At 36.1% G+C, this 144,179-nt stretch overlaps 1 protein-coding gene and 2 long non-coding RNA genes across 4 annotated transcripts; 1 reads left to right on the forward strand and 2 right to left on the reverse strand.

The window, feature by feature from the left end:
• Nucleotides 1-4,569: 4,569 nt before the first annotated feature.
• Nucleotides 4,570-110,227, reverse strand: LOC123877674 (thyrotropin-releasing hormone receptor-like). 2 transcript variants are annotated; one of them, XM_045924522.1, is made up of 6 exons: nt 110,046-110,227; nt 45,530-46,069; nt 31,456-31,636; nt 17,797-18,865; nt 13,160-13,161; nt 4,570-6,276 (listed from the first exon to the last, which is right to left on the reverse strand). In XM_045924522.1, the coding sequence occupies exons 2-6, from the start codon at nt 45,963-45,965 to the stop codon at nt 5,163-5,165; spliced, it is 2,802 nt and encodes a 933-aa protein (XP_045780478.1). In that variant the 5' UTR covers nt 45,966-46,069; nt 110,046-110,227; the 3' UTR covers nt 4,570-5,162. The 2 variants fall into 2 exon arrangements, with proteins under 2 accessions (XP_045780478.1, XP_045780477.1); XM_045924521.1 differs by lacking the exons at nt 13,160-13,161; nt 17,797-18,865.
• LOC123877689 lies at nt 14,581-15,111 on the reverse strand. The gene is made up of 2 exons (XR_006798646.1): nt 15,072-15,111; nt 14,581-14,996 (listed from the first exon to the last, which is right to left on the reverse strand). It is a non-coding gene; the product is annotated as an uncharacterized LOC123877689 (long non-coding RNA).
• On the forward strand, nt 64,571-76,408 carry LOC123877693. The gene is made up of 3 exons (XR_006798650.1): nt 64,571-64,662; nt 66,911-66,914; nt 76,398-76,408. It is a non-coding gene; the product is annotated as an uncharacterized LOC123877693 (long non-coding RNA).
• Nucleotides 110,228-144,179: the final 33,952 nt, after the last annotated feature.

Raw genomic sequence — 144,179 nt, forward strand, 5'->3', positions numbered from 1 at the left:
CGAAAGGATGTAGTTGTAACCTTTCATACAAAATATAGTAGAAATAAACAAACAAAGATAAATCTTTATTCGAGGTATTAGCTAAATGTAGATAGATAGAAGTCTTTATTGCACACAAAAACATGTAAAGGAACACAACACAGAAGGAAGAAAACAGAAAAAAACAATTGAGTGCAAAGGCGGCCTTATTGCTTACAAGTACTGATGTACTACAAGAATCGGTTCATTCATAGTGTGTATAAACCCCATATGGTTCCAAAATTGTCCCAATCGGAAATAGAACCTGGGACCTTCCATTAATTAGACCACAGCGCTCATCAGTGCGCCAAGGAGGATAGGTAATAAATTATTACTCTGTTATTCAATATAGTTGAGAAAATGTAGGCTTGTATACCTACCTAAAGCAAAAATCACCGTTTTAACCAAGAAAATGGTAATTTCGCTAACATTGTTTGTCTTGTCTGACGTTGACGGATTGTTCCCAAACTGCATTTAATAAAGGCTGTGGGAAGCGTAGAATAAACAGAATCTACTATCCATGTCATTTTATAAGGGTTTATCAACAAAAGAGGCAAAATGTTCGTGTTTTACGTGAAAAATTACATCCATACTTCCATACCCATATTCCGTACTTACATTAATATTATAAATGCGAAAGTGTGTCTGTCTGTCTGCTACGTTTTCACGGCTCAACCCCTAGGCAGAGAGGCAATAGGCAGAGAGGCAAATTTTCACAGACTTTGTATTTCTATTGCTGCTATAACAACGAATAATAAAAAATTCAAAATGGCCGCCATGCAAATTAAAAAATATATGTAAAGAACATACTACTATAATTATGTACTATTAATTAAAGTACTGTTAATTACTATATATACTATCTTTTACGATGGTACGGAACCTTCATTTGCGAGTCCGACTTGGACTTGACCGCTTTTTGCGAAATTGTGTCTCTCTGCCTGCCTGTTACCTATTTACGGGATTTACGGCTTAGCTGGCATCCTGGACGCCGGACCGCACGGTCGAAAGAGTACTAGTTTTTATACCGGGAAATGAAAAAGTATCCACGGGATTTCTAAAGGAGTTGAGTTGACTCTTAGTAGTTCAAAGTGTGAAAGCAGGCTAAAACAAAAATAATTCATGTGAAGAAATATAAAAAAAAAAAATTAGAAATAAACGAATAAAAGTAAACTTCCTGTTTTCCAAATACCAACACAAAATTCTTAATTAGCTTAATGTTAGTTTAGTAATGTAAGAGTTAGTGTACGTTTTGTTTAGTGTCACTGGTTTTTTTTTTTCTAATATTTTTAAGGGGCTTTTAAAGGTGTCGTATATGGCAGCCCCATCGGTACAATCTATAGTTTCACTGTTAATACTCTTATTGTGTTCTGAGGTGTTAGGTAATCGATAATGCTAGTGACTTCATCCACTTGAATTTTGGTTTTCAAATCCCGTTGGAACTTTTTTATTATTTTTTAGTACATTTTGTCTCATACATTTCTTTTGACAATTCTCATTCCCAAGATTAGTGTTGGAAGGGAGAATTGCAGGCAAAAGAGCTCGAGTTCGCCAAAGACGCTAATGGTTGGACGATATGAGGGTATGGACAGGGCTTAACAACCCGAAGTTAAATAGAGAAGCTTTTCGGATGATGATTGCCAGACTTCGTTTCGAAGAAGGCACGCGATGATGATGATGATGAGAGTTTTTCATAATGTACTCAAAGGTATGTAAAGTCTGCCTATTCGCACTAGACCAGCGTGGCGGACTATGGCCTAAGCTTTTTTATTAACCCCTGACCCAAAAAGAGGGATGTTATAAGTTTGACGTGTTTATCTGTGTATCTGTCTGTGGCATCGTAGCTTCTAAAGTAATGAATCGATTTTAATTTAGTTTTTGACGTGACAACGTCTTATAATTCGATAGAGCCGGCTGCACGCACGAAAAAACATGACTCATGCGGCGTTACCTCGCTCTGAGGCGTTCCACGTAAGGCTTGAAGTGCAAGCGAGAGCGCGGAACGAGCGACAAAGAAGCACAATCGGCCTTTGTTGTCACGTTCAACTATCGTCAGTAAACCGACTTTACAGACAACCAATTTTTTTTTGTTTGAAAGGTGGCTTGATCGAGAGTGTTCAAGAAAATCGGTTCAGCCGTTTGAAAGTTATCAGCTCTCTTCTAGTTACTGTAACCTTCACTTGTAGGGGGTGTTATAAATTTTTAATTTACACTTGTTCTGAGAGGAGACACGTGCTCAGCTGTAGTAGGTCAGTGATGGGTTGATCATGGCTTTCCACAAATCGTCGACCCTCTCTTTGTCTATATTCCAAGGCTGTTTTTATGTTAATCCATAACGCATTTGAGAAAAAATGCGAATTGCAACAATTATATTGTACTTTATACTTATCGTCAGCGTCGATCGCTTTATAAGCTTCTAAGTTCCTGCCAAGTACACATTAAGATTATATCGATATGCTCGTGGGTTTGACTTAATGAGGGCTATTTTCTAGCTTTTGCACGCTCTGATTTAATCGTAAGGCCCGGTTTCCACCTAAGCGGAGCGGAGAGGAGATGTGTTCAGTCGCCCAATCAGCGATAGCAATAAGTTAGCCCTTAAATGCAATCTCTCCTGGTGGTAAGTGATGATGCAGTCTAAGATGGAACCTGGAAGGGATATGACAGACAGTGGTAAGTAACTAGCCACGGCCAAAGCCTCCCACCAGACACTTTTGAAGATGACATGATAATTTTTTCACGTCATCGATCTATTTAAGAGCATGATTGTTCGACTGAACACGACTCCTCTCCGTTCCGATTAGGTGGAAACATGGCCTTAAGGCGTACAGGACATAGACAAAGCGTGATAAGGCGCGTTTGTAATATGGTTCCGGAAGATTTTTTAAATTTGCCTTTACGCAAATAAAAAGTGTTTAAAAACTAAAAATTCAACTCAAATCGCTGGGCCTAGAAACTTGATATTTTTGTATACAGATTATAAAAAGTACACGTATAAGCAATCAGGTCACACCTAAAAGTTGAAATTCAAATATTACAGCATGAAAGTAGCTGGCAAAAGATAAAACGTACTCAATATGTTAAAGCATGTCCGAAGTTTATATCCAATTCATAGTCATGTTGAATATAACTTTCATAATATGATAGTTATGTAGCCTAAGTGCCCACCTTATTTTAACGTTTGAACTATCTTGAGTGTTTTTCATTATAAGTATAGATTTTTACGGCTGTACTGTAACACGTGTTTAGTCGATGTAACCTCAACTGAGCTGATGAGCTGAGTCTATGAAAAAAAGTTGAAAAAACTATAACCCGACCCGTGACCCGACTACGGGAAAATGAAACAACTTGAACCCGACTTGGTAATAAGTAAAATAAACTAAGATAAGTGCTCGTCTTGAGTAAGATAAGTCTTATGATGTGTTAAAATATGCCTGTTTATTTAGATCTATTGAAGTCTTCTGGCAGTTTCACATTAATAACGTTATATAATTAAATTCAAATGCCGTGGTCGTGCGTATTTCTTATCCTTGATTGACGGCATTCCCAATGATTTTATTTTTCTACCGAATTAGAATTATTTTGAAGACGTACGGCTACCTAAGGCTTTGCCGTAGTCGGGTAAAAAGGACCCTGAGTGAGCTCGAAACTTCGAAAAGCTCGAAGCTTACATCGAATAAATACGGGAGTATATATAGCCGTTACAATCTATACCTATAATGCCCACCTTTCAATCACTGTGGTTATAAATTGTTCTCAGGATCTCTTTAAGTAATATTATTATCCTATATTATTGTAGCGTGTGATTGCAGTCTTTTATGCATCAAGTCAAATTTTTGCGCAGAGCGACTGCTATCTTACCTCTGCAATAAAACTCATTATCATCATCATTTTCCGCGTAGACTTCCACTGCTGGGTCCTATGCCTCTTGTAGAGGCATAGGACCATGCTCTGACTGTAGCAGCTCACTGGGACTCCTTGGAGGTCTTCGTACCAGCATCGTACCGTATACGCACACGGATATTTTGATTCAAATCTTGCGACTTTTTACTACTATTGAACCGATTTTTATGAAAATTCGTATACGAATATCGTTATCAGGATAATACAATTTTCTCTAAACTCTGAGCTCCAGATCTTCAATTCTGATAGGTACTGTAAGGTTACCTATGTCCATTGTTTTTATAAAATGTAAAATTCTACCTAAGTACTTTTCTAAAAGTTTTAAGGTGCCCACGCACTTGCACTGAACTGCAGCGGAACTACGCGTCGCGGCAGCGCCCCGCACGATATTCGTGCGGGCCGCTGCCGCGACGCGCAGTTCCGCTGCAGTTCAGTTCAAGTGCGTGGGCACCTTTATTGCTAATTAACTTGTTTTCTTCTCTGCTCTTTTTGATTATTTGGGTAAATAAAAACAAGGTTCTAATAAAATCTTTAACATGTATTTAACATAGCACATAAAGAAGGCAGTGTTGATTACATTGTCTTAATAACTTTGGACAAATTAATTTATTTTATTTTTATTATCTTTAATTACAAATAAGTATTAACCTATTAGTTTCTCTATTTTCTATTAATTTTCTACATTATTGATTGTTGGTATTTACCTAATTGTCATAATACTATAAGTATAGGTACATTGATGTATAAAAATTGGAATCTATAGGAACTTACAACGTATATTTCGATAATTTCCTTTATGACTAAATGCATTGATTTTATTGGCACATAATATGCCATAAACTCACCACTGAATTACAATAATTTTGGACACACACCTAAACCACACAACCCGACCTGATGAAAATAATCTGTTTGAAATCAATAATTGTACCTAGTATTTTCTACTCCAGCATGACTAACATCAAAGTTTGATAGCTACAATGTGACAATTGCAATCGCCTCTGATTGGCTGATACTGTTTGGATATTAGCTAACTGCTAAAGTATACCGTTGCAGAATGAATAACATGAATCAAACTATTGCGATTATTGCAATCAAGACTTCCGTACTAGTCCCTTAAATACTCTTCTTTTGTTTCTTCTTGGTGTCAGGTGCTAGTAGTGTGGTAATTAAACACACGTGGTATCGGGTCGGGTCCTGTGTTAAAAGTAAGTCTCCACCTTTATATAAAATACTAAGTACATCTAGACGAAACTTTCGTTACTTTTAAAGTCGTATACAAATATATTTTTACTCTCTTGCGCTGGCACACAGACAAACCTGTTTTTATCACACCTTTCGCTAACATCTAACGTTACGGAATATACATTATTGGTCTTAACATCTAAATTTAATATTTGTATCTGTTTATTGTTCTCCGTTAAACTGACCGTTTCATCGTCAGTGCAGTTATTATGTACATCGACTTCCACGTCGTTGCGTCCGTTAACAGTTGCAGCTTTAACACTATTACGCTTGACGCTATCCTTTTTGATTACATTATGCAAATCATCGTTAAGTTCATTCATTGCTGCTATTATTTTCATGCTATTACGCCTCGTGTTCTCCACATTAATGATTTCACCAACTTTAACCTGCTGCACTTTTGTATCGAATATCTCTCTTACTTCTTTTATTTTCTTGCTATCTCTATTGAAGAAATATTTTTGGGATGACGCTCTATTGCTGTATCTTCTCCAAAATGAGTCGGACGTATTCTGACTGCTTGAAAAACCAGTTGACGTTGTGGTATTGAACGTGTCCCGTCTCTGCATGTTTTCCCTTAAATTTCTACCGCATCTCATTAGTTTATTTATTCTTAACAACTTAACAAATCCTTCCCTAAACTTAGACGACATTAAATTGTACAATATTGGATTAATGGCTGAATTTAAGTACAACATTACTCTACAAAAATATAGAAGTATATAATAACCGTCTATGCCTAACGACAGTATTGTCTCAGGTGGAAACACAATTATCCATAAGGTCAAGGCTTTGAAAGGGAGGAGGCATATGAAGAAGGAAAGGACAACTGTACCGAGCATTAGGATTACCTGTTTTCTGTATCTTACAACATTGCCAGTGTTGTTTGTGTTTTTGGTGTTTTGGGCTATTATGACAGGGTTCTCCATTAGGTTCTTGGCGATGATGCTGTAGAGGACTAGGAGTACTCCTAGGGGGATGATGAAGAAGATGGCTATGATAAGGATAAAGAACAGCCCAGACCAGAAGGTGTCGGCTTGCATGAGGCAGACGGGGACTTCGGTGCCGTCCTGGTATCTCTCGTGGGTGTAAGTGGCGACACCCAGAATTGGGCTGAAAAAGAAAAGAGATATGTTATTTAATACGGAATTCTAAATATGGATATTGGAAACAATTAGGTAAAGCAAGAGGTCACTTTGTAGTTTTGTTGGACCCAAGCTATAAAGCTTCATATTTGGCTAAAGGATAAAATAATTAATTAATTAATTAAAGAATTAAAGGCAGATTTTTCCGTCGATAGATCACCATTAGCTGAGAAATAAATTTTTTATAACATAATTATGAATGAAATCGGTTAATGCCTCGATTACAGATCGAACGAGTGAAAAATCCATCTAAGGAACATCTGACTTCAATGACTGCTTATTATGATAATATTACTACTAACTGATGCCCGCGACTTCATCCGCGACTTAGGTTTTAAAAATCCTGTTGGAACTCTCTGATTTTCTTTCATAAAAATGTGCTATACAAATAAGGTGCTATACAAATGTTCATGGGCAGCGGAGATTATTAATTAACATTAGGTGACCCGCCATGCTTGTTTTGCTCGTTTTTTTTTTTAAATAATATCTAATGGTTGAAAAGTAGCTATGTACTCTTTACTAAACTATTCACTCTGCGAGTGATTTAATGCTGTTAGTTGCGAAGGTCTTCATAAAATCTTCATTATAATTAAGTGGAACTAAAGGTTAGTTCATATCGTACATTATTATGATAATAAATTCCTATTTCCCTCCATGCCATAACTTGAAAACGAGTGGACCAAATTGCATATTTATTTTTTTGTTGTTTGTAATTGTTAGGACAAGGTACAATATATAAGAAAGATTTTTTTGGAAAATCCACGGAATAAGACAACTCCCGCGGACGAAGTCGCACGCAACAACTAGTATTAAATAAAAAAACCAGTCAAGTGTGAATTAGACACACGTAAGGTTCCGTATCACCGCAAAAAATTACACTTTTTAATAAAAAAAAATTGTGATGGTACCAAAAAGTCACGGTTTTCGGATATTTTCCTTTTTTTTGTGCTATATGACCTACCTACCTGTCAAATTTCATGATTCTAGGTCATCGGGTAGTACTCTATAGGTTTCTTGACAGACACGACAGACAGACAGACAACAAAGTGATCCTGTAAGGGTTTCTTTTTTCTTTCTGAAGTACTAATATAAAACCTATAAAAAGTACTAATATAAAAACTATAAACCCTAAAAACGAGTATGTGGAGTAAGGAGTAGGTAACATCGCAAGTTAAGCTTTTTCAAGCTACAGCGTATTTTATTACGATTTCCTTTTACACCGATTGAATAACCGCGTATATGTAAAACAGGAGAAAAATCAGAATTACAAATGGCGCGAGTTCATTAGAGGTTAATGGAAATGATCTTTTAGCGAAGAGAAATCACTTACAGTGTCGAGTTACTGTCTGTAGATGTTACACAAAATAAATAAACCGTTGTTTTAGGAAACTGGACTGTTTGCTGAATGAAAGTCGAGGAAAATTTATTTTCGATTATTGAACTAAGTAGCTTTTGGCGATTGTTCTGTGGGCGAATTATATTATGTTAAATTTCCAGACTGTTACAAAGTTGAGTATAAAAATACACGTTTTGTTTTAGAATGAGTTCCATTTATAGAATCACTTTGTTGTCTGTCTGTCTGTCTGTCCGTCCGTCCGTCCATCCGTCATGTCTGTCAAGAAAACCTATAGAGAACTTCCCGTAGATCTAGAATCATGAAAGGCAGGTAGGTAGGTCTTATAGGACAAGTAAAGGAAGAAACCCGTGAATTTGTGGTTACATCATTAAAAAAATGTGTTTCAATTTTCAAAATAAGATAACTATAGGTACCAAGTGGGGTATCATTATATGAAAGGGCTTTACCTGTACATTCTAAAACGAATTTTTATTTATTTTTATGCATAAAAGTTTTTGATTTATCGTGCAAAATGTTGGAAAAAATACCCGAGTACGGAACCCTCAGTGCGCGAGTCTGACTCGCACTTGGCCGGTTTTTTTTTCGGTAATTATAAAGTTGCCAACACATAATTCTGAAAACTTAAATGTGCGTGATCGGGATCGAACTCTGGCGAACTCTTGGCCAGCGCGGCTACCTCGTCGATTTGTATTTATTTCTACGATACAGAGAGCCAGCGCATGCTAGAGCTTCGTTATTTTAAAGCTGAAAGTTTCCCTGTTAATTGTCCCCAGTACCTGTTATCTACCAAAGCCACCATGATCCAAACTTCATAGTCGCTGATTGTTCTTCCCTGTGCTGGGGACAATACGCTGAGAAACTTTCAGCTTTTATAAAATAACGAAGGTCTGGCACGCGCTGGGTCTAAGGGTCTTTTCTTAGACTTAAGAAACTGTAAAACGAGACGGCGACGGTATTTATACCGCTAGCATAAATCTGTCTCGTTTTAACTGACAATACGCAGAGAAACTTTCAGCTTTTATAAAATAAGATCTTGCACGCGCTGGGTCTAAGGCGCATCTATAGAGCGCACTTTGTTTGCCTTTGCTTAGACTTAAGACACTTAAAACGAGACAGCCTTATACAGCTAGCATAAATCTGTCTCGTTTTAACTGAAACTTAAATCTAAGCAAAGTCAAAGTGCGCTCTATAGATTTAAACCCGTAATCCATGAGCTACCTATAAATACAATAATCTGAAAAGAACAATACAATGAAGTAAGTAAACTGGATACAATGAACTGACCTATCTCGTTCTCAATGTACTCACAGTATTAGTGCTTGGCTCCGAGCTTTACGTGGGTTGCGCTAAAAATACATCGGGAAAATAATACGGAGAGCTACATACAGCTAAGGGCGTGGACACACATGGCATGCGACGGAACGGTATCCGCGGTCCAACGCGGTTTCTGGAAATTATTACATAAGAAAATCATGATTTGACAGCGGCTGTCAGTTGTCAATTCGTGATTTTCTGTATCTACTTAAGCCTAAAAGATTACAAAGATGCCTATTCAGATAAGATTTTCGCCATGAAATCGGGCATTAGCTGCCACTCACCGAGCTGCAAATCTACTGCTCTCATCATGCCTCGACTCTACTCGCCGTCAATTGGTGAGTTCGCTTGTGGTGGTTTGCGCTGGCCATGAGTACAACATAGCTATGCACTGAAGTGACACAATAGGCCTGCTGGTTTTGTTAAAGTAAGCGACGGTAAAGGCTGCCTGCATCCCGTTTGCAGTACATTTTAGCTGCGTTTGACGCGCTTCAGCTGGCGTGTAAAACTCTTCGTCTGCAAAGGCCCTAATGACGTGTGTGCTGTGTTGTTACAGGTGACGCTCAAAGTCTAGAACAGTGTCAAATGTAGGATTCCTTAATGCATTTTCTTAAAATTAATTTGTAACAAAATACTAAGAGAAAATAATAAAATAATGTTTCTTTTTTTATATCCATATCCACTTTATCATCCATTACATCCACTTTATATCCACTTATTAATATTATGAATATTAATATGATAAATGTGGTAGTGTGTCCGTCTGTATATCTATTTGCTAGCTTTTCACGGCTCACCCGTTTAACCATTTTTGACGAAATTTGATACACAGACAGTTTGCATCCTGGGGAAGGACAAAGACTACTTTTGATCACGGAAAGTTAATGAGTAATTAAAAATTAATAAGACCATTTATAATAAACTAGGTTATTCACGCGAACGAAGTCGCAGGAATAAGCAAGTGTATTAAAAATGGGCTTTCCTTCCCAAATGAGTTAGTGTGAAATTCGGCGTTTCGTCTCGGCCCAATGTAGGGTGAATCACACTTAAGGCTTTTATTTAACCCGTTATTATTTAATAACAATAATTTCCGAATAAAAGGCTCAATACCGCCGACATCGAACAATACTCTCATATCCCATTGTTGTTGACAATTACGCGCTTACGAGTTATATTACGCACTCGCCATTATTTATGCCACGTTTTGCGTCGGCTATATTGTTGTTTTGCTGTTTATTGCTATTTAAATAAAAGGTCCGGTGCAAACGGGCCACATGCCACAGTCACTTAGCTAGCCACCTGAAGCCAGAAGAAAAAGAAGAAGAAGTGTCGGGCTTCTAAACTACGACTAACACTGGTCTACCAGTTTTGGATCAGTCAGGTCACGGTAAAATTCAAAATTCAAAATATTTTTATTTACAAGTACTTTTGAATCGTCAAGTGCATCTGTAGCAGCCATGCAGCGTAAGATAGATAACTTGATAAATAAAAATACCGCGACGTATTAACTTGTATTACTTGGGCTGTATTTACAATATGTGCTTTGGTTACAATTAAAACTGTGGTAGAAAAACGAGGTGTTTCGGTCTTGATAATCAGAAGTGAATTGGTTGAATTCGCTGCCCAGGGTTCGTCCAGGCCAGCAAGATATTTGAATCGCTCCGAATTCAAATTGTGTTCTCTAACTGACAGCTGCAAAGTGTGTTGCTTTCTTCGCAGCTGCCGGTCTTAAAAGAGGCTGCATGCCTCTACACATCTACCATCACGCCTCACTTCATTCCACTACATATATCGCTAAACTGGGCCCATAAAAATCACCCATTGCGCAGGTAATTATTAAATTAATAAAAATCTCTGCTCTTGAGGTCAGTTTTCATTTTATTCGATGGCACGGACTCCATACAAAATATTGTATAGAAGCAGGCGTTACTTTGTAGAATTACACAATACACAAAGAATCAAAAGCTTAATTTACTATAACTAAAAAAAATAGCGGATTATAGCAAATTAAGCTTTGATTCTTTGTATCCATACAAAATGTATGAAAACTGCAATACGCAGCTTATGGCTGACGACTCTTGGCTGATGGCGAGTGGCCCGTCTGTGCAAGCCCTGTAGGGCCATCACAATTGTATAATGGTAAGCAATAAGTAACAGTCAAGTGGCATTAAGGTCTATCTAGGTCTTGCACGAAAACCATTTGCCATCGGAAATAATACATAAGTATTCATAAATCATATTATTCTATTCTGTCAAGATCAAATTAATCTTTTTCTGGAATATTTCAAGAAGGAATGGAAATAGGTAGAGTTAACAAGTGTAAATTAAAAATTTATAACACCCCCGACAAGTGAAGGTTACAGTAACTAGAAAAGAGCTGATAACTTTCAAACGGCTGAACCGATTTTCTTGGATTATAGCTAAGAACACTCTCGATCAAGCCACCTTTCAAACAAAAAAAACTAAATCAAAATCGGTTCAATAGTTTATTCGCTACGGTGCCACAGACAAATACACAGATACACAGATACACACGTCAAACTTATAACACCCCTCTTTTTGGGTCGGGGGTTAAAAAGCACTTCAATAAAAAAAATACAACGGGCCACTTTACTTCATGTGGCATTGCAACGCATGCCGGGTACAGCTAGTAAATTATAAAAATTATAACCCTTCGTTTTGTTTCAGTCGGGTAAAAAGAAAGTTGGAGGTATATTATGACCTAAACAAACAAAAGTGCGAAAAAATGTTAAAACAAAAACAAATTTTATATACTTATACATAATCGAATAATGCGAGCAAATTACAAGAATTAAAGTCAGTTTACCTTTACGAAGAAAATAAAATTTCATACTACGTACATATTATACCTACTGGTAACATCAAAGGCACCAATATTAGCATAATGTGATTTTAAGTGCTTGTTTTTATATCACGAGCGAGATGAAAGTTGCTAAGCTTCGCAAATCCAAAAGGCTAACTCACATTATAACAGTCGCCGGATCCAGTAAACTTGTTCCAGTTCTGGGCTGGAATGAATGGCGTCGTCTACAACTATATTTGTAGTATAGAAGCAGGCGTTATTTTGCGGAAGTCCATGATATACAAGGAACCAAATGCTTAATTTGCTATAATCCGCTAAACCAAACAAATCGTATACTGCATGTTCGCTTTAAAGGTGCTATGAGATACCTATCTGCCAAATTTCATGATTCTAGGACCTAGGTCATTTTTTTGACAGACAAATGGATAGATCCACAGACGGACAGACAGACAAATAGACAGATAGACTAACAACAAAGTGATCCTATAAGGGTTCCGTTTTTCCTTTTGAGGTACGGAACCCTAAATCTAGACTGCCATTCCTGAATTGCTATTACTAAACTAACTATTACTGAATCGCTCACTGAATTCACTTATCTTTCTAGGGGGGTTCGGGCGTCCCCGCAGTCTCCAGTCGAGCCTTCCAGCAGTGCATCTTCTTCGTAGGTCGCGGGGTTTAAAAACGTAGCGCCTTGTACAACTGCCATTTCCCTTCCTATTCACTCCCTTAACAAACCATGAAAAGAAAAAAGAAAAGCAAAACGTTTAAACGGCGGCTGCACCTCCTCTCTCTTAAAGTGCACCTCTCAAATATCCGAGGATTGCACTCAAATCTCTCTGCTGTCCACCACCACCTAGAGACAGAGAAGCCGCATTTGCTTTTTCTTACGGAGACGCAGATAAAAAAACCAGCAAATGTAGCGTACCTACAGTACCCCGGGTATTCACTAGAGCATAATTTCAAACCGCGCGCTGGGGTCTGTATGTATGCTCGCAGTGACATCTGCTGCCAGCGTCTCCGTAACCTTGAGGTACCCAATTTTTCAATTATGTGGTGCTTATTAGACACAGGCGTGGAGCAGACCGTATATGCTTGCATCTACCGGTCGCACAGCGGTGACCAGGAAACAACTCGGCTGTTCGACTATCTCAGCGAGACGACTGATACCGTTCAGCGTCGATATCCGAGTGCTCAAATAATATTTCTGGGGGACTTTAACGCTCACCACCAGGATTGGTTGTTCCCATACCAGAATACTGACCATGCTGGGAGAGAGGCGCTTAAATTTGCCCTGTCGCTAGATCTCTCTCAGCTGGTCCAAGAAGCAACTCGAGTTCCCGACGTTGACGGTCACACACCTAATTGTTTGGACCTTCTGCTGACTACTGACCCAGACCGGTTCTCAGTGTCAGTTGCGGCCCCTCTGGGCTCTTCTGACCACTGTGTGGTAAAGGCGATATCGAACTATCACCCTCTTGACTCTGGTCCCACCGGAACAAGACGGGTGTGGCGATACAAGTCGGCAGATTGGGATGAGATGCGGCACTTCTTCGCATCGTACCCCTGGCGGCAAATTTGCTTCTCTTTTAGTGATCCATCAAGCTGTGAACAAGCCATTTCGGAAGTGATACGTCAAGCGATGGAGTACTTCATACCATACGCTGACGTATCATTAGATAGCAAAGTTCCCCGGTGGTTCAACACTGAATGTGCCCGTGCAGCGGCACACAAAAACTCAGCTTTTGTAGCGTGGGCAGAAGCCTGCACTGCAAAAGCCCCGGATATCAGCACGAAGAAGAGAGCTTTCAACCTTGCCGCTAAATCCTACAAGAAGGTTTTGAAGAACGCTTGTTTTAACCGCACCAATCGCATTGGGGCCAAATTAGCATCCTATCCACGAGGTAGTAAAGCTTTTTGGTCCCTCTCGAAGTCGGTTGAAGCAAATTTTTGTCGTCCCTCGCTGCCACCTTTGCTGAAACCTGATGGTTCGCTGGTCTTTACCGCAACAGATAAAGCTAATCTTCTAGCGGCTCTGTTCGCTGAAAATTCACGACTTGTTGTCGGGAGTGCCTCTCCACCCTCTTTACCATCCTGCGGCTCCGCTATGGCAGAGATTCTCGTTCGCCAAAAAGAGGTGTTGAAAGTGCTCCGCAACTTGGATGTGAACAAGGCCAGTGGTCCAGACGGGATACCAGCTATAGTCTTGAAGATCTGTGCTCCCGAGTTGTCTCCTGTCCTAACACGCGTGTATCGCCTCTCTCTAACAACTGCTCAAGTCCCAAAAGCTTGGAAGCTTGCCAACGTACAGCCGGTCCCCAAAAAGGGAAGTCGTGCCGACCCGGCCAACTACAGGCCTATCGCAATCACCTCCATTCTTTGTAAAAGTTTGGAGCGTGTATTGAATAACAGGCTACTGGCATACCTCGAAGAAAATGACCTCCTGTCGGATCAACAGTACGGGTTCAGACGTAATCGGTCCACAGGAGATCTTTTAGTGTATGCCACGCACATCTGGGGTGAGGCCATCGAGAAATATGGTGAAGCACTAGCTGTCTCACTTGACGTCTCGAAGGCTTTTGACCGGGTTTGGCATGAAAGCCTTTTAAGCAAGCTTCCGGCTTACGGGATACCCACTAGTCTCTGCGACTGGATATCAGATTTCCTGAGCGGACGATCATTTCGAGTAGTCGTAGATGGCTCCTCGTCTGATCTAATGGCAATTAATGCCGGTGTCCCTCAGGGATCAGTTCTCTCTGCAACACTTTTTTTGCTGCACATAAACGACGTGCTAAAACCCGGTATCTTTGGGTACGCGGACGACAGCACCGTTACAGAGAGATATATATCCGGTCCCCGTGCAAGTGGAGCTGAGATCCTAGAGCATAGAAAGGCCTTGGTTGAACGCGTTGATTTGACCTTGAAGGAGGTGTCCGACTGGGGGGACGCCAATCTTGTCAAATTTAACGCCACCAAAACGCAAGCGTGTTTATTCACCGCGAAACGGAGTCCATTCCCACTTACTCCGACTTTCCGAAGTATACCCGTTTCGATTACCGATAGTGTTGAGCTTCTAGGAATCAACATTTCGTCCAATCTCAACTTTGGACAATGCATCGAATCCAAGGCAAAAACAGCTGGCAAGAAACTTGGCATCCTCAACAAAGTCAAGCGGTACTTCACGCCGGAACAGCTTCTCACCCTGTACCAAGCTCAAGTTCGATCGTGCATGGAGTACTGCAGCCATTTATGGGATGGCTCTGCCAAGTACCAGCTCGAAGCATTGGATTCGGTGGATCGCCGAGCTAGAAGACTCATTGGTGACGAAGCACTGATGAAAACTAAACTCCAAAGTTTAGAACATCGGCGTAAAGTTGCCAGTCTATCGGTATTCTACAGGATATATTTCGGAGAGTGTGCACAAGAACTCTTTGACCTGGTTCCACCTTCACCTTTCTACCATCGTACTGCCAGGCATCGTCAAGGTCTGCATCCGTACGTAGTCGAAATTCCTCGAACACGCACGAAACGATTTGCTTCCTCTTTCCTAATTCGAACCGCTAGGATATGGAACGCCCTTCCGGCGTCAGTTTTCCCTTCCACCTATAATATGGGTACCTTCAAGTCAAGAGTGAATAGGCAACTTCTAGGCAAGCGCGCTCCATCTTAGGCTGCATCATCACTTGCTAGCAGGTCTGATTGCAGCCAAGCGCTAGTCTATATAATTAAAAAAAAAAAAAAAAAAATCTGTACCATAGACACATTACCTTAAAGCAATATCGGCGCAGGATTACTTCGTTGAGCTGGAATCATTATTTTCGCACTCTAATGAGCAAGCGTCTCTTCAAAATGAGAAGGGCTTAGACAATGGTTTATCGCTGGCCAAGTGCAGTGTCAAACTACACTCACCTTTGAGAACATTATGAAGCACTCTCAGGCATATAGGTTTCCTCACAGCGAGAATACCACTTAAATAATGTAAATAGGCCTTAAGAAGACATATTGCCAATTCAGGCCTTAAGACCACATTTTTTCGTCATAGTACAAAACAAGTGAAATGTAATTCGCAGCAAATATTTATTTTATTAAAACAAATGCCAACATTAAAAAAATTAAACTTTTAAATTAGCTCTAAAGGAGTTACATGACATCAAATACATTGGCTTTAAAATTCCGTTTGAAAGTGTTTAATCATAATATTGTCTGTCTATAAATCAAAAGATTGCCATAAATTACTTGGAATGAAAGCAAACTTTGTCGAAAGCGTAAGGTCGCTGATCCTAGTGGAACTAAGGCCTCGTTCACACGATATCTGCACCGCACGTATTTCGCGGGAAAAAATTACCGAATACGATGTGGTGCATGCATTGAGTATAGAATTGTACACACGTTGTTTGTACTGCAAATAAACATACAATTTTAACCGAGTGAATGGTCCTATACTTTGTGCAAAGTTTTACGATATAATTTAGTGTGTGTGTGACTACGCATCCAGTAAGATTTATACCACATAAAAAGATGCCATGTAAAACCAGACTCAAACTTGTAATGTGTGATCAGCTTATATCATAATTTTATGTCAATGAATTGTGTTCTGCTATGCATTAAAATTATCTAAGCATAGTTCTATAATGCAAGGATTCTGTATAATAAAGTTCCAACTATGTTTCCGGTAAGATTCATCCTGCAAATCAACGTGCGGTATTAATATCGCGACGTCGTGTGAACGGGCTCTTATAGTAAGAGTAAGCTCTGTAGTAGTGTAGCTCTGAAGACCTCTTGAGCTTAGTGGTGTGCATTGCCATTATAAGTCGGCGCGTAGGTTCGATTCCTGACTGGGTCACTTAGTGATTTATAATTTCTGTACTGGCTTTGGCTAGGTCTGGGAGGAGGCCTTGGCCATGACTAATAACTCTACTGGCAAAACCGTGCCTCCAAGCGATTGAGTATTGTTCCTGTTGGAAACTGATTAGGGCCTAGGGTTCATGAGATACAGCCCATTGACAGACAGACAGACATCGGAGGCATAGTATTAGGGTCCCGTTGGCACACTTCGGGTACGGAACCCTAAAACTTCCTTGTCTGCGTAGTAGGTTAGTTCTGCTTTCATCTCACACTGCATTATTACTTACCATCACGTGAAATCGCAGTCAAGTTAGCTGTAGTTCGTGACAGGTCGACATGGCAATCTGTGTGGGGACGCCCCGCACAGCCGTACAGCCTTCGCGCTAACCCCGTTGGTACGCCGTTTTCCGTGATAAAAAGTATGTCCGTCCCCAGGATACAATCTATCTCTGTACCAAATTTCGTTAAAATCGTTTAAGGAATGGGCCGTGAAAAGATAACAGATAGATAGACAAACAGACAAAATCTGGATACACATACGCAGACACAAGTTCATAAAAATATCTAGAATAGTATAAAATAAAGAAAGTTAGCGTATCATTTTTTAATAACAATGACGTTCCATGTAAGATTGCATAAAAAATCAAACTAATTAACTACGAGTAAGTATTGTAAAAAAATAAAACAGTTTTTAAATAACTTTCTATAATATTATTATAATTTGTATATTTATATTCAATTTGGCTCAATGCATGTTAAGATACTCACAATAAATATTTACTCATAAAATACTTAATATATCGATAACTATACAAGTTTTTTTTAACTTAATAATATATTATTAAGAATATTTTCTTATTCAAAAACAATATTCAACCTCGCTACAATGACGGATTTAAAAAAAAATAGCTACTGCTCCTTTACAAATTAAACATTTTTTTTTGAATATGAAATCCTAGATGTAAATCTTTTCAAACTTCTACACAAATCGGTCTAGGAATGACAAATTGCTAACATATCTTTCAAAAACTCCCAAACACAACCACCAACTTGTGGACTTGCGACAGTTTTATGAGTCAACTTTCATACAATAAATTTTTCTATACAAACTATATCCATCACACGAAACTCTCTGGAAAATCATAATCTACACTCTTAGACTTCTGGAAGCCAACAACGCAATCTACTTTAATCTTTTGGTAAGAAACAAACTTTTTATGAGGGTCACCCTCCAAGCTCTTCGCTTTGGCGCTATTTATTAAAACACTCCGCCTCAGCGATCCGTGGGTGCGATTAGATTGTTCGAGTTCAATATCCGGTCTATCTTTTGCACTAATATTGGAATGTCCGATAAACTTTGCCGTGTCACCTCTAGACTCTTTATTTGTCCGATCACCCAAAACATCCGATACTTCGAGCATGCTTCCTTCGCTTTTCATTCTGTTTATCACTTTCGTTTTCGGGTTCGAACAAACTGGGGCTGATTGTTGTCTTATAAACCTTTTATTCGGGAATATTCTGTTCAGGAAGTGATTCGTCTTCGCCGTTCCATCATCTTTGCTCTCTTTGCTTTCATATTCTGTATCGCTCTTATCTAAACTGCTTCTATGTGTGAACAGCTTTTTTAAACTATTCGTTGTCCGTGATAGGCTGCTGCTAGTAGTCGAGCCGTTTGTTACGGTTCTCCGTACTCGTCTATTTTGCGTTCTCTCCGACGATCTCTTATAACAGATGCACACTTTACAGAAACCAATTCGAAATTTAGAAGACATCAAGTTGTATAAAATAGGGTTTATAGCCGAATTTATGTACAGCATAATTCTAGAAAAGTAAAGCAAGTTGTACCATTTTTCTGGACTGACGTTTTCGGATATTTCAGAAGGAGAAATTATGATCCAAAGAACGAGTACTCTATATGGCATGAGACAAAGAAAGAAGCAGAGGACTACAGTACCAAGCATCAAAATAACTTGCTTTCTCGCTCTAGCGTTATAAGGGTCTACTGTTTTATTTAGAACTACTTTAGATGCAGCTGTTATTAAATTCTTAGCGATAATAGTATAGAGGACGATAAGGATAACTAATGGTAGAAGGTAAAGGAAGATGATGGTCATCACGAAGAATGTGTTTTGCCAAATGGTGACAGCCTGCGTCAGACACTGGTAGAAGGTGCCATCTGATCTTGTCACGGTGTGGAGCTCAACTATTCCCAGAATCGGGCTGAAAAAGAAGAGAAAACAAATGATAATCATTTGTAGATTGTGTTCCAAAATTTAATATTAGTTACAAATATACATTTCGATATTGAGGTCTAATCTATAAACAATCTATGCGGTGTATAGGTTTTGGCAAATAATAATATTTGAATCTTAAGTATTAATACTAGCAACAACCAGAGGCTATATTGCTACGGCAATTTTGAAAATTCATTTCCTTCGCTGCATTATATTGGAAACTGCAAAATTACAGTTTTTAATTCCATGGGTTTGGGCTTTGCGTTCATCAGTCAGTAAGTTAAGACTTTTTTATATCTAGATAAGTAGATATTTAATTAACTTTCTGGTAACATTCGGCCCATATTTGATTCCCTTTTGTCAATGATATTTTCTAAACAGTCTGAGTGTTCTTGTTAACCTGGCAAAGATATAATTAGCTCTCCAATGCCACAGCTGTAGTTATACGATACCAAAATTCAGATAAACCACACTATAATTATTATAAGCCAAACCCTTTCTTGTGCTTTTCTTAAGAAGGCTTCAATTTTTTGTGTCATAGCGTAGGTGTATAATATACATGCAAACTCAGTAGACTCAATAAAATTAGTTAAAATATTCTAAAAAGAGAGAGAGATAAAATTAAAGATTTATTTAAACAAAAAGGGAAAAATTTCGTTGAAATATTTATGGTTTGGGAAGAGTAACCAATAATCGTTGTAGATTAAACCACTTTTCTATTGCAATTACAGGCCTTATTATTATATAGCTTTCGATCTTATTATGCTATGAAATATACCTAAATACTAAGTATATTTTGCAATGAGAGAATATCAGGATCGCAAATAAATAAAACACCTACGAAACCTACAAGTAAAAGTGACATTATATAAATGTGCTTAATATAGAGTAAAAGTGTATTTAATATAAAAGTGAAAAAAATATGAAAGTGAAAGAATTGTGCGAAAAAGCTCACATAATGTGCTCAAAAACATTTAAAGCGCTTCGTACATAACAGCTATATATAATTTGAAATATGTACGAACCTTGTTTTACAAAGGGTTCTTTTCTTTTTTTTAACGTTCAAAGCCTTATAGAAACCAAATCCGAAACACTTTAACGTAAAAGTGTAAAATTAACACTTATTCAATATTGCACTTTTTAATGTAAAAATTAACATAAAAGTGTAAATGATTCATGAATTAGGTAATAGTTTTATCGCAAAACGGATAATTCCTAGAAGATAAATACCTAAAACTTTTTGAAGTCTTAACTTAGAACTTAACTAAGAAAGTTACGGCCCTTTATCTGGTTTCCCTTATTTGTTTATAAAAATATACGTAACGCATCTTTTTTGTCAAAAAATTTTGATCGAAATTTAGTTAACTTTTCGCCAAAATTTTACCCTTAACATAAAAGTCAATAAATACTACGAGTAACTTTTGCAAACTAGTCTGCATTTTTAGGTGTTTCAATTTAACTTAACCTTACTTTAACAGCTAACCTCTTAAAAGATTGATGGAAAAAAACAAGAATCAAATCTTTCATCATTCTAAATAATCATTTGATTAGTCGTTTTATCTCAACTGATTGAAAATCTAATATAGCTGACCACAATATGGCGCGAAACACGCTGAGAGGAAAATTGCCTCTAACTCGTCGCTATTACTTGAGAACGGAAACAATATATCAGACGTCAGTAACTAGGAACAAGTGACTTTTAGATACAGAGTAGATACATGAAATCCAATGTTTATTATTTTAACCACACACCACAATATCGACAATCCACTCTGTAAAAATATTACCTATACCCCATGGCCATTCAAGCAACGACTACCTTTCGGTTCTTCGAGCTATCTATCCTACTAATATTATAAATGTGAAAGTGTGGATGTTTGGATGATAGTTACTCAATCATGCAAAAACGGCTGAACTGATTTGGATGAAATTCGGAATGGAGGTAGATGGATTAACACATAGGCTACTTTTTATCCCGGAAAATCAAAAAGTTCCCGTGGGATTTTGAAAAATGTAAATCCACGCAGATAAAGTCGCGGGAATCAGCTAGTGTAAAATAAAAGCTGCTCAGCTGTAGGCACCTTATTATAAGAACGAACAAAACATAAGTTTTTTCTTTAGAAAAATCTAGGTGAGTAGGTACCTAGAAATTTAAATCCAGGAATCTGTTAATTGTTATAACTGTATAAGCTATCAATAAATTAATGATAGATAAATACTAGATATAATAAGCCTTTCAGAGTTATGTGTGTATTAAGCAATTAAAAATTACGTTATTTAACGTTGAAGGCAAACATCCTGAGGAAACCTGCATGCCTGAAAGTTTTCCATATGGTTCTCAAAGATGTGTGAAGTCTGCCAATCCGCACTTGGCTGGCGCAGGCGTGGTGGACTATAGCCTTAACCCGTCATTCACATTGAGCTTCGCACTCAGTATAGGCTGGCGATGCGTTGAAATGACGATTAAAGAGCATCACTACTTAATTTTTAACCCTTTTGTTTGAAAGGTGGCTTGATCGAGAGTGTTCTTAGCTACAATCCAAGAAAATCGGTTTAGCCGTTTGAAAGTTATCAGCTCTTTTCTAGTTACTGTAACCTTCACTTGTCGGGGGTGTTATAAATTTTTAATTTACACTTGTATTATGAATACAGGTGTAATAACAAGGTATTAACTGTTACCTACCTACTTTCTTTATTCACAAAATATATAAATAACAGCTATAACGTTTCTACTCTGTGTGAATAAAGAGTAGGTAAGTATTAGAGATTCTACGGAACAGTAGTTTATTTGTAAGGCCGACATTCAATGTTTCGTTTCGCGTTTATTGCAGCTTTCAAACTCCGATAAAGGTTTGCCCAATAGGGTTACCATGCTGATTAACTTTGAGACCAGTCCCAATAATAAATAAATCCTAATCCTAATATTATTATAAATGTGAAAGTGTGGATGTTTGGATGTTTGTTACTCAATCACGCAAATATGACTACACCGATTTGGCTGAAATTTGGAATGGAGATAGATTATACCATGAATTAACAAATATGCTCTTTTTTATCTCGGAAAATCAAAGAGTTCTCGCGAGATATTGAAAAACGTAAATCCACGCGGACGAAGTCGTGGGTATCAGCTAGTAATAAAATGAATAAATTGATTTTATTTCAGGCAATACAATTACGACCCATAAAGGAAAAAAATACAATACGTAGCAGATACGGGAGGAAAATTAAATTTTTGCAATAATATTAAAAGTTAAAAAATAAAGTAATGTTCAAAATGAATGGAAAATAAAAAATACATTTAAAAATGCAGCTTACAATTTTAAAAACTAATAGCTATGCTTTCACTATCACTTTAAATCTGTTGGAACATTCGAGAATCCGGAAAAATATAAGGAGTTCAACAATAAAATTGAAACACAAACATACAATATGCGTTTTATAAACGAGTTTTAATTTTTTTTAGGGTTCGTATTTCAAAAGGAAAAACGAAACCCTTATACGATCACTTTGTTGTCTGTCTGTATGTCAGTCTGTCTGTCTGTCCGTCCGTCTGTCGTGTCTGTCAAGAAAACCTATAGGGTACTCCGTTGACCTAGAATCATGAAATATGGCAAGTAGGTAGGACTCATAGCACAAGAAAAGGAATAAATCGGAAAACTGTGAATTTGTGGTTAAATCACAGAAAAAAAATTAAAATGTGTTTCATAGTACGAGTTCATTTTCAAAGTAAGATAACTATACCAAGTGGGGTATCATATGAAAGTTCTTTACTTGTACATTCTAAAACAAATTTATACTTATTTTTAAATATTATAGGTTTTAATTATATATCGTGCAAAATGTCGGAAAAAATACCCGAGTACGGAACCCTCGGTGCGCGAGTCTGACTCGCACTTGGCCGGTTTTTTTATCTGAGATGTAAAAAATGTTTTTTTTTCAATCACGGTCAATGGATGGACGTGATTTGCATATTATGCGGTATAGTCAAAGACCTGGAGAGTGACATAGGCCACTTTTTATCCCAAAAAAATATGGAGATTTTTAAATCTACATGGGCGAAATCGTGGTCATCGTTTAGTTTTATATAAACCTTCAGACAAGATTCAACAGCTTTCTTGAGTACATTTTATCCGCTGCTAGCTACTTTCATGCTGTAATATTTGAATTTTAACTTTAAGAGCTCGTTCACTCAGGCTGCGTAAGCGTAGACATAGCGCGTACCATTGCGTTGTAATGTATGGAACTGTATGAGACATGGCATACCGCTTGCGTGGCGTGAACGTTCACGTAGACGTAATGCGTGCAGTTACGTCTATGGGTTCACGCGCGTCACTACGCACGTGTCACGTGTAGGTGCTGCATACGCAATTAGTGTGAAACGGCCATTAGTTGCGACATGATTTCGTAGTTTTTAGCAACCGTGAGTACATATAGTAGGTTACATAATAATAATTATGAGGTTGTTTACCGCAACAGAGTAATATTATTGTATACTTAGAGTCTTAGACCTAAACCAATATCCTACGTTATAATCGACTAGTTTATTCGTTTACCTATGGTTTGGAATAAACACAGCTGTTTCAACCCCCCAACGGTTAACATTCGAAAGAGTATAGATATTGAAGTGATTATAAATTTTAAAGAAAGTAACAAGAACTTGCTGTCCGTAGTCCTGATTTTGGAATAAAACTTTTGGTTTCCCCTATGTTAACTTTAATAGATTTATAGTGACCCCAAAAAGGGTTCTCCAATAAGAATCCTGTATTAGACCCCAACAAAATATAGTAAGACATACGCGTGGGACAAAGGTGTTTTGTTTTGTTTTTCCTTATACAATTTTCTACCAAACATTTAAGTAGAGCTTTTTTAAACAACATGATAATGAATTCTAAAACATCAGTCTCACTAATATTATAAAGGCGAAAGTTTGTGTGTGTGTGTGTGTGTGTGTGTGTGTGTGTGTGTGTGTGTGTGTGTGTGTGTGTGTGTGTGTGTGTGTGTGTGTGTGTGTGTGTGTGTGTGTGTGTGTGTATGTTTGTTACTCCTTCACGGAAAAACTACTGGACGGATTGGGCTGAAATTTAGATGGAGATAGATTATACCCTGGATTAGCACATAGGCAACTTTTTATCCCGGAAAATCAAAGATTTTCACAGACAAGTAGAGAATTGACCAGGGAGTAACATAGGCTACTTTTTTAACCGACTTTCAAAAAGGGAGTTGTGTTTTTCTACCTATGTACACCGAAATCTCCGAGATTTCTGAACCGATTTGCGTCATTTCTTTTTTAATCGATAGAGGAACTTTGCGACATTGTTTCATAAAAAATTTGGAGTCCAACTCCTCAATCCTGATGCTGCAGGGGATCTGACCAAAACCACGCGGGCGAATCAGCTAGTCTATAAATATGAGTATTGATTACACTTCTACAGATTTCATTTGAATATTAAGCAACCAAAGTCCATTAAATCTTGCAGACATATTTTAGAAACTAATATCTATGTCTGTGGTTTTCCAGATTTCTGTTACAATATTCGGTTTCAAAGTTACGCGGTCTTAAAAATTTTCATACAAATCTTTGAGCCCCTGTAATTTTAAAACTACATATTTTTAGAAAAATCTAAAACACCACAGACACAGATATTAGTTTCTAGAATATGTCTGCAAAATTTCATGGACTTTGGTTGCTTAATATTCAAATGAAATTGGAACTACGATTGTATGAAACGAGTGACGGAGAGAGCCCTGTTAATTATGTTAACTTAAAATTAAAGCTACTACGATTTCAAACGCGCCCAAGTCTGAGAAGATATTAAATAAATAAATAGATAAACAAATCTTTATTAACTTTACAAAACATTTTGACTAACTTTGATCAAAATCGGTCAACTTAAACGCTATCTACTTTACGTTAGAAAAGATATCTACAGCCTGGCCGAATTCCACGCCAGCGAAGCCAAAGCTCATTAAAATTTCCTCTTTAGGTATAAAACAAAGTGTCATCAACTTTTAATTAATTTTTACTTAAAAAACGGGCAAGTACCTACAAGTTGTTTTTATACAGTGTTCCGTAAAATCTAATAAAAACTTCCCACTGTAAACCAAAGTTACATTAAGTTGTTGCGGGGTATGATGGAAGTAGGCCGTAGCCTACGCATTTCGGATGTTCAACGTACATCCTACGCGAAATGCGTAAAACAGCCACTTTTTTTTGTAAAAGGTTTAATATTTTCATGTAGAGTAATAAAATCTCATAATTGTATTCAATTACAGCAGACACGAGGACGTGGGACTTGACTCGATTTTTTTTCTCGATTTTTTTAAATTTTTTTTTTAAATTTCGTGTAGGTGCACACGCCTATAAAGCTATTTTAAGTTTTCGTAACTAGGCTTTGCTCTTGTATATCTGAATAATTCGTCTGTGATGGATAAAGTCAATAATCTCGGCTGACGATGGAGAGACCTATGCTTGGAGTTTTTATATGTGATCAAATCAGAAATGAGATCCGTTGAGAGCCAAAATAACCGACATAGATAGGGTTGTGAAGCAGAAGTGGCTACGGGTAGGACACATATTTCTAAAAACCGATGGATATTGGGGTCCCAAGGTGCGTAGAATGGCGGACTATGATGTGATTTAGTAAATTAGTTATTTGTTCGTTACTTTTTAATTTTTTTTTTTTTGTGATGCAACCATAAATTCACGGTTTTCGGATTTTTTCCTTTACCTGTGCTATAAGGCATTGCTACCTGCATAGCAACTTGGTGCTAGTACTAGGTCAACGGGAAGTAACCTATATAATGGGTTTTGAGTCCTTAACGGGTCTTGACAGACAGACAGACAACGAAGTGATCCTATACGGGTTCCTTTGAGCTACGGAACCCTAAAAACGGGTAAATACGATTTATTAATTTTAGTTCATCGTCGATGACATACTTCTGACAGTTGTGACTGATGTCAATCGAAAAATAACTTTTATTTACATTGGTAATTGCTATTGATACTGAATAAGCAGACGAGCGGTCGGCCGCACGAATTGGAAATATTTGAATAACAATTGAACGGTTGTTTTTGTTGACTTTGGTGTTTCAGTTTCATATTCCAAAAATTAAATGGTGTAATTTTGTCCAAAGTTTCTCGTAATATAATATCTAGAGACTAGACTCTTAGCTATTTCTAGACGCAATTGTAAAGTCAATGGACTAAGAGCCAGCGCGTGCTCGACCTACATTATTTTATAAAAGCCACCATGATCCAAACTTAATAGTGGCTGATTGTTCCTCCCTGTGTTGGAGAAACTTTCAGCTTTTATAAATAACCGAAGGTCTGATACGCACTGGCTCTCTCTCTCTACAACGAGTTACCGACTATCGCGCCAATTTTTATTTATTGCTTGAGTATGCAAGATTAAAATAAGTACTGGCAAGGTGTAAATATAAAAAAAAACTTGCTCTGGTCTTTTTATAATATGTAGATGTTTTAGTCCAAAGCCGAAAGCCGACACATGACGATTAGCTTAAGTAATCCTCAGGAATATACAAATAGCGCTTGACTTTAGCGCTTAGTTAAAGCCAAAACATCCAAAACTTCGGTTTCTGAATATCGAGGTTTCAAGTCAATCTAGAAGTGCCTTATTTCCTAAGTTCAAAACCAAAACTATACTATTAGCCAATTTACTATAATATTGTGGCAAAAGATATGAAAAATCGCGCTAAAGTTAGGTGTAAATCATTTTTATCTACGTCGTAGGTATACAGATACCCCGTCCACTTTATGAAATGTTTTGAGAATAAATTACATTTCACATAATACCTACGCCTTTATTGAAACAATCTCAGTGTTTAGTATCAAAATAAAGTCGTACATTATTAAAATAGCTGTATAATACTCTTTATTTCAGTTCTTTGCGCGTGTTTTTGTAGACAACAAAGGTATTTTTGGGGTAACAGCGTTATTGCATTGCTAAGAATATTATAGAATTGCTGTTCTATTGTAGTATTAGCATAAGATAGCATTGGAGCTAGGTTTGCAAACTAAACCAATTATGCGAGTTTAAGTTTTGATTGTAACAAATTTTTGATTGTTTGTGCTTATGAGAACCCTAGCTCGCTCCCCAGCGTTTTCTATAAAATAAACGTTTATATTCAAACCAGTGGTTGTAACTCTACCCCCAGTTTAGTAAGCAGATTCTACTGAAAAGAAACTAGCAAGAAACCCAGCAGTTACTCTTAATCAAACGAAAATTATAGTAACCAGTCAAGTGCGAATCGGACCTCGCCCTTTTAGGGTTCCCTAAATAATAATTATAACCATCATATTTTGGGGGTACCTACCTACCTATGAAATATTTATTTTCCGAGTTAGAAAATCGCAATGAACCGTGAAAGAAAACCCCACAAAATGTTCTTTTGTTTTGGAGCTTACAAAGTATTGTATGTATGTACAGTACATCGCATATCCCTAACTAGTGTAGTGGTTTAGCTTTTGAGATAGCCCCCGTCGCAAAAATTGTCCAGCCTCCATTTCATTATTTTTTCAGATAAAATAATCCATACTAATATTATAAATGCGAAAGTGTGTCTATCTGTCTGTATGCTGCGTTTTCACGGCCCAACCGCTAAACCGATTTTAATGAAATTTGATACAGACTTGGGATACCCGGGGAAGGACATACGCTAATTTTTATCCCGGAAAATCAAAGAGTTCCTACGGAATTAAAAAAAAAGAAGCGAAATCCACGCTTGCGAAGCCGTGGGTATCCTCTAGTCTATACATATAATAAAATTGTAGAAAAGTGGTGTCTGTACAATGGAAATATATAAAAAAAAAGTAGCAGGGGTTGTTATTATATCGATGCCGAACCCGAAATTGTAATAATTTTTTTTTTGTCTGTTTGTCTGTTTGTCTGTTTGTCTGTGTGTTTGTGCACGCTAATCTCAGAAACGGCTTATTCGATTTAGATACGGTTTTCACTAATATATTGTAGTAAGCTTCACTTAGGATTTAGTGTTTATTTCATGTCAATCGGTTCATAAATAAAAAAGTTAAGTCAATTTAAAGAATCACGGCGCCTCGCGCCTGAGCGTCCGTGGCTATATAAAGCCCGAAAAGTCACTATTCCACGCGAACGAAGTCGCGGGCACAGCTAGTAAAAAATATATTCGTAGGTATTTTGAGTTTAAATAACCTTACATCCTTAAGCAAGTAAATGCCAGGATAGCTCCACCGCAATTAAATGTTAAACATTTGTGGATGCAACCAACAGAACTTGCGCCCGTGTGTCGACGACGATATAAACTTGTGTGTCGCAATTCGGCCCCGAGTTGGCAACTCAGTTTAACTTTGCTCTTGATTTCTCGGAAAACTTCTTGGATTTTGTTGTTGTCGTGTCTTGATTAGATACATAGGGAATAAACTGCTCCTATCCAGGAGTTACTTTAGAATAGAATAGAATATATTTTTATTCAATTAAACTTTTACAAGTGCTTTTGAGTCGTCAAAATAATTTATACCACTGGTTCCGAATGCCGGTCCTACCGAGAAGAACCAGCAAGAAACTCGGCGGTTGCTCTTTTCAATTACGTACAGTAATATACCATACTATACAAGCAATTGCAGCCCCGCGCATTGCTGGAGCGAGTCAAATCCATGCTTTTTTATCATTTAGGTACATAATCTTCGATTGTATAATATGCTTTTGCCAGGAGCATACTTTCAATAGATTTTTTAAACTTTTGTAAAGGCAAGTCTAAAATTGACTGTGGATTTTATTTAAATGTACATACAACCCTTGTCTCCATAGGATAAAAGTAAGCGTCATTTATGGCCAGAGACATTTTAGCAAGAGACAGCTCAATCCTATACATAACTAGCTTTAGCCCGCGACTTTATCCGCATGGAATAAGGGCCTTAAAAATCCCCTGAACCGGGGTATGAGGCGGGGGACGCCCCGATTGCCATCTCGACTTGTCGCGTAGTGTAGGGCACTTCTTTTATAACCTACCTGCGTATGAAAGTCCCTTTAAATTCTTTTCCCTTAGAATTTCCAAAAATCGTAAAACATGTACTCCTTCATTTTCACTAAATACCAATTTTCGTGGATATAACTTCCAAACTGAAAGACTTTCATATTATAATCGCTATCTTATCTCCTATAACCCATAATGTTCTCAAAGGTGTGTGAAGTCTGCCAATCCGCACTAGGCCAACGTGGCAGACTGTGGCCCTTCTCATTCTGAGAGGAGACCCGTGCTCAGTAGTAGGCCGGTGATGCGTTGATCATAATGACGATGATGATTGTATATGTTTAAATTTTCGCACACGGTTTGCTTCCCATCTCATTTAGATCAGTGCTAAGTCCCGCAAACATTTGTGAAAATGGCTGAAGTCATTACTGCGTTTTACAACATTTCATTTTCCTTTCACCTAACTAAATAGCTCCCAAAACGGAATGGGTACATTAGCCGCGTAAAGTTCAGATTAAAAACGTGATTCATATTCTCTAACTGGTAGCTTGTAACACACAGTGGTACTGATCCTGAGCGCAATTAAATTTTAGAGTTTTCGTATCTTTTTCTCACCTATGTAATCAGAAAAGGACAGACAAACCTAATTTAATTTGGAACTGTCAAACTTCGTGACTTTAGATGCCAGTTGGGAGCCTATGATTTAAATTTGTAGAGTGCACTAAAATTCATTTTCCGTCCCTTTTTAGCAATATTAAAAAGTAAAAAGACACTCTAAATTTAGAGAAAAACATAAGAATCAACGCCAATGCACGCTTAAAATATGCCTAAAGTATGATATCTAATGCGCTTCCTGCAAGTTGTAGCAGCTGCAAGCTCTCTCCGTCACTCGTTTCCACTCGTTTCATACAATCGTAGTTCCAATTTCATTTGAATATTAAGCAACCAAAGTCCATGAAATTTTGCAGACATATTCTAGAAACTAATATCTGTGTCTGTGGTGTTTTAGATTTTTCTAAAAATATGTAGTTTTAAAATTACAGGGGCTCCAAGATTTGTATGAAAATTTTAAGACCGCGTAACTTTGAAACCGAATATTTTAACAGAAATCTGGAAAACCACAGACATAGATATTAGTTTCTAGAATATGTCTGCAAAATTTCATGGACTTAGGTTGCTTAATATTCAAATGAAATTGGAACTACGATTGTATGAAACGAGTGGAAACGAGTGACGGAGAGAGCCCTCTTAATGTGAAATTTTAGAAAATATCAAGCCTTTATATCCAGCAAGTCATATGTTGCTTATGAAACAAGTTCTCATACACGGATTGCAAGGAAGTGTATGAGCAAGTTTGAGGTTACCGGTTTCCACGACGCCACACAGAAAGCTAGTCCCTACGCCTACACATAACTAGGTATGATGTCTTTTTGAAGACGTACAATGAAACACAAAATGTTAGTTTTCTCACCTATTGGTCAAATTGTTGACCAATTTATTGAAGACGTCTTATTTAGTCATGGTCTACTTCTGAAATTCAGAAGTTACTAACCTTGAAAGCCAAGCAGTAAAGGACGCGTAGCACCTGTTTAGTAATTTGGCGTAGTAGGTACTGCTACGGTGCTACGATGCTGGATAGGTATTTATTTATCCGTAGCTCTTAAAATCTATTTAAAAATTAACTCGTTCATTTAGAACTGGAGTTAAAAACATACTAAGTACTACTAGACTTACCTTGAAATCAAGCAGTCGTGTATATCGTAAGGCCGTATTTAAATGCAGCATGTTTCTTGGTGCAAACATAGCCGTGGTAGTTCATAGATGAAGTATAGCCTCCGAAACTATAGATATTAGTCTACATTACTCACCTTTACATTTGTCGTACACTTACCTAGTAAAGAACCATAAATGCTCGAATCTTGTTACAAACATACACGGTGAAACTTTAGTGGTTTTAGCACCGTGGCTTAGTGAATCGCCTTAAGCAGTACTATCGACTACACTTGTTGGTTTTAGACAAACTCGAATCTGTGAGAAAAATTAGCAGTGGTCGAGCATCACGTCACTACCACGCTATTCTAGAAGACAAGCAACGCGGCGGGGTATTACTACTGGTTCGCGAATTTTTCACATAAATAATTTCGCGATTCATTTTTTTTAATTTTTAACCTCCGACCCAAAAAGAGGGGTTTTATAAGTTTGACGTGTGTGTTTGTGTGTTTGATCTGTGTATCTGTCTGTGGCATCGTAGCTCCTAAACTAATGAACTAATTTTAATGTAGTTTTTTTTTTGTTTGAAAGGTGGCTTGATCGAGAGTGTACTTAGCTATAATCCAAGACAATCGGTTCAGCGTTTGAAAGGTATCAGCTCTTTTCTAGTTACTGTAACCTTCACTTGTCGGAGGTGTTATTAATTTTTAATATACACTTGTAAGACTAGAAATTGTCCAAATGGATAATAGTGCTTAAGGAGATTCACATGGCCACGGCTTTAAAACCACAAAAATTTCACCGCGTATGGTCTGCCCGCTGTCTTTCACAGATGATGAATTAGCGACCTAAGCTTTGCGACATTGGTCTACCATACCTTTAGGCTTGTAGCACACTAACCTAGTAAACAAGGCAGCGAAGAACCACGCAAGGGCGCATATTAGCGTAGCTCTAGTCTTGGTACAGACATAGCCAGCTCGTAAAGGCTCACAGATGGCGTAGTAGCGCTCGAAGCTTATCGCTAAGATGGTCAACACAGACGCGTGCGCAACTGTCAGCTCCACGAACGGGACCGCCAAACCTGAAACAAATAAGAATGATATCATGATTTCGTATTAAGGATAATAGTTTTTGACGACCTGTTTGTTCGATTCCCGGTAGGGTTAGGAATTTTATAATTTCTAAATCACTAGTCTGGTCTGGTGGGAGGCTTCGGCCGTGTCTAGTTACCACCCGACCGGCAAAGCCGTGTTGCCAATAGATTAAGCGTTCCGGTATGATGCCGTGTAGAAACCAAAAGAGTATGGGTTTAATGAAAACTGCCAAACTCCTTCTAGGTTAGCCCGCTTCCATCTTAGTCTGCATCATCAGTTACCACCAGGTGAGATTGCAGCCAAGAGCCAACTTGTATCTGAATAAAGAAAAGACAAGGCCACTAGGCTGTCACTATCCTAAGATGGAGCGCGCTTGCCCCAAGAAGGTCCCAATATTGTAGTTGGCGGGAAAAACGAAAACCTGAAGGGCTTTCCATATTCTACTCTATTGTATTAGAAACAAGGAAGCTTACATTCCTTTTTTCTAACAGAAACAGAGCTATTAATTGACGTCATGTCATTATTGTAAGCAGTACGACCCATTTGCATAATTATCTAAGTCCTCGATTTTGAATAAATCATAGAATCACTAAATTTTTTTGCAAACAAAAATAAAATTAACCATCCAAATTACTAGATATAACTATACACGTGTAGAAAGTTTCTAGTTTCAATTTAGTTGTGAAATGTGTTAATTTCAGCATGTGACCGCTATCATAAAATGGCTTTTCGGTATTCGGTGTCCTATAAATTTTGCCCGTATGTATCGATAATCTTAATGGCCATGATAACTTTAAACTATGTCTAGTTTTCGGCTGATTTACGAATATTTTGCGTAGCGATATTATACTTTCCCACAATTTCTATAGGCTTAATGAAAAAGATCCAAACCAATTATAATAACAATCTAGATTACATTTTTCGTCAGTGTAATTATTCTTGCCCCACAAAATCTGATTCAAGGCTAATACGAAAATGTATTCTTTGTGAAAAAGAGCGGTTTTATTGAGTAAAATATTGTTTCCCTCGTCGGAAAGATAATCTGAATAAAACAAGATGTTTTCCCTGCACGGAAAATAATTGACAGCCTTTGAAAAATGTGCGCCAATTTTGTTTATTGTTGCACGTAATACATTCGTATTTATTCGAATACAACAAAATCCATGATTGGAAAAACACGGGCATATGAAATCACTTTCTGGTTATCGTTTAAGATATCTAATGATTTATATTATTTATTATAGATATATTTATAGATTTATTTATTTATTAAAAAAAAATTATATATTCACTAGCTGAAGCCCATGGAATTTATGTTTGTGAAAATCCCTTGGGAACTCTTTGATTTTCCGGGATAAAAGTAGCCTATGCCCATGTTTAAATCACGTTAATCCATTGCACTTTAAGGTCAACCCAACAAACTAACAAACAAACCTTCTTTACCATCATTATCATGATAAATCCGTTTGAGAACATTATGGAGGACTCTCAGGCATGCAAGTTTCACCGTTAAGGCATCTAATATTTACCTAGGTAATTGCTTAAAACTCATATAATGAAAAGTTCGAAATGCGTGTTTGGAATCGAATCCCGGGCTTTTTTAACCGACTTCGAAAAAAGGAGGAGGTCAATTCGTCGGAATCTTTTTTTTTTTAGCTTTTACAGTAACACATTAGAAATAAATCCCGTTCCCATTATATTTGACACATACAAAGTTTAATGCACCCTAATTTTGTATCAAATAAAGCGATGTTCAGAAAAGTTAAACGAATTTAGCAAACATAGAAGCTTAACAAAGTTTCCCCTGTAAAATATGTCCGCAAACGCGGGCCCCGACACTAATGAATGAAAATGAGACCAAGATCTCATTAGCAATTTTGTAGCCGCAATAATTGAAAGAGGCGATTGAAACAAATGCGGCAGGTTACCCATTTCACTCGTTGGTCTATAATGCCATGCCCAATGCATAAACAAGATTTAAACTTAATTGAAGAAGAAAGAACTTTCTTCTGTGAGTGAGCGGCGATATGAGTATCTAAAAGTTTGAAATAAGTGCTTCAAAAGCGGCTGCGAGCCCACCGCATTATGATTCCAAGAAAACCTCTACTATTCAGCGGGCAATGGAATATCTCTATGTGATCAAATCAGAAATGAAGAGATCCGTAGGATAACCAGAGTAACTGACATAGCTCAACGGGTTGCGAAGCTGAAGTGGCAATGGGCAGGGCACTTAGTTCGAAATACTTTATTTTTATTTTACTTTATTTGCTTTGGAACCGCCCACAGAGCTACACATTTAAATTATACATGTTGTTCCTTACGTTCTATGGCTCTTATGTAACTCCACTTACAGGCGGTCACTGCGTGCATTAACATAAAACAAGTCATACAGTTAAATTTAAGTTCAAACTAAATAAATTACGGAAAAATGCCTAAGTTATAAATTTTACACGAATATAATAAAATGGATTCCTACTCCTAATATTCCTATTCTTTAGAATAGACATTTGGCACCGGAAAGCGCAGCGTTGGAAGACCCTCCCACTAGGTAATTGAGAGATACTACACACTAGATAAAAAGAGCCGTTGGATTCAGGTGGCGTGTGGAAGTCCCTATACAAGAGACTTATGTCCAGCAGTATACGTCTATCGGACATCGATGTATACCTATCGGATGATGACGTGATTTATGGAGACGGGTCATGGCCCTCGGAAATTCAAAATATGAAGCAGCGAGAGAGAGGTTTTGAATATGAAGTTTTGAAACTTAGTTTAATAACTCTTTGCGACACAGGACTTAACCAAACTTATCAAAAGTTTAGATATAAACTCCCATCCGCGCCCCGGCATACGAGCCCAGGCAAAGTAAAATAATATCGCAATAAGAATAACCTTATAATATGTAATAATGTAATTTAGTTTAATGAATTCAAAGAACAGTTTTGCATGCCTGATTATATCAGGTGAAACATTTCTACTGGACAATATGTAGTACTACTTAATAAGATCTCACTGTAAAAAATGTTTCTGCAAATTAAAAAAATCTTGAATCTTGAATCTTGAATCTAATGGCAATACATAAATACCCTCCAACTCTGCGACACAGAATTTTAATAAACTATTCAAAAGGTTAGCTTTTTCACCCATGTAAACTCAATAAACTAGGTAGCCCCAGATACCTACTTACCTAATTAGCTTCATAACTACTTAGCTGATCTTAGATCGGATGAAAATAGACGATGTTGTAAAATCAATTTTTGTAATGAATTTACCAAGAAATTGATAATTAATTCATTATTCTGTTCCACAAGGGAGTTTACCATACTTATCAAAAGTTTAGTAAATCCCTGTGTAGCCTACGCAAAATACTCGTAAATAAGATCGCAATTTCAATAATTTCACACAAACAATAATTATAATTTTAATTAATACGCTAATTTTGGATCCAATGAATTAAGCTAACTTGCCCCTTAAGGGGCAAGCATCGGGTCTGCCCGCGAAATTCAAATTTTACTTGGTTTTTCGCATTTGTAAACTAATACGACAACGTAGGCTTATGGCACTTTAATTGCAGCAATGGCAGTATCATCCTCACAGGTTTATATAAAAATCTTTACTTGAAAGGGTCCAGTTTAAGAAATTAAGTCTAGTATCGACTATTCTCACAAATTAGTCGATGCTAGAGTCTAGTATCGACTATTCTCACAAATTAGTCGATGCTAGAGTCTAGTATCGACTATTCTCACAAATTAGTCGATGCTAGAGTCTAGTATCGACTATTCTCACAAATTAGTCGATGCTAGAGTCTAGTATCGACTATTCTCACAAATTAGTCGATGCTAGAGTCTAGTATCGACTATTTTCACAAATTAGTCGATGCTAGAGTCTAGTATCGACTATTCTCACAAATTAGTCGATGCTAGAGTCTAGTATCGACTATTCTCAAAAATTAGTCGATGCTAGAATTAATTTCTTAAACTGGACCCTTTCAAGTAAAGATTTTTATATAAACCTGTGAGGATGATACTGCCATTGCCGCAATTAAAGTGCCATAAGCCTACGTTGTCGTATTAGTTTACAAATTGCGAAAAACCAAGTAAAATTTGAATTTCGCGGTTTGGTGAATTTATCAACTCTGAGAAACATACCCACATGTATAAAGAACTTTTTGTTCTGTACATCCGTTTCGTGAGTACGACCTACACAAAATTAATTATGATATTAATCTTGCTGAGTGCCTAACACATTACGTGAACTGCTAATTTTGGATCGAATGAAATAAAACGCACGCGGGGAAAACTTTTTATGAACGCGACAAACTTTGATTAATTTACCTGTTAGCTATACAGGAATGAGGATGGAGGCACTTTAATAATATGACACGATCCAATACGACACTATGTAAATTATTTGGTAAATTATTTTGACGATTCAAAAGCACTTGTAAAACTTTACTTGAATAAAAATATATTCTATTCTATTCTATTCCATTCCATTCCATTCCATTCAATTCCACTCCATTCCACTCCACTCCACTCCACTCTACTCCATTCCATTCCATTCTATTCTATTCAATGCGACGCGTGTTGAGCCAAATCTTTTGTAATATATGTGCGTCGTATTCCTCCACCCTTTGGGTCGCCTCCCGTTTCCATTATTCAGATAAAAGTAGTGATTTTTTTGGGTTAAATTAATTAAAATTACAATTCAAATCAAATCAAAATTACATTGAAAAAAAAAATTACATTTAGCCAGAATTCAAAAAGAACATACTTACAACATACAAGAACATAATATAAGAACATACATTCGAACCAAACGGTACAATTACAGTGGCTTTTCAACAGCGTTCATTAATTTTTTGCTACTCCTGTATTTAATTTCGTGTACTACCTACTTACACCGTTATGTTCGCCAGCTCGTCAATTATTGGTCTTAGCCTGAGATTTATAGAGCGCGCTTAAGACACTGTTAAAACGAGATCGCGGTATACAGCTGGCATAAATCTGTCTCGTTTTTACAGTGTCTTAAGTTTGAGCAAAGTCCAAGTGCACTCTATAGATTCCAGCCTTAAACTCAACACTCGTTGCGTGGCGTCTTACAAATATGTTTCCGGCTTAATTAATTCAGCAACTCTTGTTACACATGAGTTAAAGTCTATACAAACTTTCCATTTTAAAAGCTAATGTAATCCCTTTCAAATTTCGCGAACCGGCGTAATCACTCCCCTTCCGGCTGTAAAGGGCTTTGGCAAATCCCTTAATGAATGGAGGGTAATTCCGAACTTAGAATAATCTTTCACACTCAAATTAACTTGTCACCTCGTCCCAGAAATTTTATCATCATCATGATCAACCCATGCCCATTACTGACCACGGGTCTCCTCTAACGACAAGGATTTAAGTCCTAGTCCGCCACGCTGACTAAGTGCGAATTGGCAGACTTCACACATTTTTGAGAACTTTATTGAAAACTCTCAGGCATGCAGGTTTCCTCACGAAGTTTTCCTTCACCGTTAAAAAGATTTATTACTCTACAAATGTGTAGAATTTAATGGTGACTAGCTGATCCGCCCCGGTCCGCTCGAGTAGAATTTTTGAAAATCGTTGAGGGGATGGAATTTCCGAAAATCCTGAAACACGTTCTTTTTCCCCAAAAAGTCCAAATACCAATTTTTATGCACATAAACTTATAAGAGCTAAAAAAAACTTTTTGAGTTATCAATTATCGCCAAAAATCGTGGGAATTTCCAAAAACTAATGTTCCTGAAAAGGAATGCTACGCAATACTAAGGTTTTTACTTTTTAGTTAGTTTTTAGTTTGGTCTTAAATAGCATTATTTTTAAGAAACATTCGTTTTTGAAAATTCTCTTTATTTTGACTGTAACAAAAAAAAAAAGTTTTTTGCTCTGGCCGGAAGTGGTCTCTATAAACGTAAAAAAAGCCACGTAAAAAAGTTTTGGCTGCTTTTTCATGTCTGGGAGCCTTGAAAATTGATTTGATTGAATTTATAATTCAATATTTCGTTTTACGTTAACGTTCTACATCAAATACCGAAATTTCAGGTTTGTAACTCATTTAGTTTACGAACTAGAGACCTGTGACACGCGGACAGACGGACAGAGAGACAGCAGAGTGACATTAACAAGGCTCCGTTTTTACCCTTTAGGCAAGTAGGTAACCCTAAAAAGCACGAGCCATAATAATAAGCCGGCAACATTTTGGTTTCAACATCAAGGAAAGTAGAAATATAAACAGATATCATTAAAGAGCCGTTATTGTCTTTATGTGAACTTATTTAATAAAAAGGTACCTTTTATTTCAATTAAGTGGGTTTACGCATTTTATGTGAACGATATTTGACCAACCAACCGAACTGAATGTAATCACGATTGCAAAATTACAAAGTTTGAAGTCGATTTCTGTTTATTTTGGGTTGATGTTTTAGTTTTGTCTTATCCATCCATACTAATATTATAAATGCCAAAGTGTGTCTGTCTGTCTGTCTGCTACCTTTTTACGGCCCAACTGTTTAACCGATTCTGACGAAATTTGGTACAGGGTTAGTTTATATCCCGGGGACGGACATAGGCTACTTTTTATCTCGGAAAATCAAAGAGTTCCCACGGGATTCCCATAAACCCATCCGCTCAACCGATTTGTATGGAAGGTACAGATGTAGCTTGCGTCCCTGTAATTGACATAGGCAACTTTTTATCCCGGAAAATCAAATACATAGTTCCCACGGGATCTTTAAAAACCTAAATCCACGCAGACGAAGTCGCGGGCATCCTCTAGTCAAAAATAAGTATATAGGAAATAATTTAATATACGACGAGGAGGCTGGCCAAAGCTGCAAAAAATTGTCAAAGGCTTGGAAATTATACTATACTAACTTTTCTCATTACAATTGAAACTTTATCTAGCTGGCTTGCCTCTTAGTACGTATAATAACTATAATTTTACTCTCTTACCTACTCGCCTGCTAGGTATTAAACAAACAAACAAATTGGTAAATCATAATATTAGATATAAGATTAGGTAATAAATTGGTAATTGGTGAGTACTTACGATACGTATAAGTATTAGTTTATGTACAATGTACATATAACTAAAGATACTAAATTTTTTTTGGAGTCGAATAAAAATATTAATGGGATACCGGCACTAAAGAGAAAGAGATCAGAACCACTGACCTCTACGAATACCAGCACGCTGGACTTGCGATTGCCTACCTGTTTTGAAGGAACTTGATTTTTGCCATTTTGTCGCTGATCATACTCGGAACTAAATATTAATGATGAGACAGCTGTCAACATAGTAGTCACGAAGACCATTTGACACAAAGTGTCAATTTAAATTCCTGGCATAGTGCTTACATTTTAAGAATTCACTCGTCATTTTTGCTTTGTATGTCAACTATCATATCAAAAGTACGATTTTAGTCCTTTATCTAAGGATAAACTGTACTTTTAACATGACAGATTACACATAGAGCAAAAATGCCGAATGAGTTCTCAAAATGTATGCTTGAGGGGGCGGGCGTTTCGAACTGACACTTCTCTTCCAGCGTACTTGTATATGATCCATTTCCGTGACCAGAGTGTCAGAACCCTATTATTAGTTTTATTACACGTAAGAAAAAAGTAATTTCGAAATCGATTCCGATACATCAATTGCATTCCGTCATTCACTCGCCACTTTCGAAGTAATTTAATTTTAAAGGCCATGAAAGCAGCGTTTTACGATGTTCCATTTACTTTTAATTTATAAAAGCAAATAAAATCATAAATTATTATCAATAAAGGCTCAATAATATACCTATATTTAAAAAGGGTTTAAAACCTATTTGGAAATAAAGAAATAAAAATATTCATGTAAGCAATATATTACTAAAACAACGATAATGACTTTATAATCAACACTGAAGTTGTTAAAAAATAATTAAAATGTTTTAATTTCCCGTCGGTAATTACTAATTCCCACGCCTTTTATTCACAAAAGCGGTTTAAATGCTATTAAAGCTGTTTTATACTTTCAAGCATGTTAACTTTTTGAATTGACATTAATGTTTTTATTTTTTTGAGCGCTATTACTTACCTAAACTTTATTATCACCAAGTGAATGTACGTACTTCGATAGTTACATAGAACTGAACAATGAAATTTTCCACGTTGAAGTTGTCCTATGCTCCTAAATTTTACGATTAGGTAGGTACCTCCGTATTATCGTTACGTTTAACCTTTTGGTTTCATTTTGATTTATTATTATTATCAACATATTACGTGTTAATTGCAGTGTTTCATACACATTCATATTACTAAGCTTCCACGTAGATTTAGGTGTTCAAAAAATTCCGTGAGGAAACATTAATTTTGCGGGATAAAAGTAGCCTATATTATGTGCATCCCCGGGATGCAGGATATCTCTGTACCAAATTTAATCAAAATTGGTTAAACGTATGGGTCTTTAAAAATCCTGTGGGAGCTCTTTGATTTTCCGGGATACAAATTAGCCAATGCTATCTATCCATATTTTTCTCAAAATCGGTTAATCGGACTGGCCGTGAAAAGGTAACTGACAGATAGATACTCTTTAGCATTTATATTAGTACCTACTAGCTGAAGTCCGCGACTTCGTTAGCGTAGATTTAGGTTTTTCAAAATCCCGCGGGAACTCTTTGATTTTCCAGGATAAAAAGAATCATATATTGTGTTAGTCCCAAATATTATCTATCTCCATTCCAAATTAAAGCCAAATCTTTCTAGTAGTTTTTGCTTGTAGGAGTAACAAACACACACATGTACACAAACTTTCAACTTTATGATATTAGTGTGATAGTGTGATTGATTAATTAAAAGTATGGATGCCAAAATAAATAATAGGTAATTGACCTCGACGGCGCACTAACATTTTTTTTAATCCTTTATTTACTTAAAATTATATTAAATTTTATTAAAACAATTATTACAAAATACAATGCATTAAAGATACGTCATCTAAAGGCGTAATTTGTTTCGCTTATCAAATCGCCTTCACTACGCCCACACAACTCAACAATCGCATTGACTGTGCATTGACATTGCACCAAAGAACACCGGATAAACATAAAATGCATTTATTTACCACCTTTATTTCCTATATATATAGAGTTGCTATTCCTTTGTATAAAGGGGAAATATTTCGACCCAATTAAGAGTAATAAAGTTTTAGCGAAGTTTTACTTATAATACGTCGTAATGTGTTAAAATTAACTTCTGGGAAGTTCTGAGTACATCTTTTACGATCATTCCGTATATGAGGAGAATCATAATTTCGAAAAGAAGTTACCACAGGTTAGAAGTTAAGTAAAATGTAATATTGGATAGAATCAGGCGTTACTTTGCGGAAGTTCATGTTTAGCAAGAAACAGTTAAAAATTATTTTGCTATAATCCGCCAACAAGGCGGATTATAGCAAAATAATTTTTAACTGTTTCTTGCTAAAATGTAATAAGTTAAAAGTAAAAAAAAAATCAAAGTCAAAGATTTACATTGTACTTACCGAATAAAAATATTGGGAATTACTAACGAAAAAATGTACCTAATTTAAAGGCAATTATCTTATATATGCCACGTATTTTTTGAAGATTACTCAGGAAAACAAAAGAAACGAATTCAAGTTCCAATATCCTACAATTTGCGATTACAAAGTTCCAATTTATTTATTATATTTCAAATCAATAAAAAATTGGATGTAGCGGAAAAATCATTCACCAACTTCGACGAAAAGACAACAATATACGAACAAGTCAAACTAATAAAAGCTTTTAAAAAATAATTTTGATGATTCTTGTGTATCATGGACCTGTTTGCATGTAGAACGCCGTCTTTTACCCAACTAATGGTAAAATTTAGGTCGAATAGCAAACCAACACCAACTGTGTCATTTCATTTGTGAAACTATGCGAATAATGAGCGAAGATTTCGTACATTTTGATTTCGAACGCTCTCAGTCTGCGATATTAAATTTCGCGAGTGGCTACCAAATTGTTTTGGCAAGGCGCGTGGACCGTCAAAGAGTAATCTAATTTTACAAATGTCTTAGGCATTTGTCCCACCGCCGACGAGGAAGCAACTATAATATAGTGGAGTAGGCTCCTGGGTATAGAGTAGTATCCCTATAGGGTATTATCCCTATAGGAGTATCCCTATAGGGTATTATCCCTATAGGAGTATCCCTATAGGGTATTATCCCTATAGGGTATAGGGTAGTATCCCTATAGGGTAGTATCCCTATAGGGTGGTATCCCTATAGGGTAGTGGAGCGGTGCGGGAAAGGTGACAGTTGTCACAAGTTGACGCATCAGTGAGCTCTCGCGTCACGTCATCACACCTCCCTGCACCGCACCACTAGCGCACTTTTTTTTTTAAAACTATATAGACTAGTGTGTGGCTGCAATCAGACCTGCTAGCGCGCTTGCCTAGAAGTCGCCCATTCAATCATTAAAAGTGGGAGGGAAAACCGATCCATATCCTAGCGGTTCGGATTAGAAACGAGGAAGCAAAACGCTTCGTACGTGTTCGAGGAATTTCGACCACATACGGATGCAGACCTTGACGATGCCTGGCAGTACGATGGTAGAAAGGTGAAGGAGGAACCAGGTCAAAGAGTTCTTGTGCACACTCTGCTGTGAATCTACTCAGCTATGCGTTATCATAACGCATAACTCAGTCGATAGCTATGGGCATAACGCTGGGCCTATAGTTATCAACTGTTTCTTCGCTCAAGAGACGAAAAAATCGATATAATTTTATTCCGTGTAAACAAAAGAGATAAATATGATGATAGTTGATCGCTGATTTTGTACACTGTCGGTGAAAAGCAGCAAGAAGAGCTATAAAAGAAAGAACTTCTTCAGCGACGTTTGTTGGCGGTCAAAACGTAGTTTGAGCAGGAATTAAAAGTATGTCTCAGCGATCGGTACGAGTAATAATCACCCATTAAACTCGCACATTCGCTCACAGCCCAGCGACAAAACTATCTACAAACTCACTTCTCGTTGCTCGCCCACTCGTTTCTAGTTTAAAGGTCACCTCGTTTCTCGCTAATCGTTGGCGGTCGGACAACTGCCTTAAGCTTTCGTTCAAGGTGATATGACAGACCTGACAGACATGACGGATCCAATTTTAAGTTAGGAAGTTGGATTAAACAAGATTAAACGAAGTCTTCTACCTTCCTGCTTTTTGGCCAATATCTATAATAGCATGAAAAAATCGCAATCTGTGTTCGGCTTATATCTAACTTCTAAACTTCTCAGTGGATTTTAATGCGGTTTCCATCATTTCAGTTTTAGAATATCCAAATAAAAAAAATTGGCAGTCAATGGGGGACCACCGACAGAAATGAAAACTTAAAACTTTTTTTTTGGAATTTTCAATTATTATTGTAATATCAAAAATTAAAAATTCATAATTTGTAAATTAAATCATTAACATTAGATTAGCTATCGGCACTCAGAGCTCTATTAACATTAGCATGTTGGTGACGCGACCCTGAAGTTTTTACCCGTCCCAAAATAGGTAAATCTATTCAGTAAATATCTGAAGACCAATATTCTAATAGTGTAAATATGGGGTGTAACATACTTAATTATGTGTTAGTGGTTTATGCCTATTTTCTCGTCTGTACCAATAATAATAATCTTTGAAGCTGCATTGTCTAAAACTAATACAATGCATGTATGTGTACTGTGTATTGTGTAGTGTAAACAATGCTGCTACTTTTGTTACTAAGTACATCAACATACGAGTACCTATTATGTAGATTGTAGACTATTTTGGAACGCGATCAAATAGAAACGACACTGTATTCTCAAAGACTTTTCCTTTCAAATGGTATTTTTCAAGTGAAAATTTCTGTAAGCGCGTTGGGTGATTTTAGGATGGTAAAAAACTAGAAGTTAGTTCACAAGTTCGAACCAGTGGTAAATTATTTTGATGATTCAACAGCATTATTCAACAGCAAATTATTTGATGATTCAAAAGCACATGTAAAAGTCTATTTGAATAAAAATCTATTCTATTCTATTCTATTTGTGAGAGTTTACTTGAATAAAAATATATTCTATTTTATTCTAATCTATTTTCTCATTTAGTATACCGTCTAGGTAGATACGTTTTGACACAAAAAAACCGGTCAGGTGCGAGTTGAACTCGCACACTAAGGGTTCTGTACCATCGTGAAGACATAACATTTTTATGTGCAACACTGCAAATTAATAATGAACAGAGTGTTATCTATATACTATGTGATTAAGTTAACTAATTGTTTCTTGTGAACATTTTTTTGTGATGTAACCTCAAATTCACGGTTTTCGGATTTTATCCTTTACATGTGCTATAAGACCTACCTACCTACCAAATTTCATTATTCTAGGTTAACGGAAAGTACCCTGTAGGTTTTGATTCCCTTTTCTTGACAGACAACAAAGTGATCTTATAAGGGTTTCTTTTTACTTTTGAGGTACGGAACCCTAAAAATATCGACATTTCTTGTTAACTCTGCTAGTAAGCATGTTTTTAAATAAACTAGAAAAACTAAGGTTCGTCAACCTTACACCTGACAAGTGTCTCACAGAATTTTGGAGCATTTAGGGTATTACTACAACATTTGGAAGCACACCACATAAATTTAAATTAGTATGCTGAAGGAATCTAAGTTACGACTTATTATGGTATAGCGTTGTGAATTAAAACAAGACGCTCAAATGCGTGGACTCGCACCCTGAGAAGGTTCCGTACATGTTTGACATATTTTAAGGTAAACAGTCACTAGTGGTCACCCGCGGCGTGGTTTCGGTGGGAATTTTGGAAAATCCGACCTTATTCCAGTATTATTGTCGACATAGGGGAGTCCGAGAAACGCACCTCTAATTTTAAAATATCACTTACTTACGTGAAATGTGATAGCAAACATCGGGAGGAAACCTACATGTCTGATTTTTAGGCTTCCGTACCTCAAAAGGAAAACGGAACTTTTATAGGATCACTTTGTTGTCTGTCTGTCTGTCCGGCTGTCCGTCTGTCCATCTGTCCGTCTGTCCGAATGTCCGTCCGTCTATCCGTCTGTCCGTCTGTCGTGTCTGCCAAGAAAACCTATAGGGTACTTCCCGTTGACCTAGATCATGAAATTTGGTAGGTAGGTATGTCTTATAGCACAAGTAAAGGAAAATATCTGAAAACCGTGAATTTGTGGTTAGATCACAAAAAAAATTACAATGTGTTTCAATTTTCAAAATAAGATAACTATATCAAGTGGGGTATCTTATGAAAGGGATGTACATTCCAAAACAGATTTTTATTTATTTTTATGCATAATAGTTTTTGATTTGCCGTTCAAAATGTCGAAAAAAATACCCGAGTACGGAACCCTCGGTATGCGAGTCTGATTCGCACTTGGCCGGTTTTATTGTGAAAGAGTATCTACCGAGATGGGTACTGTAACTTTTCCTGTTTCTTGAACACTTTACCAAGAGCTATCAGAAAATACATATAAATAACATTATTGCAAGAATTTCGAGTTATAAACAACCCATGAATGCTTAATTTTAGTCATTGAGATTTGAAAATACTTCATAATTCATTGATAACGTCGTTTCCAAGAAAGCAGAGTCTATCTTAGATTCAAAGCGTGTATAGGTGAGTAAGTTTGTCTATTTTCAGTCTTGCGATATTGAATATCAACATTTACATAATTGTATCAAAGAAGATCGTTGACTCCCAAGTTCCTGCGGTTCGAAATCATGTCTCAACTCTGGGTTCTTTACGCACTGCATCCGATCTGAATCCGAGAATTCTCGATCCTTAGACAATAAAGGAGATAATATTATAATTACTCACATAATTCCTTCCCAAGCACCCAAGTTTCAGGCTTAGAGTTGACCTCCACCAGCGTCGTAGTGGTGCACACCAGCAGCACCATCAGATCAGCGATGCTCAGGTTCACCAGGAATATGTTCGTGGAGTTCCTCATGTCTTTAGTCTTTAATATCACTATAGGCACCATCACGTTCCCGATGACGCCCAAACACATTATAACTATGCAAAAGGTCATCGAAGTCGCCTTTATATAATACGGAATCTCTGCGTACTCCGTAAAATTGTTCGACATCTCGAAAGTCGAGTTCGAATTGTTGTACGTCCCATTTTGGTATTCGAACTTTTCGAACAAGTCCGCGTTATCCCTCGGGCTTTGTGTGACATTTTTGTATGTAGTTGTGTTGTACTGTATGGGTGTGTGGGTATTCGTGTGCGTGAAGTTTGCTATTGAAATCATGTGCGTTTTAATGTGTGGGTGGACATGTGAGTTTCACATTTTTTTCCGCTTCTTTGGCACTTTAGTTTGGCTTCGGTCCTGACATCAATTATTCTTTCGGTGATCTGAAACAAGAAACGACTGGGGTGAGGAACACTGGAAAATAAATTTTATCAATATAATTTGTGGTATTCTAGAATACTGAAATACCTCTATACTATGAATACTGAATATAGTGATACCTCTACTCTATAAACCTTTAAAGTTTACTTTAGGTGCAGTTATCTCACTTACACAGACATTGGATCTCATAAAAAAGTTTCTTAAAAATACTTTTAATTTGATACTGTGTTTCCACTTTTTACGAATGATGTACCTACTTTTTTGTAATAAAAATTGTAGTGATTATTCAGATTTAAATAAAATTTTGACATCATTTTGATTTATTTTGGGGGAAGTAAAGAATTCTCCGATCTGCTGGTGACATAATGTTTCAAAAGAATTTGTAAGATTGATGAAAGTGTACTTTTGATTAAACCTATTGGTTTTTTTATTAAAAAGAACGATTGAAAAGAAACTGCTTTGTGAAACAAAAGATGTCGCTAAAATTACTTTTGACAATACCATTGTTTTAGAATTTATTTCTTTCTACGAAAATCTACGATTGTCCGAAGTGTCGAACCAAATCTAGAGGTCTACAGTTCTGGAATCTCTACACACACAATAATATTTCACCGTGACTTTTTTTATTTATTACGCTTGGCTGCATTAGACCTGCTGGCAAGTGATGATGCAGCCAAAGGTGCAGCGTGCTTACCTAGAAGATGCCCATTCACTCTGGACTTGAAGGTACCTGCTACCTATCCATATTAACTTATCCATATCAAAAGTAAAAAGTCAATCTGATGCTTGATGGGCGTTCCATATCCTAGCGATTCGAATTAGAAACTGTCCGTGGAACCGTTTTGTTCGTCAACTTCTTAATTTATTATTTCAGAAGCATATTTTAAGTATATCAAGCTCTTCGTAAAAATGGCATTATTATTTATAAATTTATAATAATAATTAGCATATCAACTTTGTCTGGAATGTTATTTCAGAATCATCAAGCGAAAATTTGATCGAGTATTTAAAAGAAACAACCTTTATTTTGTCCTCCAGACTGCCTTACTAGTATAGACTAAACTTTGATCGTAAAATTGAGATTTTTTATAAAAGATAAAAAGTTAAGAAAGAACAGTGTGTATAGTGAAAAGAAAGTTGGACGAAGAAGTCCTTAACCTTATGGAGATCAGTTAATAAAGGTTTGGATACACACAACGCGAGACGGCAGCGATGCGCGATAGCAAAGTGCTCAGATATTATAACCATAGATATGATTATAACGGTTTGATGAGCGTGTGGCCTAAATCCCAAGTTGGTAACTTAGGCCACACATGTAGGAAATTTTTATCAGGCGCAATTGAAGATACCGAACTTTCTGTACTATGAATGAGAGGTTCAATGCCTGGTGTTACAAATCGTATACGCCATAATATCTTGTTAAAATAACATAAATAGTACCTATTATTAATATGGATATCTAAGTGTCAAAACTTGCACCGCGATTAAACCATCTGACGATCAGCCGTGCTCTTGCCATCGTGCCTTGCATCAGTGTCGTCCATTGATGTCGGAATCACCTTATTTCTATTTTTTTTAAGAATATATTAGCCATGTTAATCATGACTAATATTCCCCTTTCCCCTCCAACTAAGCGCAAAGCTGTATTAGGAGTAGGTACGATAATAGTGCAACGGGTGGGGTTTGAACCGCCGACTTTTTAGAATTCAGTTGTCTTCTCAACCTGTTGAGCTATTGAGGCAATGGATGTCGTCATTCTTTTTGTCTCTCCAGGCCCTTAACCTTTGGAAGATCAGTCAATAACAGTAAAGCCCCGATGAACATAAACATGTCAAGTGACCCTTTACAAAAAGCCCCATAAATCCGGCCAATATTTGTGCAAATCTATCAACCACACTGTTTACCTTCGTGATTTATGATCTACAGTAGTTACTGCCGTTTACACTATACGACTACGATACGATACTCATAAAACACAATAGGGAAACTTTATAAAAGCTTGAGAGCCAATAATTGTTATCTTTAAAATCATTTTTACGAAGCAATAATTTTGACAGTTTTTGCATAGGAAATCTGTTATAATGTTAAAATTCATTAGTTAATTGGAAGAATCAGTCCTAGATTTTTTTTTATACAATCAGAAGTGACATAATTCAGAGTGATAACACAATATTCTCAAAGTTACATTTATTTGAGAACAAGAACATCCAGAAAAAAATCTGCTAATCGTATCTTAAAGCATGCCGTATCGTTAACATGTTCGTATGTGCTAAATGATACATGGAGCTTATCTTAGAATTTAGGCATTCTGTAGTTTATGGTAGCTCTTTGAACTATTGACATTTTCAGTACGTATTAGGTACAATACGGAATTTTGGATAAAAATATTTCATTTAATCTATTCTTAGATACTATGTACATTGTACCTACATAGTTGGTACTAATATTGTAAATTCTCTGTGTGATACCTTTCATAGCTCCGCCACTAAACAGCTCTTTACGTAAAACAGAGTTTGTTCTGGATATGTACATAGGATACTTTTTATCCCGGAAAATCATAGTAGAATGTACTGCACCAATTTCAACCCCCTATTTTACCCCCGTAGGGGTTGAATTTTCAAAAATCCTGTCTTAACGAATGTCTACGATGTAATAGCTACCTGCTTGCCAAATTTCAGTCTGATCCGTCCAGTCAGTCAGTCAGTCAGTCACTCAGTAACTTGGAAATTGAACTTGAGATCTTTACCAGAGAGTTGAGAGCAGAATAGTGGCTATTGGTGAGGTCTACTTGCGACTCATTATGTGTGTATGCTGGCTAAACAACGTTTATCCAAGTCGAAAACAGAATGGATGACCGACTTGGACGACCTTAGAGGTCTGAATTCGACATCCGTCCTCGAAGAACATGTTAAGTGTGTGAACATGATACATCTATACTAATATTATAAAGAGGTAAAGTTTGTTAGTTGTTTGTAGTATAGTAAGTAATCTCTGGAACTTCTGAACCGATTTTGATAATTCTTTCACTAGTTGAAAGCTACATTATTCCTGAGTGACAAAGGCTATATTTTCTTTTTAAAATTAGAGATCCCTGCGAAAAGAAAGAAAGAAAGAAAGAAAGAAAACTTTTTTTATTAGGTCACTGTAACACTATATTGCATCTTAAAAACTAATCGAGTTATACTACATAATATTATACTTATGAGCTAAAATGTACTAAAATGAATGTGTCACATGTGACCAAACATAGTAAAATTGTAATAAACTACCCGTGCGAAGCTGGGGCGGGTTGCTAGTCAATCGCAACCGTGGTTAAACCTATGAAACAATGTAAAAGTCGAATTCTTAGAAATAAGGCGTATGGGGAAGGATTTGGATTCTGGGAGTTCCCCGGATTGCTATCAGAAAGGGTCACAGTAACTAGAAAACTTTCAAACGGTTGAACCGATTGTCTAGGATTATAGCTAAGAACACTCTCAATCAAGCCACCTTTCAAACAAAAAAAACTAAATTAAAATCGGTTCATTAGTTTAGGAGCTACGATGCCACAGACAGATACACAGATACACAGACACGCAGATACACAGATACACACGTCATACTTATAACACCCCTCTTTTTGGGTCGGGGGTCAATAACACTACGAGAGTGATTTGAACATAGCGCCAAAAAGTCGTCAAAACGATGCTTTTAGCGTGTAAATAAATCGTAAAACGTTTTACCATGAGGGCAAGTAGGTAAAATAGGTTTGCTAAATATTTATTACTGTCATAAAAGCTACAGTGTTGATTTACGCTTGCCTATTGGTTTTCTCTCATATCTACTGTTTATACGCACACGTTTTTTATCGTCCGTAAGTAGTAAATAGGCGTTTTTACTACACAGTAATTTCACTTTCTAGCTTCTTGCTATTTTTAAAGGTGGTTAGTGGTAGATAAAGAAAATAAACGAGGGAAAAATTTACAGCACTAGTTGTTATTTTTTTTACGTGGATGTTTGTAGCTAAAGAGGAGCATTTATAAAGTTGCTAGAGGATGCCCGCGACTTCGTCCGCGTGGATTTAGATTTTTATAGATCCCGTGGGAACTGTTTGATTTTCCGGGATAAAAAGTTGCCTATTTCGATTACAGGGATACAAGCTACTTCGGTACCAAATTTCATACAAATCGGTTAAGTGGATGTGTCTTTAGGAATCCCGCGGGAACTCTTTGATTTTCCGGGATAAAAAGTAGCCTATGTCCGTCCCCGGGATATAAGCTAAACCTGTACCAAATTTCGTCAGAATTGGTTACACTGTTGGGTCGTGAAAGCAGACAGACAGACAGACACACTTTCGCATTTATAATATTAGTATGGATTGCTTCATAGATGGGTATATTTGGATAGTTAGGTGTAATCTACTGTGTAACTAGTAAAATATAATGTAGCTATTGAAAGTAGGTACCTATAGTTTTACCGTGCCAAATAGGTAGAGACTTGACAGAATGTGCAGTATTTCTATTGCCGATATAACAACACAATATACTTAATAAGAATCTTAAAATGACCACCATGAAAATTAAATAAAAACGGAACTCTCCGTGTCAGTTTTTCAACTCTCCTAATTTATTATTTTGTTTAATTCTTGTTTTTTTGTGCTGCGAACGGTACCTAGATTTATTATACTAAAGGGTCGGAGCCCCGCTGATGTGCGGTTAGGGTGTCGACCAGGGGAACCAAATACAATCATCGACGTTGTTACGAAACTATGAAGGGATGCTGTCAAAGAAATTGGTTCAATAAAGCTCAACGGTATCAACGGACTGAAATCTGAAATATTTCAAATTCAAACACCCTTTTTAATAGTTTTGTTGACGCGTCATTGAAGGGTGAATGGGATTTTTTTTGTCATGTTTAAAAATATTTGAGTCTGCTATGCCTAAAATTATTTAAACCTAAATATAGGTACTTAGTACCGACTCTTAAAATTAAAAAGTCTAAATCAAGCTTTTAAGCTTACACGTGATAGATAGAAAGCAAAATATTTATAAGTTACTTGCTGAAGCCCGCGACCTCATCCGCATGGATTTAGGTTTTTCAAAATCCCGTGGGGACTCTGTGATTTTCCGGGATAAAAAGTAACCTATGTCAGTTCAATCCGTCAATCCGTTGCTCCGTTGTGGAGGACAGACCAACAAAGCAATAAACCAACAAACAAACACACTTTCGCATTTGTAATAATACTGTATGGGTTGTAATGTTCATCATGATGTTTAAGCAACAAATTTTTATTTGTTACAGTTTTCTAACTTGACTTTGACTTAATTTTTGACTTAACTAAATACATCACGATTGATTGTTGATATATTAGTTACAAGAGGATGCCCGCGGCTTCGCTCGCGTGGATTTCGGTTTTTTAAATCCTGTAAGAACTCTTTGATTTTCCGGGATAAAAAGTAGCCTATGTCCTTCCCCGCGATGTATCCCAAGTCTGTACCAAATTTCATTAAAATCGGTTCAGTGGTTGGGCCGTGAAAACGTAGCAGACAGACAGACAGATAGACAGACACACTTTCGCATTTATAATATTAGTATGGATTATATTTTAAGGTACACTTAAATGTATATTTCAGCCACATTTCAGCTACTATTATGTGGCATAATATCTAATTTTGTCACAGCCACTATGTTAATACTGTAACATTGCTATTTCCCTAGTTTACTCTATTCGTGTACCAGCGGGAATTCGGTCCTTTAATAGGTCAATGCACTGTCAGCAAAAAAAGTTGTATTGTATTCTAACGATACAGATCTGTAGTACCTACATTTACTACTATTGTACCCCAAGGCATTGCCAAGGTCTGCACCCGTACTTAGTCTAAATTCCACGTCTATTGGTTGATAATGAAGCTGACGAAATTTTATTAAGAGGGGTCTCTCCGTCACTCGCTCCATACAAACGTAGTTCCAATTTCATTTGTATATTAAGCAACCAAAGTCCATGAAATTTTGCAGACATATTCTAGAAACTAATGAAACACACAGAATCTGATACAAACATACATACATACATACGTACACACTTATTCTATGATAGACTGCTAAAATCATAACCCTTCCTTTTGGCTTTGCCGTAGTCGGATAAAAAATGGAATAACTACTTATTTCTTAGAATAGTCCCTACAAGTTGTACTTATTATTCCTGCGGTTTAAATACGTGTGGACTGTGGACCCATGTAAATGTACCTACATTGTGCTCGGTACATAAGTGTTTAATTAAAACTATCCAGCGTCGCGCAAAGTGAAACACATTGCGCCTGCGAAAGAATCCGGATTAGATTTAAATGTAATTAAGCTTGGATTCCTCTCGGGATGACCTGATGCAGCTCAAATTGAGTTTTATTGTAGCCTGGAACTCAACGCCTTTACGACACCCGCGCCGTTCTAAATATTAACCTTAACAGCGTATTAACCGAGCTCAAAACGAGGAGTTCCCAATTTGGAAGCAAGTACATGACATACATGAAACTGTTCATCTTGTGCCATGTGGGTGCAAGAAGTTATTATTAAGTACTTATTAAAATTACTACTAACCTAATTACAGTCTTATTCATAAAAATCCCTTAATATAGGTTTAAAACGTTCATTAGCTAAAATGCTCATTAGGCCTATTAAACGTTTCATAACTTTCTTTATTCATAAAGGTTCAATAAACCTCTCACAACTAAATTCTCGCTATAGGCTAGTTTCGCTTTGTTATGTTGTCGTTCTGATGAATTCATAGACAAAATTGCAAAAAAACTGGGCTCTACACAGAAAAGTGACGCAGGTGTGACATTTGTTTTCGAATTTCGGTCAATTGTCTGAGTTCTGGAGGATAGTTAGGTATTATCGTTCGGAGTTTTGTTCCGATTTATTTAATTATAAAAATGGAAACAGGAAGGAATTTAGAAATTAGCGTTAGATTTTATTATACTATTTAAAAAAAAAAAAGATGTATTAGGTAAAAGTATGTATTAGAATTTAGATACAGTACCTGGACATTCATGGAATAAAATCCTTTTTTTTTTTAATTGAAAATATTACAATAAAACTTAAAGCTAGCCTTATCTAATTACTATACAAATCATGCCCGTGTGGAATGGTGCCAAGAATACTGGCTGCATTTCCACGCTTGACAGCCAGGCTGATCCGTTGCGCCAAAAATAAGCCAGCCCTTTTTTTTACCCAAATCCTTCTCGGTTTATGTAGTTAGGTACTGAGCTGCATCACCGCCATATTTCTTACGTTAGAAGAAATCACATACCTATGTAAAAGAATGATTACATGAAAAGAAACTTCGAAATCAGGTAGAAACATTTAGGTACCTACTTCACGACGTCCGTCCCTAGCATCTTATGGCAATTAAAACTTGCAACTCTAGTTAATTACCACAGCCTTTCGAATCCAGAATAAATAACGTACAAATAATAATGACAATGCAATGACACTAGAATCAACCAAAACAAAATAACCTCACTTCCAAACAAATTATCAGCTGTTAAGACAAGACGGCGGCCATCTTATTCTTTAATAAGGGTTTATAGTAGGGTTCAGCCTGTTATAAGTTATGGAGCCGTTATTGAACACTTTTAGCACTATTGAACGTTTATGAATCATGTTTTTGAGAACTTTGCTTATAACAAGCTAATAAAGCTTCTACAAATTTTTATGAATAAGACTGGTCTATAATAGTTGTTGTTTATTCATTCAAAGTTTTGTTATTTTGTATTGTTGTAGGTACTCATTGTCTAATCGTTTCATTGCAGAAGATGAATAAATTAATTTTCTTTCTTTCTTTTGACATATATTTTTAGGGTTCCGTACCCGACTAGTGCCAATTGGATCCTGCTACTAAACCTCCGCTTTCCGTCCGTCTGTCTGTCAGCGAGCTGTATCTCATAAAACATAATAGATTAAAATTTTCACAGAGTGTAAAACCAAGATGGCCAATTTCTAAATAGCAGCCATTCAATTAAATTAAATATTAAAAAGTACCGAGTTTTATCTTGTAGGTGGCAAAGAAGCCTTCGTGGCGAGTCAGTTTACGGTTTTTTATGGCCCAGGACATGATTTAAATACTCTTTCAAACTCCAGTACAATGGGTGGGCTCATTTAAATATACCAACAATTGGATTGGTTTATTTAAGCTCACCAGTGAACGTTTATTTAAATGTAGTTTTAACAATTACAATAAGTGACATTCAAGACCTATTCAATAAAAAAAAATGATTCTACGCACATTCGAGACAGTCTACTTATTCAATGAAAAAAAATCAAAATTTAATTAAGTAATTATAATTGGCTCTCAATATTCTTACATATTTTTGTTACACTAGTTCTACCATATTATGTGATCTGTATTAATTGTGTTTTCTGATATTTTACAAAAGGCATTAACGAGAAGTTATGTACTTTTCACAAAAGTTGGACTTTAAAAAAATCCGATTTGTTAGACTCGTAATTCTGCTTGGGTAATATCGGAATTGACTTAAAAAGTTAGAACATAATCGATCCAGAAGATCGGGTTTTTCCCCGATTGTTCGACAATAAAAATCTAACAGAAAACGGAATAAATGTTACGCTTCCGATCTGTTAAACCGAGCAGTCAAACAGACCGGACTTTATTTCGGATTGTTTGATCAATCGAATACACTACAGTCTAACACAAAGGAATATAATCTAAGAGCGGTTACGCACTTATCCGATCCGAATCCGTGAACATACGTTCCGAAGTAGTCATAGAACTATTTATATGATAGCTTACGCACTAGTTCCGACTTCCGTCATCCGATTTCTCTCCGTCATCCGAGAGAATATCTCGGATGTGCCTCAGATTCAATTCGGACATATACGTAGACAGGTCAAAGATGTCCACTGAATAGCTTAGATTTGGATCAGAGAGCGGATTAGTGCGTAAGCAATATCCGAATTCGGTCCGAGTTTTTTATATCCGTGTTTTCACGGATTCGGATCGGATGAGTGCGCAACCGCTCTATATTTTTTTACCCTTATTGACCTTAACAATCTAGCATAAAACATTAACTGCAGTAGGTACCTATCTACTAACAAGAGCCGTAAAATTATACAAATCCCCACGTTTGATGGACGCAGTAAACATAAAATTTCGCGAAGCCTTCACTGTATGGCCACTCGTTGTTTATTAGTGAGGGTCTGTTTTATTAGGGTTCCGTATCTCAAAAGCAAAAAAGGAATCCTTATAGAATCACTCTGTTGTCTGTCTGTCTGCCTATCTGTCTGTTCGTCTGTCGTGTCGATCAAAAAACTATAGGATACTTCCCGTTGACCTAGAATCAAGAAATTTGGCAGGTAGGTAGGACTTATAGCACAAGGAAAGCAAAAAATCCTAAAACCGTGAATTTTAGGCTACATCACAAAAAAAATATGTTTACTAAAAATCTAATTTATACTAAGTCACATAACAATATAGATGGCGTCCGTAGTTTGCAGTGTTCGAGTTCTACATAAAAGTATTAGGAATACCTTGTATGACGGAACCCTTCGTGTGCGAGTTCGACTGGCACTTGACCAGTTTTTTTTATTCTCTCGTTGGTTAAGTAGCCTCTGAGTATCTCCAACATTCTCCTCGATAACATCAACCAGAACCAAGCTTTTTAGGGTTTCGCACGCGAAAGGTGCCAACGGGACTTTACTAAGCCTCCGTCTATCCGTCCATCCGTCTGTCAGTCAGCGGGCTGTATGTCGTAAACCGTAATAGGTAGTGAGTTGAAATTTTCACAGAATGTGTATTCCTAAAATAAAGGTACTAATATTATAAAAGGTTGTAAGTTTGGATGTAGTGGGTAATCTCCGGAACTAATGATCCAAGATCCGATACTGAAAATTCTTGCACTGATATAATATGGGTAGGCACATTATCCCCGAGTGCTATAGGCCACAAATTATATATTCCGCGGGCGAAGTCACGGGAAGAAGCTAGTCTGAAATAAAAGCTCAACAGTTCGTACGTTGGGTGGTTTAGTAGGTAGATACAATAAACTGAACAAACACAGTAACGCACTTAGGCCATAACATAACATGTGCGCTTAGACCGAATCAATATTACGATTATTTCATTGTTTTTCAATATAGGTTGAGCTTACTTTTATTAGTTTCAGTAGAAAAACGTAGTGAAGGTCAGTTTTTATAACCTACTTACTTACGAGTACTTATATACAAGAATAAACTTTGTTTTCTGTTTGCTTATGTGATAGCCTTCCTTATTATTTCAGTAAACGAAAGTGGCACGAATGAAATTTTTCCCGTTAAGTGAAATTACCAAAATAGATTTGAAAAAATCGGTCAAGTGCGAGTTGGATTCCCGCACGAAGGGTTCCGCACCATCGTACACGAAATCACAAACCAGTAGGTAGTAAAAAGCAGGTTATTGACGGACAGCACCATCTTGATGTGATTTTGTAAACTACTTATTTCGGGAACACAGATCTTTAATTCTTTTTGTGATGGGACAACATATTCATGGTTTTCAGATTGTTTCCTTTACTTGTGCTGTAAGACATTACTACCTGCTAAATTTCATGATTCTAGGTCAACGGGAAGTACCCTATAGGACCTATAGGGTACCTACTTCCCGAATTAAAACCAACAGTATAGGTTTTAATTCGTCCGAATTGGCAGACACGACAGACAGACAACGGAACGATCCTATAAGGGCTCCTTTTCTCCTTTTTTTTGCATTGTATGTACTTGCATTTAATATAAGTGCCTCTATAAAATATTTGCACGCCATCGCATGGCAAATGTGGTGATACTAAAATGAATACCTAGTTGTAATATCTTTGTTAACCTGCATTTAGAACAAATAAATGATTGATTGATTGATTGATTGATTTTGAGGTATAAAACCCTAAAAACTAGACATCTTAACAAAGGGTTAAAAATAGCACAACTATTCCTGAATTAGATTTGTCATTGACCAAATTAAAGAAAAAATTACAAATAGCATTTCTCTCATTGAGCGTGACAAATAAATTATCTCTTAGTACATAATTCTAAGAGCGATTGGTCGCGATCGGCCGCCTTGCCAAAACATCAGTCAAAGTGTTATCGCCTTGGAAACGTAGCTTGTCGTCATTATTTAAAGACCAAATACCAATTAATTTTATTGGTACTACCCAAAGACCAAAACTTTGGCGGTTTTGTGAACGAAAGTGACTTGTGAAAGTCTCAAACTGTTTCATCACTATCAACGACCCACCGCCGCCGGCCTAAATTGGAAAGGTTTTGGCCATAGTTTACCACGCTGGCCAAATTTGGATTGGCAGACTTCACACATCATATGTTCTATCACCGTTAAAGCAAGTGATATTTAATTGGTTAAAACGTACATAACTCAGAAAAGTGGTCACGATCGTTGCCAAAACATCAGTCAAAGTATTATAATGTACTTACATAACAATCAAAGTCAGTCAAAGTGTTATCGCCTTGGAAAAGTAGCTTTTCGTCATTATTTAAAGACGAAATACCAATTAATTTTATTGGTATTACCCGAAGACCAAACTTTGGCGGTTTTGCGAACGAAAGGGACTTGTGAAACTCTCAAACTGTGCCTTTACTGTTTATAAAATCTATATCACTGTTATCCTATTGGACTATTGGGACTATTGTCCACGTGGCTGTCAGTGTGCTCGATCTTACAAACCGAACAAATAAAGAGCTGAAATGACACAATATGTATTTTTATTGCCGCTATAACAGCAAATAATAAAAAATTAAAATAGACACCATGAAAATTAAAAGTATTATTTCTCGAACGATAGGACGGAACCCTTCGTATCCGACGCTAGTCGTCCGACTAGCGTCGGACTCACATACGAAGGGTTCCGTTTTTGTTAGATTTTTTTTGGAAAATTATTTAAGTATAGGTCGAGGTACGAAATTACGAATATCAGCTATCGGACATAAAAATAGGTAACAAATTATTACATACGCCCCTATTCCTCGTTAAATAATTTTGTTAAAATAATTAAAAAGTTTTTTGCTCATTCCTATTGTAATCTTTTAATCGAGTGCCCTATTTATACCTAGATACTTATAGAGTGCTTATAGAGAGAGAGCCAGCGCGTCCCAGACCTTCGTTATTGTATAAAAGTTGAAAGTTTCCCTGCGTATTGCCCCCAACACAGGGAGGAACGATCAGCGACTATAAAGTTTGGATCATGGTGGCAACGTCCTGTCAGATACCCTTAAACTTTAAGGACGTTTGGCAGAGGGTTTCCAAAACAATAAGTGCCTGGCGATGCATGACGTGATTTCTAATACTATTTCAAAGAAAACAAAAAATACACTTTATACAATAACGTAAGATTTTTCATACCTTTGTTACCTGTTATATTCCAAAACCACCATGATCCGAACTTCATAGTCGCTGATCGTCCTTGTATGGAATATGGGACAATACACAGAGAAACTTTCAGCTTTTATAAAATAACTAAGGTGTGGCACGCGCTGGCTCTTAGTCCATTATGCAAATAGCAGACTGACAAGTAAATTGCTATCTTTTGTTCATTGTAGAGGCACTACTTCGCGATTTGGCTTCGTTGCCAAAACACCCGCTTGTGTGTTATCGGGATGCAAATGAGGCGAGGCGTTATTATTATGTGACGACAACTGACAGGCCCCATTTCAAGCCCGATAGGGGCCTTGGACACATTGGCCAAATCACTTGGCCAATGAATACTGCTACTTATATGAACGGCTAGTATGCCTCAAGTTGTAAACATTGGCTCAAGTGCATTGGCTCAGTAAATCAATGACTCAAAATGTACTAGAAGAGTCTATAACATTGGACGACATAGAAATTACGGTCTACAGTGTATCTAATTATATTAATACATATATGAAAACAAATATTTAAGTTTTTAATTTTAAATTTTAACCACGCGTCTCCTTAATTTTTAGGGTTCCGTACCTGAAAAGGAAAAACGGAACCCTTATAGGATCACTTTGTTGTCTGTCTGTCTGTCAAGAAACCTATAGGGTACTTCCCGTTGACCTAGAATCATAAAATTTGGTAGGTAGGTAGGTCTTATAGCACAAGTACAGGAATAAATCTGAAAATCGCGAATTTGTGGTTACATCATTAAAAAAAATTAAAATGTGTTTCAATTTTCAAAATAAGATAACTATACCAAGTGGGGCATCATATGAAAGGGCTGTACCTGTACATCGTAAAACAGATTTTTATTTATTTTATGTATAATAGTTTTTGATTTATCGTACAAAATGTTGGAAAAAATACCTAAGACGGAACCCTCAGTGCGCGCGTCTGACTCGCACTTGGCCGGTTTTTTCCAAATCCGAAATCGAAATGGCAAGCATCAACTTTTCACACCCACCTTATCAATCTCTATTAATAATGTTTGCGATAGACTATTTTCGTTCCAACAACCTGCAATAAACTCTAAATCTGTCCTCAACCGCGGTTGAACCTTTATAAAAGTTTAATCTCAAAATAACAAGTAATTATTAACTGACAACAGCATGCCAAGATGCGTAGACATCTGCTCTCAATGACGTTAATTATATTTCGCTTCTAGCACCAATGATATACTACATGATACACTAGATACACACTTTTTGTATTATAGACACCTAATTCAAAATTTAAAGATTTCGAGTTTGAGTCATAAACTGGCTTTGGATGACCATTTCCATTGACTCGTATAAGATATGTCTTTCGTATGAGAAAACATCCGAAAACCGCGAATTTGTGGTTAGAACAACAAAAATTAAAATGTGTTCCAATTTCAAGTGGGGTATTATAATATGAAAGTGCTTTACCTGTATATTCTAAAACAGATTATTTTTAATGCATAATAGGTAATGCATAGAGTACGGAACCCTTAGTGCGCGAGTTGACTCGCACTTGGCCGGTTTTTTGATGCGACATTTCAATGGAACTATGTATCTTTGGTTGTTTATATCGGTGCTTCTAGGTCCATTACACTTCCCCGCAACTAATAATGTTGTCTGTCCGTCTGTCAAATGCTTGAAATCGTGCGCGGATTTTATGTTTTTTTTTTGCTAAAACATTATTTATTAACGTTTTGTTCTAAGATAAAGTGCTATTCTTTGGTGTAGTTTACGGAAGTACGGCCAATTAATGTCTTTTGGCGCAAGTCCATTTCTTTTTTATCATTATTTTCTACTAGCGTTTTCCCATGATTCTTTCTCATGATTTCTTACATCGCTAGTGCATGTTTGTTGGAAATTTTTGAGTAGTTAAGCATGGGTTCATCTAACTAAGCCATAGTCCACATTTCATGCTTGATATTTGCCATTTGCTTCAAAATGGGTTCACAAACAGTAGAACAGCTGCTATTGAAGCTAAGCTAACATATTATTTTCTCCAAAGGAAATGGGACGCGGGAAAAAAATGTCGTGATTATGTCTTTGGTAGAGTTCAAATACTTGCCTCGAAAATGAACATCTACTCGTGTGTGTTCAATCACAACTAGGACACATCATTATGTGAAAAGAGTTCATATTAGTTTGATTTGTTCGTATGTAGAGTAATCGACAAGCTCAGTGGGTTACGAAGATGAAGTGGCAATGGACAGGGCACAAAGTTCGAAAAACCGTTAGACGTTGGGGTCCCAAGGTGCTGGAATGGCGACCTCGTACTGGAAAGCGCAGCGTTGAAAGACCTCCCACTAAGTAGACGGAAGTAGAGAGAGTCACAGGGAGCCGCTGGATACGGGTGGCGCAAGACCATGGCGTGTGGAAGTCCTTACAAGAGACCTATGTGTTATAAGACCTACCTACCTGCCAAATTTCATGATTCTAGGTCAACGGAAAGTACCTTATAGGTTTCTTGACAGACAACACAGACAGACAGCCACTGAAGCGATCCTATAAGGGTTCCTTTTTCCTTTTGAGGAACGAAACCCTAAAAAGTAAGTAATAAAGTGATTGTCTACATTTATTAAATGCATGGCGTATATAGGGCATCTTCTAGGCAAGCGCGCTCCATCTTAGGCTGCATCATCACTTACTAGCGGGTCTGATTGCAGCCAAGCGCTAGTCTATATAATTAAAAAAAAGGGCGTACGTAGGTATATCAGTACTGTATATCTAGTAATGTAAATACAGTTATCAGCAGCCTGTCCTATATTTTAAATCGGCATGATATGCTTTTATGTGAACGGAAGAATTGGAGGCACTGAATGACGTCAGGCATGTGGGTTAATGGGCTGGTGTAAATTGCTTTTTATCACTCTACCAATAACCCCATAGGAGGTTATGCGTATTAACCATGGAAATTGTAACAATTGTCCTAATGTCCGGAGGACTAGACAATGGCAGGACTATTTACACGATTGTACAAAAAAAAGGAGTATAATGTTTCAGGTTCAGATATACCGTATAGTACAGGTATATGAGTTTATATTCCGCCATGATTTCTATACCTATGTCTAAACAGAATAATGTATGGGGTATCGTTGAAATCCTTACATAATTCCGTAAATTCAAGTCAGACAAATTGTATTAAATAATTTTAATCTCTTTATCAAACAAAGTCAACGATAGCCAAAAACATAGGTCTATCATTTTTTTTTTGTGTTTTCGTCAACCTCACTACAGAGACAGTAAAATAAAAGAAAGAATATTTGGTTTGTTTTTGTGTCAAGTGGGACCGTAGTACTTGACCCCTACGTTATTGTAAAGATCATTGCACACCGGATTACTATGAGGAGGTAGACAACTAAACTGTACAACTACGCTACTGATCAATATACTTTTGATTTTTCTAATCCGCATGTTTTTAGGCCACTGAGGGAAAACCTGAGCACAATTAAAAGCAAAACGGCCCAAAACTCTTATATTGTCATCTAATGGCTCTTTGAAAACAGCAACCACCGAGTTTCTTGTTGATTCTTCTCGGTAGGAAAAACAAGCCATACGGTGTATTACGGTATATTGGGATTTGTGTGGTGCTGCGTGGTGGTGGTGCGTATGTCTTGCTTGGTGGCTGGCTTTTCCTGCATGTTTATCAGTGGGAGGGCGGGCGGTGCACATCGCATGCTGCATGTTGCACCATACAGATTTCTTTGGTTTGGAAGATTATAGCAAAATAACCTTTTGATTCCTTGGATTCAAAAGTACTTACTTGTTGATTGTAAAAGTTTATTTGAATATAAAATAATTCTGCGCAACCTCGCTCTGCTGAAAAACAGCCTAATAAACTAAATAATAAGTAGGCACTTACTGAGAGATCTAGTTATTTTGATTCATGCGACAAAAAGTGTTTAAAGAGCACAATAATTCACGTTAATCTCGCCATCTCGAGATAATCGGCGTTTCCTGACAAACATCCTGTTAAAACGTCATAACGTCTTGGAAGTACTTTGTAAGCGAAATAAATGTTCCCTCACGAAACTATTAGTTAACAACATAGCATTTGATTGCTATCTCTATGCAAGAATGACAGATCTTACGAAATTAATCATCGTAAAGGTCACGATAAAGTCATTTCGGGGTTCCGTAATGAGTCCATTGGGAGTACCGCAGGGATCAATTGGGGACCCATATTTGTTTTAACGTTATAAATGAACCATAATTTTCTGTTAAAAATATTTTCATTGTGATCCTGAAATTGAATAGTTACAATGTGACTGTAATATTAGGTAATAAATATAAAAGCAAATGGTAATAACTAGTAAAGTAAAAAACCGCCTCGAAATTGGGCTCGGCGCTATTGACGAACATCATAAAAGACATAACATCCTTTGCAAATATATGTGTAGGTCCACTATATCAGTTTCGTCGTGAGTAAAAACTTTAACAATCATTTTATTATAGAGGAAAATAAACTACAAGTGTAAATTAAAAATTTTTAGCACCTCCGACAAGTGAAGGTTACAGTAACTAGAAAAGAGCTGATAACTTTCAAACGGCTCAACCGATTTTCTTGGATTATAGCTAAGAACACTCTCGAACAAGCCACCTTTCAAACAAAAAAAAAACTAAATTAAAATCGATTCATTAGTTTAGCAACTACGATGCCACAGACAGATACATAGAGGGATGTTATAACACCCCTCTTTTTGGGTCGGGAGTCAAAAAGGCCTAACCAAATCCTCGTTATTAATTTGTGGGTATATTTTGTACGGACCCTCATCAGAACTGTTAAATTCGGACTCGACAGTCTCTTTACCCCTCTGCTGTGACAAGTTGGCATCCATCCAAGCCTTTGATGTCGAACACTAATCTAGTCAAATATTAAACTACCAATGTCGCCGTTCGTAGAAGACTCCTTTCATGCGATGTCTATTATGTTCACATTAATCAATTTGCATGGAGACTTCATCATTTTGTCAAATTCTATTTACAAATTCTCAGATACGGCTCTTATGTGTCGGCTGTTTTGTTTCTCACAAAGGCTGGTTATCTATTGTACTAAATATAATTACTAGCCTGTGTACTACAGGCTATACATTATATTTAGTACAATAGATAAGATAGTACGATATATATTTAATACAATATATCGATAGAATCATAGGCAAACTGATTTTCCATGGTCCGATTGATTGGACTTCGAGCAAAAAATATAATTGTCCTTGGGTTGACAGGTAGAACTACGCGGTCGGACCACGGGCAATAAACGATTCTAATCATCATCCTCATCATCGTCAAGTCAACCGATACACGTTTTCACTCAAAGTTCAAACACGGCGCTGTGGTTACCTAAGTATCCGTCTTTAACTTCTTCAATGATTGTGAACGAATCAGTACACTTTTAATAAATGTGGCTCAGCCAAGTCCTATACAATAAAATTACGTTCATTGTTTCACAATCATTGAAAATGTTAGAATGTGCAAGGAAACTTAAGTAACCACAACGTCTTAAATAGTCGAGTTGAAGCTAACAGTAGGTATTCTTATATTGCTAGCCATGTTCCATGCGACCTAGAATTAGAAGATTAGCATAAAAACTATTGTCACTTGCATTTGTAGTTAGTGTTTGCTCAGTTGGAAAAATTTAAAACATAAAAACGGGAGAGGAAAACACGGGCAACATTACATGTTTCACACAAAAGTATGAGCATTCCGTAAGCCGCTAAATGGTTATAATTAATTAAACTGCGATGGCACGGCCGTCGCCAGTCAATTGTTAAATATCTACAATTGGAGGGAATAAAATGGGTAAAAGGCTAAAGTGGAATTCAATTTGGAAATGCCTACATTTTTAATTAAGAGTGATCTCCATCCATGGCCAATTCAAGTCGAGCGTGAAAGCATGCTATTGCAATCAACAATTATTTTAAGCGGAATTTACACTACAAATTATTAGTGGCGCGAAATTAGTTTCACGACATTAATTTCATTATCAATTGCACGTACACGTGCAATTGATAATGAACTGCAACTTCTAATTTCACAATGCATGCATTACCTGCCCACTACTATGAATGTACCTGAACCATTGTCATATTATGGTGCACGTGCTGACTAATAAAGCCTGTCTTAGATATAGTATTAGGATTAGGTAAATAGTTATAAGATCACTAACATTAGTTTTAAGGTGTGTGTTATTACTAAAAATTATGATCTGGATAATTTATGGTCGGAGTAAAGGATTTTTATTTTATTTATTTTTTTATTGTGAAGTTAGATTAGACGTTTACACGTCTATAGACGTTGGATAGTGAAATTAATGTCGTGAAACTAATTTCGTGCCTCTAATTTCGTAAAGTAAATACCGCTTTACGGGAGGAACATGATGTGTGAACATTGCGAATCAACTTTTTTAGTATTACGCAAGTCTCCCGTAAAATCTAAATCCTGAAAAATAATTCAAAAATCAAAAAACTTTAAAATCCTGAAAAATAATAATTCACAAATCAAAAGATTTTTCTTTTCGTTCTCTTGCACTCTAGTAAGTATTTCTAAACTTAATCAAATGAATAGTTCTCTACCTTTTAACCTTAAAACACATTTACATAACTTCGTTATGCATAAAGAACAGCTATTCCTTGCCGCCAACGCAGTTGCATTTCATCTGGTTAATATACTAGTAAGAAGTACCTAATGAACTCTTATGAACTTTGTACTTTCTACTAACCGTGCGAACGCCTGTGACTTCGTCTGTCCTGACACTTCGATAACCTAACACTTGTCCACTGAAGTGCACTGACCTACTTAAATACAAATACGGTGGACATTCGGTTGTCAATCTGTTTTTGTAGCAATGCATTATGTTGTGAGCGTACTCGGAACTACATTTTTTTAATTTATAGCGCTTGGCTGCAATCAAACCTGCTGGCAAGTGATGATGCAGCCTAAGAGGGAGCGCGCTTGCCTCTAAAAAAACTAAATGTTAGTTGACTGATGAGACATCAGTTCTATCTACCTATTTTTCACAAAGTGTCAATTTTATTTCCCGGTACCTAAGTAGGCACACTAATTAGGGCCTTAGATGAATCAATACGATGAGTGTTCTATAGTATCTCTATGAATGAGGCTCTTCGAATCGGCACAAATTTTTCCAGAATACCTACTTGATTAAATATGATGTCCATTTCCTTGACTGAAGTGCGTGATATCTATCGATTAAAAAAAAATGATAGACTATTCCATAGGAATTTAGGCAAATTCTCAGACTTTCCGAAATCCGAGATGCCTCGCATTCGCATGAAAATTTCAGAACATCACAAATAATGCACTTGCAGTAGTACGTGATATACTTGAAAATTCACACAATAGCTACCTCTATTTCTTGTAAAATAGAGTTTAAACTTGCTCGCCCACAGTTTAGGGTAGTGAAAATTCTTGTTGCATCATAGAATTTAATGTCTGGACTTAATATTTTTGTTCTAATAATTATTGCAACGTACTGTTGCAATTTGTATCTCTGCTTACGTTTTCTATTTTGTACCATTTGAAATAATTTTACTAAGCTTACTAACACAATTTTATTCTTTAACTAGCGACCCGCCCCGGCTTCGCACGGGTGGACATTTATTTTTTCTCTTTTCCGGGATAAAATATAGCCTATACGGATTCGGAAGAATCCCTCTAAGTAATGGTAAAAGAAATTTTGAAATCGGTAGTTTTTGAGCCTATTCAATACAAACATACAAAAATACAAAAATACAAAGGTTTCCTCTTTATAATATTAGTATAGATAATGCTATAGTAGTGATAAATAACATAATGGTTACCTGTTTTTGAAGCAATTTGATTCGATTGAACGCTAATTTGGCGCTGATAGTAGCAATGAGTATCATGTGAGCTTACTCTTAACTAAACGTTAATGGTGAGAGATCCAATTTTAATTCCCAGTACGCTCAGTGAAGCACTTTGAATCGGCACAAAAAATAACTGTCATTTTGTATGGCAAGTACTTGTACAGTCAGCAACAAAACATAGGTTTGCACGCGCCAGTACAAGCGACTACAGACGGGTGCAAATCAAGATTTGTTGCTGACTGTACCTATATACGTATGTCCATTTCAGTGATCAGCAGGAAGTATAGGAATAAGAAAAAAGTAAGGTTGCCTAAAGTCGGCCAAGAGTCGGCATTGCGTGCGAATTGTCTCATAATAATCTGTAATTAGCGTCTTACAATCTGTAATTCTAATACCCTAATCACGTTAAATTATAAGATCGATTAGGTACATACTTACTCTTAAATCACAAGGTTAATAAATGAATCGGTAGTTACAGTCAAAGGCCGTAAGTCGTTTAGCACCTTAATGATCATATTCGCGTGGCACAGTTATGTACATGCCTAAGGTCTACAAACAAAACGGTTTGTTTTTTATTCAGAGCGTTAGGTGTGTGTGGCGTGTTTATAGAAAAAGGTTATAAGTGCGAAAGGTTTTTGATACAATAATTTATTGCTACTCTAATTCTGTGGCAAACCGTACCTACTAATAATAAAACTGTAACTGGACGATTTCTGTATCACACTTCACATCACACTAATTCACACTGATATTATAAAGGCGAGAGTTTGTGTGTATGTGTGTATGAGTGTGTGTATGTATGTTTGTTACTCCTTCACGCAAAAACTACTGGACGGATTGGGCTGTTTAGAATGGAGATTGATTATACCCTGGATTAGCACATAAGCTACTTTTTATCCCGGAAAATCAAAGAGTTCCCACGGGATTTTTACCCCTTATACCCCTTTACCTTAATCCCATTTAACCCCCGTTATAGGGGTTGACCCCGTTATAGGGAAACTAATGGACGGATCAGGCTGGGCATGCAGATTGCTAATAATATGACGTAGATATCCGTTAAGAAAGGATTTTTTTGGAAATATAACTCCTAATGGGGTAAAATGAGGATTTGAAATTTGTGTCCTGTGTGTGTGTATGTTGAATGAAGTCGCGGACATAAGCTATTGTTATAACTCAAAATTTAAAAAACCCCCGTCACAAAAACCTCTATAAGAAAACTAGAAAAAAGCTGATAACTTTCAAACGACTGAACCGATTTTCTTAGATTATAGCTAAGAACACTCTCGATCAAGCCACCTTTCAAACAAAAGAAAAACTAAATTAAAATCGGCTCATTCGTTTCGGAGCTACGATGCCACAGACAGATACACAGATACACACGTCAAACTTACATATAACAATCCTCTTTTCGGGTCGGGGGTTAATAAAATAAGACGTAAAGTATCTAATTAAACTCAATTATGCTCAACTTCTGTTCTAATTATGTTAAACAAGTCGATAGCTTGTCGAAAACTCGATATCAAGAAACGTCTCCACTGGATAATAAAAAAAAGTTAATTAAGTCTTTTATAGTGTCTTTATACGACAAACGGTTTATTCCGAACATTACACTGCAAAGAACGTATTTTTTGTTTGATTCAAATCTACGTCATAATGATTGTAACTGTGGATGTAACTTATTATACCTAGGTATAGCTAGGTCGTAGAAAAATCTAATTTTAAACCAATACTAAACTAAACAATTATGTACCTATACAGTGTGTTTTAAACCACGATGAGGAAAGTGGAGGACCGTGTTTGGTGGCGTGCTTTTGAAAAGGCCTATGTCCAGCCGTAGACACATAGATACAGGTTGATGGATTGGATTGGAAGCCACAATCAACAATATAGTTAATCGTAGGTTAAGTAATCAGATATCACTTGTTTTAACGGTGAAGTGCCTGCCTGAGAGTTTTCCGTAGTAATCCTAAAGATGTGTAAAGTCGGGTAATCCACATTTGGCTAGTGTGGTAGACTATGGCTAATCATACTGCGAAGAGATCCATGCTCAGATGTAGGCCAGCGATGGGGTGAGATAATGAAACAAAACTAAAAATAAATGACAGATTTACGCATAATTAACTAACTTTAAGTTGACAAGTGTAATTTAAATTGTATAACACCCCCGACAAGTGAAGGTTACAGTAACTAGAAAAGAGCTGATACCTTTCAAACGGCTGAACCGATTTTCTTGGATTATAGCTAAGAACGCTCTCGATCAAGCCACCTTTCAAACAAAAAAAAAACTAAATTAAAATCGGTTCATTAGTTTAAGAGCTACGATGCCACAAACAGATACACAGATATACAGATACATAGATACACAGATACACACGTGAAACTTATTTTTGGGTTGGGGGTTAAAAATACACAGGTGCTTACCTATTCTAATAGTGTCATTAGAGACTTGGTCCCAATAATAAAAAAATTCGGTAAAAATATTTTTTTTTGCGTAATGAAACTAGGATTTTATTAACTTTAGATGCAAAAAAGGCGATTAGAGGCTCAGGGTTGTTATTTTTAACCCCCGACCCAAAAAGAGGGGTGTTATAAGTTTGACGTGTGTATCTGTGTATCTGTGTATCTGTGTGTCTGTGTATCTGTGTATCTGTGTATCTGTCTGTATAATCCTAGAAAATCAGTTCAGCCGTTTGAAAGTTAGCAGCTCTTTTCTAGTTACGGTAACCTTCACTTACGGGGGTGTTATAAATTTTTAATTTACACTTGTTATATAATAATTGTTATAGATTAAAAATTATATTTCCTCTAAGTTTTTGTTGTACATTCCAGGTTAATAGCTGATTATCTTATAACTAGCTGATGCCCGCGACTTCGTCCACGTGGATTTAGGTTTTTAAAAATCCCATGGGAACTCTTCGATTTTCCGGAATAAAAAGTAGCCTGTCACTCTCCATTATATCATAATTAGTGACCATTCAGTCCTGGAGTATTTGTTGTGTTTAGTGCGTGCTGTTCTTGCGGGTCGCCCCAATACACGATCTGTTTTTTTTAACAAACTGTCTTATCTAGACTCTACGCTGCCCTATCTCAGCCACATAAACATTTTATTGGTTAGACTCTATTTTAGTGGTTAGAAGCTAATCCAAAGAGTAATGAATTGTGTCGACGAACTAATAAAATAAAATAAGTGACCTCCTTCATCAAATTCGACCATATTGTGTTGGTAACTCTACTTTTTTTTGAATAGACTTAAAAATTCAATATGTATCTATATCTCAATATTTTAAATTAATCAATGATTTTTACAATAAAAATTTAAATATAAGTATAATTAAAGGAAAATTGCTCATTACCAATCTCATGAGACGATTTTTTGACCAAACTTGACATGGTTTCTGATGAGTAAAATTTTCACTAATTTTGAAACTAAAATAAAAGTCTATACTTACCTACTAAAAATTGGAGTGCGTGCGCAAATTTTTTCACAACAGTAATATGGAAACCAGCTTAGCCATTACAAAATTTGATTTTTTTATATTCTTGTAAAATATTTTGGGAAAATAACAACAAGTTTACATATTTTTGAAATAAAACACGTCATGTGTAACAATATAATAATAAAAAAATATTTGTTATAATATATATAATAATAAAATAATAATAAAAAAATATGTCTGGGATTTGGAGGAGGATGGAGGCTTAGAGTAGGGCTGCCATAGATGCTGAAAGGACGACCGGGACATCCATCCATACGCTCCAACTGGGGTTTGTGTATATTATTGTTCCCCGGGATTTTCAAAAAACGTAAACGTATTTTATCCCGAAAATCAGAGTTCTCATGGGGTTTTTTAAAACACAAATCAAATAAGGGCAGAGGGAAGAGCCTTCTAAGCCTTAGAGGGCTCTTCCTTCTGCCCTTATTCTGTAATTTTGAAATCGGTACATTAGTTCTATTAATACTTTTATCCGCCATGTTACTTACTTGTATCGTCATAACTCATAACTTTTGATACCATGATGTTTTTATTTCAAAAAATAAGTCTAGAAGCTGTATTGTTACTTTACAAGTTTGCGTTAACAATGCGTGTTTCTTTGTATTTCAAAGCTTTTTTCTGATATTGATATTACTTACCTTGAACCCTATTAAAATTAATTGTAACCAATTAGTGAAAATTCCGTTTTCAGTTGAAAGAGAAATGTATGGTTTTCTGTAACTTACAGCAGTAGCCAGTTAGCAGTAAAAGAATCTCAGGAATATTGAGTGTTAAATTGGCATCTCAAATTTATTGCCGCTGTGGGAGCCAAAAATGAGATAAAGGGAGTTAACTAAGGAAATCTAAGCGTTCTTTGATATTCAGCCTATTTTAAAAACCAGCCAAGTGCGAGTCGTGCGTCACTACTTAGGACTATTAGCTTGCCCCGCCTGCCATACATTTTGGGACAGTATGTTAATGACGTTTTAATTTTATACAAAGCTTGTTTTTTTTTTTGCTTTTCAGTTACCAGTAACTAGGTATTCATTAGCAGTCGGGTTTTTAGTTTTTTTTTTACGTAATTTGACTAAATAAATGGACTTGCAGTTGACTACGATCATATGTTAGTTATGATGCAGCCTAAACTGGAGAATGCCTGCATAAGTAGAAGATTTTGAACCACTTTTTTTAGAAAGACTGAATCCCACCAAAAACATTTCATGTAAAAAGTTAGCCAAGACTCACAAGTTCATAATGTTTTCACTGTTAAAAAGTTATGAGATCTCTAGTAGAGCCAAGCCCCTAGCTGATCTTAGATTTGTGCTGGCCATGGGACCTATCCCAAGTCCAAAGTAATATAGCTCTTAAATGTTCTTGACTATATCACATTTATATAACAATAAATAACAAATCACTCTACTTATAAGCTCTGATTCTACAAACCCTACATCTTGGTAAAAAAAAGACGGCTTGGCCTTGGCCGTTTAATAACTTTTAACGTTTAATATGTTATGTCATGTAATAGTTTTACGAACATTAAACGGCCAAGCCGTACTTTTTTTACCAAGATATAGGGTTTGTAGAATCAGAGCTTGTAAGTAGAGTGATTTGTTATTTATTGTTATAAATGTGATATAGTCAAGAACATTTAAGAGCTATATTACTTTGGACTTGGGATAGGTCCCATGGCCAGCACAAATCTAAGATCAGCTAGGGGCTTGGCTCTACAAGAGATCTCATAACTTTTTAACAGTGAAAACATTATGAACTTGTGAGTCTTGGCTAACTTTTTACATGAAATGTTTTTGGTGGGATTTCATTTCTTTTTGGCAGGTGCCCTAAATTTTTTTTGGATCTATTTCTTGTAGGTACATCATTTTCATGGCCCACTCTCTATCGTTACCTCTTTTTTTAAAAGCTTTTATTCAACTTGCAATGCACTCGTATGTAAGTATGTTTGTTCGGGTGGAATCTTGCAACTCAATTTTGAAGCAGATATACCAAATTTCAGTCTTTTAGGACTTCAGGAAACACAGATACTTGGTACGTTTGATAAATCTGACACGGACATCTTATCATGTAAACTTTAGTATTCGAGCAACAGATTTTACAGATATGCATCTCATATACGAGGGGATGAAGGGGGACCCGATTTCTTAATTTATCTGTTGTTCATAATTCTTGAAATTCCTACTTAATGCCAAATTTCAGTCTTCTAGGACTTCAGAAAGTACCCTAGAATTTGTGACTAGAGGTTTTGAATGACGATAAATCTTAAACTATAAAAGCTAGACAATTGATACTCAGAACGTTTAATGAATTTGCCAAGGACATCTTATCCTGAAAATATCAGCATTCTAGCGACAGAATTTACAGATTTGCTTTTCTCATAAGAGGCGTAGAGGGGGGGAAATTCCAATTTCTCAATTTTCCTGTAGTTTGTATGCAATTTCTAGTCTACATACCGAATTTCAGCCTTCTAGGACTTCTGGAAGTACCCTAGAATTACAGACTAGAAGTTTTGACTGTCAATAAATCTGAAACTATAAAAGCTAGACAATTGATACTCAATGCGTTTAATCAATTTGCCAAGGACATCTTATCCTGAAAATATCAGCATTCTAGCGACAGAATTTACAGATTTGCTTTTCCTATAAGAGTCGTAGAGGGGGGGCATTGCCAATTTCTTAATTTTCCTGTAGTTTGTATGCAATTTCTAGTCTACATACCAAATTTCAGCCTTCTAGGACTTCGGAAAGTACCCTAGAATTACAGACTAGAAGTTTTGACTGTCAATAAATCTGAAACTATAAAAGCTAGACAATTGATTGCTCAATGCGTTTAATCAATTTGCCAAGGATATCTTATCCTGAAAATATCAGCATTCTACCGACAGAATTTACAGATTTGCTTTTCCCATAAGAGTCGTAGAGGGGGGGCATTGCCAATTTCTTAATTTTCCTGTAGTTTGTATGCAATTTCTAGTCTACATACCAAATTTCAGCCTTCTAGGACTTCTGGAAGTACCCTAAAATTACAGACTATGAATTGTGATGATCATCAGTGAGGGACGAAAACGGCGTATTTTAGGTATCAATAAATCTGTAACCATAAAAGCTAGATATTTGATACTTAGTATATTTGGTAAATTTGCTGAGGACACCTTATACTGAAAATTTCAGCTTTCTAGCGTCATCCAGACCGAAGTTATGATGGGTCGAAAATACGGCGAAACACTTCGAGAAAAAGGTACTACGTAGCGCCCCGGCCGCCGTTTGGCTCGTCTTGGCGGGGGCACTGCCGTGCCCCCTGATGACATAGGAGTACCTATATTAGGGACCGCTGGGCAGTAAACACAAAGGACACTCGGCCGTAAATTGAAGAAACCTCAACAAGATTTCTGTGTGTTCTCAGCTAGAGGTATCTTGTGGATAATAAAGAATATCTGTCGGTTGAACAGATCACGTCGTCCACAGTAATACTCGTAAACTAAGCTGATTCCTAGTTCCACAACTACGTCGAATAATAATCAAATAAGCAATAAGTCAGAGATAGTAGGAAAATTTGATTTTTCACGTCAAAAAATGTCGAAAATCAGCATTTTCTCCAAGAATTTTGCATACAAAATTCCAGCCATCTGCCAATCTATAATATGATAAGTTCCAGAATCCATTGATCCTGAGAATGAATCCAATAATAGAGTTTGGCGGATGCAAATCCGTTTTGAACTACCGGCCAGACACTAACACTTTTTACGAGTATTGAAATATTATGTCGGGAGGAAAACGTGGAATTTAGAAATGCTAGGAACAAAATATTCGGTCGGTACTAAGATTTTATAAACTTCTTATAGGAGTCAGCGTAGACCTGAGACCGCACAAAAATTTAGCTGTTTCATTGTAGGCTTGCTTTCTTAGTATATTTAATAGGGTAGTTTGTCCTATTAGTAGAACTACGATTTTTTCCTCCAAAGTGAATTTAATTGAATCAGTATTCAATGCGAACTTCGAACAATGCGTGGTACCAGTGATAGGTACTGATAACATACAGATCCGAGACATGGTCGCTAACAATGAGTCTCATCAGGAAGCTAAAAAACCAAACAGACGATGGAGAATGCTTGGAGAAGGCTTGGAGTTTCTAGTTGTGATCAAATAGAAATGAGGAGAAGAACCAAACAAACCAACGTAGCTCAACGGGTTACGAATACGTGGCACATATTCCAAAGAATAATTATAGCAGGTTTCCAGTTGCTAAAAGGGAGATCTGACAGCGCAGTTAAGATTTTCCGGGAACAAAAAATAGCCTATGTCCGTCCCTGGGATGAAAGGTATATATTCTGATTACCTTTTGCCAAATCCCTTCAGGTTCAAAATGTTGAATTCTTAAAATGTTGAGTTCTTATAATCATGCTTGAAACTAAGACCACTGGAATACTATTATCTAGATATTGTTAGTCGTAGCTATAATCTTTGAAAACGCTTAGTGTCAGTTTTTCATCAAAATCAACATCTTACTGAGCCAAATGAAAGGAATGCTTTTCCTAAATCGTCCCAGCTGTCATTAAAATTTCAAGACTTTTTCTTTACATAACTTTCATTTAAAAGTTTCAAGCTCGATGGGAATCCTTCCAACATTGTACTTTTAAGATAAATCTTAATTGAATTGAAATAAAGAACAGAATCGATCAGTCTTATTTTACCATCCGTTTTCAATCTGGTAAAAGATTTTTCTTTATTTTCTTTATGAGATTTGTGATCAACTCAAGAATTCCTTGATCCTTAAACGAAAACCTAATTCAAATTTGAGTGATGCAAATCCTTGAGATTTGCGTTCAAGATGATACTTAATAGTATTAGATGAAAGCGTTGGTCTAGGCCCTCATACAAAAAAGATGATATTTAATTCATTTTCACTTTATTTATTTTGTTACTTAAAGAAAATTGCCAGTCGATCGATGATAGCACATGATCTATTTCGATTCTGAATCAACATTGTCTGTTGGTCTGTCAGATACATTTAACTTCCGAAATGAGACTAGAAATTCGAGAAAATATGACTTACACCGAAAAAATAATAAAAAGAGTGGCAAACTTTTCATTAATTACAACGTACTTTTTAAGCACAAAATTAATTTAAAAATCGGAATCACTGTTACCTGTACTTGTTGTATTATTTCAGTCATAATCACTTCCTACGCATATAAATATGCGAAAGTGTGTTTGGTTTTTTGCCTTGTTGGTTTGTCCTTCAATCACGCCGCAACAAACGATGAAGTCACAGGCATCAGCGCTCGATGGAAAAGTTTTTACACGAGATCATGTTCAGCACCAACCACTAGTAAATTATGTAAATATAAGATCAATATACGAGTATAATAGATTTCCATCAAATACCTCGAAGATGCGAGTTCGAATACTTCATTATTTCAAAGGAAACACTTAAGTAACGTAAGTCATAACTTTTCCACGCATATCGCTAACTATGTCGCTGAACAAGAAACTTCAGCTGCATTCCTTATCGAAATACTTCACCGTAATTCTAGAGATTATTACTGAAGCTGGTTTAATAACACACTAAAACAGAAAAGCTGCCTTATTGCATTACACATACGGTTTGAATTGCACTGTGCATTCATGTTAATTTGAACAAATCGTCACACGAAAATGACGCTTAGCGCTACTTTGGATGCACATAATTTGTTTTTTTAATCCCGTACTTTAAAAAATGTACCTTAGCACGTATTGGCTAAGGTCCAAAACGCGATGCTTTTCAGTGTTAATTTGTTGGAACCTCAAAGGAAAATGTTCTTTAATGTGAGGATTAACGACGCAAATTATCCTCCTGAAGGCCTGTAATGTTTGTTTTTGGAAGGAAATGCATAAATGCATTGATAAGGATGGTAACATTAATGATTATATTAGCTCGTACACAGTTTTGTAACGTTGAAAGGAAACGTTACAATCTACTTTTCTTGATGTTCCACTACATAAACTAGAAATACGTCCAAGTTAATCCGGGAACACACTTGATACACGCCACGCAACGCGTGTTCAGGAGAAATAAATCATACTAGATTATGCCCGTGACTTTATCTACTTGGATTTGGGTTTTTAAAAATCCCGTGGGAACTCTTTGATCTTCCGGCATAAAAAGTTGCTTATAAGTTTCAGGGACGCAAGCTACCTGCGTATCAAATCCATACTCCATACTAATATTATAAATGCGAAAGTGTGTCTGTCTGTCTGTCTGTCTGTCTGTCTGTCTGTCTGTCTGTCTGTCTGTCTGTCTGTCTGTCTGTCTGTCTGTCTGCTACGTTTTCACGGCCCAACCGCTGAACCGATTTTGATGGGTACAGACATGGGCTACATCCCGGGGAAGGACATAGGCTACTTTTTATCCCGGAAAATCAAAGAGTTCCTGCGGGATTTAAAAAACCGAAATCCAGGCGGGCGAAGCCGCGGGCATCCTCTAGTTTCATATAAATGAAAATGCCTAATTATTATAGGAATAATGGAAATAGAGGATAAGACAATGAAAACTCCTACGCAGAACAAGAGAGATTATTCTTTCTAAAAAATAAAGGAGAAATCTCAGACAAGGACTAAAAAAAGTAAATTAAGATCAATCCTTTGAAAGAAGACCAACGAGTAGTCACTTAACTAATTAGTCTTTGTAATTTTTAATCTATTTTTAGTCTGTATTCTCTTTTAATCTGTAACCCGGATATTTCAAAAATATCTAAACAAGTGTTAAAAGATGAAGTGGGTTAAGCTCAACGCACACAAGATTTTTCAGCATCGGCGATCAGCAATTTAATCGTTTTTCGTGAATTCGAAGTTGTAATTTTACTCTTACCTCCGTACATTTTAATATTTATTTTGATAGACAGATGCAGTGATTGATTAATTAATTATTATTATTTAACAATTCCTACACACCGGCGCCAGTCGTAACGATTTGGATGCTGTGGCGTCTCTCATTTTGATATCATGCTCAATTTGTTTTTTAATCAGATACAAGTTAGCCCTTGACTGCAATCTCACTTGGTGGTAAGTAATGATGCAGTCTAAGATGGAAGCGGGCTAACTTGGAAGGAGTATGGCAGTTTTGATTAAATCCATACCGCTTTGGTGTCTACACGACATCCCTTGGCGACACATTTTGCTGGTAACTAGCCACGGCCGAAGCCTCTCACCAGACCAGACCAGAGAAAATGCAATAGTCTCGGAGCAAACGGTAATTCGCGAAAGTTGATACAAGGTTATCACCTACCATTTCACATCGACATACCTAATTATCAAAAATATCGAGTGTGTTTTGGCGCTAACATACATAACGTTCGATGGAACGTTTCTTAGCGATTCTCTATTGTTACATATAAATTACACAAAATCGCTTTTATACAGCTGGGTACATGTTGCGGTTTAGACGTTAGTTTACGAGAAATTCGAACAAATATTGAGAGTCGGAAACCCAAAACAGCAGATTGTATACAAAATAAATACCAAGAATTTTATTATTCGCTATAAACAATGTCTCTAGTATAAAACTGCTTCCACATAAAAGTTTTAAATGATTTTTAAAATATAACAGCTGTGGCAAACCTTTTTACATGGGAAACTATAAAAAAATACCAACGGTATTTGCCTACTATTGTATATAGTAGGCAAATACCGTTGGTATTTTTTCAGAAGTACAGTGCAGGAAAATCATAAACAGTTTTTAGCGAAATGAAATATTTTTCTATAAATAAATAAAAAATCGCGCAACTAACGGCGTTCACCAAACAGGTTTAGTTTCATTTTCTTTTGGAAAAATTAACGAGACATTTTTTCGGAGAGATTTTCATGATTAAATAAGATTTCAAGTTGTTTGCGCCGGCTCTCCAATTTTTCGCAGAGAATAATTCTGGCTTTGAAAGTAAAATATGCTCTGTAAACTCTATTTAGTTGTATAAAGAGCCCAAATTCATAGCTTTCATTTCGTAAAAGAGTTCAGTTTGGATTTTCTAGGCATAGCAGCTGCTCAAGCACGATCAGTGCAAGAACGCTTTGTTGCGGCTTTCTCACTTATCGACAGTAAAACCGGTCAAGTGCGAGTGAGACTTGAAGACCAAGGGCTCTGTGCCATCGTACAAGATTATGTACTTTTTGTACTTGTATGTAACCCGGCAAGTACGGGATAGCGCGGGTGACACAAAAAAGTGATCCTATAAGGGTTCCATTTTCCCTTTTGAGGTACGGAACCCTAAAAATGGCATCAATAGATCCATATACTAATCTTTTTTTACTAAACATGCGAGTCTGTAGTCTGTACCTACGTCTGTTTTTTTTTTGTTAACATTTTCACGGTTCAGCTGCAAAACTAATCTTGGCACAGAGATAGCTTGCACTACATAAACGGATGAATACAACATTGTTTATCCCGGAAAAACAAAAGTTTGCTACGGGATTTTTCAGAAAATCTAAATCAATTCGTAACAATTCAAAGTCGTGGGCATAACCTATTTATTTATTTATTGAAACTTGGTAAGTAATCAATCAATACTCAATGCTTGAAATAATACACCACTAATTTTTAAAACAGTAAAACAGCTTAGTCAGAATTCGATAGGTATTTAACACATTTTTATACTGCTATAAATCTAAATCGACTGCAAAATATCCTTAAAAATAGCAATATTCATATTTTCAAAGCAAAACAAACTTGTGAAGAGCTGGCATACAGACAGAAAGACACCAAACAGACAGACACAGTTTCTCATTTATAATAATAAGTAAGGCCGATATTGTTAAAAATATAAAGAATTGTAAGTTTCATACATATGCGGATGATCTGCAGGTGTATATCTCGTTCGAACCGAGTGAGTACCAAATGGCAGTTCAGAGGGTCAATGAAGACCTTCAACGAATAGCAGATTGGTCAGATAAAAACTCACTGGTTCTTAATCCTAGCAAATCGAAACTTTTATTTTTTGGATCTAGGGCGCAATTAAATAAGATTAAATTTGAATCAGCTAGCGTATGTTTGAAGGGTAATAGTTTAGAGCGTGTGTTTGAAGCCCGAAACCTGGGTTTAACTATGGACTCAGATTTAAGGTTTGAGAAACACGTAGCTATGGTGGTACGCAACTGTTTTTATCGGTTAAAAATTCTATATAAGATTCGTAAGTACATCAGTCAAGAGGTTCGTACTCGCCTAGTTGAAAGTCTAGTTCTATCGAAACTGAACTATGCTGATGCAGTCTACGGGCCTCGACTATTAGCCAGGACAAGCAAACTCATCCAAAGGGTCCAGAATGCGTGTGCCCGTTTTTGTTTTAGTATCCCCCCTAGAACTCATGTGACACCATTTTTGAATAAGCACGGATTACTAAAGATGAAATCGAGGAGGAAGGTGCATCTCGCAACCTTACTCTTTGATGTATTCAAAAATGGTAAGCCACTATACATTTTTGAGAAATTAGTAAGAGCACATGAAGATAGGGATAATTTTAGAAGCACACGCGAAATCCTCAGTGTCCCCCGCCATTGCACTGCTGCTTTTAGGGGTAGCTTCAAGTACGCCGCAACCCGTTGCTGGAATAATATTCCTCCACCAATCCGGAATTCTCGTAGCAAAGCTAATTTTGTGTACAAATTGAAAAAGTTTATATTATTCAAGCAAATTGAGTTCGAAAATATTGCGGCTGAAACATCCATTATCTAGATTACTATTTTCTGCATACTTATTTATTCATGTATATCACATATATTATATTTCTATTATATAATATATAAGATTATAACTGTTTATTTATATATATGTATATATATACTTATATTATTAATTATTATTATTTATATATATTATATATATATATATTTATGTGTATACACGCATACTACACATATTGTGGTTAAAGTTATTTTAAATTAAATTATTTTTTAATTTACTCACTGTTGTGACTGTGGCGTCACCCGGGTCACAGCTGAAAATCAGCGTCCTGCATATGATGCAGGACATAATGCTGAGCTGTACACCCATTTGGGGTGGTGTCACAGATGAAAATGTATATTTGTATACTTTGTTTTTATCTGTGACACCAACAACAAATAAATACATTTTCTTTCTTTCTTTCTTTCTAAGTAGGTATATGCATTGTACGTCATAAATCATGATCGACACTTCAAAACTATCACGCACACCACAAACGTAGATCGAGTATTCAGAACAGGACCTAGGAGGTACGAGAGAGGGGTAATAATTCTCTCACAATCCAATATCTAGTTTTCAGCCGCGCCCGTCTAGAAAGATGTTGTTTTAAAATCAAACAAAACCAATTTAGATTCTATTTCAACTTCCCGGCTTATTCTTTCAGCATACGCGTTTGATATATTTGAGGTCAGTCATAAAATACATTCGAAAGATGGTTTTCTGTATTCTCTTATCTATTCGATGAATAAATAGTGTAAAATAAATTCGCGATCCGCGTTTGTAATACTTACTACATATTTATTCGCTTACAAGTTTTAATGTAGTTTTCATTAATTTCGTTTCTTTTGTCAGATAGTGGTTAATGTTGGGAATCCCTATCTTTTTTTACTAAACATTTCCCTTTTGGACTAGAGCCCGCGAGGGCCTTCGTCCATGCTTGGTATTATAAATGCGAAAGTGTGTCTGTCCGTCTGTCTGCTACCTTTTCACGACCCAATAGTTTAACCGATTCTGACGAAATTTGGTACAGAGTTAGCTTATATCATGGAGACGAACATAGGCTACTTTTTATCCCGAAAAATCAAACAGTTCCCGCAGGATTCCTAAAGACCCATTCGCTTAACCGATTTGTATGAAATTTGGTACCGAGGTAGCTTGCGTCCCTGTTATTGACATGGGCAACTTTTTATCTCGGAAAATCAAACAATTCCCACGGGATCTTTACAATCCTAAGTCCACGCGAACGTAGTCGCGGGCATCCTCTGGTTATTTTATAAAAGCTGAAAGTTTCTCTGGTTATTGTCCCTAATATAGGCAACAACGATCAGCGACTATGAAGTTTGAATCATGGTTGCTTTTGGAAATAACAAATAAATAAGGGTAAAAAATCTTACGTCAAATTATAGTGTAATTTTTTATTTTTCTTTAGAATAGTATTAGGTACAAATCACGTCATGCATTGCCAGACATAGTGGCAACCCCCTGCCAGATACCCTTAAACTTTTTAACTTTGGGTGTGTAACCGGGAGTTGCCATGAGTTGGCTGGCGCTGGCTGGCTCTCTTTCTCTTTATTTAGCCGTTTCACTATGTTGAAACATACAAACTAAACTTCTACATGTAGGTACAACATTAAGAACTTAGAAAGTAGAAGTAGATTACAAACAAAATGCTGAATTTCACGGAGCATAGACAATATTTCAGTTACAAACTTTTTCATGTTAAAGTTGGATGCACACGAAGTTTCAGTGTGTACAAGTGAGTACATAAAACGAAATTGTCCAAACTAAAAACGTTGTATTAACTGTAACTTACTCACTAAATTGAACTTGTAATTTTATGGCTTCTTGTTGCAACAAAACATCCCTAAATTAAAGTTGCACGCCTTAACTAAGTACTACACCTATTCCTGGATAGGTAAATAATCAAAAGTAATTGAAAATGTTTTTAGAAGAAAAAAACCCTTATTATTATCCCAAGAAAACCTGAATTAGTAAATAAATAAGAAAAGCGTCACGACCCTTAGCGTGCCTTAGCTTTGTGTGAATAATTGAGAGGGATAGAGATATAAATATTAAAAACATCTTAATCAATAATTCGAAAAGTATGCGAACTCCTATTCCTCCCGAATGAAACAAAAGGCGTTAGATAACCCTCCAACCACTAGAACCTCGCGCAACAAATGAACGGACAACTAGTCAAAATTTCGCTTTAATTGTACTTAATTTTGGCTAACTCTGTTAACAATCCAGTCTACGTGATGAATAATAATTAATTTCGCCTAAACTGTTAGTTTTCAGGCCACGTCACTGCCCTTATATATTTTTGATGGATATTCATCCTTATTTCTTGGTTTAGTAAAAAATACGTACGCATTTTTCATTTCTGGAATGTCTCAGAAAAAAACTCCTGAAAAGTTAGGCGCCTTCAAACATTTTAACAAGGCGCTATTGTTAGCGTTATATTGTTCTGAAAATATCAGCCGCTTTTATGCCTTCCTATTTCTAATAAGTAATATCCTCAAATAAAAATCCTTTTTAAAAACAAGCTTTTATTTAGATGGCTCCTATAGTGATAGGTATTTTGACCTTTTGATGGATAAGAGGTCTTATTTATCAGCCTAGATCACACAATTAAAAAATACATATGAAAATCTGACGTATACCAACTGGTAGGTACAACTTGACTTGTTAACAATTTAATTAAATCAATAATATTTATATTTAGTAAAGACCATGGTTTTGAATTCGGTCCTACGTAGCATTCTTTTTTAGAATCGTCAGTTTTTGAAAATTCGTATGTTTTTTTGACTCAAAAACTACTTTTTGCAGTTAACCGCTTTTTACCCGACTACGGCAAAGCCGAAAGGAAGGGTTATGATTTTAGCAGTCTATGTATGTATGTATGTATGTATGTAATATGTATGTATGTTTGTATCCAGATTCTGTGTGTTCCACCGTAGCGCCTAGACTACTGGGCCGATTTTGATAAATGAGGTGTCAATCGATTCGTTGTAAAGGCCCGGGTGACAGAGGCTATATTTTATACGAAAAAAATTGGCCAGACGGATGTTACATCAAAAAAAGTGAGGGTCTTAAAAAAAATTTAATTGCTATTTTGTCGAGTGAGATGTCCAACGAAAGAAGAGAAAATTCTGAGTTCATAAATATAAATATAGTTATTATTAAAATATACCAAGCGACAGAAACCACTTTTTATTAGAATTATTATTTCTCATACAGCGCCACCTATTGGCCATTCACGAGACCTCGGTTAGTCGTCGCATCATAGACTTAGACTTAGAGCCCAGGTGGTATTAGAGGACATGTCCGTGAGCTAACTACACTCGCCCAGTCGCAGGACGTCCATGTTATCCTCCTGGGTGAGACGAAGCTCGCGGAACACGTTGAGCTCCGAATCCCAAATTACTTCGTGTACCGGCGCGACGAAGTCTCTCCCCGAGGCTATGCCTACAGAGGAACGGCAGCCCTGGTGCGGAGGGACATTGTACACGATGAGCTGGAACATGCACCGTACAGATCCCTGCGTACGCAAGGAGTGCGTGTTCAAGCCGGGGAGGAGGAGCTTAAACTATATGCCGCCTACAAACCTCCGAACACAACTTTCTACAGCACCGATATCCAGACACTTTTCGAGTCGCAAGGCCCCACACTAGTCGTGGGTGACTTAAACGCTAAGCACCAAGCCTGGGGCTCGCGTGTCAATACCACGACCGGAAGGCAGCTACTCGAAGACAGTGAGCGCCACCATTATGGTATTTTGGGACCAGGATCACCGACCAATATACCATCCAACCATCACCACCAGCCCGACGTCTTGGACATCGTGTTGCACCACCAGATTGACCATCCCATCAGTGTCGAAACCTTATATGACCTCGACACTGAACACTTGCCTATACTTGTCACGCTGAACCTTCGGCGCGACTTTACTATACCGCGACCTCCCAGAACTACAACAGACTGGGAGAAGTACGCCAGCGCGTTGTCGGAGTTTGAGCTGGCAGGACCAATATCGACCCCAGTGGATGTTGACCGGGCCGCTCGCACAATCATGGTAGCCATACAAAACGCCAAAGATGCGGCAACGACCACTAAACCACACGCTGGCCGAAGGGATCTACTGCCGAGCTCGCTCCGAGACAAGCTTGAGAAAAAACGTGCCCTACGCAAGCTTTGGGCGCGTACTCGCTGTCCGAGGGTCAAGCGTGACCTCAACCGTCTTACAGAGGAGTTGGCACATGCACTCAGCGCCCGCGAAGATGACGCCTGGGAGGATATTATCGACGCGGCGTCAGAGTCAGATACCACCCTGTACCATCTCTGTAAGACTCTTACTGGAACTACCACACCCGTCTATCCTCTGCTAGACCGTGAAGGTAGACGAAGGTACTCCGCCATTGACAGAGCAGAGATCATGGCGGAGCATATGGAGGGCCAATTTACCCCTAACCCATCGGCCATCGATGACACCACGTCCAGACATCACACGGCGATCTACCAACAAGTGGAAGATTTCCTGTCGGTCCAGATACCTCCGCTCCGGGGAGAAGATTACATCTCCCCATCTGAACTGAGAAAGGCCGTCCTCAGACTACCGAAAAAGAAGGCACCAGGCCCTGACAGGATCCCGATCGCCGCGTTACAACAGCTGCCTCGAAGAGCTCTCGTAGCACTGACGAGAATCTTTAACGGGGTACTCCGTACCTCACACTTTCCTGAGACCTGGAAGCTGGGAAAGATTATCACTATCCCCAAACCAGGGAAGGACCGCCGCCTGCCAGGAAGCTACCGTCCGATCACTCTACTGTCGCACATTGCCAAGCTGTTTGAGCGTCTATTGCTGCGAAGGCTCACTCCCCATTTACAACCGAGGGATGAGCAGTTTGGCTTTCGCAGCAATCATTCCACGACGCTCCAGCTGGCAAGAGGACTACACCACATCGCCAGTGAGAAGAACAGAGGGTACTGCACCGTCGGGGTCTTTCTCGATATAGAAAAGGCCTTCGACCGCGTGTGGCACGCCGGACTCCTGGCGAAACTTCTCTCTACTAACTTGCCACCCGCGATCGTGCGGCTGGTAGCATCATACCTGGAGGGCAGGTCTTTCTATGTATCAGTGGAAGGCGTGGACTCCCAGCCTCGCCCAATACGCGCCGGAGTACCCCAAGGCAGCTGTCTGTCACCATGTCTGTACGCGGTGTATACAGACGATATCCCTACCCTCGCCGGACATCTGCGCGAGGGGGAGGAAGACGTACTGTTGTCACTCTACGCTGACGACAGTGCGTATCTTGCGTCGTCCTATCACCAAATCGTGGCCACTAATCGCATGCAACGCCTGTTGAACCTGCTTCCTGAATGGCTGGACAAATGGAGAATGGCTGTCAACGTGGGGAAAACAGCAGCCATTCTGTTCGGAGTTCGGAAGCCGCTACGTCAGCTCCAACTTCGAGGCCAGGGCATAGAGTGGCAGACTTCGGTGTGCTACTTGGGGTGCCGCATCGACTGTAACCTAAACATGGTTCCCACGGTGGACCACGCCGTGAACCACGCAAAGGCGGCCACGTCGATGCTGTACCAAGTCCTCACCTCAAGACTATCACCGAAGACCAAACTTCGAATTTACGGAGCCTATGTCCGTTCGCGCCTGACGTACGCGGCCCCTGCGTGGTACGCTCTTTGTTCGGCTTACCAGAAGCGCCGGCTACAGGTTCAACAGAACAAGTGCCTGCGCCTGATTGTAGGAGCTCCGAGGTACGTCAGAAATGACGTCATCCATCGTGATACCAAGACGCCCACCGTGGAGGAGTACGTCCACGCACTTGCGCGGCGCATGTTTGCCCGCGCGGACCATGGACCGTACATACACCTCCGTGGGATAGCACCGCTACAACACAGACCACCCAATGGGCGTCCTCTACCTCGTGAGCTTCTGCAGTCACCCGCACCAGCGCAACTTGCTGGTGAAGATGATGACGACGAGGACGACGCAAGCATTACTGGACCTGACAATAGCCCCGTGCGCGATGGCGAGTCCATCGCCCACAGTACGGGGGCCCTGGATCCAACACACATCCGAGACCTCGAGGCCCAAAGCCAAGAAGGCAGGCCTTAGCCGATAACGGCTTAAAGGACGTTACCGGGGAAGTGTTCTTCCCCGCGCCACACCCGGGCAAGGAGGCCACGCCTCGAGGCCCGTACCCCCGTCTTGACATAGGTCAGATGGAGAAGACCCCGCTGCGTCATAGACTTATTAAAACGAAAAAGTTTCAAATAAAAAAAGTTGAAAAAACTATAACCCGACTACGGAAAAAATGAGACAACTTGAACCCGACTTGGTATAAGTAAAATAAACTAAAAAGAAAGAAACAACATAGGTGCTTAGTGCTATCATCGTCTTCATCGTCTTGAGTAAGATTCAATATAAATGCCGTGGTCGTGCGTTGTGGACAGCAAGAAGAAAGTATTCTAATTTGGTAGATAATAAATTAAATCAATCAAGGATAAGAAATACGCTGTCGACAACGCACGACCACGGCATTTATATTGAATCTTACTCAAGACGATGAAGACGATGATAGCACTAAGCATCTATCTTGTTTCTTTCTTTTTAGTTTATTTTACTTATACCAAGTCGGGTTCAAGTTGTCTCATTTTTTTCCGTAGTCGGGTTATAGTTTTTTCAACTTTTTTTATTTTTTAAATAGGACAACAAATACTTAAGTTGGCTGACCCAGGCGATCATTCTATATAGAACCGCACCGTATAATACGTCCGATTTGGATCCGAGGCACATCCGAGATATTATTGTCACGGATGACGGAGAGATGTAATTTTCAGTGACTCGGATCGGATAAGTCCGTAATCGCCCTTATAATTATTAATTGATACCAAAATGGTATCAAATCCAAAAATTAAGACTTTCAAATAAATATTTCGCAATAAATGATACTATACATCGTATATGCGCCACATCAAATGCTGTTTAAATCGCAATGTAACGTTCTACAGGCGCCACCTATTGACAGCTTTGTGTTTTACTTGACGACACAGTGGCGTCGATTTTGTTGCTTTTGAGTATATCTGCATTCTTTTCTTTTTAATATTGCTAAAATGGGACGGAAAATGAATTTTAAAATTTAACGACTCTAAATTTTACAACAGGCTCACGAATGGCGCCTTAAGTCACGAGGTTTTTTTTATTTTTTTCGACATTTTGCTCGATAAATCAAAAATTACTATGCATAAAAATAAATAAAAATTTGCTTTAGAAAGCCCCTTCATAATATGATGTTGGACCACTATTATACACAACTATTCCAAATTTCATGTCGAAATCTATACTGTTATTTCTTTACTATACCTAATAAATAAAATTGAAGTGTATGTCTGTAATTTCGAAATAACTACCTCATATTATTATTAAGCTCATATTAAGCTTTTATGGTTATTTGAACGGTACTATAGCTGAATAACACGTTTTTAAAATTTTTGTCTGTCTGTCTGTTCAAATGGGCTAATCTTGGGAACGACTGAAGCTATTTTAATGAGACTTTCACAGACAAGTAGAGGATTAATCAAGGAGTAACATAGGCTACTTTCCCGACCGACCGATGCACTATTCCTGAAAGGCCGGTTCCTCTGGTGCTGCAAATGTTCATGGGCGGTGGTAATCACTTAACATCAGGTTACCCGCCTGCATCATCATCATCAGCCTGTGGACGTCCACTGTTGGACATAGGCCTTCCCTATAGAGCGCCACCACACCCGGTCCTCAGCCTTCCTCATCCAGCCACTTCCCGCCAGCAGTCCTCTCCAACGGCCATCGTTGCATGTTATTATTATTTAAAAAAAAAAACAACCGCATGAACTCTAGTCTAGCTCAATTGTGTGTATTTATGGGTGCAATAGATGCCGGCTTGTCCTGTCGAAAGCCAATACTAACTTCTGGAGAAATTAAATAAGATGTTTTACTGGGAAACGTACAATACATCCGCTAACGTACGATCTTTACTTAGTATGCATCCTACGATCCCACAACAGTATAGGGAAACAGTGACCGCATGGATTCTAGTCGTCTGTCCAGCTCAAATTGTGGGTATTTATGCTTGAAATAAATGCCGGCCATGCCGGCACGTTTAGTTGGGAGCCGCTATTAACTTGTTGAGATATGAAATAACTATGTATCCAAGGAAATGTACAACATAAAATCCGCTAAAGCACCTACAATCTTATTAACCCCCGACCCAAAAAGAGGGGTGTTATAAGTTTGTCGTGTGTATCTAGCCACCTTTCAGACAAATAAAACTAAATTTAAAATCGGTTCATTAGTTTAGGAGCTACGATGCCACAGACAGATACACAGATACGCACGTCTAACTAACACTCCTCTTTTTGGGTCGGGGATTAAAAATACAATCTTCACACTTCACACTAATCACACTAATATTATAAAGGCGAAAGTTTGTATGTGTGTGTGTATGTTTGTTACTCCTTCACGCAAAAATCACTGGACAGATTTGGCTGAAATTCAGAATGGAGATAGATAATATCCTGGATTAGCACATAGGCTACTTTTTATCCCGGAAAATCGAAGTATTCCTACGGGATTTCGAAAAACCTAAATCCACGCGGACGAAGTCGCGGGTGTCAGCTAGTAAGTAATAATTATGCATCTTTTAATCCTATCAGAGCGTAGTAGATAGATACATAGTATATTGACCGCATGAACTGTATTCCAGCTCAATTGTGTGTATTTATAGGTGCAATAGACGCCGGCACGTCCTGTCGAGAACCACTATTAACTTCTAGGGAGATTTATTTATCGACACACTAACGTAACTCTAGATTGAGATGTATAGACTTTTAACTGAATAAAACTATCGTCAGTTGTTTTATTTGCTAGTCTTTGATCCTCGCGTGCTGAACTCTAAACAATTTTGGATTTACTAAGTTTAATTTATTTCCCATGTTAAGGTTTATGACCTCATAAAGGCACATTTATTACATAATAAAACTGTAACTGGATGATTCGTGTAGGTACATTATTTAATAAATAAATTTAAAAAAAAAAAACTTTAATTCAGGCCTTGACCCATATGGTGTTAGTCACAGAACTCCTAAGTGTTAGTATAGGTTATATTTTTTCTTAATGACTGCCTATAGACTTATTAAACCGCTTTCTCCGATAAATTTTAATAAATTTATCGGAGGAAGCAATACATAATAATATATAAGGCCAAAACAGTATTTTTTTCTGTCCGTCTGTTAGGGCATCACGCTGAAACAACTAAGTAGATTTGAACGCAACTTGATATCTACTCATTACTAATACTGCTGGTAAATATATTGGATAGTTTTAATTCCGAAAAAATACGGTTAATTCGGGATGGAGAATAAAAACAATAATAAATTACAATGCTCAAAAACACTAAGTTATACAGTCTTAAAAACAGCTATGTCGTATTATTTTAAATAAATACTCGTAAATCCTCCCCATCGAGCAATATCTGCAAAATTCAAACGTGTTTGCGTTTTGTGACTAATGTTCCGAAAAAAAAACATTTATCAAAAAACTACACTCAAAAGTAAAAGCGCATTATGTGGAGGGGTTGTTGGAATTCGTGCGAACCCCCCACAGTTGTAAATAAGGCGGTAATCCCACTACCAGCGGTTTATAGTACCTACAGAACTCTGCGTTCCTCAGTCTTTGTTATCAGACTGTTGTTATTAGATGTTGTCGTTAGGAAATAAACAAGTGTAAATTAAAAATTTATAACACCCCCGACAAGTGAAGGTTACAGTAACTAGAAAAGAGGTGATAACTTTCAAACGGCTGAACCGATTTTCTTGGATTATAGCTAAGAACACTTTCGATCAAGCCACCTTTCAAACAAACAAAACTAAATTAAAATCGGTTCATTAGTTTAGGAGCTACGATGCCACAGACAGATACACAGATACACACGTCAAACTTATAACACCCCTCTTTTTGGGTCGGGTGTTAATAACAACAAACAAACACACTTTCGTATTTATAATAATAATATAAGTAGGTACCAATACCTATTGGAAGAAGGATATTTTTGAACATAATAGATATCAAAATTTACTTAACAATGAATGCAAAATGCAGAACTCTGGACATTTGACTGTAGGTTCAACGCCTTAAAAAAATTCGTGCGAATTTTCCACAGTTGTAACGTAAATCACAGAGATGTCTCACGCAGCATCCTATCTCAAACAACATTCTCGATATTATTAGTCTGACCCAGCGGTTCTCAAACTTTGCTTCAGGATTTAGCGACCTCTAAATATATTTTAGTAGAAATTTTAAATTAATATCATAAGAACTCGACTAGATATCATAATCATGTATCCAGGACGCAGTTTTAAAAGCACTTTTAATTATCATGAGTTGTTTCTTAAAAATATATACTATTTCAGTTCATTAAAAACTATTGAGTACTGTTTGCTTTCCTAAATAAGTATTGACAAAAATAAAAGATGCTGCTCGTATTTTAATTTTTTTTATTCTTTTACAAGTCAGCCCTCGACTGCAATTTCACCTGGTGCTAAGTGATTGTGCAGTCTAAGATGGAAGCGGGCTGGATTGCAAGATATGACATGTTTATACCCATACCCCTTATCAGTTAATTTTACTTTCTAGTTTCTACAAGGAATTGTACCATATGAATTCATCGCTAAGAACTATTGTTCCGTGAATTCATCAGCGTGAAGTAAATTTGACAGAAGTTCGCTTAATTTGTATTTGGTACATGATGGTGATATCTCACATAACTTTGTCCCAAATTAACAATTTGTGAAATTCCAATAAAATCCGTTTTTGTAAATTATCTTCAAGGCTTTAGCATACTCTGAAAATTTCATTTGATATGGGTATCAAATGAAATGGGTTTGATAGGGACCAGTTCTAAAAGTTATCTGATATCTATTGGTTAAAAATCAAAGCTGCAAATAAAGCTCTGTTTGAAAGCTTTTATTAGGTTGCTTCATTCGTTTATTATCATTAAATTGTTAACTGACTTTTAGGCTGATTGCAATTGTCTGATTGAGATGAAGTTCTACATAGTAAGTACATTAGACTTTTAAAAGTTCTTTTTGACTTTTACTTATTGAAATGAAAAATTCGTTGGGCGATTTTGGTACGGGAGCTTTAAGGACGCATCACCAACATGCTAATATTATCTAATAGTGCTGGAGAGCCGAAGTGAAAAATCAAACCTATTAATAGGTTTCATTTAATAGGTAATTAGGTAATGCACAAAAACCAATGTTATTTTATAGTTTCACTTCTGTTCGCAGTCCCTATCGACTGCCAATTTTTAGGGTTCTGTACCCAAAGGGTAAAAACGGAGCCCTATTAATGTCACTGTATGTATGTATCTATGAGTTTACTTTATTGCAGCACAAAACACAAATGGTACAGGTTACAAAAAAGAAAACTTAAAATGTTGGTACAACAATTATCGCTTATCGCTAAATAGCGATCTCTTCCAGGCAACGCTAATGGACATGGGAGGTGGTGTATTTGGTGTAAAAAGTTTTCAGTTGATTTACTTTGGGAACCACTGTTTTAAGGTCTCAATATCGTTTGTCAGATAACAGTTATGACAAATCTCTTTCGGCGTTTAGACGCCGATACAGAAATATTGATACCCAACAATTTCAACTCAGCTGAGAAATGTGAATTGATAAAAGTCAAATATAATATTATTAACCCCCGACCCAAAAAGAGGGGTGTTATAAGTTTGACGTGTGTATCTGTGTATCTGTGTATCTGTGTATCTGTGTATCTGTCTGTGGCATCGTAGCGCCTAAACGAATGAACCGATTTTAATTTACTTTTTTTTGTTTGAAAGGTGGCTTGATCGAGAGTGTTCTTAGCTATAATCCAAGAAAATCGGTTCAGCCGTTTAAAAGTTATCAGCTCTTTTCTAGTTTTCTTGTAGAAAAGAAGGTTAGATAACCCTTAGGTTCATAATATTCAAGTGTCAATTGACAAATGTCAAGCTGTCAAGATGGACGTTGCCTAGATATACATAATTATTTATTTGAAAATGATTTGTCGGGGGTTTTGAAATTTTTTAATTTACACTTGTTTAGTACAATTCGTTTAAGATGGCGTGAGTCTGAATATTCAATAGTATTATTATTGCAACAAATACATTCCTACATTGGATATTTTTAAAGTTACTTGGTGATAAGTACATGATGCCCGCGACTATGTCTGCGTAAATTTCGGTTTTGTAAAAAATTCTTAGGAACTCTTTGATTTTCTGGGATAAAAAGTAACATTTATACGGGATGCAGCCTATCTCTGTAATATCAGTATAGATAAGTGGTACTTAGGTTGTTAACAATACCTAAATAGCCGTTAATTTCTCACCAAAATAAATTTCATCTAAAAGATTTTTCTGAGTTGAAAAATCCGTTTCCTCTTGTTTTAAAGACGAAATTTTCTCACCACGCTGTGTTGAAAAGATCATTAAAACTAGAAGTGCCCAAAAAGAACGATTTTATCTTACTTCCGCCCATAAAGACTCCGTTTCTAGAAATACCTAGATAGATAGATAGAACACTTTATTGCACACAAAAACACATGTAAAGGATCACAATACAGAAAGAAGAAAAACAGAAAAAACAATTGTGTGCAAAGGCGGCCTTATTGCTTGGAGCAATCTCTACCAGGCAACCTTTGCTGAAAGGAGAAGTGCTACCTTAGACCTACTTACTTATCCGAAATAATTGGTTTTACCTATTTCTGAATAGGTACCATAGTAGTGTTGAATTGGGGATCCTGTATCAAAATCCATGGGGATTTTGGATCACTCTCGCTAACGCTCGTTCGCTACGCTCACCGTGATACAAAATCCCCATGAATTTTGATACAGGATCCCCAATGTAGGCTACTGTCCACAACAACACATTAAATAAATGGAGTATTCCTAAATCCAAGCAACAATTAATCACTATCAACAGTGAGACAAAATCCTCAATGACTAGTTATTGCGGATCCTATATCATACGCCCGCACCGCACAGTGGATGATATAATACGATGAGTTCGACGAGACTGCGGCATTCATAAGAAATGCGAACGAGCCCATATGCATGATAATTTTACGTCTAAAAGTTTGCTCTCGCATAGTTAACCATTTGATTTGTTGCGCTCAAATTATTTTTGTATATTGATCGTGTTTCTGCTTGATCCGGCATTGCTGTATTCATTAGTATGAATTTCGATCGATTGATTCGAGGCTTGCGCATACTTATAATAGGTTGGATAAAGGTAGACTCTTTAAATGTTTATAGCTCATCAGAAATATATTCGTATTACATTAACGATTGCTTTTCCACATATCGGACATAACATTTTATCCAACGATAAAGCACATTTAGTACACGTTATAGCATGACCACATGGTATATAACACGCAGCTACTTCTTCTACAAGACAAATTTTGCAGCAAAGTGTTTCTTTAATATTTTCAACACATAATATGTTTCTGTCTGCAAAAGAACTTATTATATTGTTATTTACAAATTGTTCAGATACTTTTGATGCACCACAAACATCTTTGCTATCACTTTGTAGGTATGTTTCACCCTTCACAAGTAAAACATAGGGACAGGACGGAAACCAGCGTGCGTGCTCCGACCATGGATGATCTTCGATGCCCCAGTCTTTGAGCCTGCCATCACAAAAGTAACAAATCACGCGATCACTATCTCCTGTATAAAAAAAACCAGCATCAGCCATTTCTTGAGGTTTTTGATTTAAATCTTGAGGCCAGGTATCAAAACTTCGCAATCTTGCGATTTGAGTTGCATAGCGAGGATATTTAGGATATATTAACTCCATTCTGATCTACAAACAATGAATTTTGGATAAAGATTTATTAGTAAAAATATATTATAGCAGATTTCTAGTAAGGTGTGCAAGCTTATCATACATTATTATTTATCGAAAATTAATTCTTTAATGATGAATTTAGACACATTTCCCGCTATTTAAATATATTTCGATTGTTATAAATACTTTGATAAATAGAGATTAATGGACGAAAAAAATACGTACAATGCGTACTAATATAATAAATTCACTGATGCCCCCACGACTTCATCTGCATGGATTTAGGTTTTTAAATCCTGCGGGAACTCTATGATTTTCCGAGATAAAAAGTTGTCTATATCTCTCCAGTTCTTTTACTATACCCACGAAAAATCATGTCGATTCGTTGCTCCGTTGCGACGTGATTGAAGGACGAACCAATAAACAAACAAACAGACACACTTTAGCATTTATAATAAGTATGATTAGTGATGCAAAAAGGCGTCTGTCTAAACTAAAGACTAACGGCTGAATCTTGCCGAAATTTGATACACAGACAATTCACATCTTGGAGACGGATCCAGGATATTTTTTGACGTCGAAAATTAAAGGATTTCCACTCAAGTTTTAAATCAAATTCACAAGGAAGAAGATTGAAGCATCAAATAGGAGCAAATATTATTAGACCTTTCACAAATTTTATACCTACCTATGGAAAGTAGTAAAATGTATAACCTTTTAACATTTTAACTATCGCGAGTCCGACGCATACCATTCCTTTTACGGTTAGATCTCAATTCACTGCGTAACTATAAACAACAGCGTCTTCCATGCTTCAAAATCGAACACCTATAGCTGATGCGGCAATAATTTATACGTAAGACAGTGTTCATACGAATGTATAAATCTAGTCTGATTACTTTCGCAAATATAAGTTTTATGTTGTGATGATTTAGTGTTTAAAGTTACATGCGCAAATGTTTAAATCTAATTTATTTCAATCCATTTCGTTTATTATGAAAGAGGTTTTAGAATTCGAGCGTATAAATAGGTCGATCCTAAGCGTCACCATTCCTTTCTTTCCGAGTTTTGGATACGACGACAACAACAGTCGAAATAAAGTATGTAAGTATTTTTATTTTATATGTTTATTTTTGAATTAAGCAACTAGGTACCTATTGAATTTTTATTTGGAGTTTTCATGTTGATAGTTACTTAAATTGTTTTTCAGGGCCTCTTCATCTTTCATCAATCCATTTGACGAAGACGAAGACCCCATCGCTTTGGTGCAGCCCCCATCAACATCGAAGTCTCTTAAGAAGAAACGTGAGGTGAAGCGGAAGAAGACGATCAAGAAAAAGGAGGTGACTTCTTCTGCTCCGAAGAATCCGTTCGAATCGAGCGGATCGGAATCTGAACCCGAAACGTCTCCAAATACACCTACGAGTCCATCTGTTAAGCGGAGGAGGTTTATTACCGAATCTGAGGTGAGTTGTCTTATTTATATTTTATTGGATTAAAGCTTTTAAAAGACTTCCCAATAAGAATGTTGTTAGGCAATTGGTCTGTATATAAATTTATGAATATAGTTTGTTAAAGTTATTATTTTGTTAGGGATCATATCCGAAGGGTACCAGTGGGATCCTATTACTAAGCTACCGCTGTCCGCCCGGACGTCTGTCTGTCAGCGGGCTTTATCTCATGAACCATAATAGGTAGAGAGTTGAAATTATCGCAGATGATACTAAATTGAATATTTTTCAATTTCAGGATGAATCTACTAGCAAGCCAGTGCGCGCTGCGAAATTGAGAAGTTTTCTCAGTCGGCGCGTTGCGTCGGGGTATACATCCCAATCAGACCCATCGAAGAAAGGCAGCTACTACTTCGAGCTGCGCGTCTACAACTCTGAAGAAGTGGAGAAACTCGCGAACAATGAGCGTTGGAAGCATGCCATCTGCACACTAAAACTTGCAACTGATTTAAATTCGGTGGTATGGAAGTCCCTCACCAAATTAATTGATGATAGTAAGGCTGAACTAAAAAATATTCAGCCCATTTTATACCCTGCAAATGAAAATAATTTCTAAGATAAATTTTGTAAATTAAATTTTGTAAATCTTAGAAATTATTTTCATAAATAAATTCAAAAAATATTTCATCTGCAACATATTGTATATAATAAGTATGACAATTAAATTACTATCTTTATGTTTGTGCCTGTAAATATTTTTTAACGTGTTTTTTTTACAGAAATTACAAAGCCTAAACCATACAAAGCCTAGACCATACAAAGCCTAGATCATACAAAGCCTAGACCATACAAAACCTAGACCATACAAAGCCTAGACCATATGAAACTAGAAATATAAAAACTAGAACCATATGAAACTAGAACCATATAAAATTAAATTAACGTGTTTTTTTTACAGAAATTACAAAGCCTAAACCATACAAAGCCTAGACCATACAAAGCCTAGATCATACAAAGCCTAGACCATACAAAACCTAGACCATACAAAGCCTAGACCATATGAAACTAGAAACATAAAAACTAGAACCATATGAAACTAGAACCATATAAAATTAAATAAAAATGTCTAAATGTTCATATCGAAAGATTTGAAGTTGGGATATTAATAACGTGATACTTACAGCCCTTATACTCTTACTAAGTCTGCACATTGTCTGAAAATAACTAGATTACTTTATTTTAATACAGTCATCTCATAACTATCCAAAATTTAAAATCTAGAACTGAGAAACTAGAACCATACAAACTAGATACTTGACATGTTTGAATGTTGATATCGAAACATCGCATTACTTCCATTCTATTAATAACTGTTTACTGTTTATTAGCCAATAGCTTGATTTATTATTTAGCTGTATTTCCTTACCGATTTTTTATACGCAGAATATTAAAACCAGAACTGAGAAACTAGATACTAAATAGATAAACAAGATAAGCAATTCTATGAAATTGAAAATGTTTTTCTGCAAAGAGTGTAACCTTTATGTTAAAACATCTATATCGTCACATAACAGAACAAATACTCATAAATCTAATAGTTTATTTCAATCTAGATATGAGAATGTGCAAATTATAAAAACGGCTTTTAGAAACAGAATAGTCAGTTACAAAGTAAATCCGACCTCTACAACTTTAGTTCCAGAGAGTTTTTTTTCACAAATATTTAAAACCACACGCGAGATCATAAATATATCTCTAAAGAAACACACTGCCATTAAAGTAAATTTTGAGTTATTTGTTTCGTATATTTTACCAAAAAATTTTGAAAAGTCTATTAAATCTTTCAGTACTAAATATGGTATTATAGTCCAAAGTACTGATATTGATAATTTTTTATTACAATGTGCTCAAAAGTTAACTTGCAAATGCGCAGAATTCGAACAGTCAGAATCTGGTTGGACAATTGATTCTATCAGTCATTTGGAGATAAATATTAATAAATATAATCCTCTGAAAGGTGGATCATATTTGGCATTACCATCACATATAAGAAATACAAAATCATGTCTAAATATTCATAATTTCGATGATTGTTGCTTTTTATGGTGCATTGCTGCTAAAATGTATCCTACAAAACTTAATTCCAATAGAGTTTCATCATATCCTCATTATTCATTGCTTTTTGACATAAGAAATATGACATTTCCTCCGGGAATTGAAGATATTAAAACCTTTGAGAAGAACAATCCAACTATTAGTGTAAATGTTTATGGGTTAGAAGCCAATAATACAGTTACAGGTCCTTTGTATGTGACTTTAGCTCGAAAACTTACCCATGTTAATTTATTATATATTACTAAAAATGACAAAGCCCATTACTGTTTGATTAAAGACTTTGGCCGACTTGTGCGAAGGCAATTAACAAAACACAAGTCTAAAATATTTTTATGTGATGAATGTTTTTTATATTTCGCAAATGAACAAAAACTACACAATCACGATTGTGCTAAAAGACAAACTGTACTTCCAGAAGATGGTAGTAAGTTGCATTTTTCAAACTATGAGAGAACTCAAAGAATTCCTATCGTGATATATGGCGATTTTGAGAGCTTGCTTTGTAAATATTCAAACGAAAATAAATCTCTTTATACTGAAGATATACAAACACATGAACCATCTTGTTTCGCTTATTACATATGTTGCCATTCTAAACCTGAGCTTAATGACTTTGTAAGCTATCGCGGACCAAACTGTGGTAAAAAATTTGTTGAAAGCATTACGCGAGATGTAAAAAGATTGCACGGTATTTTAAATACAAATAATCCAATGTTTCCTCTTACTACCGAAGAGTTGACTTCATATAATGAAGCAAAAATTTGCTGCATCTGTAAAACAATGTTTAAAAAATATGATATAATAGTAAAGGATCATGACCATTTTACAGGTAAATACCGAGGCCCTGCTCACAACACTTGTAACATAAATGCAAAAAAATGTACGTTTATACCGATCATTTTTCATAACTTGAGTGGTTATGATTGCCACTTATTTATTAAAGAATTATCAGAAATTACCGGAAAAACGAGCTTGATACCAAAATCTAAAGAAAAATATATATCATTCACAAAATTTTTACCTATTGATAAAACAAATGCTGCTCAACTGAAGTTTATCGATTCATTTAATTTTTTGAGTTCGGGTTTGGATAAACTGGCAAAGAGTCTTCATCCGAATGATTTTCAGCATATGCGTGTATTTATTAAGGATGAACACTTATTAAATTTGGCCTGTAAAAAGGGTGTCTATTGTTATGATTATATGGATGCATGGGAGAAATATAATGAAACAAAGTTACCAAAACATTCGATTTTTTTTAATAAACTCACAGGTGAAAATATTTCCATTGAGGATTACGAACACGCTTTAAAAATATGGAAAACTTTTGGTATAAAAAACTTAGGAGAGTATACAGATTTATACTTACAATGCGATGTCTTATTACTATGCGACGTTTTTGAAAAGTTCAGAAATATGAGTTTAGACTATTATAATTTAGACCCCTGCTATTATGTATCATCTCCATCTTTAAGTTGGGACGCAATGTTGTTATATACTAAAGTTGAGCTTGATTTGATTTCTGATGTGGATATGTATCAGATGTTAGAAAAAGGTATTCGAGGTGGTTTAGCCCAGTGTTCATTGAGATATGCTGAAGCAAACAATAAATATTTACCATCCTACAATAAAAATGAGTCAAGTACGTACTTAATTTATTTAGACTGTGTCAACCTTTACGGTTTTGCTATGATGCAAAAAATGCCAATGCGTGACTTTAAATTTTTAAATGAAAATGAAATTAAAAATTTTGATGTAAGGAACATTTCTAAAAAAAGTCAGTGTGGATATATTCTCGAGGTAGATTTATGTTATCCGGATAATATTCATGATGCTCATTCAGACCTACCATTTGCTGCGGAAAAATATTCTCCTGCTCAAAATCAAAGCAAAAAATTGGTGGCAAATTTATATAATAAACATCGTTTTGTTATTCATTATATGCACTTGCAAGAATGCTTAAAGAATGGTTTATTGCTTTTAAAAATATACAGAGTGCTATCTTTTTATCAGGACAACTTTTTAGAGCCTTATATTTTTTTAAACACAAGTCTCAGACAAAATGCCAAGTCTGATTTTGAGAAAGACTTTTTTAAAAAGCAGAATAATTCTATTTTTGGAAAAACGATAGAAAACAAAAGGAAGCAGGTTGACGTAAAACTAGTAAACGTTTGGAGAGATACTACAAATAATACTAATAAATTGAATGGAGCGGAAAAATATATTAGTGCACCACATTTTCACAGTTTATCAATTTTTTCTGAAAACTTAGTAGCTATTCAATTGAAAAAAACAAAAATTGTCTTAGATCGACCAATATATATTGGATTCACGATTCTTGAACTGTCGAAAACGCATTTGTATCATTTTCATTATTCGGTCATAAAAAGAATCTATGGAAATAATGTTCAGTTATGTTATACGGATACTGATAGTTTACTATATCTTGTAAAAACTGATGATTTTTATGAAGATATGAAAGATAACATTCATTATTTTGATACTAGCAATTTTGAAGATGATAATATTTTTAATATGCCGAAAGCTAATATGAAAATACCTGGATATTTTAAAGACGAAATGGGAGGAGAAATCATTTCTAAATTTGTTGGTTTACGCGCAAAATTATATTGTTTACTTTCTGAGAAAAAAACTATCAGTAAAGCAAAGGGTATCACGAAGCCTGTGACAAAAAAATTAAACTTTGAGAAATATAAGAAAGCCTTATTTTGCAATGAAAATATAAGAGATGATATGTTTGTCATACGATCAAAAAATCATCAGGTTTTTACTCAGAAAATTAATAAATTAGTATTAAATAGTGATGATAATAAAAGGCAAATAATGGAAAATGATTTTAAAACTTTGCCTTGGGGGCATTACAGCACGATTCTTTAGTAAAAATATTATGCTAAGTACCTATGTATTTTACAAATTTTTATGTGTCTAATTTTAATATTAGTTTTAATGGTAATTTAGCATTTAATAAATTTGATTAAGTTTACCACAGTGTTTTATTTCAAATAAAATCACAACATATTTTATATTCCCTTTATTAATTCAACCAATTATTTACATTACTTCATAAACTTAGTACTTAACATAAGATTAACGTATTATAAAAACTTACTACTTAATGGAAAATATTCGGACTACAACTTACTTGCATGATATGAAAATATAAAATATACTTTATACTTTAATTAGAACTCATTTATGCTTTTTATTTTTACAATCGCAAAATAACAATAAAATAATATTAAATTTAACTATTCAGGCACACTTAGCTTTTGTATAATCCTATTAATTAAATCTTCTGTAGCATCCATCATATTGTCATAATTATCACTCACTATGTACTGTACACTCAAATTAGTCTTTGCACTGTTCTCCTGTTCTTTACTATCAATTTCAAGTATTTCAATTTTTATAATGTGGCTTCCCTTTGCTTTATTTTTCCGTATAACAAAAGATGAATCTGGAGCTGGTGAAATCACATGATCTATTTTTGGAAGCTTCTTTTTTAAAGACAATTTATTTTTCTTTTTTATGGTTTTCAAACTGGTGTTATTTTCAAGTGTTTCATTATTTTTTTGCTCACGTAAAGCTTTCAATCTATTCTCTTCTTCTCTTTCTAAAATAGCATCCAAGTCTTGAGCTCCATAAAATGGATTATTCATACTTGTGTTTCTTTCGTCATCCGTGAAATAAAAGTCCGACATGATGCTGTAACAAAATACAAAATTTTATAAATATAACAATAAAACAACATTTATAAAAATATCAATAAACAAATTCTAAAATAGAAAAGAATACAGTCAAAATATTATATAAGTAATTTTTTTCACTAACCAGAAGCGAGTGAGTTCCTTGCGTGAGAAGATCTGGGAATGAAAATTGTTTAGTAACAAATCTATGGAGTCAAGTTTTCAAAACAATTGTATATACTTGTATGACATTCGTCCGCATTATGCAATCTCTAGCGACATGTTAGAACCTGTTTAATATTAAGTTCTTACGAATTTCAATTTCATACTATTATCACAAGGTTTAAATTAAAATGTATACCTACATTTTAATATAATCATCGACAAATAATAGTGCGCTAGACAAGTGCGAAGTGAAACACGAATGTGATACCTACAAGCAATACCTTAAAATTTAAATCAACTAGCAATAATATGAAGTTATTTAATAAGTTGCATTTTTAAAATTATCATCAATCAGTAATATGAAGTTGATAAAACAGGCTGAATCATTAAAAATAAATTATATAGATGTTGAAACACCACCACCATGCTTTAGCCGACATAGTAAACTTCTACCAAACACAATTCGATGCATAATTTGCGGACCCTCCAACTGTGGGAAAACAAATATTATGATAAACTTATTATTGCACGAAAATGGACTTAAATTCCAAAATGTTTATATTTACTCAAAGTCCACTTTTCAATCTAAATATTGTTTCCTACAAAAAGTTTTTCAAAATACTCCAGATGTTAAATTTATTATGTTCAAAAATAGTGAAGAAGTTATTTCGCCAACTGAAGCCTTAAGAAATTCTATTTTCATTTTTGACGACGTGACTTGTGAAAATCAAGTTAATATTCGAAATTATTTTTCGATGGGCAGACACAAACAAATTGATTGCTTTTACTTGACCCAAACATATTCAAAAATTCCTAAGCAATTAATACGTGACAATGTTAACTTTTTAATTATTTTCAAGCAAGATGATATAAACTTAAAACATATATATAAGGAACATGTTAATTCTGATATGAGCTGGCATGTCTTTAAACAATTGTGTGCAAGTATTTGGAAAGATCCGTTTATGTTTTTATCAATCAACAAAGATTGCGAACTAAATAACGGTCGGTACAGAAAAACATTTGACATATTCGTGAAATTCGACTAACAATTTTACAATTATATACCACATACGAGACACAAATTTAGTCAGTCAAATGAGAGCACTGGTAAGAATACCTACCCATATTTAATTTAAAAATGGAAGCCGTTGTAAAGAAACAATTAATTAAATCAATTGAAACCATCAAAAAGAAAGCAAAACAAATGCGTGAAGAAGAAGATGATTTAGAACTAAAAAGGCGCAAACTTTTTAAATCCATAACGGATCCATTAGAATCCATAGTATTGCAAAAAAAAGAAAATAAAAACAATAGTCACCATGATTTACCAGATACATGTTCACCTTCAACTTCTGATAAAATTAAAAACATAGAAAATGATGATAAAAATTATGTAACACCAAAACCAATAACTTCTACCCAAAATTTTGAAGAAATCGAAGAATTCTATACTCCATCTCCAACGCCTGAAAAAAGCAATGAAATCTATAATTTGAATGTACCTTTTGGTGTACGTAATGAAAATAGTAATTTAATGATTGGAAATACAAAAGTAACATTTTCAGATGGTGATGCTCATAGCAAAAATATGATGGCTAAAATAGGAAATAGATCCTATGAAGTAACCCCAGGTTTGGCAGAATTATTATTTCAGAGTAAACCAGATGTAAAGATTGTATCTGATCAAGATAAATTAGTATATAAAGATATTTTATGCAATACTAGTGCACATAGGAGAGATTATAACCCTACGAATCAGATTAAAGGCGATAAAGGGACAAAATATACTAAAATTGTGAAACCTCTCTTTACTGATAGTGAATTAAAAGAAAAAAAACAAGGTGGTTTTATGCCAACTCTTAAAACTTTGAAAAAAAATACAGATTTCATATACTGGGATGATCCGAATGAGTTAGTAGATAGATTGAAAATTTTAATTGCTTCAAAAGATGCTGGCAACACTAGTCATGACAATGAGATTATATCAATAATTGAAGAACTTAAAGAAGCTGGTATAATAAAATAAGTATATAAAAATAAAACCTGGTTACATTTTTGCTTAGTTCTATAAACACTGTTGAACATGAATGTCAACAAGTTTGGTCATCATGTACACAAGAAACTGAAAATGGATAGCTCTGCCTTAGAAAATATCTTTGATGCTCAACATAAAATCATCAAACATGTTGGTACACCCATTGACCCAAACGACTGTGCTACTAAACTATATGTTGACAAATTCTTAGATGGGCTCTATATACGATTAAAAACAGTAGAGGAAACATTGTTGCAGTTAAAATCAGAAATAAATAGTCTAAAAAGGAATATAGAAGGTGTAAGTCGTAAATTCAAAAAATGAGCAAAGATAGTGTAGTAAATGAAATACATAAAAATGTTAGGAAAAATTTTCCTCGAAGACATGTTATACTTAAAGACATTGATGATGTATGGCAGGCCGATTTAGTTGATATGCAATCATTCTCAAAAGATAATTCACAATATAAATATATTTTAACAGTCATCGATGCTTTTTCAAAGTATGCATGGGCATATCCGCTTAAACTTAAAAATAAAGAAACTGTGACTGAAGCATTTAGTAAGTTACTAGAAAAAGGTCGTGTTCCCAAAAATCTACAAACTGATTTAGGAACAGAATTTTATAATAGTTGTTTCAAAAAATTATTACAAAAATACGGTATAAATCATTATTCCACTTATTCCACTAAAAAGGCGTCAATAGTAGAAAGATTTATAAGAACGTTGAAAACTAAAATGTACAAGCAATTTAGCTTGCAAGGGAATTACAAATGGAATGATGGAACCCTCGAGCACATCATGAAAAAATATAACTCCACATTTCACAGAACAATTGGTACAGCTCCAGATAAAGTTAATGAAAAGAATAAACAAAATATACTAAAAAGATACAGACTACTACAATTATCAGCACCATCGCAGAAACGTTCAAAATTCAAAATTGGAGATTATGTAAGAATAAGCAAATACAAAGGAACTTTTGACAAAGGATATACTCCCAACTGGTCAACTGAAATTTTTAATATAGCTCAAGTTCAAAACACTCATCCAATTACTTACCTTCTAAAAGATGCAAGACAGCGACCTATTTTAGGATCATTCTATACTGAAGAATTACAAAAAACAAAACATCCTGATATATATCTTATTGAAAAGGTTTTAAAAACAAAAGGAAATAAATTATATGTCAAATGGTTAGGTCTGCCGCCTAGTGAAAACAGTTGGATAGATAAACTAAATCTTTTATAAACACATTTTATGTTAACAACTTTCAGTCTCTTATTATCTACGATACTGAGCAGAGTTCTCTTTTATTAAAAATGGAGAAACAACCATCCAAGCGTAAAATGACTTTGAGAAGAAAATCTAACAATTTGAAAACAAGTAATTCTGGTGCTGGTTTTAAGAAAAGCTTTAAGGATATTGTATCTCGCGCGAAAAAACATATCCATAAATTGAAACCTAAATGCAAAAAAGCTGCAATCGAATTAGCTCTTGCTGCTGCTAAGGAATTAGCAGCGACATCTTCAGTTAATGTACCGCGTATAATACCCATACCAAAGACAGGTGGGGTTTTGCCACTAGTCCCCATATTTGCAGGATTGTCTGCCGCGGGCAGCTTAGCGGGTGGTACTGCTAGTATAGTGAAAGCAGTCAATGCTATTAATTTAATGAAAAAAAAATTTCAAGAACTAAAGAGACATAACGAGAAGATGGAAACATTGTGTATCGGAAAAGGATTATTTATAAAGCCCTATGGTAATGGTTTGGGAATATACACAGCAAAGGAAAAAAACTGATTCGGCGGCTACCTAATCGTGCTCTAAGTAACTTGGATATTCTAAAAATTTCAAAAAATATTCCTTATTTCAGAGGTGTATTTATGAGAAATGAACTTCCAAAATATCCTTTTAAAAAAGAGTGTGGTATCATCAACTTAGATAGCTCTGAAAATCCTGGAACTCATTGGGTAGCCTATGCAAAAATAAATAATTACATTGAATACTTTGATAGTTATGGTAATTTGAAACCGCCTAAAGAATTTGTAAAATATGTGGGAGCGAATATTAATTATAATTATGACAATTATCAAGGATCTAATTCTTATAACTGTGGCCATCTATGTATCAAATTTCTTATTAATTTTTGGAATAAAAATTGAAAATAAATAGATGATACAAAAATATGTAAGCTCATTTAACCATCATGTCTATTACACTCACGATCGTGGGTGAAAAATCTATTCTAGAATCATTTTACGCCCCTCCTCTTATTTTGGAAGACGAATATGAGTGTGGCTTAGTATATTTTTCTGCATTTAATTCAATTCCAAATGTAGACTATAATAATAATGTGTTTGAATATGGAGAAGAGAAAAAAAGAATTCTTATTCAACCAGGTGCTTACGATTTACAAGATTTGTATGAATACCTAAAAGAAAGAGTTGAAAATTGTGAATTACAAATAAAATCTAACATCAATACAATGACATGCTCTTTGTACTGTACTGAAACTATAAACTTTAATTCAGAAAATAGTATTGGACCTATGCTAGGTTTTTCTAACGAAAAACTAAAAGCAAATAAATGGCATGAATCTACAGAATCCGTTAACATTCTACCACTGTCTGTCATAAGGATCGAATGTGATCTTGTACAGAGTTCGTACACTAACGGTTCTCCTTCACATATTATTTATGAGTTTGTGCCAAACATTCCTCCAGGTCATAGATTTATAGAATCTCCAAGTAATGTGATATATTTTCCGGTCAAAAGAAAGATAATTTCATCAATAACAATAAAAATTTTGGATTTGGAAGGCAATAATATAAATTTTAAGGGCGAAACTATTGTTTTGTGTCTTCATTTGAAAAAGTCAAAATGATCGTATTTAACAAAAGTAATTATTATAAAGAGTATAACCCAACTATTAAGAAAGTTATTACCAAGGAAAGTGTAAAACAAAGAAGACGTGTTAGAGTATATAAAAAAATTCATCAGAGTAATAAACAATTTCTTAAAGCCCTCGGCTTCAAAGTATGAGCCTCCTTCAGATCAACGAATTACCTGAATTCGATAACTCTATCGAGAGTTATGAGGTTCATACATATAATCCATACAATAACAGTTTCAATGAAAATGATGAAATTCGGATACCTATTCACCAGCAAGATATTTACGTGTTACCATCAGCCAGTTCCATTTACATTGAAGGAAAAGTTTCGGTGACTCATAAAGATCAAGCTGGCAAAGTTCAAAAGAAAAGTGTTGACTTCAGTAATAATGCAATTGCATTTCTTTTTCAAGATATCCGATACGAAATGAATGGTGTTGAAATCGATCGTATTAGAAATGCTGGAATAACTACAACCATAAAATCTTTCATTTCAATGAATAGCGGTGACAGTAAAGCGGCTGCTGCTTGGGGTTGGAATATAGACGGATTTAAAAATCAAAATGGAAATTTTAATGCTTTGATACCCTTAAATAAGATTTTAGGTTTTGCTGAAGACTACAATAAAATAATAATAAACTGTAAACATGAACTCATACTTAACAGAGGTAGTACTAACATAAATAGTGTTGTCATGGGTAGCGATGATATTGTAGACATTGATATACAGAGAATCCAATGGCGAGTACCACATATTAAAGTATCAGATCAGCAAAGATTAATACTTTTAAGGAAATTAGAAAAAGATAATCCCGTACAAATAGCATTTAGAAATTGGGATTTGTATGAATATCCATTATTGCCAAAAACTACCAAACATTCATGGGCGTTAAAGACTGCTTCTCAATTAGAAAAACCTCGATATGTTATATTTGGTTTGCAAACTAATAGAAAAAACGTTAAAAACAGAGACAGCACAATATTCGATCATTGTACATTAACCAATGTCACATTATTCCTGAATTCCCACTATTATCCGTATGATGCTTTAAATCTCAAGTTTGAGGAAAATAAATACAGTATATTATACGACATGTACACCAAGTTTCGTCAGTCGTTTTACAACCTTCCTATTGATCCACTGCTTGATCTTCATACATTTAAAGAAATAGCGCCTTTATTTGTCATAGATTGTTCCAGACAAAATGAAAATTTAAAAACTGGTCCAGTTGATGTTCGTCTGGAAATAGAAACGTCTCAGGAAATTCCAAGCAATACCAGCGCTTACTGTTTAATCATAAACGATCGTCTTGTGGAGTATAGGCCGCTGAGTAACATTGTTCGAAAACTATCATGAAAATTATTGTGGACGTTCAAGGTTTTAAAAATGATCAAAATTACTTTCTGCCTAAAGAGATTGCTATAGTGTATAGTGATCGAGTTCAAGTTTTGTTAATAAAACCGCCATATCCCTATGAATGGCTAACAGACACAGAAAAGAAACAAGTTAAATGGATTGAAAAGAATAGAAAAATATTATGGAGCGAGGGAATCGTGCCTTACGAGACCTATAAATACCATCTAATAGATATTTTAAAAAATAATGATATTTATTGTAAAGGCCTTGAAAAGCAGTTATGGTTAAAAGATATATTAAGTAATCCTAACGTACATAATTTAGAAGATAAAGGATGTCCTCGTTTATTAACATTGTATGAGTTGTATAATTCACATTCTGACATATATAGTTGTGTTTATCATCCGACCATCTGTGCGCTGAAAAATGTAACTTGTTTAAAAAAGTGGTGTATGAATAATAAAGTTTTAGATGATTAAATATGCTTGTTTAACTTCCATATACCTGCTTCTTTTATTTAATTTACTGATTATACTCGTATTGAAAACACAATATTTGGTGTAGGTTGTTATAGCCAAATAGTTGTTTTTCATGTTGTAAAAATATTACATTTGAAGAGTAATTTTAAAATTCAAGGTTTCTTAGTACCTATCTAGTTTTATCACCATATTTGCTCGTGCAAATAGAATGAATATTTCGTTCTTAAACCATGTGAATAGTTTGTTCAAAATACGGATAGTTGATTAATTTTTGCTTGGATTTAGCTACACTCCATTTATTTAATGTGTTGTTGAGGACAGTAGTTTAGAATTGGGGAATTCTGTATCAAAATTGGTGGCGATTTTGGATCACGGCGAGCGAAGCGAGCGAGCGTAGCGAGAGTGATCCAAAATCCCCACCAATTTTGATACAGAATCCCCAATTCAACACTACTTACCATTTGGATCTTTTGTATTATTCTACATATAAGACCGTCAAACTTTCAACCCAAATCGTCCACCTACATTTTATTATTTATAAGTACTTAAGTATAGATAAATTACTATAAATGGCTATTACAAAACCATATAAATTAATGTAATATTATTATGATGGCAATACAATCGTAGCTAAAGTGGTTTAACTCTAGTAAATTCAATATTGCTTTGACATAATTTTCTTTATATATCATGAGTAGATATAGGTTTTTGAGTTTTAAGATTTTAAAAAGAATGCCATCATAGGCTATTAGTCGGTATCCTAGTCAGAGAGCCCGAGATTTGATCCTGGGCACGCATCTCTAACTTTTTGGAGTTATGTGCGTTTTAAGCAATTAAATATCTCTTGCTTTAACAGTGAAGAAAAACATCGTGAGAAAACCTGCATGACTGAGAGTTCTCCTTGATGTTCTCAAAGTTGTGTGAAATCTGTTAATTTGCACTTGGCCAGCGTGGTAGTCTAGTGCCAAGCTCTCATTCTGAGAGGAGACCAGGGTCCAGTAGTTGGGCAGCGAAGGGTTTTTTGTTTTTTGATTATTTCTTTTTAAAAGAATGTTAGCCATACTAATCATGACTAATACTCCCCTTTTCCCTCCAATTGTGTAAAGCTTGTGCCAAGAGTGGATACGACAATAGTGCAAAGGGTGGGGTTTGAACCGCCGACCTTTCGGAATTCGGTCCGCTCCTCAACCGTTGACCTATCGAGGCTCTTGAGGTTGATGATGATGATATAAGTTTAAAGAGATACTTCTGTTACTGTTTTCAATGAAAAATTAAAACATATTAAATTCACATGTATTCAGTGATGTAGACCTATCTAGTAGTAGCTTTTGGTAGTAAGGCCTCTAATTATTATGTAAGAAAAGCTATTTCGCATCAAAATAAGTGAAATTCAAGGACTCGTACGTAAATGTTCATAACTCCATTATAAATAATGTGTGGGTTAGACCGCTTTGGCATTCGCGACCTAATATTTGGTAATATTGTTACCAAATCTATGAGTTTCGCGAATTTGATATTAGTTTCGTAATATTATGGCCGTGACATAAACCTATGTCCAAAAACAACTGTTTATATGTTAATAACTTGATCGCTACTCCATACTTAAGTACAACTAAGTTCATTTATAGAGGTCAAATAAGTAGGTATAATACAAGGACATTTATTTGTACTTTAATTTCCAATACAATTTTACAAAGTTTCAACTCCATCGGATGATCAATGCGCGAACACATAAGTAGGTTATAAACCGGCAAGCAAACAAGCGTTAATTTTTATAATTATGTAAGTTCCTCTAAGAAGATTTCAAAGAAATAATCCGTTTATCACAATATGTTATTTATACCCATAATTTTTAGTAATATTATAAATACCAAACAATTATGACGAAATACGGTATAGGTATAAAAATATGCTAGAGCTTGAAGACGGACATAGACTACTTTTATTCCGGAAAAATCTAAGAGTTCCCAATCCACGCAGATGAAGTTGCGGGCAGTAAATAGTTATCTAACATAATAATATGTATTTAAGTATTTTTATCCAACTTTTACATTAATTGACCACAACTCTACCCCAATAAAAATTCTACGTGGAACATTTGTCATTACGAGAGAAATATCGCGGAAAATCGCTTGTACATTATTAACTGAAAAATATAAGAGCATAATAAATAAGCCGATGAAACATACAAGACGTAAATATTCCAAAACAAATCGGTTTATTAATACCTATAACTTAAAGCTGACAGCGCGATTGATATAGACGGACATAAAAGTTCTCAAAAGCTCATATAAATAAATTTTATACGCCATAAATTTCTCCCAGCCGTTTGAAATTATGTCGCAATTAATAAAACCTTTCTTTTTATCTCTCGTAATGTGACAATACGAGTTTTATTGTTATCTTTGAAAAAAAATTAACGAAAGCAAAAATATAATTTGTTACTTACGCATATAAAAAATTAATCCACGCGTTACTTAAACACGTCACTTTTAAAAATCTGTAGTGAACACTTAATTAGAGAACTTTAATAAAATATAAGTCACTATAGTATTTATGTTGGATCGGAAACTTTAGCGCGGGAAAATGGCAGCATCAAGCATAATCTCAAAACACGTCCTAACTCGGCGCTTGTCGCGCGGCTACTGAAAATTGAAATACTGAATTGCTTGAAAAAGTCTTCTAAACCAAATTTTCATATTTCGAACATGATTCGAGGGCGGGAAAGTGCTTCTGATTTTATGAATGGACGCATGTCCTGTGATAAATATGCGGTATTTTTTTTTTACTCAGAAAAGGCAAAGGTTTTTACGAATCAGCCTCTTACCACAGTTTTACGATATACTATATGTGCTATTACTTAGTCTCTAGATCGCAAGCAAATATTATATTATTGTTTCAAAATACGTAACTTAGATCTGTTGCTTGATATTGATAAAGTTTCTTTTTTAAATGGAATAAAATATGTAACCTTTGAGTAGGTATTATTATTATTACTTGGTAGAGTTATCATATGCTAATACAAGTTTTTAGAAAGAAATTCAAAAAATTCCGTGCAGATTAAACCAATATTATGGAATTCTAGTGATTAAATAAAATTAGTCTCCATTAATTTTTTTTGAATTTCTTTCGAACCATTAAATTATTACAATGATAAAAATATTTCTGTTACCGATTACTTTAAAATTAAACTCATTTTAAATTTTCTTTTCACCAAAATTCAACCTCTTTTCTCAGTTGGCTTTGTGGCAGACCAAAGAGGTTTCATATAATTGAATAGTAAATTAAATCGCAATGGTATGGAACGAAACGTAAATACGAAATCCAATTTTGGAAACCCGATTATCGCTATTTATTGATGTTCTTATATTTTGGTGGCAATTTTCATAAATTACTTTAGGGAAATGCTATGGAAGCTAACGATTATTTACGAAGTATCCTGTTTTATGAGTAAAAGGGACAGGGAAATAGGGATAGGGGAATATTTCATAACAGATTTTCGCCGCTATTACATATTTTGGTTAAAAATTTAAATATTCATTTTTACCAAACCTTAATTAATAAAACATTTACTAGGCCAATACTAGAAACTCCCCAACCGATTACTTGAAAAACGTTTACTAGAAAATATAGCAATGATCTAATCCTATACTTACGAATCCTCATCATCTTCAAGCAATAGGTATCACTCGTTTTAACAGCAAAGGAAAACATCGTGAGGTAACCTACCTGTTACTTCTCCATAATGTTCTCAAAGGTGTGTGAAGGGTTTTTATTCTGATACAAACTAGCCACTAACTACGATCTCCCCTGATGATAAGTGATGATGCAGTCTAAGATGGAAGCGGGCTAACTTGGAAGAGGTATGGCAATTTCATTAAACCCATAACCCTCATTAGGTTTTACACGGCAGCGTGCTGGAACCTAAAGGCCGATTCACACTAAGCACGCACACGTGACACGAGCGTAGTGACGCGCGTAAACCCCTAACACACCGGGCTACGCATACGTCCACGCTTTACGCAAGCGGTGTGCCATGTTTCATACAGTTCCATACATTACAACGCAATGACACGCGCTACGTCTACGTTTACGCAACGCTTACGCAGCCTGTGTGAACGAGCTATACCGCTTTGCGGATAGGGTGGTAATGATGATGATGATACTTATAATCTGAGCTTACAATCATGTATTAAGTCGAGGCTCGGTGAGCTTTCATAGTTGCAGTCAAGTGGAAACCTGTCAACCAAAAAAGGAGAAATAATTTTTAGGGTTCCGTATCTCTAGAGAAAAAAAGGAACCCTTAGGTACAGGATCACTTTGTTTTCTGTCTGTCTGTTATGTCGTCAAGACCCGTCAAGAATCTAAACCTATAGCGTAAGGGGTGGCTCTAAAATCAATGGTATTTCCCGTAGACCTAGAATCATGAAAGGCAGGCAGGTAGCAAGATTTCATAGCGCAAGTGAAGGGAAAAATCCGAAAACCTATGTTTTTTATGTGGTTACACAAAAAAAAGGACTATTCCTTGAACGATGTTACGGAACCCTTCATCCAACTGTGTCCAACACGCACTTGACTTTTTTATTTATTTAAGTATCAGAATGAATGTATTTATTCCATTGCCGGTCAAGCGCGAAATGAAACGTTCCCACCAGAATGTAGAACTGTATAAATTTTTACTTGTCATGATTTAGAGTAGGTGCGCACGGGCGGTTTTGTAATTGATTGGCGGTTAAATAGCCGCCTCGATTTTTCATACAAAGTTGAATGTTAAAAGCTGTGGTAAAAATAATTATGATAATCCTTGACAAGTCAAGGTTATGCATAATATTGCATTGTAATCGAGATTAAATCCATATAAGACAAGTGCAAGTAATATCAATAACAATAATTGGATGAACGAGACACCGACTAAGAAATAGCTGACAACCCTCAAACAAACGCACAGGCACGCAGATACATACTTTAAACTTATAAATTTATAATATCTCTCTGTTTGAGTTGGGTATTAAAAAGTGCCGCTTATGTGCGCACTCATATACATTACTGTATGATGAATTAAGGCAGTTATTTGACAGCCGATTATTTAAACGCTCGTGTGCGTCTATCCTAACATCATTCTGTCTGTAATCTATTGATAAAACCTAGCAACGCTGTTTTTGGCAAAAATTGTATGGTATATTCGATGACAAATACGTCCTCCCCCTCTTTGCTTGCGTCCTTGTGACGCACACGCAACACGCGTATTAATATCATACGTAGATGTATGCACTATTGGATGCAATACTTCACAGCATCACATGACGCATACCGTGAAATGGGGCGACTTTTAAAACTAGGGGCGTCTTTGATGATAGTTGATTTTTTGGGTTCCGTACCTTAAAAGGAAAAACGGAACCCTATTAGGATCACTTTGTAGTCTATCTGTCTGTCCGTCCGTCCGTCCGCCCGTCCGTCGCGTCCGTCCGTCGTGTCTGTCAACAAAACCTATAGGGTACTTCCTGTTGACCTAGAATCCGGAAATTTGGCAAGTAGGGAAGTCTATATAGCACAAGTAAAGGAAAAAAATCCGAAAACCGTGAATTTGTGGTTACATTACCAAAAAAAATTAAAATGTGTTTCAATTTTCAAAATAAGATAACTATACCAAGTGGGGTTTCATATAAAAGAGCTTTACTTACCTACTTGTACATTCTGAAACAGATTTTTATTTATTTTTATGCATAATTGTTTTTGAGTTCTCTTGAGGTCTTGTTCTCTTTTTGAGGTCTTGGGCCTCACACCAAAGTCTGTAAATAATATTCTGCTAAGATAATAAAGATTTATTTATTTATTTAGTTATCGTGCAAAATGTCGGAAAAAAATACCCTTGATGATTGAAAAATCGGCAAACAACCTTTTTTAAAAAAAATCAGCCGGAGCTGGCTGGCGAAACCAAACCCATTATGTCCGACGTTGGTAAAAGAAGATGAGTCGTGAAAGAGTAACAAATAGATAGAAAAACAGACACACTGTCGGATTTATAATATTAGTGCAATTACGGGTAGGGGTTTGAATCAGCGTCCTTTCGGATTGCAGTTCACTCCTTTAACAGTTGAGCTATTAGGCTCTAAATCTTTGGCGATTGCAATCACTACTAATCTCATACATTTGAAATCTGAATTGATATAATACTACACTGGTGAGCTTTCAACTTGGGTTTCAACGTACGTACCTACGTTTCTACAGTTTCATGATTCTAAGTAAACTGGAAGTACTCTATAGTTTTTGATTCCCTTTTCTTGACAAACAACGAAGTGATCCATAAGAGTTTATTATTTCCTTTTGAGGCAAGGAACCCTAAAAAACGGTAGCTGTCAAACTACAACGGTAGGCCTCTGGATTCCGTTGTGAGTCAAGCGTGAAAAGAAACGTTCCACAAAAGTGTAGGTGTTCTGGCTCGGACATGATTAAGTGTTATTAATTGTGGCTATTTGTAGCCACTCTCGGTCATTACCTTAATCCACGGCTGAAAGCCAATTTGATTCAGCCGTTTATATGTACCTACTTCGTAAATCATTTTGTACAATTAGGAAAACAATAAAAGCAAAATGATTGCGGGAGTTACTTACCACTGGTAAACTTGGTTATGTTATTCGGTAAAATGAATGTTTCTACAACATGATAGAGTCAGTATCAGTAGTCTCTATGAAAACCTTATCATAATAGTTAAATGTTTAAAGAAAATGTTTTTCTGGCCGTGGCTAGTCAGCACCCTGCCGGCCCGCGCTACTAAGTGGTAGAGTTCCGATATGATGCCGTATAGAAATCAAAGGGGTATGGGTTTAACAAAAACTGCCATACCCTTTCCAGATTAGCCCGCTTCCATCTGTTTCGATTAGGTAGATTACCACTCACCACCACTAAGACCAGGTGAGATTGCAGTCAAGGGCTCAGGTTTTTCTACCGAGTTTAGGGACAGTGGATCAATAGTTTGTGTCTAGTTTGGTAGGTTATACTAAATTATTCTAAATTATATTAGTTGTTGTTGTTAGCCTTAGTAAAAACTTTATAATTAGTAATTTATAAAAAACTAGTCGTAAGCTGCTTTCAAAATATTTTTTTTTTAAGTAACTTGTATTAGAATAAATAAATAAAAATAAACTTAAGAAGACATTAAAATTTCAGAGTCGAAATTATACAAAGTACTTACCATATTATGTCTGTATATATTTATGTGTCCTACTCTTTTTTATTCGCGTAAACATGCATACAACTTTTATTAATCGTAAGAATTTCTTCATAAAGTCGTTTGAAAACAGCAATAAAAAATCTGGAGACAAAACGCGAGATGAAACAGTGTAATAGATATGATGGAGGGTATGTAAATCACCTTTATGGTTTTTTAGACCTTTGTGGAACTACTCTAGCTATAAAATATTTATTTAAATTTCAGTGGGAGAGAACAAAGAATTTATTTCGTAACTGCAGTAATAAACAAACCATGCTTTGTTTAGGTAGTAAATAACTTCAGCATGTTTTTGTTTAGTAAGAAGATAAACTTTTAACTAGCTCATTATAATAAATGTCTCGGTTTCGCACGTGGGTGATTTGATACAAGTAGCGAACATGCAGTTCATCGGCAAAGTAGGTACATACTCCGTAAGTCGTAACTCATACAGGGTGTAACAAGAACGCTAGCAAAAACTTACCGTTATTATTATACTATCTTAAGAGGGGTCTCTCCGTCACTTGCTCCATACAAACGTAGTTCCAATTTCATTTGAATATTAAGCAACCAAAGTCCATGAAATGCAGACATATTCTAAAAACTAATATCTATGCCTGTGGTTTTCTAAATTTCTGTTAAAACATTCGGTTTCAAAGTTACGCGGTCTTAAAAATTCACATACAAATCTTTGAGCCCCTGTAATTTTAAAACTACATATTTATAGAAAAATCTAAAACACCGCAGGCACAGATATTAGTTTCTAGAATATGTCTGCAAAATTTCATGGACTTTGGTTGCTCAATATTCAAATGAAATTGGAACTACGATTGTATGGAGTAAGTGACGGAGAGAGCCCTGTTAACACAATCCAATGCCACTAACCACTTCCCTTATCTTGTAGTTTAAGTGATTCAGTATTTTTCAATTTATTTAGAATATAAAAATTGCGTAGGGTACTTTAGATTTTCGAGGGCAAAAGTAGCCCTATGTACGCCACCGAGATGCGAGCTATCTTTTTACCAGTCAAAATCTGTTTAAAGGATGGATCACGGAAAGGTAAAAAATAGAAAGGTAAAAAAGGAAACAAGTGTAAATTAAAAATTTATAACACCCCCGACCAGTGAAGGTTACTGTAACTAGAAAAGAGCTGATAACTTTCAAACGGCTGAACCGATTTTCTTGGATTATTATAGCTAAGAACACTCTCGATCAAGCCACCTTTCAAAAATAAAAACTAAATTAAAATCGGTTCATTAGTTTAGGAGCTACGATGCCACAGACAGATACAAAGATACTTATTAATTATAACACCCCTCTTTTTGGGTCGGGAGTTAAAAATACGCACCATAGTTCATTCTGTGCCTACATACCTAGGTACTTTCGGAATAATTACCTATAACATTAGGTGACATGACATTAGTATGGATAATGCAAAGACATAATGTGATTGGTTTTACATAATACAATCAATAGACAATCTATCTTGGATTGGCAAATAGGACTTGTCAATTAATCCAATTTACACTGAATACACGAGTAGAGATACAGCAGATTATACCAGATAATAAAGCCATTGTCATTCGCAACAGACAATGGAAACAAAATTATAGTAACAATACCTATAACTCATTGTTAATCAATTTATGCTCATAATCTAATAATAATCCATACTAATATTATAAATGCGAAAGTGTGTCTGTCTGTCTGCTACCTTTTCACGGCTCAACCGCTGAACCGATTTTAATATTTGGTAAAGTTAGCTTACATCCCGGGGACGGGCATAGGCTACTTTTATCCCGGAAAATCAAAGAGTTCCTTCGGGATTCTTAAGGGTCTATCTGTTTGACCGATTTATATGAAATTTGGTACAGAGGTAGCTTACACCCCGGAAATTGACTTCGGCAACTTTTTATCCCAGAAAAGCAAAGAGATCCCACGGGATTTTAAAAAACCTAAATCCACGCGGATGGAGTCGCGGGCATCATCTGGTTAGGTATAATTTGACATTATCGACTAAGGATATTATTGTGATGAAATTTCACCCCCAATTTTCCTCTCGAGGCTCTGAATATATTATTAGTTTTTCAGTTAACTGTAGTTGTGCGTAATTAAAAAAGAAAAGAACGGAAATCCTTCAGTGTCTCTCCCGTAATTACAAAATTTCCCGTAATTTTACTTTTGTTCCTACTCTAAAGTGGGAAAAGTTTGGCCATAATCTATGACGTTGGCCAAGCGCGGATTGGCAAACTTCACACACCTTTGCGAACATTATGGAGAAGTCTCATGCATTAAATTTTTTCAGTAATTGATGAAAAGGGTTAGGGGTGCTTACCCGGATCCTAAGCACAAGCTATCATCGCTTTATTACTATGAAAGGAAAGAACTATTAACTATTCTGTGGTAAAGAACTAGCGGATGCCCGCGACTCCGTCCGTGTGGATTAAGATCTTCAAATCCCGTGAGAACTATTTGATTTTCGGCATAAAAAGTAGCCTTTTCACACCACTTGCTCGACAGTGCCTTTGTACCTTCAGACCTAAAGATAAAGTATAACTCGTGCGCATTAACATGGCACCTGGCTCGAAAACAACCCTCCTCCCACTTCCAAGCGCGATGTCCCGCTCTCGCCGAGCCGCCGCGCCGTGCGAGACCAGTAGCGGCACGGCGAGAGCGGGGCATCGCGCGGGGAAGTGGGAGGAGGAATTGTGTTCGAGCCAGGTGCCATGTTAATGCGCACGGGTAATACGTCATAACATTCTTATGACATAACCGGGTTGTAATGTTGTACTGAAATCCATTACATCTTAAGGGATGTAATGTAGCATCGCAAAAACTGTGCTTTTAACTATACGGTCGAGTCTATGCAAAAAATCACGTTGATTTGTTGCTCCGGTGGACCGTGATTCAAGGACAAACCAACAAACCAATAAACCAACAAACAAACACCCTTTCGCATTTATAATATGGGCATATGATATTGAGATAGTGGTTATATGCTACTAGGTAATAATACAGTTTAGTTCACTATTAGTTTCCACGCGTGATACCCATTGCCATTTTACAGTAGAGTTTGACATCAGTTTGCAGTTGTTTCCTTTGATCACAGCCACGAAAACAGGCGCGAACTAATTAATGGTACTGATAAACAGCAGGGCTGTCCAAAATAATTTGGTTTTTAATTGTTGATAACGTATTCGTTTAGTAATTCACCTTTTCGAAGGCTTTGGTCTCTAGAAATAAAAGTAAACTTTGTTATGAACGTGACGATGAATAAGGTGTTTATGAATATGTATAATGCGAGTTTAAATAGTAAACGCATAACTTTGATTTTGAACTAATACCACAAGATATGTTCTACTGAATGTCATTCGAGTTTGCAAATGAATTTGACTATAAAAAGTTGCTTAGGCAACTCAAATAAAATTCAAATGATTCTTGATTCGACTCTTGGCGAAGCAATCGCATTCAATTATAAAAATTTACCCCATTGTCATTATCATCCATACTAGTACCTATTATAAATGCGAAAGTGTGTCTGTCTGTCTGCTACGTTTTCACGGTCCAACCGCTGGACCGATTTTAATTAAATTTGCTACAGACTTGGGATACATCCTGGGGAAGGACATAGGCTACATTTTACCCCGGAAAATCAAAGAGTTCCTATGGGATTTTAAAAACCGAAATCCACGCGGGCGAAGCCGCGGGCATCCTCTAGTTTATAATATAATGGAGATAACAATAAAACTACCTTTAAATATTACTTATATCAATCGAGACTTGTTTAATAATTTAATAATTGCTCTCTACAAATAGGCGCAGACACGTCCATAATTAATGCTCATGTGACAACCCTGGACTACATTGATATTATTCGCAATACATGTCACATGTTGGCGCACAAGGAATTTATAAATAGGTGCTGTACATTCTTGTCTCTATTAATATACTGTTTAATCTAATAATGATATTATATTCTGGAGTAAAACATATTCGTACAACTAATAGGAATTATAATTGTGCTAAGTTTATTACATGTTTATTACATGTTACATCGAAACTTTAAACTTACCTTAGACTGAAACTTGAATACAAATTATAAGATAAAGCAATCCTGTATTATTTATCGAAGCTTTGAACACTATTATTAACTAGCGTTTAGGCCTTGTTTAGGCATTTAGCTTATAATTAGTTTATAGCCTAATTAGTTTGAAGTGCATTTTGATAACGGTAATATTTATACAATGCAATTGTTAAACTTTGACGTATATATGAGCTATATTTATACATAATAATAATATTATACTTTACAAGCGGTAGGTGCTAAATACTTACAAGTAGGACTACATTAACAGTCGAAATTTCTTAAATTCGGATCGTACGCGGATGGATCTGGGAAGTAACTCGCATTATTATCATAAGAAATCTCCTACCGTTAAATAATAATTAATTAATTAATGGAAAAGGGGTGATAATCGCCAGCAGTCAGGAATCGACGCAGAGTCAAAAAGGTAGCACAAGGCTTTGAATAGCTCTAAAAGATCTATATGGACAGCGGTTCGATCGGTTAAATACGACAAAAATGACAATTTTTTTCTAGGAATAAATGATTTGCCAAGAATTGTCAAAATATCCTGTAGGCCTGAAGGAAAACAGCATTATCATCCAAACAACGTCGTGTTAACATGAGTCATGTCATTCATTAAACGTTCCCAGTATAGGTCAATGTCAACTTGTATGAAGTTTTATCGGTGTTTCAGGAAACCAGCGGAATTCCCACGATATTGGGCGGCAAGGAAAATAAAATTGAGTTCATTAATAAATCTGACCGATACACTTTTTATGTACCTAACTATCACACTAATATTATAGGTTTAGGAATTATACGAAAGTTTGTGTGCGAGAGCGGTGTGCGTGTGTGTGTGTATATGTGTGTGTTTGTTACTCTTTTACGCAAAAACTACTGGACGGATTTAACTGAAATTTGGAATAGAGATAGCTTATATCCTGATTTAACAGATAGGCTACTTTTTATCCCTGAAAATGAATCCTTGAGTTCCTGCGGGATTAAAAACCCTAAATCCACGCGGAAGAAGTTACCTACGGGTATCAGCTTGTAAAATATAAATCTATGTTGCCGGTAGTTTTTTTAAATAAGTACCTACTCAATTGATCAGTCACGAAATCCGTTTTATTTCTGTTTTATTTATATTCGAATAAACAGAAAAATCCGTCGAGTGCGTGTCGGACTCGTAGACGAAGGAAGTAGGTACTATCGCACAAGAAATAATACTTTATTTATTTGTAACTCGCAATTTACATGCAGGCCGTTATGATTTGTGAAAACTTCAACTTTCTACCTATTACGGACATATAGATAAAACATGAGATGTAGCCCGCAAGAGATATAGACAGACAGACAGACGGACGGACAGCGGACAGCTTAGAAATGGGGTCCTCTAGTCACCCTTCAGAACCGTAGAGAAACTTTTTTTTGGCACGTTTGGGTACTAATAACAATATTATTACTAACGTACCAAGAACGTTAATACCTAAACAGGTCTTCTGTAACGAATCCCAGGTGTTTAATCAACATCTGACCTAGAAAAGACATTAGCAGAACAAATAACCGAAAAAGGTCCCTAACAGTTCCCAAAAGCTTAGAAGCTAATCTGTTTTTAATAGCAATGCCTACTAAATGCCTACAGACTACGGTGCTACCAATTATTGTTAAGCCTGTAACACACCACGCGCGATTGGAGCGCGACGCAACGGCATCTGCAACGCTACATATTATACTCGTACGTACACGGTAATTTGGGATGATGCTTCTGTCAAACAGACAGTCAAACAGAAAGTCAGACAGACAGACAAACAGACAGACAGACAACAAAGTGATCCTACAAGGGTTCCGTTTTTCCTTTTGAGGTACGGAACCCTAATAGGGACGCCAAACCCTAAACTTCGGGACGGGGTGCTTCGAAACCAAGTTTGTAATTGCAAGTGGTTGTATGTTCATGCAAAATACATTGATTGGTTCGTTAGAGTACTGAAGGTATTTCTAGTAGAAGATAGGTAAGGGAACCATGCAAATGAAAGAAAGCCAATATATTATTATAATACCTTAACATGTTTATAGGTAGTAAAGTAAATTAAATAATATTTAGTATTTAGCTATAATGTATACTATGAAGTAAATAAATACATATATGGATAAATGTATCATATATTTTTAACGTTTATGAATATAAGTTTAAAATTTAAATTTATTTAAATTAAAGAAAGTGTAAAAATTAGGTGTACCTACCTACCACATCTTAAAATTATTACATTACCCAAACAAACAAACATCGGAAAAATGTCCCAAACTGTAAGGAGGTTAATAGTTTTTTAATAGCGCCTACCCCATTAGGAAACATCTGTGCACAGCTTCCCACCATTTTTATTAGGGTTCCGTACCCAAAGGTTAAAAACGGAGCCCAATTAATGTCACTCTGTTGACTGTCTGTCGGTCTGTTTGTCTGTCCGTCCGCGTATCACAGAACTCTAAGGTCGTAGACTTAAATTAAAAAAATGGAAAAAATTGTGTAGTCGAAGTCGCGGGCCTAGTTATATACCTATGTATATCTAGAAAGTTACCATGGGCTAAACAGTCGACATACTTGGTGCTAAGTAAATTCAGCAATAAAATTAAGTAAAAGTAAAAGGCAAAAGCGGCCTGTAATAAAATGCACGATAGAACAGATACTCGTAACACAGGATTGTCTTCATTCTGTGCTCGTAGACTGTTTATTTTAAACGACGTTACAATGTTTTTCTATTTTTCCGTTTGTTGGTATCTAGATAGAGATAATCTCATCCCAATTCATTATCAAGCCATAGCCAGCCCACTATTGAGCACGGGCCTCTTCTCAGAGTGGGTTTAGGCCATAGTCTGCCACGCTGGCCCAATGCGGATTGGCAGACTTCGCACACCTTTAAGAACATAGTCCCAATAACAAAGTCGCAATCCACGTTTGTCTGTGTATACATATACACTACCCATATTATAAACTAGCTGATGCCCGCAGCTTCGCCCGCGTGGATTGGTCAGATCCCCTGCAGCATCAAGATTGAGGAGTTGGACTCCAAATTTTTTATGAAACAATGTCGCAAAGTTCCTCTATCGATTAAAAAAGAAATGACGCAAATCGGTTCAGAAATCTCGGAGATTTCGGTGTACATAGGTAGAAAAACACAACTCCCTTTTTGAAGTCGGTTAAAAAAGTAGCCTATGTTACGCCCTGGTCAATTCTCTACTTGTCTGTGAAAATCCCGTCAAAATCGGTTCAGCCGTTCCCAAGATTAGCCTTTTCAAACAGACAGACAGACAGACAGACAGACAAAAATTTTAAAAACGTGTGATTCAGTTATAGTATCGTTCAAATAACCATATGACCTTAATATGCGGTAGTCATTTCGAAATTACAGACAGACACTCCAATTCTATTTATTAGTATAGATGCGAAAGTGTGTTTGTTTGTTGAATTGTCCTTCAATCACGCCGCATCGGAGCAACGGATCGACGTGATTTTTTGCATGGATGTAGTTAAAGACCTAGAGAGTGACATACGCTACTTTTCATCCCGGAAAATCAAAGAGTTCCCACGGGATTTTAAAAACCTAAATCACCACAGTAGGTAAAACATTTGTATTGCTTTACGAGTACTACTCTGAATATAGACGAAGGCAAAATCACACGGCAACATCACACATCAGAACACGTGAATTCACTGTAATACTGCTTTGATTTGGGTTTGATGTAGGGTATTCAATACCAGAAAATGGAAATCGATTACGTTAATGCATACATTTTATGTGAAACTGAGTTTCTCTCTCGTGCAATCAGTCTTATTGCAGTCATTTTGTTCTAATAATAATAATAATAAATTAGTCATATATATCTAATGGGGTGACTACAACTCCACAAACTTGTTCCTTCTTCACTGTTCTACCACAGAACAGCGAGAAATCGTGAACGTTGACATCCTTTCCAGATTCAAGATTTTTTTTTTAAATTTTAGTCATGACTAATATTTCCCTTTCCCCTCCAACTAAGCCGAAAGCTTGTGCTAGGAGTGGGTACGACAATAGTGCAACGGGTGGGGTTTGAACCGCCGACCTTTCGGATTTCAGCCCACTCCTTAACCGTTGAGCTATTGAGAGATTTGCAGATATATTTTTTGCCCAGTAGAGATGTTTCACCTTACATAATCAGGCATGCAAAATTTGTACAAAGTCATTCATATTTAAGTTACAAAGTCATTCATATTAAAAATTCATATTTAAACTATTCTTTGAATTATGGTCTTGTGTGGTCAACGTCCAATCTACTCGCACGAAGAGCTTTGCTCATCGTTTTTGATACGAACCGCTTAGCCCTAATTCACACGAGCGTTAAAAAAGCGTTGCGTTAAAACCCGGCGTTGCGCTGGAAAAACAGTGCGCGATAAAAAAGCGTTGACGTGTGAACAGATAGGTACTTGGGAATTCATTTGTTCTATTTGAACGCTTTTTTAACGGACGTTAAATAGCTTTCGTACGAATGAGGCCTAATTTTCGCATGGCAAGCTTCTGACTTCTCGACGAGCAAACTTTATTATCCATACTCATAACATCACACTAATATTATAAAGGAAAAAGTTTGTATGTGTGTGTGTGTGTGTGTATGTTTGTTACTCCTTCACGCAAAAACTATTGTACGGATTGGGCTGAAATTTAGAATGGAGATAGATTATACCCTGGATTAGCACATAGGCTACTTTTTATCCCGGAAAATCAAAGAGTTCTCGCGGGAATTTTAAAAAACCTACATCCACGCGAACGAGGTCGCGGGTATCAGCTAGTAATTTATAATACCTGCCTATATAATGTTATGAATTCGAAAACATGTCTATCTGTCTGCCAGCTGTTCACAACCTGTCCGTTTACTTTAACAAGTGTAAATTAAAAATTTATAACACCCCCGACAAGTGAAGGTTACAGTAATAACTAGAAAAGAGCTAATAACTCTCAAACGGCTGAACTGAATTTCTTGGATTATAGCTAAGAACACTCTCGATCAAGCCACCTTTCAAACAAAAAAAACCAAATTAAAATCGGTTCATTAGTTTAGGAGCTACGATGCCACAGACAGATACACAGATACATAGATACACAGATACACAGATACACACGTCAAACTCATAACACCCCTCTTTTTGGGTCGGGGGTTAAAAAGGGAACAATACTTTTTATCCCGTAAAATCAAGGAGTTCCCTCGGGATTTTTTAAATCTTAATGCACACCGAAAAAGTCGCAAACATTTTTGTTCAGAGATATAGCTTGCATTCCTTAGATATAGGGTACTTTTGTCTCGGAAAATCAAACAGTTTCCACGGGATGTTTAAAACTCCGCACGACTCCGTTTTTAAAGCTGTTAAGTAATTTTCAACATATTTTCCACAACAGAGTCTATCCACGGCCCATGGAGCATGTAGAGCACTCTTGATAATAGATGCAGCATCCCACACTCCATTTACTGCGCATCGGCACGTGCGCTACGCAGAACCGCCTGCCTTTGATGTCGGCTAAGTGTGCAAACTATTTATAGTTGCTAGGTATGTTAAACACTAACCGATCCGTCCTGGCTTCACTCAGGTGGAATTTCTAAAAACACTTTCTTAATAGTAAACCTAAAAAATACATCATACAAAACCTCAAGTTTCTAGAAATTAGAGTCTAGACTCTAGATCCAACGGTTCCAACTGTAGGTACGTCTTTTTTTCGAGGCGAGCGAGAAACTCCGCCTGGGTGTGATCCATAGGGCTCGAAGAAATTGTTGGAGAGATTAAGGGCCAACGTTTTCCTAAGGTTACCTCCAATGGATGGAAAGTTGACGTTAGTTGTTACTCGTAGTTGGTGGTTGGATTTGATTATTCCATACACTCCCCAGACTGTGGCATGAATCCACGTCCGGGTGACTTTACAACTTACAAATCGGGAACTTGTACCGGTGAAGATGCTGTGCATAAGTGTAGATTTATATTGCCCTATAAGATTTCATTGCATTGCCGGTTATGATTTGACCGCGTCGAGGTCGTCAAGGACGTGTTCAGTGCTGTAACAATAAAATAGCAAAAGCATTTGGCCATATCACTATAATAGATTTAAATTGTCGCATTTTAGAATTGATAATCTCAGCAAAATCCCGAAGATTGAACATAATATGTGCCAAATTTCCATTCCATTCGCTAGCTTCCGGGATCCATATCAGATTGTATGTAAATCTAATCTTCCGAGTCTGGCGTGTGACAAATACTGATTTGATTTGCTATTCTCGTTCGACGGAGGATATTAGGAGTCGGGTACCTAACTGATAACCTGCCCTTGGATTTTGACACTTGTGATTGACGCATTCACGAGCGTAGTAGTTGCCTGAATTATTGAAGTTTCAACCAATAGACGCCCACTACTGGACAGGTCCCTTGCAAAGAAATATAAAAGTATATAAAGTGGTCTTGTGCCACTTGAGACCAAATTGCTAATTGGATTTAATAAATTTATACCTAGCAATAGTATTCAGACAGCTGCAAATAAAACTACATCAGTTTTATTAAGAAAATGTCCCATTAACCCAAAAAAAAAACTCAACCTAACATCTTTATATCCCTTTTACGCGTAAAAACTACATAAAAAGGTCCAAAATATCTTCGTTCTGTTTACCTAAAATAAGTCCCCAAACCATAAAGTCAAACCGAGCGATAAGTGCGCTGACAACACACAATATACGCATATTATGATAAATATATATGCGTCGTCCCATTGCTGGGTGTGTAAAATATAGAGTAAGATGAAGCCTGTAGAAGCATCAATGGATGTGTTACAGGGAAATTATTGTGACAATGTTCGGGAGGCAATTTTCTGGAGAAACCGCACCGAATGTCAATGAAACTTTTCTAGGAAGAAAATGTGAAATTTAAAATATCAAGTCGGTTTCTACCCGAAGGTTGCCAACGGGACTTTATTACTAAGTAAGTCTCTGCTGTCTGTCTGTCAAACGCAGCAAAATGGCATAAGCCGGGAGTTGGCCATATCCCTCAGGCATTATGGCTCACTGCCATGAGACTATTTCACTAAACAAATCTTTCGCTTTATGACATTTCGCTGCGAAATATCCGTCTATCTATCAGCAGACTGTATCGGGCTAGGTGGAGAGTTCAAATTTTCACGTGTATTTTTAACCCCCGACCCAAAAAGAGGGGTGTTATAAGTTTGACGTGTGTATCTGTGTATCTGTCTATAGCATCGTAGCTCCTAAACTAATGAACCGATTTTAATTTAGTTTTTTTTTGTTTGAAAGGTGGCTTGATCGAGAGTATTCTTAGCTATAATCCAAGAGAATCGTTCAGCCGTTTGAAAGTTATCAGCTTTTTTCTAGTTACTGTAACCTTCACTTGTCAGGGATGTTATAAATTTTAATTTACACTTGTCTATTTACTATGCCGCTACAACAAATAATTAAAACTGGCCAAGTGCGAGTTGGGCCTCGCTCTTTAATGGTCCCGTACATAATAATTATGAACATTGAACAACATATTTTAGTTGTATGAATTTTTTTTCATTTCCGAGCTAGAAATCGCAACAAACCGTGAACGAACAACCCCAAAAAATGTTCGTTTGACCTGGTCACAGCTTATAATACTTACTTTATGATTCTTTGTTTTCAGTAAGTGAGTGTTTGTTGTTTAACAGGGCTCTCTCCGTCACTCGTTTCATACAATCGTAGTTCCAATTTCATTTGAATATTAAGCAACTAAAGTCCATGAAATTTTACAGACATATTCTAAAAACTAATATCTGTGTCTGTGGTGTTTTAGATTTTTCTAAAAATATGTAGTTTTACAATTACAGGGGCTCAAAGATTTGTATGAAATTTTTTAAGACCGCGTAACTTTGAAACCGAATACTTTAACAGAAATCTGGAAAACCACAGACATAGATATTAGTTTCTAGAATATGTCTGCAAAATTTCATGGACTTTGGTTGCTTAGTATTCAAATGAAATTGGAACTACGATTGTATGAAACGAGTGACGGAGAGAGCCCTCTTAAGTACAGTATAATGGCACCTTAGCTACTTACTGGTTTCTTTATGGCGTTGGATGAATTAAATTATGGCCCCATAAGCTAGTTTTTTTGAACAAAATAAATATAACTATAAAATAAGCAGGTAGTTTGTATACAGTAACACGGAAAAGATATTCCTGAAAAGAAAAATACTAACCATGTTTATTCTAAGCGCGTGTACGTAAAGTCGTGTTATTTGTCATTTCATAAATACCTCTTACCCGGTGTGCTGACTTTTATTGTGGGAACAAACCCCGAAAACCGAGTTCACTAAATTGCTTTATTTTTCTCAGAAATTCGCTTACTACTTGTAAAGTGCTCTTTTGTGAACTCTTTAAAAAGTTCTCATTGAAATTTTTACTTGTGGAAAAAATGTAATTGTTTGTTAAAAGGCTTCGGCCGTGGCTAGTTACTACCCTAAGGCCGAGTCTCTAAGCGATTTAGCGTTCCGGTAACATGCCGTATAGAAACCAAAAGGGTATTGGTCTAATACTACTTCCATGGGTCTAATACCCCTTCCAGGTTGGCCCGCTTACATCTTTAACTGCACCATCCGTTTATTACTGAGTAGTTGTACAGTGCGTTTCACAGATATACCTACATGAGGTATAATATACTACTTCCACTGAACTTCACTGATCGTGTCATCCCTTAATAATCTGGTTTGTCAAAACACGCGCCTCCGTTCAGCTCTACTCCACTCTGTCAATGGAAACGCACCTTTACAATGGTAAAATACACAGGAATTTCAACGTCAACACCTAAAAAGACCATGTCTAAATTGGTCAAAGCACTTTTGTCCAGAGATGCGCGGCCGAACATCGTCAGCAGTGCAATTTTGACATACAAAAAACTGGGAAACGACTTCGTTCACTTGGATTTGTTATATAGTAGAAATCCTTTTTTTTTCGGGATAAAAATTAGATTTATTATGCTTTTATTACTTTTATTATGCTTGTCTGCGATTTACCTGGACGTAAGTGATAATAATCTAAACTAAGATACTAACAGGTTACAAAAGTGTAAAAAAATGTTTTTGAAATTTCTAATAGTATTACACTTTTAGAAATCACGTCATGCATTGCCAGACACTTAGTATCGTGGCAGTCCCCTGACAGACTTATAGCCGCAGGTCAACGGAAAGTACCCTATAAGTTTCAGACAGACAGACAGACAGACAGACAGACATACAGATAGACAGACAGACAGATAGACAGACAGACAGACAGACAAGAAAGTGATTCTATAAGGGTTCCGTTTTCCTCTTGAGGTACGAAACCCTAAAAATAACGAAGTTCTGGGCCCGGGCTCTTAGTTTACTATTTTTCTATAAACTTCAAAATAAAAGCTTCGACATAATTTCATTTCCTGACCTAATACTCTTGTAGCCTAAGTAAGTAACGTCGCCCCAATTCTGCGGCCATTGAGTAATACTCAAACAGAGATCAAAAATACTGCTGAAACTGAATTCTCATTTCCCAACAACACAAACAGACCTTCGCCCATCAAAGGGCCACACGACACTATCCAAATATGACGAAATCTCATATTTAATACGTCTGCCGGTTAGCCCACTATTTGCTGATCCAATAATGTTCGCCTGTACCAAAGCCGACAGTGTGTCTTAACTCTCCATCTAAGGCTAAAGGTCTAGACAGACGTACTGCGTTCGGGCGGCAAGCTGACTGCGAAAAGCATTGCGTGCAGTTCTATTGCAGTTAACACAACTGCATCACAACTGCCGGCTGACTGCGTAGTTTGCATTCAATTGTGTGTATTGCAGCGTGCAATTCTATACGGGCTACTGACCCAATAATGTCCGTATGTACCAACGCTGACCCTGCATCTATCTCACCTCCTAAGGATCTAGATTCTAGACAGACATACTGCGTTTGCACTGCAAGCTGACTGCGAAAAGCATTGGGTGCAGTTCTATTGCAGTTGACACAACTGCATCACAACTGCAGGCCGACAGTGCAGTTTCCGTGCGCTATACAGGCACACAGTGTGGAACGTCAAATCGAATGTTTTAATGGAATTATGCAAAAAACGCTCAACCAACACCACGCAACGCCAAGTCCCCTCATGTATAGTTTCTGCTGTTTTTTGTATATGTATGTGTTTGTGTGCAATAAAGGGATTTAAAAAAAAAATCCTCCAAAACACATTCAACGTACGTTTTACTCCGACACTGGAACATCCTCAGGAGATGTAGACCTTACAACAGCAACAGTTTGCTATTGTGCATATTGGGTGTAAGGCCTACGTCTTCTGAGACGTATTTCCTTGTTGATTGGCGTCACGCTTTGAATCTGTTCAAGCCTTTAATCCTTCCCAAATCCCAAAAATATGGCAAAATGTATGCTTAAGTCCGTTGGTGGAATATGAGAACGTCACAACAGGACGACCTTGGCTTGAATCAAACATCAATATTGCCTAACAGGAATCAATCGGCTGTACAAAGTAAATAAGAGCTATTCGTTTCGTAATTCGTAACGATGCCAACTATTAATACTTTTATTTCTCAACTCTAACAACCAAAATTAGTAAATAAACTTAAATTGGTATATATTGTATTGAGACACGAAGTGATAAGATCGACCGACGCGGAGGGTGTGCATGCCCGAAACCTTATAGCACGCATGCTGTCGAGCGAAGACGCCTGGCAACGATATAGCCAAATGCTGAGGGCTATAATGATAAGAAGAGAAGAGAGAGAAAAGAAGAACAGAAGAAGATAAGAGATTAGGAGGTCAGCACGAACTAATGCCACGCAATTCCGTGCTCACCTTGGAAGACATGGGGAGGTTATTTTAGTCCGTGCGAGTCAGGCACACCCTGCCAGCAGACAGATTTCCGTAGGGATTTTATCCTCCCCCGAAGGAAAAAAATGTACACTACATTGTAACCTATCATTGGATGTTTGTCTCTAACATTTACCTATAATAATTCGTCTCTAGTGACGTTTTTATCTGTCGACAAGTGTAAATTAAAAATTTATAACACCCTCGACAAGTGAAGGTTACAGTAACTAGAAAAGAGCTAATAACTTTCAAACGGCTGAACCGATTTTCTTGGATTATAGCTAAGAACAAGCCACCTTTCAAACAAAAAAAACTAAATTAAATTCAGTTCATTAGTTTAGGAGCTACGATGCCACAGATAGATACACAGATACACACGTCAAACTTATAACACCCCTCTTTTTGGGTCCGGGATTAAAAATTATGAAATTAGTGAATAGTGATCGCAGAAAGTAATACTTTGGACCACCAAAAAAATATAAATTGTCATACTATGTCTGCACCTCTAATATGTTACCCAAAAATAAATAATCCAACCACTATGCTTCACTAAATTACCGCGGGTATAATGAACGGTGCTCGTAAAACATAATTTACAGCACGCGTTCTATTTACTATTAGTAAGCGAGATTAAAAGCTGAATCAAGAAACACCGCTGATTTATCTGTTTATATGATCTACTATACAATATGCATCGATTTTATTATACCTATCCGTAAAATGCCGAATGTATTACAACAGTTTGTATAATTATACCTACCCACCAGCTGATGCCCGCGACTTCGTTTACGTGGATTTAGGTTTTTAAAATCCCGTGGGAACTCTTTTTGCTTTTACGGGATAAAATATAGCCTATGTCACTCTCCAGATCCTTAACTATATAATGCAAAAAATAACGCCATAATCTTAAATACATTAAGTCTGCAAATTAACTTTTCTCCGTGGAAACTCCTGAAAAGTATGGTTAGGTTAGGTTAAGTATCTACCAGATATCTAAGTAGGTATATGCGAGAAAGATGAGCTATGAGGTAAGTGTGAGGTAAGATCCATCATCCAATAAGATCAGTCAAAGTACTTAGAAGAAAATGAACAAGTGTAAATTAAGTTAAGTTAACAAAAATTTATAACACCCCCGTCAAGTGAAGGTTACAGTAACTAGAAAAGAGCTGATAACTTTCAAACAGCTGAACCGATTTTCTTGGATTATAGCTAAGAACACTCTCGATCAAGCCACCTTTAAAACAAAAAAACTTAATTAAAATCGGTTCATTAGTTTAGGAGCTACGATGCCACGGACAAATACAAAGATATACAGATACACAGATACACACGTCAAACTTATAACACCCCTGTTTTTGGGTCGGGGGTTAAAAACACTGTATTACCTGTTACATAAACTATTTACAGAACGGCCATTTTCCAACTTTTCAACCTCTTACAAAATTACGGCTAACATTAATTTGATTTACTATATCTATCCAAGCCGCAGGATTAAAAGCTTAACTGAAAAACATGGCTGATTTATCTATTAAGATACTGCAACGATTTATTACCTGTTGTAAAGTTAATTTCGGTGTTATTTGAAGTTTTACGAATAGCTAAGAGCCTAAGACACATGTGAAGGCAGAGGCATTCTTGGTGTTTTCTTCTAAATATAAAAAAGGAAAAGTTGTCTGGACTAACTGACTGAATGATCTATCAACGCACAGTTCAAACTACTGGACGGATCGGGCTGTTTGGCTAAGGATAAAGGATTTTGGAAAATTCCAACGCGAACGAAGTCGCGGATATATGCTTGTATACCTACAATAAAAGTAAAATTGGTTCTATACCGGTGGTAATCTTGACATGCCATAAAAGCTACAGGCCTTCAAGAAGTAAATATTTCTGTTTTTTAACTTTTTCCTCAAATTATCTTGATTTATAGGGTCAAGTCAAAAAAATTGATATATTACCTATTCGAATAGTAATTAAATAAATAATTTATCTACTGTTTATGAGGAGCTGCGGGTTTATGTAAACAAACACTGGAAACCGACATGGTATATTATGAGGCCAAAACCGTAAATCTAGTTAGAAATACAAGATTATAGCTGTTCGTAAATATCCAATACAAACAAATTAGAAACAAAATAGTTTATAAATAATAGTTCAGTAGTAAAAAAATTACTAGAAATCCAGTACCAATACCAACTTTCATAAGAAAACAAGCAAGTTTTTTGACCACTGAATACAAATCCTTTGCTTTTTTCCAAGCAAACGGCCTAAAATTGTACTGAAATTGAGTCCATGATTTAAAGTTCATGATTTAAAGTTCATGATTTAGATCAAAACGGCTGAATTACAGTAGGTAAAGTTTCAACAGCCTTCATTCAGTTTTTTGCTCCTCCAGTAAAAATGTATTTCATGCAATTACACTGTTAAATTGTTTGCTAGCAAATTATGCTTGGTTAACAAGGAAGGAAGATAATGATTCGGACTATGGATAAGAGACCTTTGTTACTTTATAAAATCTGAAAGTTTCCATGTCCATTGCCCCCAACACAGGAGAAATGATCAGCGATTATGAAGTTTGGACATGGACCATGGTGGCTCTGGCAGATAACAGTTATAAAATCTTTCGTCAAAGTCTAAAATCTATTTTTTTATATTTTCCACGGAATAGTATTAGAAATCACGTCATGCATTCCAGACACATAAGTATCGTGGCAACCCCCTGCAAGACACCCTTAAACTTTAATATATTGAGTGTCTGGCCTAATTGGCCTTGCTTGCTCTTGCATTGCCTACATGATGAAATTAATCATTCTTATAATTCAGTTGTAGAGAAATAAGGCAAAGCCCGCATCGTTTCTCCGTTTGATATACTTACTCGTTGTCTGTTTGATATGAACATTTTAACCACATGTCCGAATGATGGATGAAATCAGATCTCCTAGGAGTTTGAACTTTAGTCTATTACTAAATCCAGGCAGCATCGCGTTCCAACTAATGTATTTTAGACGTTTTAAGCTCACATTAAGATAGTGGATCTTAAATTAAGTTTTTTCTCTGTTTGAGGATTTCTGAGTAATAAATCCGCATTCTAAAAATAGGTAATAAGGCTTTGTTCTCGGTTTCTTCAGCGTGGTTGAGTCAAGCCTAGCAATCTCAAGTTCTAAAAGTGGATCAATTTTGTTCAAACTCAGATCAAGTAAGCTTTAAAACTGGCAAAATTGTATCTCAGTTGATACTGTGGTATTCTCGGGATACATCACACTTCACACTTAATATTATAAAGACGAAAGTTTGTGTGTTTGTGTGTATGTGTGTGTGTGTATGTTTGTTACTCCTTCACGCAAAAACTACTAGACGGATTTGGCTGAAAATTGGAATGGAGATAGATAATATCCTGGATTAGCAAATAGGCTACTTTTCATCCCGGAAAATCAAAGAGTTCCCACGGGATTTCAAAAAACCTAAATCCACGCGGGCGAAGTCGCGGGCATCGACTAGTGCAAAATAAATGAACAAACAAACTATAACAATTTTTGTGATATTAAAGATGCCCTCAATCGTAACTAGGCGTTCCGGAGAATTTATTCCTCTAAGAAAATCTTCTTTGATACCCAAGTAGGCAAATTGGATATCAACTTTCTAAGCAAATAGAAATCAGACCATTAAACGTAATAAATAAGTAACATCAAGAAGTGATTCATATTTCATATGTAAGAAAGGAAAACCGGAGTAGGTACCTCGGCCCGTATCGTTTTCCCTTTGATATGAACCTTTTAGCCATCTGTCGGGATGATGGATGACATCTGATCTTCCGGGACCTTGAACTCGAATCGTGTTTACATTACGACTAGCTTTTGTCACAAATTTACGATAGTTATTGAGCTTGGAACAAAAATTTGAAGTTTCGGAACAAATGGCAAAAACGGAACCCTTATAGCTTCGTCATGTCTGTCTGTCTGTCTGTCTGTCCGTCCGTTCGTATGTCACAGCCACTTTGAAACAGCACACACAAAGGCGAGGCTTTAATCTGTCTATACCATGCCAGAATAACTTGATTGGGATAAAACGTCGTCTTGCATCGTTACGGAATTTCAGGTAAAAGTATCTAGTCCAAGTTGATAGCATGTCGATTTAAGGTCAAGTATCGAATCGTCTCATTCTAGTTCACTCTACTTCCGTTCTATCTTTCTAGTCCTAAGTTAGCTGATGTATAGTACTCGTATCTATAAGGTATAAAACATAAACAGCTGTACCTACTCGAATTATAGCTTTGCAGCTAGAACACCAGCAACGTTTTCTAGGGCTGTGGCAGATTTTTATTACTGAAAGCAAATCTTGAACAGGAATATTCCAAAGGCCTTAATACTTAGTAAAAATGGGTAAGTATAGCATCTAATATTTTTTTAATTTACTCATAAATATATAGTTAATATGACTGAAAAAATAACAGAAAAAAATGGATTTTCCGACAATTTTGTCGTAATGTAAAAGTGTTTCGATACTACCATACACAATGTTGATGGTGTATAAGTCTACAGATAAGTCACTTTTAAAACTATACCATCGTCATGTCCCAAATCCAAAGACTTTAAAAATTATTATTTCCATGCCCAAATCTGAATTGGATGACAAAAGGAACAAGTATAAACAGGTTACATGAGTAAGATATCTATGACTATATAATATTATAGTCCACCTCAGTTACTTAGTGCATTTTTCTATGGTTCTTCTCAGTAGATACTACGTTCCAAGCCCAGAAACCTGCAGTCTCATCAAAATATTTAGTGTGCGCGAACTTTTACAACCTAATTTGCTAATGTTAGGTTGATTTAGGTCTTTTCTTTTACTAAATCAAATTGGACGGTTTCGGGTTTTATTAGGGGTAAATGAGATCCCTTATTTGGCAATCTGCAAAACCTCCTCGTTTTTAAAGTCGGTTAAAAACAAAAGAAAAGGTTTTGAAGTCAGAACTTCTTTAGGCGCGTTGGGCGATTTCAAGATGGGCGAAACTTCAAGGTCGCATCACCGACATGCTAATCAAATTGAAATATGCTTTATTCTACGCCATCATAAAAAGAAACACAAAATAAATCATACAAATCAAACAAAATTTTTTTTTTATTCACTATAGGTAAGCGCTTGACCACAATCACACCTGATGGAAAGTGTTAATGTGGTCTAAGATGGGACGCGTTTACCTAGAAGGTGCCTATTCAATAGTAACAATTTGGCGGCCTTATAGCTTTGAATCAATAAGGCAGCCAAATGAGGATACTCATATTGATAAAATAAATAATACCTAATCGTTGATACTGAAAAGATAGAACTTATATAAGTACATAAAAACAGCATTTTAGAGCATATTTCATAAATTCATACATTTAGAGTGGCTATGTTGTAACTGAAAAATACGCGGAAAATATTCGTTATCGCGCTTTTGTTCAATGAATAGTCGGAAATGTAGGAATCGGCAAGTTCATTCATTCAGAACACAACTGTCGAGCTAAGTCTCTAGCATACTGTTCGTACTTCGTAGTGCAATAAAGTAAGCTTTCATCGATCGACGCGCCGCCCGTGCGTCAGTTGTTTCGAACGATCAAAGTAATGGGGCACAATACTACTGTGTGCTACTGGGTTGTTTACAACGAGACGTGCGAAGTGACTTTTAAGCCAAATGCGGCATTTAATTTGGCCCGACCGATAGAAATTTTGTGGTGGCTTGCATTTTAGAAAGAGATTGAGTCCACATCGATCATAATATTCGCGTAAGATCTCTAGCAATTGCTAGTAGAACAATAAAGGGAGCCTTCATCGATCGACGCACATGCAGCGTCAGTTGTTTCGAACGATCAAAGTAATGGGGCACAATACTACTGTGTGCTACTGGGTTGTTTACAACGAGACGTGCGAAGTGACTTTTAAGCCCAATGCGGCATTTAATTTGGCCTGATAGGTAAAAATTTTGTGGTGTCTTGCATTTTAGAAAGAGATTGATTCCACATCGATCATAATATTCGCGTAAGATCTCTAGCAATTGCTAGTAGAACAATAAAGGGAGCTTTCATCGATCGACGTACCATGCAGCGTCAGTTGTTTCGAACGGTCAACGTAATGGGGCACAATACTACTGTGTGCTACTGGGTTGTTTACAACGAGACGTGCGAAGTGACTCTTATGCCAAATGCGGCATTTAATTTGGCCTGACAGTGGAAAGTAGTAGAAATTTAGTGGTGTCTTGCATTTTTGAAAAAGTTCACATTGTGCTCATAGCTTGTGCTAAGTTTCTAGCGACTATTCGTCGTTCAATAAAGTAAGCTTCATCGATCGACGCGCTGTGCGATCGTTTCGAACGATCAAAGTAATGGGGCACAATGCTATTCTTTGCTACTGGGTTGTTTAGAACGAGATGTGCGATGCGGTATTCAATATGATCAGGTAATATGTCTATTATGCTTATTTTAAACTAATAAAATATCAAGCTTGTGATTTTTTTATTGTCATCATTAGTGAGCAAAAAGGCGAAAACTACGAAAGCTTACGTCTACTAGCTATCAATATTGTATCAATATTATAGTAGCACATTTTCAGCAGCAAAGGTACATTTTCTACTAGCCGATGCCCGCGACTTCGGCCGCGTGAATTCAGGTTTTTCAAAATCCCGTGGGAGCTCTTAGATTTTCCGGGATAAAAATAGCCTATGTGCTAATCCAGGACATTATCTATCTCCATTCCAAATTTCAGCCAAATCTGTCTAGTATTGTTTGCGTGGAAGAGTCAAACATACACACACATACACACAAACTTTCGCCTTTATAATATTAAAGTGATTCGTTCCCAAATGTTTTATTTTTAAGTCAATAAATCGTCAACCACATCCATCGTGCTATCTAAAGCAAACCGCGTTGTAACAATAAGCCATCTGTAGAGCTCAGCGCTCATTGACCGTCATCTACGTCAGACATCCTCATACATCCATATTATATCCACACTATCGCACATTGCAGTTGCCCCGACCACTGCAATATTTACCATAACCTCCTAAATTCCATTACTGTTAAACTCCCAGCTAAAACTTTAATTGGGGGAAAGTGACCAAAAATAAAGCGGTGATAACGGGTTTGCCCGCGAAATTCAAATTTAATTTGGTTTTTCGCAATTTGAAAACTAATACGACAAAGTAGGCCTATAGCATTTTAATAGCGCCAATGGCAGTATCATCTCCACAGGTTTATATCTTCATAGTAGATTAAACCTTAGATATTTAACTAATTTATTAAACAGAAAGTTTTCAGTTTAAGAAATTAGACAAAATAATGAGTTCGACGTGAGTTACTCACAAATTAGTCGATACTCTGACTAATTTCTTAAACGGGACACTTTCATAGATTTGTAAGTGATAATTTATTACGTAAACTTTAAACTAAAGCTACGAGGCTACATGTTAAAGTATAATGATACAGAAAATTACGGGCACACTTTTTGATGTCTTTTCAGAACCATTTCGCTAGTTTAAGAATTGTTGTATGAATAAATAAATAAATGTTCTTACCCAACTAGCGCAACACAGTTGTTAATTGTTAAAGACTTTTACGAGCAACTTAATCAAGGAAGACTCTTAACCCGTTTACTGGAATTTATGCTTACTTTTATTACCGAAGTTCGTCATTGTCACAAAATTTATCGGCTTGTATAATTAATTCTATGACACAACTACTGTTTTATTATTTCTTAGCTTCCACCATGTTTAACAATTTTGTAAGCTTCTTAAGTTCTCTTTATACGTCAATCCCACTGATATAGGTACAAGTTTTGAGTTCAATTTGTCTCCACGTTCTGTATAATCTATGCAATGAAAATGAAAATGAATTTATTTATACTCGTACTTATGATACCTATGTCAAGACTCTACCACCGGTTCGGAAAGAAATTTCTACTGAGAAGAGCTGGCAAGAAACTCAGTAATTGCTCTTTTTTTCTTATTTTTTAAGCAAAATTTTACAATAAGATAAGATAATCATTTATTTGCAAGAAAGATGGAAGTTTATTATATTCAGAGGCCTTAACTTTCTACTAATTTAAGTAATAGTGTGCAAATATTTAAAATAAACAAAATAAATTCATATTATGAAAATAAATATGCAATACATAAACAATATAACTATTACCCTACTTTTTTAGGTACATGTATTGGAGTTCTATGCTCTAAAAAATAGGTAACTACTTTTTAGACCATAAAGATCGTCCGTATCGATCTGCTTAGGAATTATTTATTTATCATAAGTATTAACAAATCAATTATCATTAAAAGCGTCTCAAAAATGGCAAATTATTCCTAGATTGTGGTTATTAAGGAGATGTTGTTACAACGATGTATAATTGTAACCATTTCAAGAATATTATTTTTCTTCTCATTGCCACTTTCGTTAACAAATCTTGTTACTTGTCTATTACTTAAATTTCACCCTTTTTATAACGAAGAACTTTTAGACATTTTGGTAACTCGCTGTATAAATTTCAAAACTTTTACTTTGCCGACCTTAAATCAATCACTCGTCTAAAGTAATCACTTGAGCATAAATCAGCATTTTTCTCATGAAATAAGTAACTTTTAGGCTTAATTTATTCATCTTTTTACGGACTTATAATTGAACCTTTTTTTTCTCTCTCTCTCTCGTCTGGCTTTACAAAGATTAGCCAATGTCAAGTTTGTAGTTATTTGTAACAAGTTAGGGAAACTATACAAGTATGGACCGTGTATGGAGTATACTGTGCCGGCGCTCGCCGACATACGCACGGGCACCCCCTTAGAGCACTTTCCAGTCAGTTTTAACAAAAAAAAAACACTCCAAAAAGGCAGAGCACGCCCGCCAGCTAACGCCAACACAGACGAAGTCCGAATTCAATCTTATCACAACTAGGTAGTTACCTACTTAACATTTAGGTACGTATCTTACATACGTACGTACTTATCTCTTTGTTTTTATATAATCACTAGCCGATGCTCGCGGCTTCGCCCGCGTGGATTTAGGTTTTTCGAAATCCCGTGGGAATTCTTTGATTTTCCGGGATAAAAAGTAGCCTATCTCAATAAATAGTTTATTTGGATAAGGATTAGTATTTGACGATAATATGATCAATAAACATAGGCTAATAATTTTAATTACTTTTATTCTATGGAAAAGTGGTTATAATGGCTAAAATATAAATGTTTGGTTTATGCTATCGCGGAATTTTTTGTAGGCATTATTGAGTTCTACAACTTTTCTATAGAAGTCAACCATACATCTCTAACCATTTAGGCAGCGTTCGCGAGAATCGTTAACGTACGGCAGTTTTTTCGACGCCTTACTTCACAATTTTCAATACCACGAAAAATCCTATCTATTTTCCGGGATAAAATATAGCCTATACGGATTCGGAAGAATCCCTCTAAGTAATGGTAAAAGAAATTTTGAAATCGGTCCAGTAGTTTTTGAGCCTATTCAATACAAACATACAAAAATACAAAAATTCAAAAATACAAAAATATAAAGGTTTCCTCTTTATAATATTAGTATATATAGATGATTCAAGACTTCGTGATTCGCGATGATGTTCCCTAAATCTTGTACCTACTTGTGTTATCGTTTACAAAACGTTTCCCGATAATTGCTATAGCGGTATCCGGACGCATTGAATTATTCATTGACCGTTGGCGTCGACAAGACGTAATAACGTATCGACGCTTATAACTCTTCTTTCGATAAGTATGATAATGTTTATGGATCTTTGTTACCGTTTTCTTTGTGTCTTTAATGGGATCGGAATTCCTTCTTTCATATTATTCTAGTTTCCCGATTTAGTTCAAACACAGAAATTGGCGCAATGGTGTTTATTGTGGTTATAGATAGCTCCTTTGATGGACAGTTTTAGATCCGATTCATTAGACTTGATCTGGTTCTTACTATAATAGATACTTGCCACTATTATCTTCTTTACCCCTGTCAAAACAGAGGCGAGGGTCGTTTGTATGTTTCCGTGTATGAATTTTGACAACAAGCAGAAGAAGCGCCGGAATAAACTGTGTGGCACAACCCGAAACAAGATAAAGTTGAAAACTAAAACCCGACTGCGATCGTCTTAATAAACGCTGAAATATTTTAGAAAAATTGTTTTTCTGTCGCTTAGTATATTTTAATGTTGTGAAAATTTATATTTATGAACTCAGAATTTTCTCCTCTTTCATTAGACGTCCCACTCGGTACAGTAGCAAAAAAAAAATTTTGAAGACCCCCACTTTTTTTTATGAACATCCGTTACGTGAATTTCACCCGGAATGTCACCCGGACCTTTACAACGAGTCAATTGGCACCTCATTCATCTAAATCAGCCCAGTAGTTTAGGCGCTACGGTTGAACACACAGAATCTGGATACAAACATACATGCTAAAATCATAACCCTTCGTATTTCCAGAAGATCACCTTTTACGATTCAAAAATTAGGTAGGTACCTGACCAACTTTTCGAAAGTATCACCATTATCTTTAATGAAAAATTTGTCTTCGTGCTAAAAAGGTGTTTTCATCAAAAAAGACGAGTGAAAGAACGCATACATTGTGTGAGTTTTGATTAAAATTGGTATGAATATAGCGTAACTTATCATTTCTTAGGGCAATTACCTTGAATTTACCTTTTTCTCTCATATTAGGATTCCTCGCGTAAAATAAATAGGTTCGTGTCTCGAGTCAATTCAACTTATTTTTCTAAGACCTAGCTAGCGTAGGTAGAGCCATTTTTTAAAACTTGAATTATACCTAAAACATACCTACAAAATTTTGTTTTTCCAAATATCTTTAATTTGTAAGATATAATACGGACTTTGTCTGTGTCGGTGTTAGCTGGCGGGCGTGCTCTAACAAATAACTACAAACTTGACATTGGCTAATCTTTGTAAAGCCAGACGAGAGAAAAAAAAAAGATATAATACCTAAAATGACCTGACCTGAAATCAAAAAAAAAAATACTAAGTTATTTTTATGAAAAATTTAGAAAACTAATTACTCAAGCGAGTATAAAACCTGGATTCTGGTACAACACAACCGGCTTCTTCAAAGAGGTTATAAAATGTGAAGTATTTTCATCTACTTACCTCCTCCTATAAACTATAAACATATCCCATTACCTACCTTCGTTCGACTAATTCATCGATGAAGTCAAAATGTGTGTCACGTATTATCGCCATAATTATACCCTATCCTGGGAAAGAATATAGAGCTCTCTCTGTTACGTAATTTCATACAAATGATGGAGCAACAAACATGACGTTTTCAAAAAGCATTCGAAATTCATTGTTATTCAAAAATATTTCAAAAAAAACGTTCGAAATTCAAATAGAAAACATTGTTTCGTTCATGATTGGTTGGTGACTCAAAATGGTTAGTGCCCATTGAAATTTTTGGCCCTATCATTTGTATGGGATGACGTAACAGAGAGAGCGTAATACTGACTTCTCCCCGTGGATAGGGTATACCCAAGGCAATTTTCTACAGAACCAACATCTGCTATTTACACAGAAGCATTTCGCTTTCTCTCCATAATTCCTTGTGATGTGCCGGGCAAGTTATCTTTTGTGACATGTTTATGACCGTTGTTCGTTATCTGCAATATTATGTATGAAGTTATAAATTCGGGGCATGGACTTGCCTTTTAAATTGCCTATTTGTCACCTTTCCCTATTAAAAACCCGTGAAAATTGTTTGATTTTCCAGGACAAAATAGGTTACGTCCTTCCCCAGTATATCAATCTTTGTATCAGATTTTGGCAAAATCGGTTGAACGGATAGACCGTGAAAAGATAGCACACAGACAGATACAGTTTCATATTTATAATATTACAATTTATAAAATATTTTTTTGCAGACTTTAAAAACATGGACTGAAAGGTAATATTATAAGAATAAAATTCACAGATTTTTACTGAGAAGGACATCTGAATAATAAAATGCCTAGTAGGTAGGTAGGTACCTACTTTCTTTTTTAACTCACTTCAAAAAAAGGAGGAGGTTCTCAATTCGTCAGAATCTTTTTTTTTTAAATTAAAATTGCACTTTCCTTCCCCAAATATCTAAATCTCACAGGTTATTTTGAAGACAGACGTGTAATTTCAATATTTTTCACTTTTCTTCCATCACACTAATATTATAAAGGCGAAAGTTTGTATGTGTGTGTGTGTGTGTGTGTATGTTTGTTACTCCTTCACGCAAAAACTACTGGACGGATTTGGCTGAAATTCGGAATGGAAATAGATAATATCCTGGATTAGCACATAGGCTACTTTTTATCCCGGAAAACTAAAGAGTTCCCACGGGATTTCGAAAAACCTAAATCCACGCGGACGAAGTCGCGGGCGTCAGCTAGTACAATATAATGTATCGAAAGGAATAAAAATGCTAAAATTGTTAAGTACTAAACGAAAGCTATAACAAATGAACTTCGGCTTGGAGGGAAAATTGTTCTTCTGATTCTGATTTTGAAATTATCGTGGCACTACGCCTGCTCACAAATATTTAAATATACCTAAGTAGTTAACAAGTGTAAATTAAAAATTTATAACACCCCCAACAAGTGAAGGTTACAGTAAGAACTAGAAAAGAGCTGATAACTTTCAAACGGCTGAACTGATTTTCTTATATTATAGCTAAGAACACTCTCGATCAAGCCACCTTTCAAACAAAAAAAACTAAATTAAAATCGGTTCATTAGTTTAGGAGCTACGATGCCACAGACAGATACACAGATACACAGACACACAGATACACAGACACACAGATACACAGATACACACGTCAAACTTATAACACCCCTCTTTTTGGGTCGGGGGTTAATAAAACTTGGGTTTCAGATCATTGTCTGCTAAAATTGTTAAGTATTAAACAAAAGCTATATATAAATGAACTTCGGCTTGGAGGGAAAATTGTTCTTCTGATTCTGATTTTGAAATTATCGTGGCACTGACTGCTCACAAATATTTAAATATACCTAAGTAAGTAGTTAAAACAAAAACCCGCGTCTATCCAAAGTTTCCATCCTATTCTAACTGATTTAAAACGATGATCACGATCCAAAAACTCACCAATTCTCACATAATTCGCCGTGACATTTACGACCGTAGAAGTGTGAAACTACTTCTAAACTAGACAATTTACTTACAACTCACTTCACGGTAGTCTTACGACGCCACAACAATAAATGGTTCCACGAATATTTGTAGAAGAATTTTATACAAATAGTTCACATTAGTTTAACGATTCACTTGTCGTCATAACAAATTTTAGAACATAATAATATGCACTACTTACTTATAAGATTTTGATAAAAATAATTAACTGGGTCCTAGCTGGTATCAGCTCATCCTTGACTTGCCTATCTATCTTTATTTTAAGCATATAAAAAAGAGAAACTGACTGACTGACATTATATAAACAAAAAGATCAGACCGCTGGGTGTAGAAACTAGAAACAGACTTTGCGCGTAGGTTTTCTCTGTTATCATAGAAATCATGTCATGCTATCATTAAAGTTTAAGTCTGGCAGGTCGTTGCCAAGATACTAGTGTCTGGCAATGCATAACGAGATTTCTAATGCTATTCCAAAGAAAATATAAAAATTACACTTTTTATTTTGACGAAAGAAAATAAATAAATTTAATCATAATATTGACATTTTTAACAATAATATTAATAAATTTAAAAAAGAAATTCATCAACTTTTTTCGTAACATTCTTCTTTCATCTTTATTTTTTAAATACTGTTCGTATATATATAACATTTAATTTCTATGCATATTTGTCATTTAAATACTTAATCTCATGTAGTAACCACTTTATATTGTAAATATTATTGTAAATTTTTATTAAGCCTTCATGTTAAAAATTCTGTGTATATCTTGTGTAATGTATATTTTATTTAGGTATAGTATTGCTGTGTACACCTATTAGGGGTTGTCACTTAGATTAGGATCTTTTGTTTTTATGTTTGGACCATTTTTAGTTACAACCTGTTGTGTGTACCTTTGAATAAATAAATAAATAAATAAATAAAATAAATTTGAATAAATAAATTAAAAAAAAATTTAAATAATAAATTTAAATAAAGAAAATAAATAAAGAAAATAAATAAATAAATAAGAAAGATTTTTACACCTTTGTGCCTGATAACCAAAGCCCCGATGATCCAAAATTCATAGTCGCTGATCGTTCCCCCCTGTGTTGGGCACAATTCACAGAGTTTTTAGCTTTAAAAAAAACGAAGGTTTGGCCCTCACAGTCTTTTTCTATACAACTTAGTAACATGTAGTATACAAAAAGGTTGTTGGACTTACGTGTTCGAAGCATGTTCGAGGGATCCAAATTCTGAAGTGCCGAAATTTCAAAACGAGAAGTATCAGTTCCA

Source organism: Maniola jurtina, chromosome 24 (genome assembly GCF_905333055.1).
Source record: "Maniola jurtina chromosome 24, ilManJurt1.1, whole genome shotgun sequence".
NCBI classification, from domain to species: domain Eukaryota; kingdom Metazoa; phylum Arthropoda; class Insecta; order Lepidoptera; family Nymphalidae; genus Maniola; species Maniola jurtina.

Coding starts and splice junctions, on each gene's coding strand:
- LOC123877674 (XM_045924522.1), bottom strand. CDS start 45,965: ATGATTTCAATAGCAAACTTCACGCACACGAATACCCACACACCCATA. Junction 31,637..45,529: donor GGTGCTTGGGAAGGAATTAT/GTGAGTAATTAT, acceptor TATTTGTTTCAG/GTTTGGCGGTCCCGTTCGTG. Junction 18,866..31,455: donor TTCGCTGCCTTGTTTACTAG/GTTAGTGTGCTA, acceptor CTTCTTTTTCAG/CCCGATTCTGGGAATAGTTG.